Below are 135,000 nucleotides of genomic sequence, written 5' to 3' on the forward strand. Positions count from 1 at the left end.
TACTACCAATGTCCGTTTTCTTAGGAAATCTATTCAGGTAAGTCACCAATTACAGAACACTTACCTGAACAGCGATGCTTGCAAGAGTTTGTTTGTTCTGCTCGTGGATGGTCACTACTTCTTCGGTAAAACACTTGGCCACCTTTTCAGCTTCCGCCAATGAATGGTGAGGTTCCTCCGGAATGCAGCTGACGATCTCTTGTTCCGTCTTATCCAAGTTGTCCTCGACAGTCTGGACTTCCTTCTCAAAGGCCGCCTTGACGTCAGCGCCCACCTGCTCGGCGGTAGCTACACACTTCTTGATGTTGTCGTGAGCATCTCTTTCTATCTGTTGAGCCTCCGACACTTTTCCCTCAGCGCAGAGGGTCACGTTGAGTCCTGATGCTTCAGCGTCCTTCAGGATTTCTTCGATCTTAGCCACCAACTTGTCTCCAAGTCCCTGGACAGCATTCTCGGCCGTGTCTACAGCGATATGCAGCCCACTGGAAATGCCTTCCACAACCTTCTCGATGCCTGCCTCACCATCCTCGAGCACGTTCTTCGTATTCTGGACTACGTCATGGATAGCCTCACGTGCCTTTTCGAAAGCCTTTTCAATTATGTCATCAATGATGTCACGTTTACCTCCGTGGAGATGCTGGTGATGGGGATGCGCCAAACCCTGAAATAGAACATAACATTCATTTGAGAAAAGGCTCACCTTCAGAAGTGTAATTAGCTATTATGAGTGGGTATTTGCAATAGTAGAATTCGACTGAATAGCTAAATTAGTTCGTCTAATTTGAAGTCACGGGAACAGCTTCCATTGCCCTCATTTGATAAGGTAAAATTGCTTAAATGTGAAAATTCTCAGTCGCAAAACTTACTGGCATGTTAAAAGTGATCCTTTCCAGCGCAAAAGTCTGGCACTTCGACTCTTAACATCGCTAGTAGTTGTAAGAACATTATTATTATTATTATTATTATTATTATTATTATTATTATTATTATTATTATTATTATTATTATTGTCATTATTATTGGGAGCGTGATTAGCTCATGGCCTCGTTCGCGTCCCGCTCGACCCTGCTTCGATAATCTCAAAAAGTCATATGGTAAAATAGGGCTAATAATAATAATAATAATAATAATAATAATAATAATAATAATAATAATAATAATAATAATAATTGTACAGCAAGGTACACCTCATTCCCGTGCATTTAAAGGAAGCGCCTTTAAGAACGCTATCTAACATACAAAAGTTGAAAGATCTAGTACTAGAAGTTGGGACGTTGATCAAAAGATGTCACTACTAAAGTCATAGAGTAATGTGTTATTTTAAGGTTTCCTAAACTTACTGGACGTCTTTGTGTGTGTGTGTGTGTGTGTGTGTGTGTGTGTGTGTGTGTGTGTGTGTGTGTGTGTGTGTGTGTGTGTGTGTGTGTGTGTGTGTGTGTCATAGGTTGCAACAACAATTTCAAGAATTTCGGACTTTTCTCCATAGATGCCTCTATTAAAGAACTGATGTCATGCACTCTGGTGCAAAGTGGAATAACTAGAAATTTTAAGAAATTTTGTTTTTATAGGTTTTCTGAACTGAACTGACTTTCCTTATGTTTGATACTTCAAGGTTTGCAACACTTCTTACTCATCCCGCCAGCTTGGGAGTCTGGCCAATCGTAATTTTTGTGTATTTAATTTTCAGGCAATCATAGGCTTCTTGTAACTTTTTGTCTGTCCAATAAAAATGAGAGGGTGTGTCCGGATTTAGTCCAGAGCCTTCTCAAACCTTCCTCTCGGGTATAAAAGCTGTCGCTTTTTCGAGTTAACTGGTCTTATTGATCGTCGCATTACTGAGTGTGTTGTGTTAAGGGAGGAGGCAGTGGCCTCACCCATCGGCAGACAGAACATCAGCTAAGGTAATGGCCACCATTTTCTAACTCTGTAGTTATATCCGCAATTTGACTCGAGGGGAAGGTTCCAATCTTTAACTATGTAACCGTCTATTTTTTAATATGTAAACTTTATTTTTTCTCATGTAAAAGTTCAAATAGGTTAAAAGTACTTAACTGAAAACTGGGGATAGAGAGTGCGTTACCCTCTAGAACTCCCCTTCAATTAATCCTGAGGTGACTAAGATTTTGTACCTGTTTTCACTTGTAAATGGTAAATTAACTTGTCCATCTAGTCACCTCAGTAGTTTGGGATTAGCCTCTGCATCATCGGGCCGCAACCGCAAGTAGGATTTTAACCTTAATTTCTAGGAGCGCAAGTGTATGCCTCCATACATTTTTGAGTTTGGGCCAGTAATTTAACCTGTTCTTTTTGACGAAGGCCCAATAGTATGGGTACTCGATACCCCTGTATTACTTAAATGTCCGACTCGTTGGCTGAACGGTCAGCGTACTGGCCTTCGGTTCAGAGGGTCCCGGGTTGGATTCCCGGCCGGGTCGGGGATTTTAACCTTAATTGGTTGATTCCAATGGCACGGGGGCTGGGTGTATGTGTTGTCTTCATCATCATTTCATCATCACCATCACGATGCGCAGGACGCCTACGGGAGTCAAATAGAAAGTCCTGCACCTGGCGAGCCGAACCCGTCCTGGGATATCCCGGCACTAAAAGCCATACGACATTTCATTTCATTTCTTAAATACAATGGCCACTGTCTTGTCAAATGTAGGCTATGCTTAGAGAGGCCAGAAATTGTAAAGTATTGTGCAAAGGTAAAAGTTAAAAGTTGTCTTGAGTAAGCCGTAAGATAAAAATTTCATAATGTTCCGTATTGAACTGTGTCACAATTAAATTGAAACAAAAAAGAAAAAGTGGTTCAACCTATTCAATACAAGGAAAATAAGAAATTTAGTGTTACATTCTTATTTGATTTAAAGCGGTACCGGTTTCGACCACCAATTTGGGTCATCATCAGCCGATTAAACAAAAATACGAAAACAATGCATAGGAAAACAAAAATGTAAAGGCCAATTCTTTCACAAAAGCAGTTCAAGAAGCACTATAACACAATAGTTATTAGCACTGCGCGATTTTAAATCCTAAAATCCAGAAGAAGTCATTTACTATATGAAGCAAGGCGCAAGCTCCTGAAGAGCAGCACAACACACGTAATGTCCAGCACTGTGCCTCAAAATGTGTTCGAGAATTTGTGAACAAGCCTGGCTTGATGTCACAACACGATTTAATAAATTTGAAGTCCCAAAATTGTGTAGAAGTCGAAGACAAGTCACTTAAATGAAATAAGATGCTAGCTCCTGAAGATCAGCGCAACATAACGCAATGTCCGCCACTGTGCTAAACGCCGTCGAAACTCGGTGAATAGCTTAATGATCAAGCCTGCAAATACTTCCTGTCGCGAAAATATATAATTGAAGTATATATCAATGTTTATAGGATCTTGTAGATTCTTTAGAGATGCAGAGCAGTAAAAAAAACAATTGTGAGGAGAAAAATGTTAAAAAGCGCAATATTGGAAACAAATGAAAAACGCATATGCATAGAGTGTTATTTCTTGAAGATAAGAATTCGGGTCGTACTTGAGTTGCCGGAATTTAGTTTCGCAGGAGTTCTTTGACGTGCCAGTAAATCTACTGAAACGAGGCTGACGTATTTGAGCATCTTCAAATACCACCGGACTGAACCAGGATCGAACCTGCCAAGTTGTTTAATCGGCTGATGAAGACCCAAATTGGTGGACAAAACCGACACCGCTTTTAATCAAATAAGAAAGTAACACTACATTTCTTATTTTCCTTGTATTGATTAGGTTGAACCAATTTATTTCTTGTTTCAATTTAGGCCGTAAGAGTTTGGGAGTGCTGTCTACTTGGTAGAATTTGTAGACCATATAAGCTCTTTTCTTGTAATGTGGTAGATATTTGTGTAACATTGAGTGGTGCCTTTGGAATGCCGTAACTTGTAACCGTTGGACAAAGTGTTCTTGAAAATTGTGTTATAGGAGATTTCTCTTCATGTCTATCTAACTAAACGCAACATTAGCGATGTTGGAACCTTGTAAATTAGGAGCTTGAAGCTCAAAATTGTAACTTACCAATTCTTGGTTTTCCTGTTTGTCGATTTTGTACCAAACTAGCCCTGTACATGAAATCTTAGTCTTTCACTAAGTGAAAAATTTTGTTAAAATATAATATCTGAAAAGAAATAGAACCCTTATTTTAAAGTTATAAACTAATCTTTGACTATCGTAGGTAAACCCAAACCTTCTTTCACCTCTGCGTTCCACAGAAAACCGCGGAATAATAATAATAATAATAATAATAATAATAATAATAATAATAATAATAATAATAATAATAATAATAATAATAATAATAATAATAATGCCGGGCTGAGTGGCTCAGATGGTTGTAGCACCGGCCTTTTGACCCTAACTTGGCAGGTTCGATCCTGGTTCAGTCCGGTGGTATTTGAAGGTGCTCAAATACGTCAGCCTCGTGTCAGTAGATTTACTGGCACGTAAAAGAACTGCGAGACTAAATTCCGGCACCTCGGTGCCCCCGAAAACCGTAAAAGTAGTTAGTGTGACATAAAGCCAATAACATTATTAATAATAATAATTCAACTCCGAGCACCACTCAGACACGAACTTAGACAGGTTCAATAAGAAGTCCCAACACGACAGAAGAATGTCTATTGTGATGCATGGAAGCAAGCACGCTCCGAGAGGATGAAAACCTGGTGGGCTCACAAGAAAACAAACAGTTGAGATCTCTCGGTTCTTAGTGGCCCTGACGATGAATAATAATAATAATAATAATAATAATAATAATAATAATAATAATAATAATAATAATAATAATAATAATAATAATAATAATGTCCGCCTCTGTGGTGTAGTGGTTAGTGTGATTATCTGCCACCCCCAGGCCCGGGTTCGATTCCCGGCACTGCTACGAAATTTGCAAAGTGGTACGAGGGCTGGAACGGGGTTCACTCAGCCTCGGGAGGTCAACTGAGTAGAGGTGGATTCGATTCCCACCTCAGCCACCCAGGAAGTGGTTTTCCGTGGTTTCCCACTTCTCCTCCCACAAATGCCGGGATGGTACCTAACTTAAGGCCACTGCCGCTTCCATCCCTCTTCATTGTCTATCCCTTCCAATCTTCCCATCTCCCACTAAGGCCCCTATTCAGCATGGTAGGTGAGACCGCCTGGTAGGCTACTGGTCATCCTCCCCAGTTTCATCCCCCAACCCAATGTCTCACGCTCCAGGACACTGCACTTGAGGCGGTAGAGGTGGGATCCCCCGCTGAGTCCGAGGGAAAAAGCAACCCTGAAGGGTAAGCAGATTAAGAAATAATAATAATATACTGTATTTGTGTTGTCTGAAAATTGTAATACTACACAGACGACAAATAGATTGAAACATTGTTAATAAGATCATTGAGCTTGTTTTGAGACACTTAGTATCCTGAAATCAAGCTCAAAAGACGCCTACCGGGCGAGTAGGCCGTGCGCGTAGAGACGCGTGGCTGTGAGCTTGCATCCGGGAGATAGTAGGTTCGAATCCCACTATCGGCAGCCCTGAAGATGGTTTTCCGTGGTTTCCCATTTTCACACCAGGCAAATGCTGGGGCTGTACCTTAATTAAGGCCACGGCCGCTTCCTTCCAACTCCTAGGCCTTTCCTATCCCATCGTCGCCAAAAGACCTATCTGTGCCGGTGCGACGTAAAGCCCCTAGCAAAAAAGTAAATAAATAAATAAGATGCCTAACACAGTCTTAAATAAAATTTTGCATTAAGTTTGAGGTAATTTCCCACCGGCTGGGAAACGATGATCTAATTAATTAAGAAATTCATGTAGCAGTAGAGACATCACAGTCAACGATTTTATCAGACGTAGGCTTACCCATCAAAAGGATCCATATTTTTTTTTTTTTTTTTTTTTTACTTTACGTCGCACTGACACAGACAGCTCTTATGATGACGATGGGATAGGAAAGGCCTAGGAATGGGAAGGAATCGTCCGCGGCCTTAATGAAGGTACAGTCAGATCGTTTGTCTGGTGTAAAAATGGGAGACCACGGAAAACCAAATTCAGGACTGCCGACAGTGGGGTTCGAACCCACTATCTCTCGGATGCAAGCTCACAGCTGCGCGACCCTAACCATACTGACAGCTCGTCCGGTAAACGTATATGGAGCTGTTGATGGCAATGTCTCAGATTCCTTAGTGGCCTTCTGTCTTGAAGTCGCAATGAACATCATCGTTTCGGACACTCATATGCTTTGCTGTATTTCGTAGCTAAAAGCCATGCGGGATTCTGTCGTATTCCTTCCGAGCCATCCTGTCTACTGCAGGAAAAGTTTCTCGACTAAGAATCGGCAGAAATAACCACGTCCGTCTCTGTGGTGTAATGATTAGTGTGATTAGCTTCCACCCCCCCGGAGGCCGGGGTTGGATTCCCGGCTCTGTCACGAAATTTGAAAAGTGGTACGAGGGCTAGAACGGGGTCCATTCAGCCTCGGGAGATCAAATGAGTGGAGGTGAGTTCGATTCATACCTCAGCCATCCTACAAGTGGTTTTTCGTGGTTTCCTCACTTCGCCTCCAAGCAAATGCTGGGATGGTACCTAATTTAAGGCCACGGCCGCTTCCTTCCATCTTCCTTCTCTATCCCTTCCAATATTCCCACCTCTAACAAGGCCCCTGTTCAGAAAAGCAGGTGTGGCAGCCTGGGCGAGGTACTGGTCATTCTCCTCAGTTGTATCCCCGGACCCAAAAAGTATTAATAACTAAAATTTTAGGAGAGAAACGAGGCCGCTACAGATAAGATAGAGGAGAAATGTCTTCGTATGGGCAATGAAGACACTAGCCCAAACACAATCCTTGCAATTCAGTGTCAGTTATTGAGAAAGTACCCTACTGTCATTATAAGTCTAGAACTTACCTGGGCTAGGCATAGAGCCACTACGACAATGAACGTCCACTTTGCAGTCATGTTGCTTGCTGATCGTATTCCGTAAGACAAACGATACAACACCGAGCGCTTATCCTAGTATTTATACTTCAGAACGTATCGTTTGAAGAGGGAGATATTGCTCTGTTCAGATAAAAGTCCACAAATCAACACCTAATGATCCTTTGTTCTCGCCGCGCTGTGACGCGCTGTTGAAATCTTAAACGAAAATCAGAGTACAGTTATCTCCTTGAACTTCGTGACTGTGGCAACAACCACATACTTACAGACCAGTGATGATCGACACGTGCCCATTCCTTTATCAGCCCTTTCTAGCAACTTCTTGAAGTGTTCCTGCTTGGCGCGAGCGTTATTGCCTTACAGATTTAACGTTCCAGTATAATACAAAATTGAATGCGGCATACGACGCAAACACTTTGGAATATTTTACTTTTATGAAGCAGGTGTGGCCGCCTGGGCGAGGTACTGGTCATTCTCCTCAGTTGTATCCCCGGACCCAAAAAATATTAATAACTAAAATTTTAGGAGAGAAACGAGGCCGCTACAGATAAGATAACTCTCGTTAAGATATCTAGCATATTGGATTGATGACTCGATATTATGGCCCTTAAAATAGCAATAATCATAAATGTACCGGGAGGTACACCTCAACTCCGCACATTCAAAACAAGCGCCTTAATGAACTCTATCGATCCAACAAATTTGAAACTGCTACTACATAAAGTTGGAACTTTAATCAGAAGATGTCACTACCGAAGTATTATGTAATTGTGTTATTGTGAAGTTGCCTAAACTGACTAAATTTATTTGTTTTGTGTTTGTGTACTTCAAGAAGTTTGAACTTTTTTCCATAGATGTCATTCCAAAACGGAGGTCATGCACCCTGGTACAAGGTGGAAGAACTTGTAATTTAAAGAAGTTTTGTGTTTCTAGGTTTTCATAACTGAATCAATGTTCATTTATTTTTGGGTTGGCTACACTTCTTTTTCACTCCGCCAGTTTTGAATCTGGCCAACCACGAATTTTTGTAATTAATTTTCATCCAATCCCGCATTTCTTGTTCATTTTTAATTAACCAATAGAAATTGAGAGGGTGTGTCCGGATTAGTCCAGAATCCTCTCGAACCTTCCCTGAGGGTATATAAGTTGCGGCTTTTCAAATTTCCTTGTCTCTTGGTCGTCGTCTTTCGGAGTGTGTGTGTTAAGGCAGAAGGCGGGACGCCTCATTCTTCGGCAGGCAATACACCAGCCAGGTAATGACCACCAGACTTAGTTTTCTGTAGTTACCTCCGCAGACTTATCCGAGGGGAAGGTCCGAAATTTTAACTATGTAACAAACCTTTAAATGTAAATTTTCGTTCGCCTAATGTAAAATTTCATAAAGTTTTAAATTGTAAATCGGGGATAGAGAGTGAGTTACCCTCTCGAGCTCCCCTTCATCTTGGTTTGAGGTGACTACGATTTCCTAACTGTTTTCTTTCCTATAATGTATTACATTTATTTCCATGCAAGTCACCTCAGTAGCTTGGGACTAGCCCCTGTTTCTTCTGGTCGAGAGCCCTGTTTGGTTTTTAACATTTCATTATCTAGGAGCGCAAGTGTACGCCTCCATTCATTTTGTGTTCGGGCCATTAATTTATCCTGTTATTCTTTTCCTCGAAGGCCCAGTAGGTTGGGTACTAGATATCACTGTGTAAAACTATTTCGTATTGTAAATCACGCCTAGGGAGGCCAAAGATTGTAAGGTTTTTGTAATGTTGCCTTAAGCGGGCTGGAAGAGAATTGTTAAATTTGGACAGCATGTAATTTATTTCCTAAAGATCGGTAATATTGAGGAGTGCCTCTGGCAGGCTAGAGATTGTAACTTCTGGAGCAAAGTACTCTTGAATTGGAGGATTTCTGCCCTTGCCTAAATTACACTACCCAGCATGACTTTTGTGGCAAAGTATCTCATACGTGATATCAACTAAATAAGGTCTCCTGATTTCAGAAATGTCATTGGTGCTATTATATCACATCTAGTTTTCGTGTTATTTGCCATTTACTGTCTGAAAATGTTTCATTGCGGCACAGTGCTGCTTTGTGATGACAGTGAATCGGCTGTTAACGGAGTGGTCGTGATTTGCTTAAAGGCTGTACTACTTCATAACGGAATCATTCTCGCTTCGATTCCTGTGGCACATTCCGTTTCACTAAAATAAAATTATATCACAATGCAAACATACTTGAATGTATGTGGTATTCTATTAGGACAACAAGCAGGCTACACTAAATTACCTTGTAATTTATGTGAATGGGACAGCAGAGCTAGGAACAAACACTGGTCTACACCTTTCTGGCCCAAGAGACAAGTTTTGACACCTGGTGTAAAAAATGTTACAAATGATGCCTTAGTTGAGCCACAAAATATTATTTTGCCATTACTACACATCAAACTGGGAATCATGAATTAGTTCATTACGGCCATGGACAAACGTAGCCCCTGTTTCAAGTACACTGCAAGCAAATTTCCACATTTATCTGATGCAAAAGGTAAGGAAGGCATTTTTAATGGACGACAAATTAGAAAGCTTCTGAAAGACAGAAACTTCGAACAGACGATGAATGCCGTGGAACGTGGTGCATGGAATTCAATAAGAGGCGTCATAATGAAGTTCCTAGGAAATGTAAAAGATGAACAACACAAAACAATAGTGAAAACGATTTTGGATGATATGAAAGAGTTGGGGTGTAGAATTAGTCTGAAGCTGCACTTTCTTCATTCTCATCTAGATCACTTTCCGGAAAATCTTGGGGCTGTTAGTTAAGAGATGAAAGAGAGGTTACACCAGGACATCAAGGAGACAGAAAGATGATACCACGGGAGGTGGGATGAACCAATGATGGCCGACTACGGCTGGTGTTTGAAAAGAGAAGACAAACTTGATGCAGTCAGACGCTGGGCAGCCAAGCGTTCATTTCAATGGGACATCTAGGACTGTTAAAGTTTATTTTGTTCACATTCATGAATTCATGAAGATACTGCATAAAAGTTACATGGTTTGCTTGTAAATCACGTTTAATTGTCAAAATAAATTGCTTCCATTGCGTCAGAGTTGTTTGTTTATGTGTTTTGTGTAAATCAGTATTATATTGCAATAAATGCTAAATAGTTCATTGTAATTTTCTACTCAATAATTATTCATTGTATATAATAATGCAGGACAATATTCAACTATTTCAAAATATATATACCGGGTGGTACAGCTGCCCCTATTTTTTCCCGAATATATGCAACCAGCTAGGACGAAAATTCCTCTTAGTCCCATCTTGCGCAACACCTTACAGCAATGTTATGTGCAGTTAACCCGATGTAGACTTCTCCGCACAATTGAAAAATGGTACAAGAGGCAGTAAGTGAGGTCCATCTCAAAAACACTGTACCATTGTATGTAGAGCGGTGTCCAATACTCTACTAATTTTTACGAAATGTTACTATACTGTACAAACCATAAACACGCCTATAGCTGTCGGTAGAGAATTGCGCACCTGATTGGTCCAAGAGGCCATTTTATTTTGATAGAAAGGGCGGTCGTGGTATCATAGAAAACGTGATAGGGTAAGACCAATTGCAGACATGTCAATGCACCACCATTTTGTACAGTCTCATCACATCGAAATTGATAGAAACGTGTTTTGTACTGTAGTTTATAATCTGTGGCACGCAAATGCTGTACAGCAGATGTGATAGCTTACGCCATGTAATTACTACCGTTAGAGCGATCAAAAAAGGCATAAAACGGGACCATAAGGCTGTAACTCATCAGTAACTTGTCGAAGCGGGAACTTCCGCTCTCCTCGTGAATACAGAGTTACAAGGATGGCACTTGTACGTTGCAAATAGCTGCGCGGAATTACGTATGGAAGACGTACCTCGATAGGTTACTTGAAGCAGGAAGGGTTCCAACCATTCTTGAGTCATGCATTTTTAATGTCATTTCGTATTCGCCTAGGCATCGTTTACGAAGACCTTTCTAAAGTCTCCGATATTCTTCTACGAAAGTTGTAATAAACAGGTATCATAAATATCGCCACATACGCACCGATTGTGAATACCACCTGAAACATAACGCTGGACTCATTCGACCAAGTAACGCGTAGAAAATGGTTGCAACTATCTGGGCGTAAGAGAGACGCGATTCTTTAGTTCACTGTGGTGTTTGCACATTCGAGTTCAGAACTTTTAACATCAACGATCAGTATCGAAGCGATAGCCTAGGTAATTCCATTAGTACAGAGCTACGAGACCAATTCTTTGTCGCCTGCAGTAGCTACATGGCACCAATCGCAGCGAGCATACGATATGTTAGCAGGCATTTAGAGTTCGAATCTAGTTACGAGCTTTTCATTTTTTTTTATATTATACTTGTAAGGCCATTCGTAATAAATATTTAACGTTCTTAAGTCTCAAAAGTAATTTGCCACCTTTACAAAGAAAGCATACATACGAAAGGAATAATAACATGCGACTTCCACATGGCAAACGACTACAGGGAATGAAGCGCAGTGCACGTGTTGTCAACATTCTGACCCACCCATTCAACCAAGCAACTGCGCACGTTCGACTCAAAGACCAACTAACAGCGGTCTACACTTCATACGTAGGGCACATGAAACATATCGTAATCCTAGCAGCAACGTGTGAGCACGTACTGTACGGTTAGCACGAAAGCAAACATTATGTATTCACGGGATGATTATGTGAATATGGTACTACTTTATGGAGAAGCAAGGCAAAATGCACGGGAAGCCAGACGCTTGTATCAAGAACGATTTCCTGGACGAAGGCTGCCAACTGCAGATACATTTCGACGTGTTGAAAGACGGTTGCGTGCAACGGGGTCATTTCATACATTACCCCCCGTTCGGGATGCTCCAGTGACGTCTGGAAATAACGACGAAGCTGTTCAAAATGCAATTGCATACAACCCGCACACAAGCTCACGGGCCATAGGAAATGAACTGAACATCAGACATGTATCTGTACTGCGAATATTGCACCGCCATAAATTCCACCCTTTCCATCAACAGCTGCATCAGGAACTTCACGGAGATGACTTTCCAAAACGGATAGAATTTTCGCAATGGATATTACAAAGAGTTGAATCTGATGCGAATTTCTAAATGGACATTCTCTTTAGTGATGAATCCAGATTTCATAACAACGGAACTGTTAATCGTCACAACTTCCATTACTGGAGCGTTGAAAATCCTCACTGGATCAGGGGAGCTCGATTTCAGGTACAATGGGGCGTCAACGTGTGGTGCGGGATACTAGGTGACAAGATAATTGGACCATATGTCTGCGAAGGAAACCTCACGGGACGACGCTATCTAGAGTTTCTTCGTGAGTATCTCCCACTCTTATTGGAGGATGTGCCCCTTATGACACGGTTACGGATGTGGTTCCAGCAGGATGGAGCTCCCCCACACTGGTCGTTGGCAGTACGGAACCACTTGCATAGGACATATCCTGGACGATGGATTGGACGAGGGGGTCCGGTCACATGGCCGGCTAGATCACCTGACCTTACTCCACTCGACTTTTTCCTCAGGGGTTATTTAAAGGAAAGAGTCTATGAGCAGGAGCCTGAGAGCCCGAATCATTTACGGCGGCTCATCACGGAAGCCCGCACGCAGATTCCACCACATATGTTGCAGCAAGCAAGAATGTCTCTCCTCCACCGTGCTCAGATGTGCATTAACGTAGCAGGTGGTCATTTTGAACATTTGCTTCATTAATCGAATGGCCATGCATAAGCCCATCGCACCGCTGTCGGTACAATCTCACTTTATTGCAAATAGCTCTTTTAAGAGCTCCTTAAAAAACAAACATAGCTGAGTACCTGCAATATGAGAACTGATCATGATTTAGATTTGTCGTCAACAACACGACTCTCACGAACATCAACAACGCAATAAAAATATTCGTCGTACACAGGACTCGAACAGCCTACTAACGAACACCGGTACTCTCCTCTAACTTTTAGCAAGCTCGGCTATCACGGGTTGCTGTTTAGCTCTGTTGTGTTGCTGCTACTTCTAGTCATTCACCAATAATATTCTCTGTACAGGACGTTTCTGCGACACATAATTTTCACGATTCTTTACCATCAATCGGTATTTTATCATTAATGCTGATTTGCTTGACACGAATAAACGAATTATGGAAAGCGTTGTAAGAGCAGACATTGTAGTGAGTAGTCAAGGTCAATATTTTTAGGTTCGACTATAATCTGCGGGTTCCATAAAACTGCGTGAATAGGGGCAGCTGTACCACCCGGTATATTAATACCAAAAATTAGAAATATTTCCAAAATAATCAACATTTGTCAGTACTTATATTGATATACCTATTGCGAGAAAACGTGACATGATGCATTGAAACGGACAAGGGATTCGTGTTCAGCGACCCAAAATTAGTTAAGACCACCTATCACAGCTCTTGCCACAAAAGGAAAGTTTGAAAATGCTGGGTTGTGTTATTCCTCATTTTGTATCGTAAATTTTGTAACATTGAGCATGCAGCTCAGAACTTGTAAATCTGGGGCTTGAAGCCCAATCGGTAAAATTCACTAACCTTGGATTTTCTAAGTCGTCCTTCAAGACTGCTTTTGTACCTGACATGTTGTTATATTCATCATCATCATCATCATCATCATCATCATCATCATCTGTTTACCCTCCTGGTTCGGTTTTTCCCTCGGACTTAGCGAGGGATCCCACCTCTACCGCCTCAAGGGCAGTGTCCTGGAGCTTCAGACTCTTGGTCGGGGGATATAACTGGGGAGTATGACCAGTACCTCGCTCAGGCGGCCTCACCTGCTATGCTGAACAGGGGCCTTGTGAAGGGATGGGAAGATCGGAAGGGATAGGCAAGGAAGAGGGAAGGAAGCGGCCGTGGCCTTAAGTTAGGTACCATCCCGGCTTTCGCCTGGAGGAGAAGTGGGAAACCACGGAAAACCACTTCCAGGATGGCTGAGGAGGGAATCGAACCCACCTCTACTCAGTTGACCTCCCGAGGCTGAGTGGACCCCGTTCCAGCCCTCGTACCACTTTTCAAATTTCGTGGCAGAGCCGGGAATCGAACCCGGACCTCCGGGGGTGGCAGCTAATCACGCTAACCACTACACCACAGAGGCGGCTGTTGTTATATTCTTCTTCTTCTTCTTCTTCTTCTTCTTCTTCTTCTTCTTAATCTGTTTACCCTCCAGGGTTGGCTTTTCCCTCGGACTCGGCGAGGGATCCCACCTCTACCGCCCCAAGGGCAGTGTCCTGGAGTTTCAGACTTTGGGTCGGGGATACAACTGGGGAGGGTGACCAGTACCTCGCCCAGGCGGCCTCACCTGCTATGCTGAGCAGGGGCCTTGTGGAGGGATGGGAAGATTGGAAGGGATAGACAAGGAAAGAGGGAAGGAAGCGGCCGTGGCCTTAAGTGAGGTACCATCCCGGCATTTGCCTGGAGGAGAAGTGGGAAACCACGGAAAACCACTTCCATGATGGCTGAGGTGGGAATCGAACCCACCTCTACTCAGTTGACCTCCCGAGGCTGAGTGGACCCCGTTCCAGCCCTCGTACCACTTTTCAAATTTCGTGGCAGAGCCGGGAATCGAACCTGGACCTCCGGGGGTGGCAGCTAATCACGCTAACCACTACACCACAGAGGCGGACTGTTGTTATATTCACTAAGTGAAAATTTGTTAAGTTTGTTGTTTTGAAGAAATACAACCTTCAGTTCAAGTTTTAAATTCATTTTTATATTGTAGATAGACCCATTCACCCCGGCACCTTCTTTCACCTGTTTCTGCGGTCCACTAAAACACCGTAACAATAAATATCATCATCATCTCTTCATCATAATAAACGATAATATTTTCATTATCGACTTTTAGGTCCGTTTTAGTGTTCTATAATAATAATAATAATAATAATAATAATAATAATAATAATAATAATAATAATAATAATAATAATGATAATAATAATAATAATAATAATAATAAAATCCTAGAGGTAAAACAGAATGTGAACATTTTTCTGAGACATTTCTCATTACATTCTATGAAGTCGAATATTCCATAACGATAAAACATAATTATGTAAATAGAAATTAATCTTACAATCACTCAAACACAAAGAATAAAATTTTACAAAGGATCTGAACCAATAACAGCTTGAATCCTATATTTACTTGTCCAGTGGGAAATCAAACTCAGCATTTCTGCTCAATACTATAGTCTATATAAGGGAATGTTTCCATTAATGAACCGCAAAATTTTCTTCTATTATTCCTACCATGAGATTTAGCTGAAATTTTATAAAATTTGGGATATATAACAATATGTAGTACTTTATAAACAGCCACATTAGTCACCTATATCTGTAATTTGTTATGTAATAAAAAGAGCAAATCCCTTTTATTGCCAGTTTTTCATTGGTGGAAGCGGCGCCCCTTGAAAGGATCCCCAACTTTCCATCAATAGACTAGTTCCCAGACAAATACATTATATGTATATATTATTACTTTCATTGTATGAAACATGTCACAATAAAGTAGTTGCTAAAAAATGAAACAAATCGTATATTTTAAGTCACAAAACACAAAGGGTAGAATGTATTACCATAAATAATTATTTTAAATCATTGTAAATTGAGATCTGTAAGGCACATTGAATTTCATTTGCAACTTACTTTACGTCGCACCGACACTGATACAATGGGTCGATCGCGACGATGGGATAGGAAAAGGCTAGGAGTGGGAAAGAAGCGGGTTGGTAAAAAGATGAGGAACCACGGGAAACTATCTTCAGGGCTGTCGACACTGGGGTTCGAACCCACTATCCCCTAACTGCACGACTAACACTCTCGGTCATTGAAAATTTAAAATATAGATATAATTACAATGGTGTCCAAAAGTTAAGCATTATCACTAAACGAGGCCATACCGCCTGATAGGAATGTCAAACGGATTGCTGAACAAACGGAAGCAGAATCACACACTATATGTCACACAACTTGTAAAAAAAAAAAAAAAAAAAAAAAACATTGTCAGAAAGGTTCGTATAGCTGAGGTACAGCTTTGACAACAACTAACAAAACTTGGCAATGTCTTCCACAACAAAATATGATGTTAATAGGGTGTATGGTTACTCCTAACGGCCACACATGCTTCGCAGCGACGTAGCATGCTCCCTATCATATGGTCCAAGAGCTCTTGTGGCAGTCAATCCCATTCCTCCGAAAGGGCAATGCGAAGGTCTTGGAGGGTCCTTGGTGAAGGCTGACGGGATGCAATTCGCCTTCCCGGTCAGAATACACCCTTACCTTTACCTTAGTAAATACTATACTACTACTACTACTACTGCCAGTAGGCAAAATAAAACTGGCCCAGAAAATATTTACAAAAGGTCTGTCGCGGGATTCACCCTTGTTAAGGAGCATCACAGAAGATGTTGGAAATGACCTCATGTGAATAAAAGCAAAACCGACGATCCGAAAGTCCTAACTCCACTTCACTCAGAAACTCAACACCCGAAGGTTCGTCTGAACACTTTAACGCATGCACAACAGTACATATGTAAGGACACAGATACAAGTCCTTTTGATGATGTTTCGACATGGCGTTCTCTTAATTCCCACTTGCACAGATAAACGGCGTTGAGATTTCGTTCCAGGCTTTCCTTCACTCGAACAATGTTGTCTGGTGTTACGGTTTTTATTCGCTACATACCGCATTTCACGCGATTTTACCACTAAGTTATGCATTGCTGACTTTGCTGGAGGCTTTGCCAAAACCCCTTCCAGTATTAAACTCTTGTGCAAACAGTTCCGTCCGCCTCTGTGGTGTAGTGGTTAGCGTGATTAGCTGCCACCCCCGGAGGCCCGGGTTCGATTCCCGGCTCTGCCACGAAATTTGAAAAGTGGTACGAGGGCTGGAACGGGGTCCACTCAGCCTCGGGAGGTCAACTGAGTAGAGGTGGGTTCGATTCCCACCTCAGCCATCCTGGAAGTGGTTTTCCATGGTTTCCCACTTCTCCTCCAGGCGAATGCCGGGATGGTACCTAACTGAAGGCCACGGCCGCTTCCTTCCCTCTTCCTTGCCTATCCCTTCCAATCTTCCCCATCCCTCCACAAGGCCCCTGTTCAGCGTAGCAGGTGAGGCCGCCTGGGCGAGGTACTGGTCATACTCCCCAGTTGTATCCCCCGACCAAGAGTCTGAAGCTCCAGGACACTACCCTTGAGGCGGTAGAGGTGGGATCCCTCGCTAAGTCCGAGGGAAAAACCGAACCTGGAGGGTAAACAGATGATGATGATGATGATGCAAACAGTTCCGCACAGGTTTTCCACGAATCGTGCTTCGCATAAAACTCAACAATGAGCACGCGTTGTTTTATCGTAAGCACCATTTGTGTTGCGTTCAAGTGCTCGCTAAATAGCTCTGTTCCTCCCACTCACTCACACGTAATGACACAGCGACGTACTCGGGAGGTGCGCACGCGCAGACATTTGACAGCAACCGATTGGTGCATCGAAATCAGTGTTTCCAGCATTTGCTGTGTTGGTCAGTCCATTAACAAGGGTCAATTCCGCGTCAGTCTTATAGATATTTTCTGGGCTAGCTTTGTTTTGCTCATCCTGTACTACCACTACGTTAGAAACCTTAGAAGCGTCTTTAGTTGTAACATAAAGAGAGAAATATAGGAAAGGGGAGTGGAATAACTGGGAGACATTTATAAAGGTTTAAATGAATGCACGTTTCTGGAACCTTGATTACACGTATGAAATTAACCGCGAACCCGTTTACGTTCGTATATCCTGAGTCATTCAGATGTACGTAATTGAGAAACGGATAAGCAGGAGCAACTGAGTACAAGTTGCTTATTTCTAGCAACGTTAGTTGTGGCCCTCTCGTACCGAATATGTTCTTCTTATTTTTGTTTCGCACCGACACGGATAGATCTTATGGCGACGATGGGATAAGAAAGGCCTAGGAATGGGAAGAAACCAGCGGTGGTACAGCCCCAGCATTTGCCTTGTGTAAAAATGGGAAACGACTGAAAACCATCTTCAGGGCTGCCGACAGTGGGATTCGAACCCACTATCTCCCGGATGCGAGCTCACAGAGCTCCCTAACCACACGGCCAACTCGCCCGGTCAAATATGTTCTTTTTGTTGTTGTTGTTGTTGTTGTTGTTGTTGTTGTTGTTGTTGTAAGTTCTTGGAAAAGATATGCAGAAACATTTTCGAAGAAATTTACGAAAGTAACAATTACATGGAGGAAAATGGGTCCAATGATGCACGAAGCACAAATATTACATCTCGGTTTTATGTCAGACAACGAGAATTGAAGAAGAGCGCCGGGGCTTTCTAAACACCAATTGTACTTATTATTATTATAGCTAAACATATTTTGCTTAAATATAGAACGTGATTTTTGTCATCTTTAAGTCGTTTAATCTGTTCATCTTATAGAATTCATATAATGAGGTTGTCATGATAGAAACATTTCATGTTTCCATGAATGGACCGGTTTGTTGGGCTGTTTATTCATGGAAATCCTGAATATATTTATTTCACGTAGTAAAGAAACATAGGTATGAATATTCTATTAAAAACTAATATTTAAATTAATAACCCTATATTTTCTCATTGCAGAAAAATGTCGAAAGGCGTGAAATATCATCACTGAAAGACTAGTCGACTAGTGCCTACTTCACTTCAGGCGGTAGATCTGCTGAACTTCCTATTACATTTTTACCTTTTTTCCGTCCAAATGTCTCTTCAAGGTTCCTTTCGGCACTCCATACACTCGGCAGACGGCGTTCAAACCCATGTTTCCGTTACGGTGAATGAAATGGCGTATGGCTTTTAGTGCCGGGAGTGTCCGAAGATATGTTCGGCTCGCCAGGTGCAGGTTTTTGGATTTGACACCCGTAGGCGACCTGCACGTCGTGATGATGAAATGATGATGAGGACAACACATGCACCCATCCCCCGTGCCAGAAAAATTAACAAACGATAGTTAAAATTCCCGACCCTGCCAAAGGTCAGCACGGTAACCATTCAGCCATGGAGCCAGTGAGCAGTAACAAGTCCCTGTCTATTCCTCCATTCTCCATGACATACGAGTCAAGATCCTTACACTCTCTGGTTCGTGGTCATCTCTAACCTAGTATCCTTACATTTCTATTTTTGTCTTCTATTCAGTCTTTCCTCTCCTAATCTAAAGTCCTCCTTCGTCAATTATATAAGGATATTTCTCCAACGCTCCGAGTTTTCCTTCACTATCTTCTTGTTCTCATCTACCAGCAAAGAGCATAGCTCCGAGTTTTCCTTCACTCTCTTCTTGTTCTCATCTACCAGCAAAGAGCATAGCTCCGAGTTTTCCTTCACTCTCTTCTTGTTCTCATCTACCAGCAAAGAGCATAGCTCCGAGTTTTCCTTCACTCTCTTCTTGTCCTCATCTACCAGCAAAGAGCATAGCTCCGAGTTTTCCTTCACTATCTTCTTGTTCTCATCTACCAGCAAAGAGCATAGACTAGCGGGTTGGATCTTTTATACCTTCTGTCAGCACAGCTGTACGCATGGGTTTAGCGCAGTGTAAGAATGTAGTGGAATTAATAAAGAACAGACAAAGTAGATCAACTTTCATGTATATACAAGGTGGTGGGAAACAACCTGAAGCGGGTATATGAGCGTTAGAGGGTTGGTCATTCTGATAAATAATTTGAAAAAAGTACCGTCAACTGGGGTTACTATGGTCACTTCTTTCAGTTTTTTTTAATGAATATCTTGCACATTTTATGAGATATCCATGAAAAAATGAAATTTGATCTAGTATAGGGTTTTGAGTATCATCAACTTACTAAAATAAAATTTTCGAACATCAGGTAATTTTCTCACTTCGGAAAATGTAGTGACCATAGTAACACCACGGGGTGGGGTCACTATGGTCAAATATGCAGGAATTAGTAGGGGGTGACTATGGTCAACCAGAACATGATTTTCCAAGCATATTGTTGTAAGAAATCTTATATTTAACTATATTGTAAAGCTAAAAAACTTACAATTAACATTAAAGAAAAATCTGTAAAATGTGGTTAATTTGTCTTTTTCATTTATAATTGTCTCATTTCAAGTCGAAGCCAGTAAACTTTACATAGGAGCTTGGCTTACGCCTCCTTTGCTCAACTGGAGGCGGTAGTATTTTAAGAATTTCATTCACATTGATAACAGAAATGTCTGCTTCCTTTGGCCACACAAAATATTCATGACATCTTCTAAGAAATGTAACTATCACTTCATCTTCTTGAGAAGTACCATCATCATCTACCACTTTACCTATGTAATGCAGTTTCGTTTTTTTTTTTTTTTTTGTACTAAACTCAACCAGAACATAGTCTCCTGCTGTAGGTTTCCTACAGCATTCATAATTATCTTCTTCTTCTTCTTCTTCTTCTTCTTCTGCTATCATGTCTACTTTCAACTCTTCCCAACTTTCTTCATCTCTTCCATTTAAATGAATTTCAACATCACTTTCAGAGTCTGATGAATCTTCTTTTGTACGCCTTTTCCGCTCGTTTTGGAGATTGGTAGCACTGATGTTTCACCACTTGTTCCTGCTTGAAACTGATCTTGAAGAGGTGGACAAGGTTCAGTATCCTCCAAAGTGACACTTTTTCCTGGCTCAACAAACCATATCTTCTTTCTTGTGGGGCCATTTCTTTTCTTTGAATAGCGCATTTCTTTCAAGAAACTTAAAACTGACTCTGCAATGTCACTAGCAACTGAAGAATTATTGTCAGTTTCTAGGACAGACCTCACAATTTTGCCGCTAAGACTGAAATTAAAAGGACGCAAACATGAAAATATGAAACAAACAAGTGAATAATAAAATATGAATATATTAATTGTATACAATATTTAACAAGAGTAATCTAACATAACCTATAAGACAATTCTATGTCTCGAGTCGTTGTCACTTTGTCAGCTGCTGAAGTTAGCCAATTAGATTGCATCGCGGGCGAATTCAACTGGGCTTGAGAACCATGCCAAGAAATCAACATCGAACACACACACCCTGGGGGTTTCAGCCGGTATCACGCCGCGATCTTGTTAGCTCGGAGGTCCGTGTTCAAGCCCCTCCTCTGGCGAAGTTTTATTCATCGACTGGTGCTTTCATGCCGGTGTTAAAGCTACTCGCAGAATTAGCAACACCGTCTCGCAAAGCCCATCTGAATTAGCCGCAAAGTGATCTGGTTGGCTAACTTCAGCAGCTTAATTAATTAATTTCCTGTGGCTATTTCTAGCTGGGTGCAGCTCTTGTAAGGCAGACCCTCCGATGAGGGTGGGCGGCGTCTGCCATGTTATTGTGGTGAAGGATAGTGTTATGTACGTATATGGTGCGTGAGTTGCAGGCATGTTGGGGACAGCACAAACTCCCAGTCCCCGAGCCAAGGGAATTAACCATTTAAGGTTAAAATCCCCGAACCGGCCGGGAATCGAACCGAGAACCCATAGGACCAAAGGCCAACACAGTAACCATTTAGCCATGGAGCCAGACATTTGCAGCAGCTGATAAAATGGCAAAAGCAGGAGATATCGAATTATTCCTTTCAAATTATTCATCAGTGTGACCAACCCTCTAACGCTGATATACCCGGTTCAGTTGTTCCCGACCACACTGTATATGGTTCCTTATTACTTATGTTCCTTAATTATATATATATATTTTTTTTTTTTTTTTTTTGTGCTAGTTGCTTTACGTCGCACCGACACAGATAGGTCTTATGGCGACGATGGGACAAGGAAGGGCTAGGAGTGGTAAGGAAGCGGCCGTGGCCTTAATTAAGGTACAGCCCCAGCATTTGCCTGGTGTGAAAATGGGAAACCACGGAAAACCATTTTCAGGGCTGCCGACAGTGGGGTTCGAACCTACTATCTCCCGAATACTGGATACTGGCCGCACTTAAGCGACTGCAGCTATCGAGCTCGGTAAATTATATATATGCCTTTGCTGGTGAGACCTAGTGTTTACAGTGCACTATGTCTTCTGGTGTGGGCTAGAGCAATTTTGTTACTTTCACTGATCTGTCTCTGTCATCCTTGCCTTTGACAGTATGAAAGTGACTGAGGTATGAGCGATGGCAGTAATGCACTCAGCCCCTGCTATGAATGGTGTCAAAATGTTGCTCATATGGTCGGTTGGTGCACGCATTTCATTGGGCTTGGTAGACAGATATGTAATAGCAATTTCCGGTTCATTGAAGAAAGCAACGGGAAACTATCTCACTACTCATTTCACGAGTACGCCTCTTCAGTGTTGGCTGGGTCATCTATGGTGGAGCTGTTGAGGATCAAACCAGCTTCCGGGCTGATGACTGAACATACATACACTAGTGTTCAAAAGTTAAGCATAAGTTACGAGTACGCAGGACAACAGGAAATAGACTGAAAATCGCACGACATGTGCACCTACCAACCTTACGTGTTTGCTCTGTATAGGAAAGGAGTGTTCCCTGCTTTGACTAGCGGCGTAACCGCAAGGTAAACACAGTCAGGGCGTGCGCCCCATATTCCCCCAATCGTATTCGCCTTGTTATAGTGTGCGGAGTGTAGCCTCGTTGTGAATGTGACAACCTAATGGCACAACGACACAATTTGGACCCCGTTTTGCAGGGTAGAATACTCGGCCGCCTGGAAGCAGGCCAGACATAGACCGAAGTCGCCGTATCCTTGAATGTGGCACAAAGTGTCATTTTCAGGCTTTGGAGACGATTTCGAGACACAGGAGATGTTAGTCGTAGGTCAGTACCAGGTCGACCAAAGGTAACCACCCCACAGCAGGACCGATATCTGGCCTTAACCGCCCGACGAAATCGGGGTGCGCCTGCAAGACAATTGTCGGCGGCGTTTGCAGCCGTCTCAGGGGTTGCTGTTTCCCGGCAAACTGTGTACCGGAGGGTCAGAACAGCAGGGATGTTTGCCCGACGTCCAGCGATGTGCGTCCCGCTCACTCCAGCACAGAGACGGGCCCGTTTACTGTGGAGCCGTCAACATCGAAACTGAACCATGAATGAATGAAGACATGTGTTCTTCACAGATGAATCCCGCTTCAGTCTGCAGAACGATTCCCGTCGCACATTAATCTGGAGAGAATTGGGTAGCCGATACAGGAACATAGTGGAACGGGACCAGTATGGTGGTGGTGGCGTCATGGTGTGGAGCGGCATCATGTTGAATGGCCGTACGGACCTGCACATCTTCATGGGTGTTAATGCTCGGAGATACAGGGATGAGGTATTGCGACCACATGTTCGACTCTTCAGAGGTGCGGTTGGTCCAGACTTCCTCTTATTGGACGATAATGCCCGACCGCACCGCGCTGCTCTGGTGGATGCATTTCTGGCTTGGGGAAGACTTCAACGCATGGACTGGCCAGCGAGGTCTGCGGATCTGAATTCTACAGAACATACGTAGGATGCATTGGGAAGGCGAATTGCATCCCGTCAGCCTTCACCAAGGGCCCTCCAAGACATTCGCATTGCCCTTTCGGAGGAATGGGATCGACTGCCATAAGAGCTCTTGGACCATCTGATAGGGAGCATGTCACGTCGCTGCGAAGCATGTGTGGCCGTTAGGAGTAACCACCGCAGAGGTGTGCCTGAGCCGGAAGATACGTACGGTAGGGTGGCCAGTTCCTTTCCGCTCCTCCATTCCCTTACCCCCCCCCCCTACCAACAGCGCGTGGCAACCTATCCAAATCTTGACCACGCCCAATGTTGCTTCACTTCGGAGATCTCATGGGATCCGGTGTTTCAACGCGGCCACGACCGTTGGCTGTATTTACTACAATAACTCAAAAAGCAATAAGCATTCCGAATTAGGCTATTAGCGTAATTTGTGTTGTTGATTGCGTCATCATTCCATAGACTGGTCTGATGCTTCCCACCGTGCCACTCTATCTTGTGCTAAACTTTTCATTTCTACGTCCACATCTAGTATAATCTGTTTATCATATTCATGCCCTGGTCCAACGCTACCGTTATTACCGCCTACACTTTCCTCAAAAACCGAACTCCATAGCTGCAGTCGCTTAAGTGCGGCCAGTATCCAGTATTCGGGAGATAGTGGGTTCGAATCCCACTGTCGGCAGCCCTGACTATGATTTTCTGTGGTTTCCCATTTTCACACCAGGTGAATTCTGGGGCTGTACCTCAATTAAGGCCACGGCCGCTTCCTTCCCAGTCCTAGTCCTTTCCTGTCCCATCGTCGCCATAAGACATATCTGTGTCGGTGCGACGTAAAGCCAATAGCAAAAAAAACTTTCCTCAAAAACTAACTGAACAAGTCCTGGGTGTCTTAGGATGTCCGGTCATTCTACCTCTTCTTCCGGTCAAGTTTCGCCAAATCGTTCTCTTCTCACTAATTCGATTTAGTATCTCATCATTCGTCATTTGATCCATCCATCTCACCTTCAGCATTATTATGTTTTTTTCTACTTCTTTCTGAGCTAGTTATTGTCCATGCTTCACTTCCATTAAATACCACGCTCTGGACAAATTTCTTCAACAACATTTTTTATTCATATAATAATATTCGAAGTGAGCAATTTTTTTCTTAAGAAAGGCCTTCCTTGCTTGTGCTATTCTGCGATGAATGTCCTCACTTCTGCCATCGTTAGTCATTCTACAATCCACGTAACAATATTCATCAACTTCCTTTGAGACTTTATTTCCTGATCTACTATTTCCTGCATGAAGTGACTTCATTTGACTGGAATCCATTACGTTTGTTCTGGATTGATATTCTTTGCACTCCTTCTCCAAGACTATGTCTATACCTTGTAGCACTCCTTCTCCAAGACTGTCTATACCATTCAGCACTCCTTCTCCAAGACTGTGTCTATACCATTCAGCACTCCTTCTCCAAGACTGTGTCTATACCATTCAGCACTCCTTCTCCAAGACTCTGTCTATACCATTCAGCACTCCTTCTCCAAGACTGTGTCTATACCATTCAGCACTCCTTCTCCAAGACTCTGTCTATACCATTTAGCACTCCTTCTCCAAGACTCTGTCTATACCATTTAGCACTCCTTCTCCAAGACTGTGTCTATACCATTCAGCACTCCTTATCCAAGACTGTCTCTATACCTTTTAGCACTCCTTCTCCAAGACTGTGTCTATACCATTCAGCACTCCTTCTCCAAGACTATGTCTATACCTTGTAGCACTCCTTCTCCAAGACTGTGTCTATACCATTCAGCACTCCTTCTCCAAGACTGTGTCTATACCATTCAGCACTCCTTCTCCAAGACTCTGTCTATACCATTTAGCACTCCTTCTCCAAGACTCTGTCTATACCATTTAGCACTCCTTCTCCAAGACTGTGTCTATACCATTCAGCACTCCTTATCCAAGACTGTCTCTATACCTTTTAGCACTCCTTCTCCAAGACTGTGTCTATACCATTCAGCACTCCTTCTCCAAGACTATGTCTATACCTTGTAGCACTCCTTCTCCAAGACTGTGTCTATACCATTCAGCACTCCTTCTCCAAGACTGTGTCTATACCATTCAGCACTCCTTCTCCAAGACTCTGTCTATACCATTTAGCACTCCTTCTCCAAGACTCTGTCTATACCATTTAGCACTCCTTCTCCAAGACTCTGTCTATACCATTTAGCACTCCTTCTCCAAGACTGTGTCTATACCATTCAGCACTCCTTATCCAAGACTGTCTCTATACCTTTTAGCACTCCTTCTCCAAGACTGTGTCTATACCATTCAGCACTCCTTCTCCAAGACTCTGTCTATACCATTCAGCACTCCTTCTCCAAGACTGTGTCTATACCATTCAGCACTCCTTCTCCAAGACTCTGTCTATACCATTCAGCACTCCTTCTCCAAGACTGTGTCTATACCATTCAGCACTCCTTATCCAAGACTGTCTCTATACCATTTAGCACTCCTTCTCCAAGATTGTGTCTATACCATTCAGCACTCCTTCTCCAAGACTGTGTCTATACCATTCAGCACTCCTTCTCCAAGACTCTGTCTATACCATTTAGCACTCCTTCTCCAAGACTCTGTCTATACCATTCAGCACTCCTTCTCCAAGACTGTGTCTATACCATTTAGCACTTCCTCCTCCAAGACTGTGTCTATACCATTCAGCACTCCTTCTCCAAGACTGTGCCTATACTGTAACATATCGCCATATGCCACATATTATTATGAGTAACACACAGGGTTCATTAAAAATGGATTATTGCATGTAGGAGGAAAATGGCTGTTAGGAAGCTATACTGCGCCTAGTTAGAGTGAAGTCGGTACCAAGCATGGATAGACGGACATTTTTCGACGTGTAGGCGCGGAGATTCTGTCCGCTGGTTAACATTTTCAACCAACCACGTGCTGGAGTGGGGAGAACCGAGCTTCCGGAGCTGGCAAACTGCAAGCGAAATGGAGACAACTTGACCCAACCTGGTATAAAATTTCATTGGAATCTGTCAGAAGATATCCGTCACGGAGCCATATTCCACAGTTTATTCGTATGGAGAAAACGAGACTTGAATTGTCATATGCCTGTGAATAATAACATTGTATAATTATGCCTGTTTCATGTGTATTACGTTCAAACCTATAGCCTGGTCTGAACCTGTTTTGGTTGTGGGACCGGAAGGCCAGGATTTACGAGGCGAAGTTCTTTGGCAGGACGGAGGAAGGAAGGTGGTTGAAAAAAGAACTTGAATAGGGGAAGCCGCGCCATGTTAGAAGCTCTGTTTGTTTTAATTATGGTGTTTTACATAGTATAAACAATGATCTGGACAGTTACCTCTGTCTAAAATATTCGTATTTGAGTAGTCGCCAGGGTGCGGGCTGGTGAATGACTGTATACGTTGCTTACTTCAGACTGTGAGTGATTTTCTCATTATATTTTAGGCGTCTCACGTATGTACTTTGCTCACGGTAGCAACGAGTGATCGGGACGCAGGCGCGGAATACGCGTATGCCGTGTGTTCAATATTGCCGTTTTGAAGGACAGGAAACTGCCCGCAATCTAATGGTGCATTTATTTAACTGTAACTCTGTTGCACAGGTTGTTGCCTAATTACAACCTAATCATTAGGGGTGGATCCCATGTGCTTGTTGATTAAAGAAACGGCGAATAAGAAGACTTCCACAACAGCTATATTGGAGGATACCGAAGCCTACTGGAGAATCATGGCCGTCTTTGGACTCGAGAGGACGAGGCTTCGATTCCTGGAGATCGCTGAGATGTCAGGCTAAGGCCTGAATGACACCAGCGGTCATGTGACCGCCGTTGCTGGTTCCTGTCGTCAAAGCTAAGCTTTCTAATGTCTATTAGCATGTTGTAGTTATCAGATAGATATACTATAGGCAAATTAGATTTCTATGTAAATATTTGTGCATATTTAAAGTCAGCCAGTTAGGCGTATGTCTTGATTTAACTTCAGTAAAGTAAATGTGTTCATAAGCTATAGCATGTATTAGCTTGGGACGTGAGTGTGTTATATAGATAGTTGGGGTTTAAAGGGAATGCTTAGGATATATTTAGTGTTGTGTGAATTCATTCACTGGGGACATGTTTCTGTCTGTGTGTTCTACGACTTCATTTGAGATTTATTTGGATAGCGTCCTCACAGAGTTTTTAGGCCTTAAGCCTTAAATGTCGCATGGGAGCGAGGGTTATGTTTTCAGGATTAGAGAAGGATTTTTCTTTATCCTTTATTTACTGTCATCTCTGCACGCAGCATGCATTTCAGGTACCATTAAGACGTGCGACAGAGCTGTGGACACCGTCGAGTGAATTAAGATCTTTAGATATGCAGGGAAAGCAGATTTTGGAGTTGATACGGGTCGGACTTATGTGACGCGAGTTGTAAGGCTAGAGGATGCTTATATATGGATAACGGGGGGCTAAAACTAGGAGAGTGTACCTAGGGAGTGAAGCCAAGAGGCCTGAGCGCCCATCTGTGTTGAATTAAGTGGGGGTCGAACCCACGTTACGTTGAGCAAAGAGCTCGTGTAACCCGAAATGGCTAGGGAGGCCAGATATGTGTATGAGATAGGCAGTAGCCCTATGTATTTGCTGAGGTCGAGGTATTATTGTATGTGATTTCGCCGGCTGTTGAAAACAAGAGCCGAGCTTGTTATTGTGAGGAGAGGAACCTTGTCTCGGGTACGGAGACCTAAGCCAGGCAGGCCAAGCTGGCTAGTGAATGAATGAAGGCCTTAGCTGACAGCGAGCAACTGAGTCCAGCCTGTTAGAACAATTCTAAGAAACCTGCAGCCCCTTGCTAGCCCGTCGCGTTTTGGTTTGTGTGTCACAGCTGTATGCATTCCTTTCAGTGAGGGTGCAAGTCGGAAGTATTGTGCCGGGCCAGGCGCTATTGGTCTACGCCCACATATAGGAGCTGAACTCAGATTGATATCCCATTATATGCATTTTCCCATGTGTCCTTTGTTTACAGGTGTGTGTGTATGTACATATGTTTTTCTGATGGTGTTGTGACCAGTGTTTTATTGTTTAATTTGCTTAACCAACGTTGTTTAAATGCGCGTCTATTTTAGCTCGTAAGCTAATAGCTGGGTTGTAAGGTTTCTTAACCATTCTCATTTGCATATGGCTCGGGCCATATTTAGAATCTGTGTTTTTCTTTTGGAAGGGAGAGTAGGATGGCTTGAACAAGAGGTTTATTTATCCCCGTGTCCGAATATATTTGCATCGGACCGTGTTTATATCAAGTTAATGTGTATTTGCCTAATAGTGTATTTTCTGATAACGCGGCATTTTCTTGGACAATTTTAGTATTGTGAAAGTTAGACATGAAATTAGAAAGTTTAGCGGCGGCGACAAACCACTCGAATGTAACGCGTATCCAAGTACATTTTTCCCTGTGATCATAAATATTTGTTCCTCGGGTCGTAACCCGATTTACGTAAATTTGATTCACCATGTATTTTTCAAATAATGTGCTCGGCACAGAATTTCTTTGGCCCAGAGAGGTCGTTGGTTCGTTTAATTTTTCTTTATTCGTGACATTTAGTATGAATGATATCTATGTTTTATTGAATAAATCCATCTTTGCTTTTATTTGGGGTTCTTATTCACTAGAATATTGACCGTAGATCCTGTCCAGGTACTAATTTAGTACGATTGATATTATTGCTTGATTTATTTTCTCCCAAACACATCGAACCATTCCACGCGTTCTTTACGCTGTAGCTAGCCCACTTTTATGACAGGGGATACGGTTCAATACCATTCAGCACTCCTTCTCCAAGACTCTGTCTATACCATTCAGCACTCCTTCTCCAAGACTATGTCTATACCATTTAGCACTCCTTCTCCAAGACTCTGTCTATACCATTCAGCACTCCTTCTCCAAGACTCTGTCTATACCATTCAGCACTCCTTCTCCAAGACTGTGTCTATACCATTCAGCACTCCTTCTCCAAGACTGTGTCTATACCATTCAGCACTCCTTCTCCAAGACTATGTCTATACCATTCAGCACTCCTTCTCCAAGACTCTGTCTATACCATTTAGCACTCCTTCTCCAAGACTCTGTCTATACCATTTAGCACTCCTTCTCCAAGACTGTGTCTATACCATTCAGCAGTCCCTCTCCAAGACTTTGTCTATACCATTTAGCACTCCTTCTCCAAGACTCTGTCTATACCATTCAGCATTCCTTCTCCAAGACTGTGTCTATACCATTTAGCACTCCTCCTCCAAGACTGTGTCTATACCATTCAGCACTCATCTCCAAGACTGTGTCTATACCATTCAGCAGTCCTTCTCCAAGACTGTGTCTATACCATTTAACACTCCTTGTCCAAGACTGTGTCTATACCATTTAACACTCCTTCTCCAAGACTCTGTCTATACCATTCACCACTCCTTCTCCAAGACTCTGTCTATACCATTTAGCACTCCTTCTCCAAGACTCTGTCTATACCATTCAGCACTCCTTCTCCAAGACTGTGTCTATACCATTCAGCACTCCTTCTCCAAGACTGTGTCTATACCATTCAACACTCCTTCTCCAAGACTGTGTCTATACCATTCATCAATTTCTCTAGATCTTCTGCAGACTCAGATAAAATAAAATATAATCGGCAAATCACAGAATTCTCTGATTTCCTCTCCTTGGATTGTGATTCCCTGTCCAAATTTCTCTTTACCGCCTTTTATATGTACACAATGAAAAGGAGAGGCGAAAAACTGCAGCATTATCTTACTACGTTATGGATTGTTGCTTCTTTTTCAATAGCCCTCGATGCTTAGCACTGCAGACTGGTTTTTGTACAGATTTTAGATAATCCTTCTTTCATGATGTCAGATCTCGATCATATTTAAATTCTCAAATAGCTTAGTACAATCGACATCACTGGATGTCTTTTCTGTATCTACGAATGCCATGAACGTGGATCTGTCCTCCTTAACTCGACATTTCTAAGATCAGGTGTAAATTCAAGATTGCTTCACCTGTTTCCATATTTCTTCTGAAGCCAAACTGGTCTTCCATTCTTCTGTAAATAATGCATGTTAACATTGGTTCGGTAGTTTTCACACTTGTCAGCACCTGCTTTCTTGGGACATTCTATCTGAATGAGGATTGCACTTCTCCTTTAGTAATGCTGATGGTTTGTCATCAATTTCAAGTGCCTTGTTCGTATATTTAGGTGTCTCAAAGCTCTGTCAAATTCCGACCTCAAAATTAGGTCTCCCATTTCATTAGCATCAACAGCCTCATCTACTTCTTTCAATTGATACAATTATTTAATAGGTTCCTGCCATATTTTTGCCCTATAATAAGTTTTCCGTCTGAGCTCATAATAGGCATACACCTAGTTTTGCTGCCTCCAACGGTTTTCTTGATTTTTCTAGATGCAGCGTCCACATTTCCTAGAGCTATACAATCTTCAACGTCCTTGCATTTCTCTTTCAGCCATTCTTTCTTAACTGCCCTGCATTTTCTATCTACTTCATTCTTTTCTGCCCTCCTCAAATGTTTCATTATCGTAGTTTCGCCGTTCGTCAATCAGGTCTAGTATCTCCTGAGTTATCCGCTGATTCTTACTTGATCTTTCCTTTTCTCCTAACCTTATTTATCAGCACTGCTGATCACGTTCTTTATGACCGTCCAATTTTCACCTACTGTATTTCCTTCAGCCTTTTCATTTAGTCCTTGTGCAACATGTTTCTTGAAACAATACCACACTCTCTTTTCCTTTCATTTTTATAGATCTTAACTCCTTTCATTCCTTCATCTATTTAATTTTTCAACGTCAGACAGCATTTCATAACCACCAAATTGTGGTCAGGGTCCACGTCTGCTCCTGGGAGGGTCTTGCAAACCAACACCTGATTTCTGAATCTGTGAATTCTATTTGATACTATCCAGTGTCTCCAGGTATTGCCAATATATATAGTCGTCATTTGCGGTGTTAGAACCAAGTATTAGAAAGGGCTAAATTATGCCAGGTACAGAATTCTACCAATCGACATCCTATTTCATTCCTTTGTCCCAGACCAAATTCTCCATCTTTTCGTTTCTTTGGCCTAGCACTGCATCTCAGTTCCACTCAAAATTAGATTATCATGACATTTTACATATTGTATAAAATCTTCTCTCTCTTCATATGTCCTTCCAATTTCTAAATCAACCGGTGAACTAGTAGGCATACGGGCCTTCGCTACTTTGATAGGCATTGGTATGGAGTCTATATTGACAACAATAATCCGTTCACTGTGCTATAACCGCTGCCCTGTTGTCTTATTCATTATTAAACCAATTCCTGCTCTTCTTGCCGATGTACTTCACTTATACCTATTACATCAAACTTTAGTATACCCATTTCCCATTTCATATTATCTAATCTCGTACAACGATTCAAACTTCTAACATTCCACGCTCCAACTCTTAGAATTTCAGTATTCACCTTTCTGATGATTGTCTCTTCTCCTGTAGTCCCCACCCAAAGATCACAATGGGGGTCTATTTTCGTTCCAGAATATTTTACCCAGGAGGAATCCATCATCAGGACATCATTCTTTCATACAGAAAGAGCTGCACGTAGTTTTCCGTTGTTTTCAGGCGTTTGGCAGTATCAACATAGCTTATCAGTCATTAGTGAAGTACTGTAGTCACAGTGTGATAATTCTTATTATCTAATAAAATATGCATAAAATGAAATGCTTAATCGCCGCACTTTTTGGTGCCACTTTGTGCACGCCCTCGGGTGTGCATGTAAAATATGCCCTACTGTTGGCCAATCACCTTGTAATAACTGATTAATTACACATACAATAACCGGAAGTTCTAATACTTTAATCTGTGATGGGCGCCAGCTACAAATAAATGTAACAATTATAGAGCGAGACTCTTGAATATCTCTAGGGTATGGCGTAATCGCTTACTTGACAGTATAACCGAGAATAGGTTCTGGGAAAAGGATATTGTTGTTTAGTTCCCAACTAAAATTTGGGATTACCTGTTCTACCATGAAATAAAACAATTAACTGCACTTAATATTAAACAAATATATTCTTAAATTCTGAAATGAAATAGCGAGATTTGCTGCGATACGGAAATTACAAAATAAAACTCCGAAATTCAAGTGGAATGAAGCTCTAAGCATTAAATTTAGAATACACTTGACCGGACATTTGAAATCTTCGTACATGAAATGCAGGAAATCATCAACGTAAGCGTTTCTTTCTTAATTAGATCCTCTAAGATGAGGTGTAAATTCAGGATTGCTTCACCCGTTTCTTCATTTCTTCTGAAGCCAAACTGATCTTCCATTCTTATGTATATAATGCGTGTTAACATTCGTTCGGTAGTTTTCACACTTGTCAGTGCCTGCTTCCTTGGGACATTCTGTTTAAAACCGGATTGCACTTCTCCTTTAGTAATGCTGATGGTTTGTGAGAAGGTGCTAACATAAGGGCCTAGGAAAATAGGAACATTCCCAGAGAGGAAGCTAGGTGGACCGAGGTGAGGGAACTTTCCATCTGTAAATCCATCTGTCTTTTATTCACTGACAACAAAATATGTACAACATTATAACTGAAGCACTCTTTCAAAAGTAAACCAATAAACTCCTATTGGCCTCTTACGTACAAGAAAGAACAGGAGATCTATTATCTCCAGAAAATATAATGGAAACAAGTAGTACTAGAAAGTAATATTAAACTTTAACATTAAAGAAAAAGAAACGGCCTTCAACTGGCCATAGGCCCCTGGACTACGAACCCGGCCCATCCAAACAGCACAGCACATACAGAAGCACAACTCAAATCCACTTACACACCCATTCGCGGCCACAAGCATTAACCTCTCACTCAATACACTCACATACAACATTCACTCACGACTTACGCTCCGATGTTCGCAGCCCAGAAGCCTTGGGTTCGAAAGGAACCTCCCAGTAGTTGCTCAAATAATAAGTGAGAGTCTAACACTGGATGCAACCAGCCACCAAGACTACGTTTGAGAAGGGAAGGGGAAGGGACAGGAGGGGGAACAACCAATGTAGAAACTCACTCACAGCGCAGGCGCACTTCAAGTGTCTGTTAGAGTCTTGTGAGAGAGCGTAATAGAAGTTTCTCGTAACACAATTTCTTAAATATAAAATTAAAATATTTCTTAAATGAAAATATCTGTGATATCTGTCATCAATTTCAAATGCCTTGTTCCTATATAGGTATCTCAAAGCTCTGTCAAATTCTGACCTCTGGTTCACATTACAGTACCTTCTTGTGACGTATTCCTTGGAACTGGCATCAGCTGTAGGTATCTCAAACATAATTTGGTGACCTATCATCTTACCTTCACCAACGAAAGATAGCATGGTCTATATTATAAAGCAAACTGTTCATTCAGTTCCACGCGTTGTCCACTACATCATTTGTCTCCATCTCAATGACTTTATCTTCGCTTGCTCAGAAACGACACAAGTCGAGTCGACTGAACATAGACGATCTAATACATCAGATAACTGAAGAGTCGGTATCCAACTGCCTGCCTCCTCACCATCCAACTGGCTGACTACCATCCATCTGACTACTCACCATGGGATACAAGCTGTTTTATAGATTCTCATTGTCACATGGTTCACCTCACGTCATGGGTAAATCAGACCATGATCTCACTCAAACCAAGCTTAAAAGTAATGCACCTTGTGTGCTAATAGCCGCAGGCAGGGTAAAACTTCTTGAAAGCACCTCCTGTTTCCAAATGAACGCAGTGACATATGGGTAGTAGCATGACTCCACACTAAATGTAACTGTATTGCACAAATCTAGTGCAACCCCTTAAACGTTAGTTCACATAGTAAAATAACCTCTTACATAAAACAGCAAATCTCGCAGTATACAAATTCCCTTAATTCCAACACACACACGTACGTATAGTACATAACAGGTGAAATTAAATGGAGCGAGCGGTAAATAATTAATAGCGAAATCAGATGATGAAATATAATAAAAAATAATTAATAATATTAACAATAATAATAACAATAATAATTACTGAGGAATGTTTGTAACGGGATGTTCTAAATCTAACTATCTTTCTGTTTTTTTCCCAAGTTGAGCTTTACATCGCATCGACAAAGATAAGTCTTCTGGGCTAGGAGTGGGAATGAAGTGGCCGTGGCCTTAATTAAGGTACAGTCCCAGCATTTACCCAGCGTAAAAATGAGACACCACGGAAATGCAATCAATCAATCAATCAATCAATCAATCAATCAATCAATCAATCAATCAATCAATCAATCAATCAATCACTACTGATCTGCATTTAGGGCAGTCGCCCAAGTGGCAGATTCCCTATCTGTTGTTTACCTAGCCTTTTCTTAAATTATTACGAAGAAATTGGAAATTTTTCGATCATCTCCCTTGGTTTATTCCAATCACTAACTCCCCTTCCTATAAACGAATATTTGCCCCAATTTGTCCTCTTGAATTCCAACTTTATCTTCATATTGTGATCTTTCCTACTTTTAAAGACACCACTCAAACTTATTCGTCTACTGATGTCCTCCCACGCAATCTCTCCACTGACAGCTCGGAACATACCACTTAGTCGAGCAGCTCGTCTCCTTTCTGCCAAGTCTTTCCAGCCCAAACTTTGCAACATTTTTGCAACGCTACTCTTCTGTCGGAAATCGCCAAGAACAAATCGAGCTGCTTTTCTCTGGATTTTTCCAGTTCCTGAATTAAGTAATCCTGGTGAGGGTCTCATACACTGGAACCATACTCTAGTTGGGGTCTTACCAAGACTTATATGCCCTTTCCTTTACATCCAACAAAACCTGGTCAGACTATCGCAAGAAAAGTCACAGCGAGAAGATGAAGAGATTTTGTCAGGAAAAAAAGGTGGGCATAACGATGAAAGAAAGAAAAATAATAACACACAATTTACTGTTCTTAGAGCACATCAGAGTTCAAGAATTTCATGCATTTGTATTAGTCCAAGATGAAAGTTAACTATTACTACTTGCTTACAAGAAAAAAAAAAAGAAAAAAACAACAGCCGCATGTGCAGTTATTGGAACTGAACAAAGTTTCTTTATTTCACAAATTGACTCTTTAGCTGTGGCACCTGTGTTACTTTTAGTTAATTTAGAATGCTTTTCATATTTGAAATCGCGTGACTTATAAATGACAGTAAAAATAATATACACAGTTTTCAACGTTTAACTATTAATTTGAAAAATGTTATATTTAAACTATTCACACACACACACACACACACACACACGCGCACACACACACACACACACACACACACACCTCAAAAAAGACAAATAAAAAGGTATATGGTTTAGAATTCGGTAATTCTCTTACACTTACTGGGTTTGTGTGATGGGTGAGCTTGAATTTGTGATGAAAGTAGATCCAGTCTTGGTTGGATATTTGAAAGAGCAACCCACAGATCCCCTTCCGGCTTCGCCTTGATGGATGCCATTGCGGAAAGTGCTCACTCACACAAGCAAGTTGAAGCGAAGTGTAATAACACGTCCAATGCTTTTCTTGATAAGTTGGGATATTCATTCCGAATCTGCACCCAAAAATGTTCAAGAGACTTAAATTCATTTCTTAGTGTTCTGTCACTTTAGAGTTCTATTAGCTCCTCCTGTTCTGCCGTTGACAAGGGGCTGTTATGTTCGTATCGATCTGACTGCAAATCCAGTCATACACAGATGAAGGTTCAGGAAATTTATCTCGAAATATTGACGTAGGTTTTAGAGATGTTTACGGTAATTCCGCTATTTTTTTTTACCAAAATCTAACTCATTTTCCTCCAGGAATTCTTTCAGACAAGAAAATGTCTCACAATTACCTTTAGTCATCTGTGTTTTCCAAAGTCCTTTCGTCCAATATTCGGGAGACAGTGGGTTCCAACTCCACTGCCGGCATCCCTGAAGATGGTTTTCCGTGGTTTTCCATTTTCACACCAGGCAAGTGCTGGGGCTGTACCTTAATTAAGGCCACGGACGCTTCCTTCCTTTCCTGTTCCATCGTCGCCATAAGACCTATCTGTGACGGTGCGACGTAAAGCAAATAGCAAAAAAAAAAAAAAAGAATATCCTTTCGTCCTTGAAATCACACGTTGTGATCACTTAGTTTCTCAAATACGTCAACCAAGTAGAACAGTACTGGAAGCCATTTTTCATCCAGAAACAGAGCTGCGAGTGTAGGACCGGTGTCCAATGGGAAAGGATGAAGTTCATTCTGCAGCTCCACAACGCGACGAAGGACTCGACCACGAGACAACCAACATGCCTCCTACAGTAGAAGCGAATCATGTGTAGATCCCATCTCTCCGCAAAAAATAGAAAATGGCCTACTGTTGAAAGCTCTTGCTTTCACAAATTTTGCAGTACTACTGTAATTCCATCGTTCATCACTTTATTGACTTCTGGTTGCAATACTTTTGAAGCCAGTGCCTGGTAGTGTATCATGAAATGAGTGAATTTTACAGAATTAATAGCAGCACTCGCTCTTGCTCTGAACCCCTTTTTAGTTTCAGTATATGATGCGGCCCCATCGGTACATATACCAACACAATTTGTCGAAGACAGATTGTTGTCAGTGAAAAAGGAATTCACAAGAGAGAAAATATCTTCGCCTGTAGTTCTCCCTTCCAGAGCTTTACAAAATAGAAAATCCTCATACATTTCATTTTCATAACAGTAGCATACAAAGACAAGAAGCTGGGCACTATTTACGACATCAGTAATGTCATCAACCTGCTGGGCAAATTTTGGGGTACCATGAAGACGTGGTAGCAATTGATCCTTTATGTCAGAGGCAGTAGTGGCTCGTGACATTTTACTCTGGCAGGGCTGTGCCGCCATCTCTTTCCCCTCTCCAGTCGGTCCAGTTTTCACTGACAAGCACCACGATACTTTTAGATGAATCGTAATAATAATAATAATAATAATAATAATAATAATAATAATAATAATAATAATAATACTGGCTGAATAGAAATCTGCTTGCTTGCACTACAACATTAATTAATTAACTACACTACAATGGCATTTATGCACACACATTAATAGGTTAACAGCTACTGAAATCCCAACTATTATGGCACTGCACTGTTTCACTGATCACAATCATAAGTGATAATAACGACATTCATGATAAGAAATAAACAGTGCACTCCCGAATTTCTCTCTCCTTTCTCAAATTTCAAAGCATGAAAACGTATTTAACAATTTGACCACCCTAAAATTAGCGCCGTCACGTTATGCTTATATATTGAATCGTTATAGTAACTTCTTTATAGAACTAAATTGTTTAAATAGTCAGGATAATGGAATTCATTGTTTTATACAATGTTTTGGAAGTAATATCTGACAACAAAATACGTGGCGGGGGGGGGGGGTGAGGGGGGAAGCCTAGTTACATTGTAAAGTGGTTGGAAATGTTGCTGAATTCCGCCGTTCCGCATATCTACACTCTTCCTTCCCCTGACAAGTCTATATTGTCTTTCCAGGCTTCTCTCGCACCTCGCACACTTGCTAACTCCATGGACGTACTGAGAATTCTGCCGGGCACACCATACACCCGCCTGCACTCTTCCTTCCCCTAACAAGCCCATATTGTCGTTCCAGACTCCTCCCGCACCTTGCTAAGTCTAGGGACATACTTAGGGCTCTTCTGCCACAGTGCGAGCGCCTTAAGACTAACGAGAAAGCATCGTGCTTGCTGGACAGCAGCCATAGTCTGAAAGCCTTTGCATTTCATTGAAAATAGAAAAGCAAAATGTATAGAGCCGAAACAAAGCATTATATAACGGAATAGCACACCACATTAGTTCGACTTCGCTACATTTGTCCGTCTCTTTTTGCAGTCATTTACAGAGTGAATTAACGTTAAATGTTTTTAGAAAGGCGGCAGGGCGGCGCCCAAAAGCCCTTCATGCACGAACCGCCACTGGTCAGAGGCTATTGTATCAATACGACGAGCCACAGTGTCATCTGAGAACGTTATCGACTTCAGACACTCGCCGAACTATCCTCCATCCATGATCATGCACATTTTCACGGCTCCAGGAAGAAGTAATTTCTCACTGGTGTCCCATAGGAAAAGATGAAGTTCCTGTTCTTATGTGATGATCTGGATTTTTCAATTAAATAGGATACCTCGAAGGATACTCTTAGAGCTTTTCTTAAGAGCTGTTACGTACTTTTCAAGGAATCTGGCATTTCCTTTTTGTTGTTCCTCATGGCGCTTAAAAAATTCTGTAGGTTTACTTACACAGTCTGGATGCTTTGTCTGCAAGTGTCTCAAGTTTCACAGGCTTTAAACTCTCGTTAGCTAAAATCGCCAAACAAAGAACGCATTCAATTCGTTCATGATTATTCAAAACAATGTTGGTAGAGCCTAATGTCAAATAATCATCTTGATATTTATGCACTTTGCTTTTGGGCGTAGAATTAACGTTGCTGGTGGAAGCAGAAGTAGAAGAGGAAGAACAATGTACTTTGATTGTATTCGAATCTTGTTCTTTATTAAGACTGAATATTTTAGAGGGAGCACAAGTGCTTGATAAATCACTTCTATGGGATCTCTTTCTACCACTGCTAGTAAGCCACTTATCCATGGGTATGGTGATACTTGTAACAGTTTATTGCAAATCGGGCTAACCATTTCCACTAAACACGCACTAGAATTCACTGTTCACTCGCTGTCTTTCAACTGTCCGACTCAGCGTACTGGCCTTTGGTTCAGAGGGTCCCGGGTTCGATTGCCGGTCGGGTCGGGGATTTTAACTTTAATTGGTTAATTCCAATGGCACGTGGGCTGGATGTATGTGTTGTCTTCATCATAATTTCACCCTCATCACGACGCGCAAGTCGCCTACGGGAGTCAAATAGAAAGACCTGCACTTGACGAGCCGAACCCGTCCTGGGATATCCCGGCACTAAAAGAAAAACGACATTTCATTTCATTTCATTTCAACTGACAGCAAAGGCCTGGCTGAGATCGAGTCGACAATGGCAGAAATAGAAGGATCTATTCTTGTAGAGAAGTGGCGGTCACATTCTCAAGCAGCTTATTGTCATTGGTGGTTGTTAAATGTTTGGTAAGACGATACCGATGCGGTTAGTGGGTGAAAGGGTGCTGGGTGGGAAATGTTACTCGCACCTTCACTCACAATGCGTGCTGGCAGGATCTACTGGTCAGTTCTTGTGAAATAAGACAGCCAAAGTACTAGTTTATCAGTCTGCGGTGGAAAAGCTTCCTGCCTAGGATAATAGATGTGAGAATCTGAGAAGAGCAATATTTGTTACAGAATACGAAAAATAAATATTTCAATTAGATTCAGGGCCCCCTTTATCATTCTCTGCGCCCCCCACTTTGAGGACCACTGAGATAGTGTACAGCTTAACAAGCACGATTAAGTATGATGGGGTGAAAGGTATGGAACGTAGTACGTTGCGTAATAATTATCGTACACATTTATTTTGACAATGCGAGCATTACGGTATTTAAAAAAACAAATTTAAAATTTAGTTATTTGGCTCTTGATACAATTAGGAGATTCTATGACAGCTGATCAATGCAGGTCTTCACCTCCACTACCAAGTCCTTCTCCTTCTCAGTAGCTGTCTCCACTTCACTCTTGATACACTGAGTCCCCAGCTCCACTTGAGACTTAACTGCCTCTTCTGAGTCCTTCAGCTGGCGAAAAAAAGAGAAACACAACTTGTTAGTCTAATATCATTAAACTTTCACATTCATCTTAGGCAAGGAATTTCAATGAGAAAACGCACTAATATGTCGCCTGTTTTCATCGTTTCTCCATAAATATTGATGGCTATTATTATTAACTAGCTGATGAAACCGTGCTTCGCTACGGAATTCTACATTGTATAGAGAATTCTAGGTTAGGTAGTGTACACGTTGTGAGTAAGACTGTATTAAATTGCATAGCTTTTAACGTTACCCTAGAAACGCGACGGGGAAGTCACCAAACGTCTCTTCTAATATGAAGACCAGCTAGTCTAGCTTTAGGGTACGTGCCAAAATCATGGTCTGAAGCTAAAGCAGTATTCATACCTAAGCCTGGAAGGGCAAGTTATGCCCAAGGCAAAGCATACAGACCATTATATTTAACCTCATTCATGCTGAAAGAAATGGAGAAAATCTGGATAAATATATCAGAAGAATGGTGCAACTGAACTCAACGTTAGATGAAAATCGGTTTGCATATAGACCTGGCAGATTCACTGAACTAGCACTCCAACAGTTGGTTTGTAAACTAGAGGAAAGCCTAGAATATAAATTGCACTGGCAGCATTTCTAGATATAGAAGGAGCCTTCAGCAATACAACCTATGACTCTATGAGCAAAGGATTGGAAAAGAGCAAGGTGAGTAAAACCGTCGTCAAATGGATTAAATCTATGTTAGACGGAAGGAAGATAAAAGCAACCCTGTTTGAAGAAACGCTGACGGTTAGGGCCACCCGAGGTTGTGCTCCGGGAGGAGTTCTTTCTCCTCTGTTGTGAACCTCGTGGTGAACAAAATCATAGCTATGCTCGACGAACAAGGTTTTAATACACAATGATATGCAGATGACTTCATGCAAAGATCACTTAACCTTGTGGAGAAATGGTGCCGGGAAGAACAACTATCAGTCAACCCGAAGAACGTAACTCTGGTCCCTTTTACAAGAAGGAGAAAATTAGAGGGAAAGAGATCACTGAATCTCTTTGGGCAAGACATAGATATGGAAAAACAGGCTCTGCACCAAGGTGTAGTGTTAGATAAAAATCTAACTTGGAATCCATATATAGAAAGGAACATAACCCGGGCCGAGAACTTGCTGTATGGATGTAAAAGAGCCGTCGGAAAGAGATGGGGCCTAAGACCATCAGTGGTAATGTGTATATATGCAATGATCATTAGACCGTTGATGGCCTATGCTGCAATCACCTGGTGACAGAAAGTAAGCCAAGGAAAAGTCAGTAGTAGATTGGATAGCCTGCAGAGAATTGCATGCATAGCCATAACTGGGGCTATGAGAACTACGCCGACAGAAGCCTTGAATACTTTACTAGACCTCCCATCACTATGCAGTTTCATAAAAGGACAGGCTAGAATGAGTTCATATATATATTGGCACAATCATAGCGCTGGAATGAACAAAGACCCAATCTAGGACACTTTTCTTTTTTCCTTGCAATTTGCTTTACGTCGCACCGACACAGATAGGTCTTATGGCGACGATGGGATAGGAAAGGCCTAGGAGTTGGAAGGAAGCGGCCGTGGCCTTAAGTAAGGTACAGCCCCGCCATTTGCCTGGTGTGAAAATGGGAAACCACGGAAAACCTTCTCCAGGGCTGCCGACAGTGGGGCTCGAACCCACAATCTCCCGATTACTGGATACTGGCCGCACTTAAGCGACTGCAGCTATCGAGCTCGGTAATCTAGGACACTGTAATGGTTTTTGCTAGGGGCTTTACGTCGCACCGACACAGATAGGTCTTATGGCGACGATGGGATAGGAAAGGCCTAGGAGTTGGAAGGAAGCGGCCGTGGCCTTAATTAAGGCACAGCCCCAGCATTTGCCTGGTGTTAACATGCGAAACCACGGAAAACCATCTTCAGGGCTGCCGACAATGGAGTTCGAACCCACTATCTCCCGGACGCAAGCTCACAGCCGCGAGCCTCAACCCTCACGGCCAACTCGCCCGGTAGGACACTGTAAAATTAACAGAGTAATAGCAGAGGAAGTTCTACACATGCCTTCTGATCATATTGTACCAAAGTACAACTTTGAAAAACCGTTTGAGATCTAGATAATAAAAAAAAGGCAGACTGGGATATCAACAAATGGAATACTAAGAAAAAAAAAGTGTGGTAGACTGATGGCTCAAAGACAGGGGATGGCCCAGGAGGAGGGATCAACGGGGAAAGATCTGAGAGATCAATCCAGATGAGCCTGGGCAAACACACTACAGTCTTTCAAGCGGAAGTGACAGCTATCACAACATGTCTTTAAGAAAATCTGAAAATGAACTATAAGATTAAGCAGATTTTCATTTTTTTTTTTACGGACAGCCAAGCGACCATTAAGACACTAGAAGCAGTCTGGGTAATATCCAGAATTGTTTGGTATTGCCATTCACTTCTCCTGAAGCTCTCAAAGTAAAACATTTCCAAAATATTATGGGTACCAGGGCATGCAGGTATAGAAGGAAATGAAAAGGCAGATAAACTGGCCAGGAAAGGGGCAGAAACACATTTTGTAGGCCCAGAACCTGTATGTGGGATTTCCTACGGACAAGCCCGACACTACATAGTGTAACCGTTCATCACCACGCCATAGGCATGTTAGGAGGCCCAGTCAACAATATATGCCCTTTTCCGCAACATTCTGCGACATAATGTGTCGTAATTAGCAATTTACGCCCCAAAGCGGGATACGAGTTGCGGTACGCAAGCTCGAAGGGAGCAGGTCTTTGTGCTTGCACCGAGAGGAGGAAAGCCAGTTACCGCGTAACCTTGAAATTGCGCTCTCACTCGAAGCGAGAAAGAAGAAGAGAGGACGCTACGCGTAAAATAGTATTTGATCAGAGAGTGAAGTGGATCAAGGCGTGTTAACCCCCAAGAAATAAAAATCCTTACTGATTTAACCGCACATTCCTTGGTGCCAACCAACCATATTTAAATAATAAGAATAAGAATAAGAATAAGAATAAGAATAAGAATAAGAATAAGAATAAGAATAAGAATAAGAATAAGAATAAGAATAAGAATAAGAATATTTTTATTTGAGATAACCTATGGAAATTTATGAGCAAGGACTCATTTGAACCGGCGTATTTTATACAAATTGATGATGTAAATAAACGCAATACTTTAAGAATGGATCGGTAATAACGCATGTCATACAGTAGTGCGTAGCTTGAAGCCAAGTGTTAAGATCTGGTAACGTGAGAAAAATGTGGGAGTATCTACGGGATAATCCATGACGCGCGAATTTATGAAAAGGACGCTTTCGAGATTGCGAACAACCCAACGATTGCATATACATGAAATTAGATCAGTATAAAACAGGAATGAAGACCTAGTAATTTGATTACCCTCACGTCGCTGGAAGATCATGATTAGCGGATCGGAAATTCGATTGGGGGTGTGGTTTACCACCTTTCCGACCACTCAGCCAAAATATTATAAATAAAACCCCTACCTAGCTCAGGGAACCGATTGTAATTTGTACGGCTGTAGTGTTTACGGTCCGCCCGTGGTGTAGGGGTAGCATGCCTGCCACTTACTCGGAGGCCCCGGGTTCGATTCCCGGCCAGGTCAGGAATTTTTACCTGGACCTGTGGGCTGGTTCGAGGTCCACTCAGCGTACGTGATTAGAATTGAGGAGCTATCTGACGGTGAGATAGCGGCCCCGGTCTAGAAGGCCAAGAATAGCGGCCGAGAGGATTCCTCGTGCTGACCACAAGACACCTCGTAATCTGCAGGCCTTCGGGCTGAGCAGCGGTCGCTTGGTAGGCCAAGGCTCTTCAAGGGCTGTAGTGCCATGGGGTTTGTTTGTTTTGTAGTGTTTACGTGTCAGTGCGGAACTGTGCAAAATGGATAACAGTGTGTGAAGAAATATATATCAGCGCGGTAAAATATCGCGAAAATAAGGCATGTAATACGAGATAAGTACGGTAGTGATGAATAGAGGTGTTATTTCAACATTTATTCCTATAAATGCTTGTAACTTTAGTGACGGCTCATGACGAAATTATCAAAGAACGGGCATACCCATAAGGTCGCTCAGTATTAGTGAGACAGCCGATTACATTTAGTGATTAATAGTGGTCGATTTTAAGGCATTTAAATAGTGAGTGATACTCAATAAATTAATAGAACGGGGCTCTTGATAGAAGAACGTTTGCATACTCCATGGACACTCATGTTAAGTAACAGTAACCAGTAATCAGGCAGCCTGATAAAAGGGGAATGAATAGTGATTTACACAAACCGCTATTCGGGTTAGTCCATTTGAATCAATGAGTAGATCTAATCACCAGTAGGTTCTTTGAAAACGCATAAACAGTGTTCATTAACCAATTTCACATTTTTGCCTGTATGTTCATGAGTGATCGTCGAACCAAGGATTGGAATCAACTAGAGTCGCGCCTAGTGCATGCATTCATCTCTTCAGGGAACATCGAGATATTCAAACAGTAGGAAACCACAGTTCGAGACATCATAGATGACACCACGAGGAAGAGGAAGCTAAGACTATCTACGTGTGAAGCTGCCGTGATGGAGTTCTAAAAACCCCAGGTGTACCCTCGAGATGACACAGTATCGATGAGTACATTTTTTAATATACTAGGCATGAGATCTGCACGTTTGCATATTGATGTAATTGTACATACCAATCTTCTATATTTTTACGTAATTAATAACATTAAATGTAGGGGACACTATACGCGTGTTACTGGGAAAGATTGTTTCATTAATTTAATGAGGATTTCTTCTGTGATTTGAGTATAATCACTAATATTTCAGCGGGCTCATTTGCATGAATTAACTTCAAGTGTGTGTGAAGCATATATTTCAAGGTAAGAACAACACTTCAGCAGAATTTATGATTTCTTCCCAATTTTACTAACTGGTATGTACATAATAATTTGAATATATATATTGCACAGTTGCTTCACATGGTAATGCAGGTATTTTTATAAATCCCTTAATAATTAAGAATATGATCATCAAAGATGTTCAAACCCGAGGTGCAACTTATGAATTGCAGTATATAGATACGCGAGTGAGATGGTATTAGTGAAATGACCTGTGGGAATAGAGTCTTCCATATAAATGAATAAGGTGTATTGAGATGCAGTAGCGTGAAAATGGGGAAAATGAGACTTGTGAAATGTTCGAGATGACAGAATGACAAAGAATTAGAATAATGATGGTTATCGCAACGTATTGAATTAGGCTGTATATGGCCAGAACAATGGCTTCTGAATAATTTTGTGTTTGGAAACGAGCAAAATGAGAAGTGAAGAAAGAAAACAGAGAGTGCCCTTGTTGCTCACCTGGTTGAACGCTGGTCGCAGCAAGAGAGACAGATTTACGATGTAAGGGATTTGCCTGGTCCCGTGCGCGGGCCGAGTCGTCTTTAAGAGCTCTCAGAAAATTAGCCCTAGTAGTCTCCTTCATTCACCACTACATTAACAATCCCACGCCAATGATGTATTGTGACTAGTGTTGAGAATGCTATGAGTCTGTAGAGAACGTATTCCTCCCCACTTTTTATCTGTTAAATTAGCTCGTGATAGGAGTTTCAGATTTTTTCTCCTTGTAAGCTGGCGAACGTGAGTTCGATCCGTGTCAGGACGATGAATTTGGGCAGACATCATATGGCTTGACTAGGCCATATCTTCAAGATGTATTGTTTGCCAATGTGTTTATTATTCCTTTGTATAATGTATTCATGTATTTATGTTGTTCTTAAGTGTTTTATGGTGATGGGTAGGAAACCAACGTTGTATTGATCCGCTTCGTATACAACAGGGCAAAGTAAACACAGAAATACGTGTATGTGTTCAGTATAATATGTAATTGATGTGGTCAGGTAGACCATGTGTTCGATATGCAGCGGCGTGATCTCGTGGGTAGAAAAATGTATCCAATTATCTGTCAGAAATTCCATAACCATCACGACCAACTAAAATAGTATGGCCTAACAAGAAAATGTCATTCATACATTACGGTCAATCCATTCAATTAATGGATACCTTCGAGTATCATTGCTAAGTGCTAAATAAAACCTGCTTTTGTGCAAACTGTATATAGTACTAGTGCGCGCTAATAAGGTGATTTAAAGTATGCCAAATGATAGCCCAAACAGTGTATGAACTGGCAAAGACTTTGAGGCACTCTGTATACAAATGATCTTGTTTGTGTAATAATATTATTATCTCGTGCGTTATCTCCTGTATTTTATCGTGTGATTCTATCAGTTTAATTAAATTCTTAGTAAATATTGGGAACAAAACCCTTCTCATTTAATAATATTAGTGTATTCCTCTTACATTAAAGAGAACACTACTTTCGTTATATTTAATGTAGCGCCCATTTTTCTCTTACGAACATTCCATTACCCGTGTGCTACTGAGCTTTACCCGTTGACGCAATGAAAGTAGGCAGGATGGGATTTCGAGCCCCGGGAAGTGATTTCCGGAGATTCTCATACAAAGAACTCCATTTATATATTTATTTGTGAAACCGGTTTATTTAAATGAGGCCCGGGATTAGTACAATAGGAAAATGGGTACAAAAGTAACAAATGAAAAACTGGAAAAATACTGCAAAGGAACTGATAAAAGGACCAAACAAGAATCATACTAAAGAACTGTTGAAACTCAGCAGAGGAAATATAAGATGGGTAGTAAGACTGTTGACGGGAATTGTGTAGGAAATTCAATGAAGCAGAGGAATCAGCTGAACACATACTTTTCGAATGTGAGGCGCTGGGTAGAATCAGGCTCTCCACTCTAGGACTACCAGGTGAAGAGAGAGAAAAAAAATCCAAGAAGACCCAATAAGAACAAACTGCTGCTTTGTGAAGGGAGCAGGAATATCTCGGTGCGAATGAAGTAAAAACATGGTAGCAAACATCTTAGTGATCGACGCTAATTAGGAACGAATATGTAGTGGCCCCATAAATAAAAGAATAAGAATAAGATACGAAGACTGAGTTAAAGGAATTTTCATTGTAACGGTAGGACTGCCTGCCTACCACGTCGCAATCAAGTTGGGAAGTTTTCATTATAATGGCAAGCACTCAATCTCCACCTGCGTTTTTAATCCTCAAAAATACTGTCTTAGTAGTTTTCCCAACTGAAATGAACATAGGTCATTACAATTACGTCAGATGGAATGGCACGATTAAAAGCAATACTTTCATATGAAATACTCGATCAAATGAAAAACCGCGCATTGTCTTGCTTTCAACGAACAGCACTACGCTTCCGATCTAACAATCCAAAGTTCCAGATATGGAATGACCAAGCCGCAGACAACAGTGATCCGTGAACACTCTTCGTCCTTTTTCGGCAGGGTGGGAGGGAGGGGTCGAATAGTAGAGAGTCCCAGGGCAAAAACTATGCTCTTTTATTAACCTGTTTTCTACGAGTACTCGATGAATCAGAAAATATCAATTCACTACACTGGCGGCTGAAAGAACTATCTGACTTGGAGGCAAATTCTTCCTCCAAGCCAGAGGAGAAACCCCCTCTTCACTGCTAATTTTGAATAAAATGAAAGCAGAATTTAATAAAAGTGAAGAGGAAGAAGCTTTTCTTAAGAAACAGGTCTTTTCAGAGTTGAATTTTAAATTATTTAGTGAATTGTGGTGCTATAATTTGGAATAGGCCTAAATTGTAATTCTAGGCCAGGTCATACTACTACTACTCCATCCAAGTGAGCATCTGCCTTAAATGTGCACACTGCTCATTCAAAACAGCGCGTCAGGGTAGGGATCGAATAGCTGGAATAGTATGATGAACCAGTGTGTTACGTACCAGCAGTATCAGGAAATGTATGAACCAGGAGAATGACATGCTAAAGAAGAAAATTTTCTAACTCCCCAGCTATTTCCCTCCAATATCAGTCAGGCTGTTATACTCGGTACGCAGCAGTAATCCCATCTATCGGATTTGAGATGCAGCATAAGAAACAAAGAACATTGCAACAAGCAATGGTCAATATAATGTTATTGTTGATGAACGTTATGCGCTTTCTATATTATAGGCCTTCACATTTAGTTTTCTTCCGACTCTGAAATACCGCTCTTATCATAGTCAGTACGGTAAAACTGAATAAAACATAAATGATCGGAAATTGTATTCTCTGTAACTTCTGTTATGTAGTACTTTTCGATAGGACCAATAACATAGGTACTTAACCCATTATAAGGTGGTAGAAATTATTTTCCCACCTCGCTTTTTTGTCATTTCTGGGCGCTGGGAGTTTATGTCCGATGTATTGATGTGTGCTGCACTCTTGGGAATATCTGTGGAACTGTTCTGATCTCCTTGGAATCTTTAGCTTCTTTGGGAAACATCTGAAGAGCGATATTGTGCCAGCGCAACGCCTGTTGTGAACAAGATTTATGAAGTGAGAATACGGTAAGAAATCAACGTTTACCGAGCTCGATAGCTGCAGTCGCTTAAGTGCGGCCAGTATCCAGTATTCTGGAGATAGTAGGTTCGAACCCCACTGTCGGCAGCCCTGAAAATGGTTTTCCGTGGTTTCCCATTTTCACACCAGGCAAATGCTGGAGCTGTACCTTAATAAAGGCCACGGCCGCTTCCTTCCCACTCCTAGCCCTTTCCTGTCCCATCGTCGCCGTAAGACCTGTCTGTGTCGGTGCGACGTAAAACAACTAGCAAAAAAAAATCTACGTTTTATAAGTCTGTATACTATTTACATGAATTTTCATTGTTTACTGTGCATTTTTCTCATTTGTTCTGAGATTATTTACTTCCTTTTACCGATTGAAGAGTTCTGGGATGTAAATTTATTTCATTGTATGTGGGAATATGCTTCCCATAGCCCACATAGGTGTCCGAAATATTTTTGCTGAATAAAAAGTGAACTAACTGAACTGAGATTGTGTCCATAGGTGGTTCATGGGAAATATGTTCCCACTTCTGAATGGCAGACAGCAGGCAGTGGGAAGTATATTCCCGTCTTATTACTTACCTTCTGAGCGCTGGATTGTTTTCCTTTCTGTCAAATTGTATTATTTAGTACTTGTAGAGCCTGTAAATAAAGTTAGAAAATGAAGTCTTTTATTGAGTACTGCCTTATAAAGGGTTAAAAATTAAATATTTGGCGCCTTCCCCTAAACTACATTTTCATCCAGGGTTAATAAAATTGTTTACAGCTTAGACTGTAGTTTCTTATTCCCCGACTCTATATACCGATTTTCATTAAATTCTGTTAAACCATTTTCTCATGGCTCGACGTTGATATGGACTTAGCAACAAAAATACAAATTCACGAATTATCATAGCCGGTACGGTAAAAATGTATAAGACATAAATGTTCGAAAATTTAATTCTATATAGTTTTAGTTATGTAACGTGTATCGATAGGACCACTAAAAATATATATTTGAAAATTAAACTTAAGACCTTCCCCTAAACTACCACATCACTCAGCGTTAATAAAATAATTTATAGCCTAGATTGTAGTGGTTCATTCCTCGACTTTACATACCGATTTTCATTAAATTCCCTTCAGCCGTTTTCTCGTGATGCGTGTACAGACAGACAGACAGACAGACAGACAGACAGACAGACAGACAGACAGACATTACGGAAAGGTAAAAAGTGCATTTCCTTGTTACTGTGGACATGACCAATACAGAAATACCATTATTTTCAAATTCTGAGCAATGTACAGACAAAACTCTTATTATATATATTATAACCTTCCAATGTATGTCAGGATGAGATTGGTGAACACATTGGAAGTTTATGTCGAGAAATAATGTCAATGAAATCTTATGTCCGGTTATCACACCTCCAGATGAATTAGAAGGCAGTTGATTTGTCTAATTACGTGAACGGCATCGCTGAATTGAAGATATCAGCGGATTGATAACAAGCTCTAAACCCCGTGGTATCTCGGAAATGTTGAGACAGTTAAACATCGTGAAACATAGGGCAGGATTAAACGAATAATACGTATTCCTCAAGTAAAGTTTCCGAAATGCATGAACGGCAGAATATCTATGACAGAATGTTACTGAGGGCCATGAAATGTGTAAATAATTAAATTTATATGAGAGGGCCATACCTTGTACATCTAGTCTCGCACGATCCAACGATCGAGATGAAGAAAAGAAACTGTCGATTACTAACCTAAATACGAGGGGGCAATTATTAAATAAGTTCCTTTGCTAGTACAGCTGATTTGTACGAGATCGTCTTGCATTATGTGTCAAATGTTTCCAATTGTCAGAAACATATGGGAGCTAGAAGCTGAGAAGAATTTTGAAAAAGCAAACCGTCTGCAATTATTATGTTGTGGTAGAATCTGTTTTGTCTCTGAAGAAGTTGACTCTCTCAATCTGCATCTCAGAAAGATCGGAAGCAAGAATCCATAGGGAAAAGATCGTATTGAAAGGAAATATTAGAGAGATATTGGCATATTATAAACAGATAATATTGTAAAACAAGATATCTTGTTATTGAATGAAAAAGGCAAGTGTATCATTTGAACTGTAAAAATTCTATTAAGGTGTATAACATTGTTCTAATTGATATCTCTGAGTTTCAGGTAATATGGAACCGTCAGTATTTGATTATTCAGATGAAATGAGAGCACGAATCAACATGAACAACTAAAATAGAGGGACCTCAAAGGATCTGACCAGAAATGTGAAGGACAATACTTGATAATGTTATTGAGTGAGAGCTGAACTCGGAAGGTGACACCGTCGTGGAGCAACAACCCAGGATGAGTACTTGAATATCTTATATATTCCGCCACGTAATTGCTTATTGTAGTTGTAGAGTAGTATTTATTTTAATGTCGATTTGACATGTATAATTTTAACTTGAAAGCGACCGTTATTTGTTGGACATTGCGTTGTAATACTTATGATCGTTACGTCTAATGTGGTGAGCCAGACTACGTTATGATAATATGCGATGGTTGTGAAAGATTTCTTTAATGTTTGTTAGCAAGGTTTTACGGAAAGATTTTTCGACATGGATGTTATTGGTATCGTAATGGTGTTATGGTATTGAACGTTAATTTAACTTGTAGCTCAGAATACCTCGGAGGAGCTCGGTATTTTGCGACGTGCGATTCTGTGATCTTCAAAATGTTATGCGCTTGTGTGGAAATACAGTGTTTTGATAATAGAAGTGTGATACTATTGTGGTGATATGGAGTTAATGCGGCAACGTATTTAGTAATTTTACGTAATTGCCTGAATAGATTGTTCTTTAGTATTGTGAATTCGCTGTGCATGACGAGTTGTGCGATGTAATAAGGTGTTAATTACGGTAGGATCTTTGAAAGTATTTACGTGGATAGAGAGATGTGATGATTATAGACGCGTCATTAGGATTGCGAATTTTATAATGATGTTATGTGAAGGTCCTGATGATAGTATTGATGGTAGAAATATGTTGGTCATGCGTGAATTTTGATGTTGTCGTGATGAATAATTTATTTAGGTACGAGGCCGTATTTTAGAATAATGTTATAGGATGTTGCACTCACGAACACTAGTAGTTGGTCGTCATATTTATCCTATTTAAATACAAGATTGACCAGAGCGCACGATATTAAAGGGATGTCTAGGATCTTCGCAAGATAATCGGTAACGTAAAGATATTGAGGTCATGTCGTAAAGGAAATATGATCTTCTATGGTAAGTAAATCATTTCTTTGCTAGTTGGACTTTGTAGATCATTTGAGTTGACGCCTAGTGCTAATGTAGTATTCCAGGTCAAACGTCGCAGTGGTATCCGGAGGCGCAGAATCAACGTAGTTAGACAAGGGTATTGTAGACGTTGCAATGTCTTTTGATGTCTTTTATCTAGGTGCAGTCACCGATGAATGTACGGGAGGATCGAGTCTGTCTTTTAAATGCATGATTTTGATGGATGTCATATTATGTTACGATCCTGTGTCTTTCAAACATTTCTATTGCATTTATGGTGATTTTATGAAGTTAGAATAACGGTATTTTTCAAGTTGCTAGATAGACAGATACCGACATACAATGCGGTGATTTTTAAAAAGAGAAATGACGGAATATTGTGAGATATTTGGGTAAAAAATAGCATTCTGAAGTGGATGATTCTATAATTCCCAGTGATTTATTTTTAGGAAAATGCAAGGTTGATAACTAATCTTTCACTGTAAGCCTTCAGCAGGGGGACACTTTGTCTCTTTCTTTTGTTTTTCGATTGACGATGTTATAACTTATTTGTAACAAGAGCTTGAAGTTAGGTGTTTATTTTCTATTTAACATAATATTTTCCTTCCTATATCCGTTTGAGTTGCCATTAATTTGCTCTTAATGTAATTGATACTTCTGAAGTTATTTAAAAATCATTAAACGAAAAATCCTTCCATAAATAAAACATTTTACGGAGTTCTCATTTAAAGTAGCGTAGGAACACTAGATTAGTTATTTAATTTAAGATATGATTAAATGATGGTCAATGTATCTTAACGAATATGCCAATATTCTCGATCTCTTAATACTCTATTGCGGAATATTCACGTAATTTAGGCAGAAATGATGATTACATTCTACGTTAAAAGCCACGATGATAACAGTCCACTTAATTAACCTGTGACCCAACTCGTCGGACTTGCACGTCCCTTGAGTGGAGCCTTCATGGATCTCCGACTGCATTGCTTCGCCGCGGCTTAACCCAACCTTGAGATACTGAATTAAAATTTACAACATGGTCACAGGGACTGCTGTCAGGGCACATATAGGTTATAATTTTACTTGACACCCAACTGTGGGGCCAGAGTTGAATTATTTTATTACCGAACGACTAGAGTCGAATTACTTATCGCGTGGCAGTGGACTTAAAGAAAGGAAAACTCGAAAAGACATCGGTAATTAGAGAACATTGAATCTACAACGTTGTTGGTGAAGAATGTTTGAAATATTTATTTAATCATATATGTTATGAGTAATATTGGAAGGATTTGACCGTTAATCAGTACTACGATTTTACTTAGTTTTATTTTATAACATTATGGAAGGATTTTCCGTAAAGTTTCAGCTCTTGTTAATCGGGATAATGAATCATTTAACTCGGATAGAGCGATAGGTTGTTCCGTGTCACTTATTGTAGGATGTCCGTCATATTTCGGGTCAGATCCGGAGAGACCCATACGTTCATTTATTGAATCTATTCGTGAGGTGTTAGGCAGGTATAGGTGTTGTGGAAACACTAGATAAAGACTGTAGAGTGAGATTGAGAGTGATTTATTATCAATAAGGAACGATATAGGAAATTACGATGGCGTCTCTTGCTCAAGTAAAACTGTTATTGGAGGAGCTCGCTGGAAAAATGAATAAAATGCAGGAATCGCAAGAAAATACAGAAAAGAGAATTCAAGAGGTACGAGAAGCACAAGAAAATACAGAAAAAAGAATTCAAGAAGCACAAGAAAATACAGAAAAGAAAATTCAGGAGGCACAGGAAAGTACTGAGAAAAGGATTCAGGAAGTACGAGAATCGCAAGAAAATACCGAGAAGAAAATCCAGGAATCACAGGATACTACTAGAGCAGAAATTCACGAATCCCACGAGAAAATGCAAGGAACTTTTGACAGAATCACCGATATGGTGCAAGAAAATATGAAGGTGATGCAAGAAGAAATTGTATCATTAGGATCGAAAGTCGCTGAAGTACAAGGAGAAGTATTAAATTTAAAAGAAGAAGTGAATGCGGCGATGAATGAGAATAAGAGGAATTTTCAAGAAAAATTCGAAGAATTGAAAGATGATTTTAAGTCAAGCATCCAAGAGTTGCGAGTTCAAGTCGACCATGACCTTAAAGAGCTCAAAGAAGAAGTAGATGTGATGCAGGAAAAGATGAAAGAGTCTGATAATAATTGGGATGGAAAACTCAAGAAGGTATCGGATGAAGTCAACATCACCAATGAGAATATACGGAAAGAGATAACCCAAGCAAGAGAACAGATCAATGACAGATTCAATTTGATAACGGAAGAATCTGAAGAGAATAAAGCTTTGATGAATCAGCAAATAAAAGGATTAAAAGACGACTTAAATGCTATTCAAAAGGACGTACAGAACCTGAGGATTGAAAACGAAACAAATAGGAATTTGGTATCGTCGTTGAACGACCGACAGACGATAATTGAGGATGGAAGGAAGACTGAAGTAAACAGTCAATTTGAGATACCTCAGTTTTGCGTTGATATTAATGACAACGGAACAATTCATACAGGAAGTGGAACCCAGATTGTTAACATTATACGCACTTATGAAGATAGGCCTAAGAAATTTAACGGAAATATAGGATCCAGTATGACTCCTCGTGGTTTTCTAAGAGAGATTGAGGAATACTTTAGGGAAGCAAAGGTAACTCCGGAGCGTCAGTTAAAGACAGTGGAGAAACACCTAGAGGGTGCACCACTCATTTGGTTTAAGGCTTTTCGCTACGTTTTTGAAGATTATGCAGGCTTTAAACAAGCTTTCTTGGATAAATTCTGGGGAATCGACGTTCAGCAAGGAATCAGACTCGATCTATACTCAAAGAAATACTCTTTAACAGGACCGAGTAGGTTTGCCGAATACTTCACGATGCAATTTCATCGACTGAAGGAGCTTGATTCTCCACCTACAGAGACAGAAATGGTACGAGCAATAGTCAAACAGTTCCCTGCGGATATACAGAGATTATTGACGGCGGCAAACATTCAATCAGCCGTGCAAGCGGAGTCGATACTTCGGCAAATTGACAGCACGACAACACATACTAATAGCCGCATAGTAAGACACGTTGATCCGACGGTAAATGTTGTAACACCAGCAGGAGATGAAGGTGTAGAAAGAAACCAGGGATACAATAGTCATGGTCAAGGAGATGGACCTAGGACGAATGAAAGCTACAGAAGAGTGGAACATAGGGATGAGAAGAGTGACAAGACGCGCCAGAAGTGGACACCGTTTCGGAACGAAGAGCGGAGATATCCTAGGTATTACAGAAATACAAGGTGGAGTCGGAACAGAGATAAATGGCCGTACCGCAGAAATAGGTATCGAGAAAATTCAAGACAATCAGATATTCGTCAGGACGAGGAGATAAACAAGGAAAGAGAGAGGTACCTTAGCGAATTAAGAAAGCAGCAGGAATGCAAACAATGGGAACGAGCGATATTGAATCAAGATATGAACGCTGATTGCGTGGGCGCGACTAGTCTGTTGTATCAGCAAGAGCAAAGAAAGGAAAGCGCTGATAAAACATTAAATCCCGCAGCCACACCATTTGACAAGAATAATCAAGGCAATGACGGGGTGAAAAAAAAACTTCGTTTTGGAATCAGTAACAAATAATAGAATTAGTAAGTTAAATCCAAATTATAGGCAACACGAATGGGTCATAGCAGGAATCGAATCGTGGGAATTTGAACCCGAGGAATTGCTGCACGAAGACGGTCGACCAGAAGGAACGAAATTAAAGAGAGGACTACCCGTTATTTACGTCACAATATTGGGTATTCGAGTATTGTCATTATTGGATACTGGAGCGAGTATAAGTATCATCTCCAAATTATTATTCTCAGAGTTACAAGACAAAGCACACCTGCCTGTAATTCCGATTGCCAACATGAAAATCAAGGGCATAATTCCAGACAAGGTCACGAAATGCAAGATTCAAACTTATTTGCCAATAGAGATTGGAGGAAATTTAATGGAACATCCATTTGTAGTCATGGATAAAATCCAATATAACTTAATTATTGGATCCGATTTTATCAGGGAAAACAACATAATAATTGATTTAAAGAAAGAAGAAATAAGGATCAGATGTGACGGTGAAAGAGGACAGGACATTACAGCTAGAATAGAAAACAAAGAAACGAGTGAGCTACAGAAAACCATGAACATTTCAATAAATGAAGCTGCACATGTTGCCGAGAAGATAATGGAAAGATACGACACAGAAGATGCTGTATGTGAACAGATAATCGACAGTGGAATAGGAGGAAATCCTGAACAGCAAGGGATAATTGAGAATCTGCTGAAAAGGTATAGCAATGCTTTTAAGAGCCAGCCTGGAGCAATAAAGAACTTTGAGTACAAGTTATTAGTGAAAGATTGGAGGCCGTTTAAGATTAAACCGTACCTTATACCAGATAAATTCATGCCCGAGGCTAGGAAGGTAATACAAGAAATGATTGATAATGGTATAATATCTAAAGCACATACACCATTCGTTAGCCCTCTGGTAGTGGTAAGAAAAAGCAATGGATCGATTCGCGTGTGCATTGATGCGAGACAGGTCAACTCCAAATTAATTCCTGAGTATGATAAAGCCCCAGTAATAAAGGAGATAATAAGAGGATTTCGGAACAAGAGATTTTTCACGATATTAGATTTGACTTCCTCATACTTCCACATAGTTTTGGAGAGTAAATCCAAGCTATTTACTGGTTTCATGTTTGAAAATCAAACGTATATCTTTGAAAGACTCCCATTCGGCATTTCTAATTCTGCGGCTGCGTTGGTACGAGCTTTAGACAGGAACTTGAAACCGGAAGTAAAAGAATTTATAACCATTTATGTTGATGACATCGTACTGGCGACAGTAACTTTCGAGGAGCATGTAGTCAAGTTGGAACAGCTGCTAAGAAATTTAGATGAGGCTGGATTCAAAATCAATCGATCCAAGTCAAAGTTCTGCCAATCTGAAATCTTGTTTGTTGGACATGTAATTGATGGAACTGGAATAAGACCAAACCCGGTTAAGATACAGGCCATATGTAACTTTCCGAAGCCCAGAAGGATTAAGCATATCCGACAATTCTTGGGAATGACGAGATTTTTCGCTAGCCACTGTCCAAGGTATACAGAGATATTAGCTCCCCTGCAAGATTTATTGAAGACCAATAATCGTTGGCGATGGAATGAGAGTCATGATCGAGCTTTTGTTAACGCGAAGGAATTACTAGCTAACAGCATAAAGCTCGGATATCCGGACTTTGATCGTGAGTTTATTATTCAATCTGATGCCTCAGCAGTTGGAGTTGGAGCTGTACTGTATCAGGAGAGAAATGGGGAGAATAATATAAACTATTTGGCCTTCGTTAGTAGAAAATTAAGAAACCATGAGCTTAAGTATACGACCACTGAGCTTGAGATGTTGGCCATTGTTTACGCATTACAGCAGTGGAGGAAAATCGTGTATGGGTATCCAATAGTCATTAGGACGGACCATAAGGCACTAACGTTTGTGTTAAAAACCACATTATCCAGCGAGAGAGTATCACGATGGGCACTTTATGCGCAACAATTTAATTTAAGAATTGAGTTCTGCCCGGGTAAAAGTAATGTGTTGGCAGACAGTCTAAGTCGAAATCCAACAGAAGAGCCTCTGGAGGTCAATGTGATCGAAGTAACTCAAGAGGATGAAGAATGTTTGGAAAGCCTAAAACGATTGCCGGAATTGCAACTTGAGGATTCATCTCTGAAAGAGATTATTGAGTACTGTCTAAGAAGGTCAGCTAATGATGGACCCGAAGATCAAATAAATGATTATGTGCTGATGAATAACATCTTGTATAAGTACATAGACAAAGATCGGAAGAAATTAAGAGTGGTGGTGCCACGCAAATTAAGATGTAAACTCATATGGTACATCCATAGAATGATTGGTCATGGTGGACTAGATAAATTAGCGGCTACAATAGGAGAGACTTTCACATGGACTGGGTTCCGGAGAACCATAGGGAGAATAGTAAAAACCTGTGATATATGCCAGAGGGTGAAATACAACTCCGTATTATTGTATCAACCACCGATAGCCGTAATACCAGACCGACCTAGGGAAGTATATGCCATGGACTTGTATGGGAGTTTACCCGTAGGTAAACGTGGAAACCGTTTTGTATTGGTAGTCCTCGATGTGATGTCAAAATATGTGTCACTTCAGCCCATTAGGAAGGCCAACTCTAAGTCCATAATTAGAAGCTTAGAAAGAGTAACGATACCAAAGATGGGTAAACCAAAATGCATAATAACGGACCATGGAACACAGTTTACGTCAAACGAATTTGCAGAAGCTTTAAGGAAAATGAACATTCAACACCGGTTTAGTTCAATAAGGCACCCTGAATCCAATGCAGCTGAGAGGGTCATGAAAGAAATTGCGAAATATTGTAGAATTTTCTGTCATGAACGTCATTGGACATGGACTTCTTGTTTACCGACAATAGCCGATTGTATAAATTTTACATGGCACGAGTCTATCGGCAATATTCCGAGCATTCTTCACATGAACGAGCAACCAAGACGTCCCTGGAACGAGATCATTGCTAGACCAGTCGAAGAAAGTCCTAGCGTCGAAGAGAACATAAAGCAAGCTCAGGCGTGTATGAAAAGGCAAGCCGAAAAACGTCTCAAGAAGTTAAGGCATAAGAAATTTCGAGAACCTTTGGAGGTTGGAACCTATGTTCTTGTAAGAAAACCAGCCGTGTCTTGTCCTACGGAAAAATTATATTCCAAGTTTGCACATTTGTACATCGGGCCGTTCAAGGTTATTGAAGCGTTGGGCAATAACGCCTATAAAATACAGAGTTTGGAGTCCAACAACATTGCTATTTTCAATGCTTCAAGTCTTAAACAGTACAGTTTCCCGATCGTTGATGAAGAGGAAGTCAATATCATCGTGGAAGACGAAAGAAACGGAGATGCTTGGGACGTTTATTCGTTGACCGACGGATCAGATGACGAATGATGGAGTCCAGACAAGATTGGAAGGCAGGATATGGTATAACAGTATCTCAAGACCAGAGTTATTTTCGTTCATCTCAGACCTGATAAAAGAAGATTTCATTGAAGAAGAGAATTATGATTAGATCTGGCATGAGCATGAAATTTCTCCTTTCATACGAAATTTCATTTTTGAGTAGAGGAGGAATATAACCTTCCAATGTATGTCAGGATGAGATTGGTGAACACATTGGAAGTTTATGTCGAGAAATAATGTCAATGAAATCTTATGTCCGGTTATCACACCTCCAGATGAATTAGAAGGCAGTTGATTTGTCTAATTACGTGAACGGCATCGCTGAATTGAAGATATCAGCGGATTGATAACAAGCTCTAAACCCCGTGGTATCTCGGAAATGTTGAGACAGTTAAACATCGTGAAACATAGGGCAGGATTAAACGAATAATACGTATTCCTCAAGTAAAGTTTCCGAAATGCATGAACGGCAGAATATCTATGACAGAATGTTACTGAGGGCCATGAAATGTGTAAATAATTAAATTTATATGAGAGGGCCATACCTTGTACATCTAGTCTCGCACGATCCAACGATCGAGATGAAGAAAAGAAACTGTCGATTACTAACCTAAATACGAGGGGGCAATTATTAAATAAGTTCCTTTGCTAGTACAGCTGATTTGTACGAGATCGTCTTGCATTATGTGTCAAATGTTTCCAATTGTCAGAAACATATGGGAGCTAGAAGCTGAGAAGAATTTTGAAAAAGCAAACCGTCTGCAATTATTATGTTGTGGTAGAATCTGTTTTGTCTCTGAAGAAGTTGACTCTCTCAATCTGCATCTCAGAAAGATCGGAAGCAAGAATCCATAGGGAAAAGATCGTATTGAAAGGAAATATTAGAGAGATATTGGCATATTATAAACAGATAATATTGTAAAACAAGATATCTTGTTATTGAATGAAAAAGGCAAGTGTATCATTTGAACTGTAAAAATTGTATTAAGGTGTATAACATTGTTCTAATTGATATCTCTGAGTTTCAGGTAATATGGAACCGTCAGTATTTGATTATTCAGATGAAATGAGAGCACGAATCAACATGAACAACTAAAATAGAGGGACCTCAAAGGATCTGACCAGAAATGTGAAGGACAATACTTGATAATGTTATTGAGTGAGAGCTGAACTCGGAAGGTGACACCGTCGTGGAGCAACAACCCAGGATGAGTACTTGAATATCTTATATATTCCGCCACGTAATTGCTTATTGTAGTTGTAGAGTAGTATTTATTTTAATGTCGATTTGACATGTATAATTTTAACTTGAAAGCGACCGTTATTTGTTGGACATTGCGTTGTAATACTTATGATCGTTACGTCTAATGTGGTGAGCCAGACTACGTTATGATAATATGCGATGGTTGTGAAAGATTTCTTTAATGTTTGTTAGCAAGGTTTTACGGAAAGATTTTTCGACATGGATGTTATTGGTATCGTAATGGTGTTATGGTATTGAACGTTAATTTAACTTGTAGCTCAGAATACCTCGGAGGAGCTCGGTATTTTGCGACGTGCGATTCTGTGATCTTCAAAATGTTATGCGCTTGTGTGGAAATACAGTGTTTTGATAATAGAAGTGTGATACTATTGTGGTGATATGGAGTTAATGCGGCAACGTATTTAGTAATTTTACGTAATTGCCTGAATAGATTGTTCTTTAGTATTGTGAATTCGCTGTGCATGACGAGTTGTGCGATGTAATAAGGTGTTAATTACGGTAGGATCTTTGAAAGTATTTACGTGGATAGAGAGATGTGATGATTATAGACGCGTCATTAGGATTGCGAATTTTATAATGATGTTATGTGAAGGTCCTGATGATAGTATTGATGGTAGAAATATGTTGGTCATGCGTGAATTTTGATGTTGTCGTGATGAATAATTTATTTAGGTACGAGGCCGTATTTTAGAATAATGTTATAGGATGTTGCACTCACGAACACTAGTAGTTGGTCGTCATATTTATCCTATTTAAATACAAGATTGACCAGAGCGCACGATATTAAAGGGATGTCTAGGATCTTCGCAAGATAATCGGTAACGTAAATATATTGAGGTCATGTCGTAAAGGAAATATGATCTTCTATGGTAAGTAAATCATTTCTTTGCTAGTTGGACTTTGTAGATCATTTGAGTTGACGCCTAGTGCTAATGTAGTATTCCAGGTCAAACGTCGCAGTGGTATCCGGAGGCGCAGAATCAACGTAGTTAGACAAGGGTATTGTAGACGTTGCAATGTCTTTTGATGTCTTTTATCTAGGTGCAGTCACCGATGAATGTACGGGAGGATCGAGTCTGTCTTTTAAATGCATGATTTTGATGGATGTCATATTATGTTACGATCCTGTGTCTTTCAAACATTTCTATTGCATTTATGGTGATTTTATGAAGTTAGAATAACGGTATTTTTCAAGTTGCTAGATAGACAGATACCGACATACAATGCGGTGATTTTTAAAAAGAGAAATGACGGAATATTGTGAGATATTTGGGTAAAAAATAGCATTCTGAAGTGGATGATTCTATAATTCCCAGTGATTTATTTTTAGGAAAATGCAAGGTTGATAACTAATCTTTCACTGTAAGCCTTCAGCAGGGGGACACTTTGTCTCTTTCTTTTGTTTTTCGATTGACGATGTTATAACTTATTTGTAACAAGAGCTTGAAGTTAGGTGTTTATTTTCTATTTAACATAATATTTTCCTTCCTATATCCGTTTGAGTTGCCATTAATTTGCTCTTAATGTAATTGATACTTCTGAAGTTATTTAAAAATCATTAAACGAAAAATCCTTCCATAAATAAAACATTTTACGGAGTTCTCATTTAAAGTAGCGTAGGAACACTAGATTAGTTATTTAATTTAAGATATGATTAAATGATGGTCAATGTATCTTAACGAATATGCCAATATTCTCGATCTCTTAATACTCTATTGCGGAATATTCACGTAATTTAGGCAGAAATGATGATTACATTCTACGTTAAAAGCCACGATGATAACAGTCCACTTAATTAACCTGTGACCCAACTCGTCGGACTTGCACGTCCCTTGAGTGGAGCCTTCATGGATCTCCGACTGCATTGCTTCGCCGCGGCTTAACCCAACCTTGAGATACTGAATTAAAATTTACAACATGGTCACAGGGACTGCTGTCAGGGCACAATATACAGTATATATAGATTAATTCGCAGCCTTAAGTTTTTACAGTCGTAAGACGAACATGCAGTACTGTCTTCGGCAGCGTGTTTTTATTGAGAAAAAGTACCGGAAGTCAGATTCCTTGATTGAATCACAACCGGAATTTCGAACAGAATTCGGTGTACGCGATGTTCCAACCAAGCCAACAATTTTATCGTTGGAAGGAAGCTGGAGACAACCGTCTGGCTGCTCATAGAGACCTGGAATGAGTCAAGATTTTGTTTATTATATTCAAGGACACTAACTGAACTCCCCAAAGAAATAATTTCATCGATTGAGCCAGGTGACAGGCTACTTATATGGCACATGTCAGAGAGCTGCAAAGGAGCATACAGAGTGCATGCAGTGCGGAAACTGAACTTAAAAAACCAGACGCGGAAACAATAGTTCTGACGAAATTTTCCACAATTCCACACATTTGATATTATTGGCTCTAAAGTTGCAAGTAATTAAAATTGTAAAATCTAAATGGATCGTTCTGTATAATAGAAATTGCACTTGCCACTCTAAACTCTCTGACATTTCCGTCGGTAATCGAACCCAACGTTCAACCATTTTAACAGAGTTGGCATCCCTTCGAATGGGCAATTGATGCCAAATTGTACCCATCCTAAAATTAACAGTGAAAGAAACTGAAAACAAGCAAGGTCAATCTGAGTTGCTTTTAATCTTGAGGCAACAGGGTCAACAATTTTCTATACAATCCATCGTATTGGGAAGAAATATCCAGTTTGTAATAAATATCTCCTGCTTCTAATTCACAATGAAGCCACCTTAGTTAGAAGTTGTGCTACCAGAACTATCAACATTCAAATATCAATAAATCTGTAGATGTTCGAGTACCGCAGACACAACGACCACCTGGTGTTGACTGGTGGAGGAACGGGAAGCAAGTGGCCACCCTGTCTCAAGAGAAATAAGTAATCAAGCAAAAAGCAAACATGTAATGTAACATAACTATCGATATCGTTATCAGAGACACGGGACTTAAGATTTTGCGTGGAATTCTAACCATACGGAAGTGACTTTCCAGTTAGTCGATGCTCAAGGAAACTGTGACTGAGAAAAGTCTCCTCTGGGCTCCAGAACAATCCTTCACCGCCAGTAATGGGTAAATTCAGTAACCTGAATTTCTAACAACCTCCTGCTACTTTCCCGTTATACAAGAAAATTCACATGTTTGGTCATTTTTTGGACTAGGCGTATCATCGACGGGAGAATTAGTTATCCATGCGTACAATATCCATACACAGAGTATTACTGTTTACTTGTTATTCTTTTTGCTCCCTTACTTCTCTCATTAGGCTTCTTCACTGGATTTCCCCTCCTTGTTTCCATATGTCTGAGTAGATATTATCTGCGCTTCATTACGGTACACCGATCTTTCTTCTATAACAATAATATAGACTACATATATTATCATTATAGACTGTTATGCCTTTCAGCATTCAGTCTGTAAGCCTCTGTGAATTTACTAAATGTCGCCACAATCCTCGATTTGCAACTAATGCTGTGGCCTCATTTAGTTCTATACCTCTTATATTTAAATCGTTAGAAACTGAGTCTAACCATCGTCGTCTTGGTCTACCTCTACTTCTCTTACCCTCCATAACAGAGTCCATTATTCTCCTAGGTAACCTATCCTCCTTCATTCACCTCACATGACCCCACCACCGAAGCCGGTTTATGCGTACAGCTTCATCCATCGAGTTCATTCCTAAATTAGCCTTTATCTACTCATTCCGAGTACCCTCCTGCCATTGTTCCCACCTGTTTCTACCAGCAATCATTCTTGCTACTTTCATGTCTGTTACTTCTAACTTATGAATAAGATATCCTGAGTCCACCCAGCTTTCGCTCCCGTGAAGCAAAGTTGGTCTGAAAACAGATCGATGTAAAGATAGTTTCGTCCGGGAGCTGACTTCCTTCTCACAGAATACTGTTGATCGCAACTGCGAGCTCACTGAATTAGCTTTACGATACCTTGATTCAATCTCACTTACTATATTACCATCCTGGGAGAACACACAACCTAGCCGAGGGTTGGGCGGCCGTAACCAAACCTGACAAACTAAGGGAGAACCAATGGCTATGGGCAGAGGAGTTCACCCTTAGGAGGCTTGTTGAAGCCTGTGTATAGGAAATCACACATAAATTCAACAGGAAGCTGCTGCCTTGCAGATGTGGCAGGGGACTGCTAAAGGCTAAAGGAGATAACCCTGACAGAAAATATTCTCTAACGTTAGGCCCAGCAAGTCAGTGGAGAGTAATTGCAATCGCTTTCAAGACAAATACGAGCCTCGGATCGAAGTACTCAAGACAACGACAACAGCTAGGTGCGAATGACAGCTTACAGCCTGAAGATTCACAAGCCACGAAACCCAAATCAAGACCCAGTTGCCGAATTGGAGCCCTGAATATTCTAACACTGACAGATAAAAGTGAAGAAATAGTTGATATGGTGGAAAGGAGGAAAATTCTTATCATGGGGATGAGTGAAACTAAATGGAAGGCAACAGGAATAAGACACCTCCGTCTAGATTATAAATTATACTGGTCTGTAAATAACTTGGAGACAAGAAATGGAATTGGCTTTATACTTCATAAATATATTGCTGTTTCTAGCCAGACTGAATTTGTCAGTGATAGAATAATTAAAGTGTGAGTAAATTGGAATGGAGAAAAATATAATATAATACAGGTCTATGATCCTCAATCAGGATGTTCAAATGAAGAAAAAGAAGTCTTCCTGCCTAACTTGGAAGAACGTATGGATTGTGAAAATTTGGTAGTAATGGGAGATTTTAATGCTCAGGTTGGATCAGGCAGACTGGGCTATGAATCCTCCCTGGGTCCTCATGGAATGGGTAATAGGACATCAGGGGGTGAACATCTTCTAGATCTTTTTATTAGGAACAATATGGTTGCAAGTAACACTTGGTTCAAGAAAAGGGACACGCATAAGACAAGATATAGTTGGGACGATCAGTATGGAACTGTGATTTATATACTCACCGAACAAGAAGTTTGGAAGTTTGTAAATGATGTCAAAGTAATTCCTAGTGAAATTTTGGATGGCGACCACAGACTGTTGGTTGCAGATATCACAAAGATAAAACTTCCTAAAGTCTACAACAAAAGAACACCAAAAATAAAAACCTGGAGACCTTCTGAACAAAGGGTGAAGGAAATGTTTCGAGAAAATGTTCGGAAGATGTTACCAAAAGAAGATCTGAGAGGAATGAGATAACCTGAGAAGAGTATTGGTGAAGACATCTGAGGGAGTATGTGGAAGGCAGAGCCAAATAAGAAAATCCAAAGAAAAAACATGGTGGAATGAGGATGTAAAAACTGTTGCGAAGGCTAGAAATGGAGCAAGAAGAGCTTTGTACCGTGCCAGAGTGAGAGGAAATCCAAGTGAAATCGAGGATAAACTATCATTTTACAGAGAAAAAAAGATTGCAGGTCAAAAGAATAGTTGACATTAAGAAACGGAAATGCAAAGAAGATCTTGCCAATAGAATAGGGCAAGAGAAACACAAGAAGTTCCTGTATAGCGTTGTTAAAAACAAAAGAAATGATAACCCAGTAGAGATTCCAAACGGAGAGGTAACTGGAAATGAAAATGAAATATTACAGGAGTTCAGTAGATATTTAAATAATTTACTAAACTGTAATACAACTAACGACATACAAGATGACCCTCCAAACCCTATAACTGGGAGTGGAGACAGCAATATGTAAAATGAAAAACAACAAATCTGCAGGATTGTATGAGTTCAGTGTTGACACGATCAAAGCACTTGGAGAACCTGGAACACAATGGCTGTACAGAGTACTAAATACAATTTGGGAAGAAAATGAAATCGCCAGTGACTGGAGGCAAGAACAACATCGATTTAGAGCGAACAGATCAACGCTAGACCTTATTTTATTTCGACAAGAATGCTCTTTGATAAATACTGGGATAAGAATAGAATGGTTATAGGTGTATTCTTGGATATTGAGAAGGCATATGATCATATACCACGCAAGCACAAATGGGAATGTCCGGGACGTAAAGAAGTGCCAGATGAGATTGTAGCTCGAGTAAAACAACTACACTGACTGACAGAGCAAATGCAACACCAAGAAGGAGTAGTCAGAACTTTATGCCAATTGCAGGGTAGACTGACGTCACTGAGGTATGCTCATGATGTGAAATGCGCCGCTGTGCTGCGCACGAAGCGAACGATAAATGGGACACGGCGTTGGCGAATGGCCCACTTCGTACCGTGATTTCTCAGCCGACAGTCATTGTAGAACGTGTTGTCGTGTGCCACAGGACACGTGTATAGCTAAGAATGCCAGGCCGCCGTCAACGGAAGCATTTCCAGCAGACAGACGACTTTACGAGGGGTATGGTGATCGGGCTGAGAAGGGCAGGTTGGTCGCTTCGTCAAATCGCAGCCGATACCCATAAGGATGTGTCCACGGTGCAGCGCCTGTGGCGAAGATGGTTGGCGCAGGGACATGTGGCACGTGCGAGGGATCCAGGCGCAGCCCGAGTGACGTCAGCGCGCGAGGATCGGCGCATCCGCCGCCAAGCGGTGGCAGCCCCGCACGCCACGTCAACCGCCATTCTTCAGCATGTGCAAGACACCCTGGCTGTTCCAATATCGACCAGAACAATTTCCCGTCGATTGGTTGAAGGATGCCTGCACTCCCGGCGTCCGCTCAGAAGACTACCATTGACTCCACAGCATAGACGTGCACGCCTGGCATGGTGCCGGGCTAGAGCGACTTGGACGAGGGAATGGCAGAACGTCGTGTTCTCCGATGAGTCACGCTTCTGTTCTGTCAGTGATAGTCACCGCAGACGAGTGTGGCGTCGGCGTGGAGAAAGGTCAAATCCGGCAGTAACTGGGGAGCGCCCTACCGCTAGACAACGCGGCATCATGGTTTGGGGCGCTATTGCGTATGATTCCACGTCACCTCTAGTGCGTATTCAAGGCACGTTAAATGCCCACCGCTACGTGCAGCATGTGCTGCGGCCGGTGGCACTCCCGTACCTTCAGGGGCTGCCCAATGCTCTGTTTCAGTAGGATAATGCCCGCCCACACACTGCTCGCATCTCCCAACAGGCTCTACGAGGTGTACAGATGCTTCCGTGGCCAGCGTACTCTCCGGATCTCTCACCAATCGAACACGTGTGGGATCTCATTGGACGCCGTTTGCAAACTCTGCCCCAGCCTCGTACGGACGACCAACTGTGGCAAATGGTTGACAGAGAATGGAGAACCATCCCTCAGGACACCATCCGCACTCTTATTGACTCTGTACCTCGACGTGTTTCTGCGTGCATCGCCGCTCGCGGTGGTCCTACATCCTACTGAGTCGATGCCGTGCGCATTGTGTAACCTGCATATCGGTTTGAAATAAACATCAATTATTCGTCCGTGCCGTCTCTGTTTTTCCCCCAACTTTCATCCCTTTCGAACCACTCCTTCTTGGTGTTGCATTTGCTCTGTCAGTCAGTGTATATCGAGAGACAAAGAGCTGTGTGCAAATTCAAGGAGGCAGGTCAAACTGTTTTGAAACCAAGAGCGGAGTCCAACAAGGAAGTTGTCTATCACCACTTCTCTTCATTACTTAATGGATGAGGTTATAAAAGCAGTGAAAATGAAGGATCAGACAAGATAATGATGATGTTATGTTATGGAGTGAGACAGAAGCGGAAGCAGAACTAGATCTTTGGCAAGAAAAATTTAAAAGGATGGGAATGATCATGAGCCGAACTAAAACCGTCGGCTTAGTGATGATTCAAAATCCTGAAGCAGTCCACCTGCGAGTGCAAAATGAAGAAGTACACATTATCCAATAACTTCAAATACTTAGGGAGCTTCGTTTCTTCTGACAAAATCATAAACCAAGAAATACAGTAGGCAATAGAATAAAAGCTACATCAAAATTCTACCATTCCGTACGTCATTTACTTTGGGATGACTCATTTCCGGAAGCTTGCAAGGTCACGTTGTACAAAAAAATATCTTGTACCAATTCTAACATACGGACTGGAAGCAGAAACATTCACTAGATCTGCACTAAGTCACCTACAGGCCACTGTAATGAAGTTACTTCGGCCAGGTCTCCAAAAGACAAGTAGAGAAAAAATAAGGAATGAAAGTAGTCAGCAACAACTTGGATTGGACAGGAGCCTGCCGGAAATCTTAGAATTAAGCAGATTGCGATTGTATGGACATATGAGAAAGATGGCTCCAATTACGACCCCAAAAGCATACTATGAAAGGAATGTTTTTGGTGAGAGGCCCAGAGGGAGGCCTTGTGATAGTTGGGAAAAGCAAATTTTCAAAGACCTTGCCAAACGTGATGTAAATTGGTTGGAAAAGGTAGAACATCAGCTGTGGATGGACAGGACGAACTGGAAGAGGTTCGTAAATATTCGCACCAGGCTGGCTGGAGCGGAAAATCGATGATGATGATGGTGGTGGTGGTGGTGGTGAGTGGTCTTCGCTTAGATCGTATCCAGAACGCATTGCAGTAAAAGTTACGTAAATAAATCTGTGGCTGCAGAAATGAAGCGTGGATTATGGTCTACTAAAGCTTCTCATTTATTATGGTAAGGACCGAAACCTCCCATCTCCTTATGGCGCATACCATTAGATTTTACTTCTCAACAGCCATTTTATATCTGGTCATCCATTGTTGTTTAGTTTCGGTTGTAGTTTCTGCCACCGCCTTTATAAAATACGTTATCTCGAAAGAGTTTTACGTAATTTATATTTTATGTTGCTTAAGTGTGGCCAGTATCCAGTATTCGGGAGATAGTGGGTTTGAATTCCACTATCGGCAGCCCTGAAGATGGTTTCCCGTGTTTTTCCATTTTCACACCAAGCAAATGCTTTGTGCAAACCTTAATTAAGGCCACGGACGCTTCCTTCCCACTCCTAGCTCTTTCCTGTCCCATCGTTCCATAAGACCTACCTGCGACGGTGCGTTGTAAAGCAACTTGCAAAAAAATCAATACAAATAGTATCTATTGGACAATACAGGAACATGCAGTATAGAATGGCGAAAATAATTCACTTTTTACATTACCACCTTGATTTTTTCCCAGAAAGCTTGTATGTCAGTATCAAAGAACGGGGTGAAAGATTTCGCTGGGACATTCGTACAGTGGAGGATACTAGAACCCTTCAATAATGGGATTAGTTTTTACTTGACAAGACTGATGAGACACTATGCAAGAGAAAGCAGCATTATTCCACTTTTCCGTACCAAATAAAACATTAAAGTTCGCAAATACACTGTAATTGACAGAGCTTTCGTTTGCCTCACATTCACATATAGACAAGTATTAGTTTACTTTGAGTGCAATTAATTAATTTCTAGTCAAAGTAGTCATTATCTGAATATATTTTATTTAAGATCATTTATATTAATTTATGTATCTAGAACATTTGATGTGATAAATATGATCTTTTCTTTTCATAATTTATCAACCCCCCAAAATCAGACAAATCAACTCATTTGGAAACCAGATTCATGAATGAGTTTCAGTTTGTTGGCTAGTGTTTTTGTACGCGAGATGAACATACGACTAAATAAACCCCAAGAATTAGTGGCAGGTCCTGAATAGCTTCCTTTTTATTAACTCTAAAATCTGTTGCTTCCTATTGTTGTTTTTGTTTCCTTGATGGGACTCAGAATACTGTAATCAAGTGTCTCATAACTTAGTACGTGCGAAGACACAGCGTTATTTTATGTTATCCGTACCGAACTCCGAACAAGTTCAGAATAGGGCTGGGTAGAAAGCTGTTGATCAGGTGCTCGGAAGACCTCTTTTTTCTTAGCTTTCGTCGCGTTGCTCATTTTAACCTGCCCTTTCACTGGAGTGGAAATCAAACCAGTGCCTAGCAACTCTCAAGTTATCAATCAATCAATCAATCAATCAATCAATCAATCAATCAATCAATCAGTCAATCAATCAATCAATCAATCAATCAATCAATCAATCAATCAATCACTACTGATCTGCATTTAGGGCAGTCGCCCAGGTGGCAGATTCCCTATCTGTTGTTTTCCTAGCCTTTTCTTAAATGATTGCAAAGAAATTGGAAATTTATTGAACATCTCCCTTGGTAAGTTATTCTTATCCCTAACTCCCCTTCCTATAAACGAATATTTGCCCCAATTTGTCCTCTTGAATTCCAACTTTATCTTCATATTGTGATCTTTCCTACTTTAAAAGACACCACTCAATACGTGTAACATACTAGTGGTGAGAAATGATGTATACAATAATCTACTGTTGTTAAGTATTCATTATGTTCATGACTTACGAATTTTGCCAGCGTATGGAGCAGCTCTTTGTTCATTTTACGAATTTGCATTACTTCTTGTGCCAGGCATTTCGCAATCTTATTCGCTTCCGCAAGTGAGTGCTCGACGTTTTCTGGGACACAACTCACAACTCCGCTCTCCATAACGTCAAGCTGGGATTCTGTGACATTCACTATCATCTCGAAATCCAGTTTGATCACTTCTCCAGCCCGCTCGGCATTACTAATACACGTGCCGATGCTGTCCACAGCGTCGTCCACGACCTTCTTCGCTTCTTCGTCCTTACCCTGGGCGCATGCGGTCGCATTCAAACCCGCATCCTGTAACAATTTCTCAATCTGAGCCACAATATTATCCCCCAAGCCTTTGATGACCTGTTCAGCCTCCTCAACACTAGTGTGCAGCCCGCTGTTGATACCTTCCACAGCCTTCTCAAGGGTCGCTACACTTGTCTCCATGCTTTTCTTGGTCTCCGCTACAACGTCATCGAGGACATCATGAGCCTTCTTCAGAGCATCGTCAATGATGTCATCAATCACATCTCTGGTTGTACCATGTTTTGGTGCACTCCTGGCATTAAGTCCCTGTAACGAATAAGAAAGCCCTGCTTAAATTATATTGCTTATTAAAACCTCCAATGATGATATTTTATATTGCTTAAATTGTAATACTAATAGTAATATAATTAGTTTTATGACCTATTTAAATTTACGGTTGTGGTATCGCCGAAGCGCCGGAATTTTGTCTCATAAGAGTTATCTTACATGAGCACTTTCAGGTACCATCGGACTGAGGCGGACTCTACCGGCTAAGCCACTCAACCCGAAGTTCGGTTCGATCAGCAACTGTTACGTTTTCCTCGTATTCATTCCCCACCCTGAAGGGGTGGGGCGGGCCACCTAAAGGGTAACGCCCTCTCTCTGGCCAGGAGATTAGACGGGGTTGGGAAGAATTGAGAGAAGAGGGAGATGGGTAATAGCAGTTTGAATAAGTAAAGGAGATGAGTATAAGGACGTATAGGGTATCCAGCGCTTTATTGATAGATTTACAAATACAAAGACATGTATAACAGAGATAAAATAAGGGAAGATTTAATCAAAGTTGCAAGGGAAAAGAAGTGCAAGGATGTGATAGAAGGAGGGGAAATTAACAAGAGAAGTGAGTAAGAGGCTGAGGAGGTGAGAGGTAGGCGATGATGGCGAAAAGTTGCGTGGTGGTTGTGGATAAGGTAGGATATGTGGACTAGGTGGATGAGGAGGAGGGGTAGGTCGGGGACGGCGACGAGGTGTGGCAGGACGGGTTAAAGGTTGAGGAGGAGAACGAGACTGTTCAACCCGGTGGTGGCGGCCGTTGAGCTGTATACCATGGTGGATAAGTCGCTGAGCGTCGTCGAGTGTAGGAAGGTGGAGTCTCATTAAATACGTGGGTCCATCTGCGTTGAGGATCCGGAACGCTCGGCGCACTGGTAATCCAGCTTGACGGAGTACATGGACGATGTCTTCAGATGATATGCTAGGGTCCACACCGCAAAAGACTCAACTGTAGGTTGTAGGGCTGTCGGATGGCGGCGGTGATGACGGTGGACGGGCCGTATCTGCAGGCGCTTTGGTGGCAGTTCCCTCGGCAGGTGGCTGAAGTAAGGTGCACGCGGGACGAAGTTGGTCAGTGGTGGGAGAGATGGGCAGAGGAGACGTCATAAGGGGGAAAGGATGGGACATAACTGAAGTAGTTATAGGAATGTTGGAGGAGGTATGAGCAGAAGTGGTGGTGGTTGCGGTGGTGGTGGTGGAGCTAGACGACGAAGGATGGAGCAGTGTTGTAGGTGGAGGTGGCGCGGTTGCAACAGACAAATCGGCTGTGACGGGCGTATCAGGTGTTTCGAGGAGTAGTTGAGCCATTATGTTCGGAGGAGTAGCTTCGACTCGATGGAGGCGGCGGTGAATGCGTGCTCCATTACTTAGAAGGTTGAAGTAGTCGTCGGGAGAAAGAACAAACAGGAGTACATCAGGCGATGGGTCTGGTCCGGCGTAGAGTCTGGAGGTGGTATGGATGCCTGTTGAGCGGAGTTCCGTGTAGATGTCGTCATTGGAGAGAGTAGGATTGACATCACGGACGATAAGGGTGTACGTTGGGGAGGCCGACTTCCGACTTGGTGGCAGCCTATATGCTTGATTGCCGTCGGAAGGGTGCAATAGGTATAGTTGTGGTGTCACCCGAACAACAAAAAAAATGAAGAGACGTTGTTGGGGGAAGTGTCAGCAACAGCCGCACCATCAACTATCATAGACAACCTAGGCATTACTGAACAAGTGTTGTAGGGAAATGAGGAGTGAATTAGGCTCAGTTGCTTTCGCGTCTGTCCAAAATTTGCTATTATAAGCCAACTCCAACGTATCCACCAACAAACCTTACCAGTGGCACTTTCATGATCGGGAATGGTGGCATAAGGAATGACATTACTCATGCCTAAGTCATTTCCGTATTGTCAAAGCCAAGGATGAGCCTCATACAGGTCAATGAAAGTAACAAACTTGATCTAGTCCAAATGGAAAATTCTAAGTTCCCATGGAGGGAATTAGATATTTTTGACATACTCTATTGGTGAAAAATATCTAATTCCCTCCATGGGAACTTAGAAGTTTCCATTCGGAATTGCTAGGCGGGCAATAATTCCATTGTGGAGGTTTATCTCCCGTATGCAGTTATCAGACTGTGCCTCGTATATAGGGTTTCTGGTAAGTTCACCTGCATACACCCCAGCGTCAGTGGGTAGGGTCTGACACATCCCACTGTGATGAGTCTAGTGTCAGACCGAAGACAAAACGCTGGTTAATAGAGCAAATGCCTGAAAAGCCTTACATCTGACCTATTTTTGATCTAGTCCATACAATACCTGAAGACACAATGTACTGTAAATACTGTGCTTTACCAGAAACGAATTTGGGTATAAAATATTGTTTCTATTCTAGACATGGTGAATTATTGACCTCACAAAAGTGTAATTGTGTGTACAAATTGTATACTGGTCTCACTACAGTGTTCATTATAATTTATTGATTTATGATAATTGACTGCAAATTGTCCGAGAAATGGTCCAGGTGTAATTGCATGTGTTAAATAACACGAGGAATGTACTGCATGATGGTATAGTTTGAAAATGTCTATAAAAACATGTACTATTATTCCACGCTATCATGCTTCTAATTAAGAGTTCAGCCTGCAAGTCTACATTAGTGGAATCCATATCTCCATGATTGTCTGGTTCATAAGGTGTTTTAATTACCCTGCAAAGTCAACGGTGTATTCCCTTTCTTATACCTAACTAGTCTTAATTTATTAGTTCACTATGATCATAGCCTTTGCTATTACTATAAAAATGCTATTATTATTATTATTATTATTATTATTATTATTATTATTATTATTATTATTATTATTATTATTACTTGAAGCTAGTGGTGTGAATTATCCGGCTGAGTGGCTGAGTGGTCAGCGTAATGGGCTTCGGGTCATAGACATCCGGGTTCGATGCCGGGATAGTGATTTCCACCACTTTCTAGCTCGGAGACAGGATGTACAGTACGTGTTTGTCTTAATAACATTTTAATTCATACACAACATATCACAGCCATCACAGAGACACGAAATAATTATTACACCCTTCTATATAGGGCTTGTGCCAGGAAGGGCATTCGCTCATAAAACTAGGCTTAACTCCCATTAGTGCCGACCCCAAATAAAAGGGAAAAAGACCATAAATGAGATAGTACTGTGAATTTATGTGATTCTACGCCTCGTTTTGAAATCAATGAAAAGGAAACTAGGTCTAAACAATTGTCTCTTAGGTCTATTCTGCTTTTCTGACAGTTCATTTATGATTCCATTCAATTAACCAATCCTCCTTCATTGGCCTCACTTGATCCCTCCCCTGAAGCTAGATCCTACCCACTCATTCTTTATTTCTTCGTTGCGAATGTCCCCCAGCAATTGTAACGAACATTAATCAGTAATCCTTCTGGTTACTTTCATGTTAATTACCGCTATCTTATGGTAACTGATATCCCTACCAAGCCAGTCTACGCATCGCTACAGCAAAGGCAGCCTAAAAAGAGAAAATGTAAGAATAATTTCACCTTCTTACAAAATACCGGTAGTCGTAAATACGAATTCTCTGCATTAGCCTTGCTCCATCCTAATTTTCTGTGACTATTCTCCCATCCTTGAATAATATATATGCTACGAGCTTACAAAAGTTCTCTTTTATTCCTTCCCTTTCTCATATTCAGTCTTCTTAGGTTCGTCCCTAGTTGATACGACTTTTGTCTTGGAGACGTTAGCTTTTATATCATAAAAAATTATTGCTTTTTCCCGTTTTGGGGATATTTGACAGTAATTTTTCGATACCGTCTATTATTACAAGGATTTCTTCACCTTTATGAGGTTGGGTATACCGGAACAGTACGCTGTTCCGAAACATTAGGAGCTTGAGGTGGAGTGTTTCGGTACAGTGTGCCAGGACACGGTACACGGAACTGTAATTGCGCGGAAGAGAGAACTTCGTGAAGCAACATGGCATGCACCACGTCAGCAGGAAAGTGCCTGTACCGGACGTGCTGTGTCTAGTTACGGCCAGCTTACAGCTGCGCGGAACGTGAAGGAACAGTCGGAACACTGAAATTCGTGCCCAATAATCAAGTTGAAATGACATGGCGTATGGCTTTTAGTGCCGGGAGTGTCCGAGGACATGTTCGGCTCGCCAGGTGCAGGTCTTTTGATTTGACTCCCGCAGGCGACCTGCGCGTCATGATGAGGATGAAATGATGATGGAGACGACACATACACCCAGCCCCTTTGCCAGCGAAATTAACCAATTAAGGTTAAAATTCCCGACCCTGCCGGGAATCGAACCCGGGACCCCTGTGACCAAAGGCCAGCACGCTAACCATTTAGCCGTGGAGCCGGACATAATCAAGTTTAAAACCTGCTTTGAGTTATGAATTTGCAGTCAATATGAAATACACATATCACGGTTACAGGACAGTACAGGTGTTTACAGGTGTTTAAAAGTAACTATTCCAAGGATATTTTCACCTATTGAAATGTATCGGCCTGTTTTGTGAGTAATTAGGACCGGGATGAAGCTTCACGCCACGTGAAAAATCAGTCGGAACTCTGAAATACGCACCCAAACAAATCATGTTTAAGTTATATGTTACTTTTAAGACAAGAATATTTTCATTCATTCTGAAATACACCTATCACAATTACATCGGCAGTAGATGTGTTTAAAAATATGACAAGCAGACCTCTGGTGGGATATTCTGCAAAGTTTTCTTTTGTACGATATACAGTACTAGACTTCAATATAATAATTATAATTTATAATTTCTAGCCCAGTGCAGCCCTTGTAAGGCAGACCCTCTAATTAGGGTGGATGGCATCTGCCATGTATAGATAACTGCGTGTTCATGTGGTGGAGGATAGTGCTATGTGTGGTGTGTGAGTTGCAGGGATGTTGGGGACAACACAAACACCCAGCTCCCGGGCCACTGGAATTAACCAATGAAGGTTAAAATCCTCGACCCGGCCGGGAATCGAACCCGGTACCCTCTGAACCGAAGGCCAGTACGCTGGACACTAGACTTCAATGAAAACGCTCTTACAGAAGAGTTAAAAGAAACAGAACACATTAAGTGATTCGCAAGTACCGAAGGCCAGTGGGCCGCGCAACGGAACTCAACGGAACACAAAACACTCCAGCACGTGGTGGCACACAGTCAGCTAGTGAGCGAAGGGACAGTGCATAATGGCACTTCTGACGGGACAGCGAGTCACTGTCTCGCTCTCGCTTGAGAATGTTTCGAAACAACTGGCACTCGGTGTTTCTGAACAACGGAACATAATTGTGCATCGGTGCAGTGTGCCGAAACTGGGACATAGTGCCCAACCCTACACCATAAGTCAGGTAACTTAATATACATTTACTCAACTGAACTCCAACCCAACAACTGAATAATTATATTAATAATAAAATCGGTTATCCATTTATTCATGGGATCTAACAGTGAAACGTGTTATGGTGACATCACACTGTAGTGAGTGTTGGTGGTAGAATGAATTCTTGGTTCTCAGTAATGATAGGAGACAGGCTAGAGTGTAATATCTGAATTTGCATGGTACTGAAATGGTATTATTATTATTATTAATATTATTATTATTATTGTTGTTGTTGTTGTTGTTCGGTATTTGCCCATACATTGGTTGCATGCAGTTCTCTACATCACCCTATTTTGTGCTAGTCTTTTCAATTCTACTTCACTACTGCCTCCTACATCTCCTCTAATGATTTTTTTTAAATATTCATGCCTTAGTCTACCCCTACAGTTATTAACCCTGCCCTTCTATGCACCTTAAAAAACTAACTGAACAAAGCTTTGGTGTCTCAAGAAGCATTCAATGGTAATTTCTTCTTCGGGTCAAAATTCATTAAATATTCTACTCTGAAAAACTCGATTCACTATTCATCCGAACTACCCATCTCACCTTCAGTATTATTATGTAACACCTCATAACAGACGCTTCCATTTTCTTTCTTTCTGAGCCTTTGTTCATGTTTCGCTTCCATACAGCACCACGCGTCACAAGTACTTCTTCAAAACCCTTTGATATTATTGTTTATAATAATAATGACAAAGAGTGTAACGAGTAAATTTATATCATCTAATTAAATCGCTTTAATAATGTAATGTATTGGCTGATTGAAGAGCACTGAGTTACAACATTGCCACATTGTGCCAATAAAGATCTGTAAGATAAAATTCTTTAATTACCATTTTCGTCTCTATTGTATTATTGGCCCGATTTCACAAAGTAGTAGATTACGGACGTAATGTTTGGACCTTTCTGGACAGGGGGGACGTATCTATTAACCCAATCACTTACTTGAAAGAGGCACATTTCAACCACAACAGCAATAGTGAGCTTCCCGACCATCTTAGTTATCTAGCGCTATCTGTCCACTGACGACCAACAAACATTGGATGATATTTATATCACAATGTGTACGTAAAATGTCATGAAATCTGAACTTCAGATTATAATCTAAGATTTCAGGTCAATGAGGGCAAGGGGACGTCATTACCGGTACATGGTTCAATGTCCTCCATTTATAAACACACTAGAAATCGATAACACTCCCACCTTCATCTTGCCCTCTTGACCAATATGACGTATCCTTTTTTCTTCTCCTTCCTAGCCTTTACTCAACTTCTTGTGGTCAGCACTAACGTGGATTGAACTTACTGTAGTTTTACGACCGCATGTCTGTCCTGTCATCCATCCTACGAGGGCTGTAAGTAAAGTTAAGTAAAGTAGAGACCACATTGATACAATGCAATATTTACATTCCTTCGATGCAGTCACCCGCAAAGTCTTCCAAATTTCGGAAAGCCGTTGGGGACCGTTGGCAAGGCGTTCTCTCTTGAGGTAAGGAACGTTAAGGACGACACAAACACCCAGTCCTCAGGCGAGGGATATTAATAATTTACAATCAAAAGCCCCTGACCCGGCCGGGAATCGAACCCGGGGCCGGACACGGAGCGCTCTACTGCGCGGAGTACAGATGTCATGCCAGAAAATCGGTGGCTTCGGAGGGGTTCCTTCAATTTCAGATACAGGTCGAAGTCACAAGAACTCATGTCTAGTAATACGGCCGACCTGTGCGGTGCAAATCCGTAGTCCCATTCCGACCCACACTAAACGCCTTGACCCGTCGTGTAACCATCCTATACGGTAATGTATTCTCGCCACAGACTCCACGTAATCCTCGATAACATTCTGATGGATTTTTGCCACAGGCAAACTCGATTTTAATCCACGAACGCTGATCACCTTTTGACAACATGCTTTAGACAGGTGAAATCGGCACTCTTCACTTCAACGCCACACACCAACAACACTCCCAACTAGATGACCGTCAAATGCGCACCACACATTAACAACAGCGCCACCTGACCTCTCGCATATCCTATTTGCGCATGTCCCATCTCCGGACTACAGCCCTCGTATTTGCTACCGCATGTTTTTGTACTACTTTGCAGTGCGATGTGTTGTATGGAAATGAAGATTTGTATTAAGAGGAACACGAACAACCAGCCCCCGAGCTAGAGGAACTAACTAAACACTCCATGGCTAAACCAGGAATCGAACCCGGGGTCTACTGAATCGAAGATCAGTATGATGATTATTCAGCCAAGCAGCCAGACAATCGGGCATTTCCTTTCACATGGAGTAAAATATTGCTGTTGTTTTCCAACGAGAAATCCACCCCAGCTTCGAGATGAAAGAACAAAGTGATTGTAAATTAGTCACTGAACGGCTAGGTCACATGCGCAATGACGGTTGGTAGAATGGAAATCAACTGCCTCAGAAACAGGAAGATGGGAGTTACACGCCACAAAGTGGTCATCGCAACAGAATGATCCAGGTAAACTTTTAGTGGTGAACAGCTCCATAGAAAATGTATACCAACGACAATGTTAACAACATATTGTACCATGAGATGAAATTTCTTCGAAAAATATATATTTTTCAATCTGCTCTACGTCGCACTGACACAGATAGGTCTTATGGCGACGATGGAATAAGAAAAGGACAGGAGTGTGAAAGAAGCGTGGCCTTAATTAAGGTACTGGTTTGAAAACTGCAAACCACGAAAAACCATCTCCATGTCTACCGACAGCCGGGTTCGAACCCATAATTTCCAGAGTACAATCAAATAGTAACGTGACCTAAACCGCGTAGCCAACTCCCTCGGCGTTGTTTCTTAATCAAGTCCTTTCCTTACCAGTTCTAGTTCTTTCCTATCCCATCACCGCGGAAAATCCTCGCTGAGTTAAAGCCACGTTAAACTACTGAAGTCCAGCGTCCTTGTTCGTATTTCTCGTCATACAGATGTGTCTCCACTAAAAAACGAATTCAATATGACGTAATGTAATGTAGGATTTAATTGCTGAAAAAGGCAATGATTATGTGAGTTTCAGCTTAGTTTTCACGGATGGCTTCACGGTGCTAGTGGCATTTTCACTGTTTAGAAAATAGTGGTCTTATTGAGTATGAAACTATCGACATTTCAGCAGATACTGCGTCTAGTTTTGTCAAAGGTCCGTTGTTTAGTAAGTTGAGTAGAGAAGAACATATGTTAATCTTAAATGTGCTAGGTGCACTATCCAGTGAAACGTCGGAAGATACCAGCCCAATCGGAAAACGGCCTGCAATCCCGGTGAATGTGTTTCTCAAGAGTTGCGCAAACAGAATGCTATCAAATACAGTGCCTAGAGGTTAACTGATATAAATAAGTTACACAACTTACGAATTATAGATACAATTTGCCATGATATCGTTATCTAGAACACAACATTGAACTTGTTCCCGGGAGTCCATAGATAGAAAGGTGTCTCAGTGAAAAACACAACGGCTTCATGCCAGTCAATTTTGAAACAGTAACCAATTCAAAGTAACTGATTAAATACGGAGCGAGTTGACTGTGTGGTTTTGGTCACATAGTTGTGAGATTGCATTCGCCTGATTTTTTGAATCTTTGTCTCAGTTGATGAAAATTCAATGCAACATATACCAGTTTCCGGATATTTCACCGCAAATCAACAGAATTAAATCCTCCCATGAAGTTCGATTTGTAAAATAGGATCCCAAACAAATCGTTTCTTCCTTGCAACCATACCACTGATGATATTTGAAATGTATCACCTTCAATGTTCTCTTTTTTTCATGATATGAATGGGGAGGCATGGCTATGGCTGTCCATCAAGAAGCTAAAATTTCTGAAGTATTCCAAATTCATACGCTTCACCCTGGAAGCTATCTTCGTGAAAATTGTCCATTCATTTCAGGTGATGATTGTGCTAGTCGGCAGATGCTTCTTGGCTCTCTATAACGCTATGATCCGCATCAACCTTCATATGACCGTGACCTCAGAGAAGAAACTTACGGCTTACCTCTTCGAGACTGGGACTGTAGTTAAGAAACCACAAGTACATAAAATGCATCATTAGATTTCGGTTTTGTCTAGAAAAGTGATAAGTTCATACAGTCAGAACTTCTATTCCACAATTCACAATATTATATTTCACGCAGTTAAACAGAGGAGGCCACTTCATTACCTCTCCGCCCTGCTCTCACTTCATCTCAAAGCACACACCAAGGCTCTTGAGAAGCAGAATAATGTATTCTGTAGTTCAGTGTCTAGAGCTTCCTTAAGTAAAATCTCCGCGAATTAGTCAAGTAAGATGTTCTCAAATATTCTTGGAGGTCAGCCGTTATGGTTTTGTACTTTGTATTGAGCACTCACTGCCTTTTCCTTACACTCCCTTTTTTAGATGGTTCCTCAAAGTTTCCTCTTGTGTGTATTTGTTTTGATTTTCCTTAATGACGTTGGCTTTATCTTCTGTTGATGCGTTCACTATAGGGATCACACAGATCACAAGTGTGGATTTCCGAAAGGTACAAAAATAAATTGAACTCTTTATTAAATACCCCCTTAAAAGCCACCCTTTTACTTCCTTTGTACCTGCAGGCTTGCATTCTTCAGTATACATTTTTGAAATGTAGAGATGGCAATTGTTTGACAATAGTGGCTTTCATACAGTGGCGGCGCGTTCTATATGTTCAGTGGTTCAGTGAACACCCTAGAAATACGGTAGATAACTTTTAGCAAAATGGTTAATCAAGAGCCTATTCCTTTAATTAGCTCATTATATTCGCGCACGTAGCGATGATTTTGACACCAACACTGGTTCCTCTCCTGAACCAGCGAAGAGGTTCAATTTCAGGACTGTTGGCGCGGGGCTGTGGGACGTAAGGAAAACATAGCCCAGGAATCGCTGGCGAAATGACCAGCGATAGACACCAGCAGTTCCGAAATTACCCAAAACACTGTCAGCGCGCGGTTAAAATTTGTTGTAAGTGGTAGGTTTTAAATGTATTTTAATTTCATTATTTTACGATTCTGAGGTCATTAACCGCAATGAGCCAGAATATTTTGGTAATTACGGTTTGTATAGCATCAACAGGCGTGCGTAACCCAAGTTTGTATAATTATTTAAACTTTTCATTGGGAATACGCGTTTTAAGAAAAGTAAACAGCAAAGTACGTCAACACGCAAATAACAGTAGTCTGCCTAACACACTCTTGAAGCAGTTATTCCTACGCAAGCAACTCTTCAAAATCAGAGGAAATTGGATCAGCTTATAGTAATTGCAGCTCATATTCTCTGTCTTTCATTCTTTATTGTTTGGTAACTTCTTCGAGCTGAAGTTGTGTGCCTTCAAAGGAAAGTTCCATTGCCAATCAAGCAATTTCACATCTGTTAAAATATCAAGTAACAATAAATCTGAACATGTTATTTTCCACAGCAGTGAACCCCCAGGCGTTTCATCCACACGCCTCCACTGCTTTCATACAAAGGGTACTGCATGGTGTGCTTCTTCATTTGTTCTAAAACATAATCAGGAGTTTTGTATGCTGCAGTATGCTTCCCCAGCCTGTCTGGTTGTACCATGTCCATGTCGAAAGTATTTGCAAGCGTTATTTTCGTAAGTGTTCCTGTTACTGATAAAATATTCAGGAAGAAAACTTTGCATGTTCTTTCCTCTGACTTACACACAATACTTCTTTTATCTTTCCTGAGTCTGCAGGGAATTACTGGTTGTGTTTTCACAAAAGAAGCAATGAACTGGCGTTTTCAAACCAATGATCTGTCTGCTCTCCAAAACTCAGCATGGACAGTATTACGCACTGCTACTGTGATTCGCTCTATACATTTCATTCTGCATGCTATTTCGCAAGGGGATTTTGTGGATCCTGCCTTCATATTCTTCCCTGCACAAGTACTGTTATCCACTTAGTTTGTTTTTGTATGCATACATTACTTTTCCATTTCTTTTCATTCCTAACACGTTTCCCTCCCTTCCATTCAGTTTCCTTATCAATTTACTGGGCCTCCCCTTCTGAATCTGCGTGGAATAACATATAGACTAGCATTTCCTTCTTTCACAAGTTAGAGGTGGATTATTATCAGTGCTATTAGTGTCTTGTTCACTTAACTTTGAATTGACTGGGACATACGAAGCATCATCTTTATCATCAGGTTTGTCAGATTTCTCCAAAGGTGCTTCATGTTGTGTCATGGTAGCATCTGGGTTACAAGCAGAGATCTGTAGTTGGTCACCTGAATAGTAATCATCCTCAAAGCTACCTAGCATATCCTCCCAGAATGGTCCCATGGCCAGAAAAGACTTGAGAACGGCAGTGATATAAAACTAACACAGCTGTAGTTATTGCAGTATATTTTAGAGTAAAAATTACCCATCACTTGATTAGTAAAACACTGATCTATACTAATATTATAAAGAGGAAAAATTTGTTTATTTGTTTGTAACGGATAGACTCAAAAACTACTGAACCGATTATAAAAATTACTTCACCTATAGAAAGCTACATTGCCAGTGAATAACATTGGCTGTATTTTATTTTCAAAACAATTCGAGGTTAGGGGCACGAGGGGGAAATTTAAGAATAATAGGCTAATAGAGGCAAAATATCCAATTTGTCGTTCAAGGACGAGACACTCAATTTAACGCCTCGACTCAAAGAACAAAACTACGGGCCCGAAAACCATGTTTTAAGGCCCTAAATCCAACCGTTATGGAGATATTGGCACCACATTACCCCTGTTCTAGGAATCGGATAAAGAAATGAACTGCCGTAACCATGGCAACGTCAGTGCCAGGATTCTACAGCAGCGTTACAATATATCACAAAAACCTAACATGTTACAGATATGAAAATTGTTATTAGGAATCCCCTTTAAAAATAAAAGAACGTAAATGTTCGTTTTCAGAAAATCCATTTAAGGGGGGGGGGAGGGTGAAAAGAAGTGAGGGAGGAGTTGAATTATTTATATGAGGATACATACTGTATATCTCAGAAAATGAAGATGTTACAGACGTTAAAATTGGTACTTGGAATCTCCTTTAAAAATGAACACACTTTTTTTTAAATCCACTTAAGGGGGTCAAAAGAATAAAAAACTTGAGTGAATTTTTAAAATGAGTATTTCCTTCTACCGCTTCACCCACAACTGTGGGGTTGCGGGTGCGAACTGTGTCGCACATTGGATTTGACCATGTTTTACGGTTGGATGCCCTTCCTGACGACAACCGTCTGTGTAGGGATGTAATTACTATTGCGTGTTCCAGTTGAGGTTGGTAATGTGGTGTGTTGAGTGAATATGAAGAGGAGAATGTTGGGATAAACACAAACAACCTGCCCCCGAGCCAGAAGAATTAATCACACGTGATTAAAAACCTCGATCTTACCCGGAATCGAAGGTGGAACCCTGTGAACCGAAGACCTCAACGCTGACCACTTAGCCAAGGAGTGGGGCAGTTTTTATAATGCGTACCGTATATCTACATTATATCTCATAAACGTAACATGTTGCAGACGTGAAAATTGGTATTTCTAATCTCCTTTAAAAATAAAGATACACGTACTTTTTGTTTTCGGAAAGTCAAGCTGTAGATCGAAAATAAGTGAAGAAGGAGTTGAATTATCTTTATGAGAATACTTATATCTCAAGAACTAAGATACTACAGACGTGAATTTTGGTATTTGGAATCTCCTTTAGAAATAAAGAAAACTTTTCTTTTTCGACATAAAAGAGGACTGTTTCTCACACATAAAGTTCCATGTCCCGTGTTCCAGTTTAGGTATGCCAGTAGCCTGGTCATCTTAGCTCCAAAAGGCAATGCCACAAACGTGGTTCACAAAGAGGTTCTGGTGTAAATGAAATGCAATGTTTCGGTGAGTTTTTATACTTCAGGGATTTACAGATAATGCAGTACCAAGGAACAAGTATTTTTTATCAAATTACGAAATCCTCGCGAGCGAAGCCGTGGGTAATAGCTAGTCGTTTATAAAGTTTAAACATGTACCTGCAGTTCTGTAATAGAAGGTGCAGGTTTGAATTCCCTGTAGTCAGATACTTATCATTCTCGAATAGACCCATTCTCCTTCGCCCATAATGGATTCAATGCCGTAAAAAGGGAGCACAATATATTTTTACTATCACGAAAATCAGGACGGGGCCGTTATAGTACATTAGTACAATATTGATCAGGGCAGGATAAGGGTGTATTCTGCCCGAAGGCAGGTCCGAACCTCCGCAGAATATTGACCAAACGATGTATAAATATATTATCCCGCCAGTTCTGTCAGAGAAGAAACAGAGCTGGATTTCCTACTGCCAGTTACTTCATCCTTTCGAGTAGGTTCATTTCCTTTCATAGTTATGGCTACTAAAATCTTCCCTCTACTCAGATTCACCGTTTGAATGTAGTGCTCTTCACAGCCTTAGTCTTTAAAAGAATTAGTAACAATGCTTCCGTAAGGAATGGAACAGGAGCGCTATATGCACACTGTGTCCCATAACAAAGACTTGAACCGATTATTTGATTATTTGCTCAGAACTAAAACAACGCATATAGGGCTTACGCTTATAGCCCCTCAAATATTCAGAACAGTGTTTTTGGAAAGTGATACATTTGTTTTGTTCCAAAATGCATTAGAACTTGCTCATTTCCTTTGCAAATAAACTTTTGGACTTAATTTAATTTAGCTCTAATACAAGAGGTCATAGAGAGCTGTTTTCAGAATTTTCTGTTTCGAGAAGGAATGGGCTTACGTTATCCCAGCTGTCAGGTACAATGGTTAAGTACAACACCTAAGAAACAGTCGGGGTGAGTATTGTGGTAGTCTTCTGAAACAAAGTTGGTTGTTTCGATCCCGACTCAGTATTTGAAGGTGCTTAAATATGCCAACTTCTTGTCGGTAGACAAGAACAGGAACTCACATGAGACAAAACGTTTTTGGAGGTCAGCCATTATAGTTTTATACTTTGCACTGTGCACTCACTGTCTTCTATTAATCCTCACTTTTTTAGATGGTTCATCAAAGTTCCTTCTTTCTTCTACCTCTGAATCTCCGAAAACCGTAAAAGTTATTAGTGGGTCGTGAAATCATCGTGCTATATTGTACCGTACCCAGGGGTAAATACCCTCTAGGACGATGCCTCCATTCCTGTATGAACATCCGACTAACTCAGGGTTGGGCAGAGTGTGGGTTGGTTGTCGATTGGGTCAGGATAAAAGTCGAAGTTCAACACTAAAATAGCAATCAATGACAGGAAATGGAGGTATAACACGAATGAGAAACAATCATAGGGGGTAAGATGGATTTATTAACAAATATCCCCGATCAAATCACACGAAAATAATTGAATAAAAAATAATAACTTGTAAAAAAAATGAACTCAAAGTAATAAAATAAATCGAAATCAGAAACGTTAAATGAGTGATAATACAAATTTGACATTAAAAGAAAAACAAGTTCAATAAAGAACATATATAAAAATCAAGACTGAGTATCTTCTCATAGTCCAATGTTTATGTTGTATGGCAACAAGTGTATGCAAACACTGCCATGTGGTGTTTCCGTATGGAGTTTCACACTATCGCATCCCAACGATACGGTTTCAAAATTAAGTTACTCCCGAGAATCATCAAACTATTTCCGTAAAATCAAAGTTACATCATGTGAAAAATTACGACGGAAAGAAAAATAATTAAGACGCACCGGACGCTATGTAAGGTATGCAAAATACTAGGGGCAAATCCTACACTATATTTACAATAATTCAAATCATCAAACTAAACATATATATACATCGGATACCGAGTAAAGTCTTAAATGCTACACTGCTTCTAATGTGAATCCCGGTTCACTACAAAAGATCTAGACAGAACTAGATGAACCAACAATACATCAGCACTCGGGCTGTTCCCTTTAAAAACAACGAGACAAGGTATGCAATCACAAAATAATAAGGTAAAACCACCCTGTAAGAGAAAAACATATAAATAATCCTTGATGTCATGAAGAAAGCAATGGGCAACATTGCCTCCTTCTGCTGCGTTTGAGCGCTCAACAGCGCGGTCATCCGTCATGTACTTCCGGGTAGATTACGAGCTGTAAAGAAATATAGAACTCCACTACGCTAAAGATTGGATTTTGTCTCCCGTGGCCGCCACAAGGAAATACTGTCTCTTTCACACATGCCGATAACACAGGCCAGGACTCAACTTGCCATGAGATAACGCCCATCATCAACTACACGGAAACTCCCGTATATTAATTGCTTCTTAGCATGCTTGGGCCATTTAACAACATCAGACTCAATAGTCTGGAATTAACACTGTCCATTCTGATCACAATATACTCAGAAGACGCTAGGCAGGCACACACACATCTGCACAATTTCTCTCTATCTTGTCAGGCATACAATCGGCCTGTACCAATACATTATAATTAAGCATGCAATTATTATCTCATCATTCCTCATGAATCCTACTGGCCTTTCCACATAACGAGACGCTGTTCAAGTCCTTGGCAGACCATCAGGCAAACAGAATCCAACTTAACTTCAAAGATCTTAATTTAACAACGACGTTCTGCAGCTCCTTCTGGCAGCTTCTGTAAAACCATGCATCATGCAAAATAGCTATACCTGTCTCTCTGAATGACCGAAATAAAATGAATTGATACGTGTTTAACGTAATACAAAAATGAACCTGTCGATCTAGCCCTTCTAGCATATATTTCAGGAAAACTCGGAATATCCTACGCTAAGTACTATATTTACAACAATAACTGATCCTATCAATCCCTCATTTTCCCAAACATCTAATCATAAAGCAAAATAAAAATAAAATAAACATGCATTAATCTCGTATCCGAATCTACCATAGTGACAAAATTAAACAAATACATGCCGTCAGGCTTACTTTAAATGAAACTGAAAATTCTATCTACACTGCCCTAGTACCTTAACATAACTTACATATCATGCCATATATAATACGTGCATCTTACTTTAGATGACTCTCGGGGAACCAGGATAGCAGCTTACATCCCCACTAATTTTGGGATCTACACCATGATAATCACATCCTTAACATGTGGGAATGCGCTTCCTTCCTCTGCAGGTGTATCCATCATCTTGCTGGAAAACAATTCACTGGAACACAGAAGACTTTAGTTGATAACCTCTTCGCTGCTTAATGCTGCGAGCCGAAATACCCTTTCTTTTACCAGATCAGCTAACACACTGATTCACATATATATAACACACTTCACTAAAAGGGTAAAATTACAGTTTTAAAAGCAGCCCACGGTTCGGTACGGAAGTTCCACGCGAATACGCGCCCGTCGCGAAATAGTGAAACACTAGCACGTTTCCACCACACTTGTTACTCAGCGGTCACTACACCGTCTTTATCGATTAAAAGTAAACTCTGTCAAAGCACAGTAAATATTACGACTGCACAATTTGAAGTATCAACGAGAACCAGTTACTATTTCTGGAATAACGCCACGTTAATTACAATCACCAGTCACAGAGTTGGTACATCCGCACTGTTCAAACTTTTCCTACAGAGTGCCGAGTTAATACATCCGTACTGCTCAAATTTTTGCTACAGAATGACGCTCTCCAGAGCTTGGATTACTGAGGAGGCTTCGGTGACGCTAATATTGTTGGGGTTCCCGGGTATCTGAACCAACCACCAATCAGAGAGTTCGTCATGTATGATGATACAATACTTATTGTGATATATTTATAAAACACAGCTCAAACATTAGCAAATCTCTTCCACCAATATCTATAATACATTACCAAATATATCTAACTTCAGAAACTGTGGAAAACCGATTGTCTACAGAAACTGACTTTATCCACAGAGCATGTTGGTCATCCTGGAATTAATATATGACGCGGTGTAGCCTCCATGTTTGCCAAATCCTTAAGTTCCCATTGGCTGAAATATATTGCTTGGTCATCATGTAATACACGTGTCGATCCTTGCCAGCGCGTGGGTACGCTTACTTTCTCACGGTCATGCAGAAATATGAAGCAACATCCAGCGACTTACAGTCTTGCTCAACATCCGGTATTAACTATCTTGGGATACGATGCTTTACCATATTAGACTGTATCTTTTATAAATAAATTCACATATATGGTCAAATAATATTCCAATTATTATTATGGGCCGGTCGGATACGGCTCAATATAGGGGTAGCGCAACAACCGCTTACCCGGGTTCGACTCCCGGCCACACTGGGGATTTTAATTCTCTTGGACCAAACACGTAGCACGCCAGTATATATAGACCATTGTCTGTGGGGGGAAGTACTTGCCTTGAAAGGCCTAGGCCCGTGATGCGCTGTCACGCCACGGGCTTTTATATTCATTATTTTATTTGAGACATGGAAGAAACTAATTCACGGCATCCAAATTCATCGTCACGGGTTCGAATCCTGATAATTTCGGATAAGGTTTACAATAGGACCAACACGAAACTGCACGAATGACATTCTGTTTTAAACTCAAAGCGTGACCTTAAATTAAAATCGAGTGTTCTTCTAATCATGGGAAGGCGATTCAAAAAGGACAACTTCAAAGATGTATACATTTAATTTTAACTTGTTTAAATGTTGTTCTGATAATTCAATATTTTCTGATAACACTTTGGAGGAATCACCAGGAAATTCATTGCTCCACGGGCGCACAGTGGTCCAGACGAGCAAAACGCTGACAACAAGTTGAAAAACACATGTTATTACTTTGAATTTTGTGCTGTAGAATCTCGTAAAGACGGTGTCATATGCTGTGGTAAAATAAAACGAGTTTGCCGTCTATGCCCGTTACTGTACTGTGTAACATAGTTATCGCTCGGACGAACAACGAGCGGGATATAGACTATAGACGCTCTTTATCTTTGACCCGATTTGAAGTGCTTATAACATTTAACTCCTGAGTTTGAAATTAATTCGACTTGATGATGGTTATTCCTGGAGGTAAGTGTACCGGGGTACACCTTCTCCGTCCTGTTAAACTTGAACTAATAAAAGATACTTGGATTTTCAACCACCAGATGTCTCTATCATCGGTTTTGTTGCTCCCCGTAGTGGGTCGAACTCTAACTAATTTATTAAGCAATTTGTATTGTGATAGGTAGCAAACCTTAAGTTTGTGAAGATTGTGTTGTTCATGTACTAAAGTTGTCAATATTACTACTGCTTCCTTCTTCAATAGCAAGCAACCAATCAAAAGTTTTGTGAATATTTTCTCTAGCCATCCAGTCTAGCTGTAAAGAGTTCTGGAAACTTCCCCTCTGAGATGCTCTAAAAGCTGGGTGCTTTAGGGGCGTATTGTCATCTTCATTGCTCCGGTCTAGTGAGTGCGGCGTGTTATTAGGAGGCAGGGGCAGCCTGCCGTCGTTCGGCAGGCCCGACTACTCAAGGTAATGGCAGAAATTTCTTAACATATGATATCTGCTGGCAGATGGCTTGAGCGTGGAGGTTTCAAACTTATTTTATTCACAGTTTTCATTTCATGGTTTAAATGTAGATTTTCGGCAAGTCTGAGGACTCTGTTCAAGTCCCGGCTGGGACATATATAAACTAAGGGAACAAAGTGTGATTACCCTCTATTGATTCCCATTCAACTTGGTATGAGGTGACTAAAATTGTCTAAACCTCCAAATTCTTAACACATTTTTGGCATTTAATAATTCTCATTTAGTCACACCTGTATAGAATAGGCTTAGCCTCTGCAACTTCAGGCCATAAGCCCGTTTCAGGTTTTCAGGAGTTTTCTAAAAGGAGTGCAAGTGTTTCGCCTCCTGGCCTTTCGTTCATGGCCAATCATATTCAACCTATTATTTTTACATTAAGGCCATTTAGAATGGACACTTCATTGCCCCTGTTTATTTGGTAATTGTTTGAAGACCAGTGTGTAAGAAACTGTTGAGCAGAGGTGACAGTAAATATATTATTAGAAGTTTATCAGGCTTAACTTTGTAAGAAACTTGTGCTGGAATATGTTAACTTTAGGAGCTCAAACTTCTAGACCACGTGAGTGAGTGGAACAAACATGTACCTGTTCAGACCTATAACGCCCATCCCTTGTATATTATCTTGTTGATAATTCTCTCTAATTTTGTACCTGATTTTGGGCTTTAAGTCATTGATGCTGTAGGAGCTGACAAGATCATTTGTTGTTGTTTATTCAGATTTTCTGTCTATCAAATCTTAAAGTCAATAAAAAAAGGAAAGAAAGAAAATTTCAAAATTGAGTGCTTTACCTTATGCTCTGGCCATTTCCTTGTTCGCCCATTCACCCCGGCACCTTCTTACACTTCTGTGTTCCACGATATTCCCTTAACAGTAAGTATATAATTTTCATGCATCGTATAGGGAATTATTTATGTTCAGAATATAACAAAAATCGCAATGAAAAACTCACGGCTAAAATAGTTCATCTACAAGCTAACTTTCAATAAAAGATAATCTTATGATCCAGTGAAATCCTGTAATTCTGAAAATTTCCATAAGTATATTGCGATATTGTTAAAGGACAAATTCAACAGTTTCCTGACTTTTTTTGCCTTGTTCGCGTCAGTAGCATTTTCACTGTATCCGCGCTACTGCACAAAATTTCACTTACCGTTATTTGTGAAAAAATAATATTAAATGATATTTAATACGTATAAATGCCTCTTATTTTCATTATTTATCCTCACTACTATTTATAATGATCATAATTCATGATAATTAACAAATAATTATAATTAGTTTGTATTAATACATTCAATTTCTAGTAATAACTTATTTTACAGTACTGAATACTTCTTATATTATTAATTTATCAGTTTTTATTGTCCATCTTCATGGATAAATGATTAGCGTGCTAGCCTTTGGTCAAAGGGATCCCGGGTCCGATTCCCGGCAGGGTCGGGAATTTTAACCATTATTGGTTAATTTCTCTGACAAGGGGGCTGGGAGTATGTGTCGTCTTCATCATCATTTCATCTTCATCACGACGCGCAGGCCGCCTATGGATATCAAATTGAAAGACCTGCACCGGGCGAGCCGAACATGTCCTCGGACACTTCCGGCACTAAAAGCCATAGGCCATTTAATTTCATCAGGTTTTATTTAATATTAAACTTCTTCTACTATTTTCCCCACACATTGTTGGGTCGTGGGTGCGTACTGTGTTGCACGTGTGTATTTGTCCCTGTTTTACGGCCGGACACTTTTCCTGACGCCAACCCTATGTGGAGGTATGTAATCACAATTGCGAGTTTCTGTGGTGGTTGGTAGTGTGGTGTTGTGTCTGTATATGAAGAGGACAGTGTTGGGACAAACGTAAACAACCAGTCTCTGAGTCTGAAGAGTTAATTACAGGCGATTAAAATCCACGACCCGGCCGGGAATCGAACCCGAAACCTCTGAACCGAAGGCCTCAACGCTAATCATTGATCCAAAGAGTCGGACTTATTTAATATGAAATATTTCGTTATATTCATATTGCAGGACCTCGAACCAATGGATTGGTTTGTAAGCGAAAAGACATCTTCCTCAATCTTTGAAAGAATCGTAAGTCATCTTTTAATTCTGAAAAAAAATTTAGCTACATGAAGAAAGACTGATTTTATAATACATCTAGATGTAAGAACTTTTTTCAAGAAGTTACTGCATTATATAAAATCGACATAAATCAATCTTATAGAACTACAGAACATTTTCTTTTCCTCACAATGGACAGTGGTTGGAATCTACAACGAATATTGCTATAAATAGTTCAGGCTATTTATTCATATTGCCTATTTTTAAAAAAAATTGACTTCGTATTTGTAATCAGCGACTTCAAAACCACACGTATACCAAATTTCAGGTACATTAAATTGCATTACTTTAATGAAATTGTCCGCTGTTTATTCTTTAATATTTGAGTTCAGATTTGTAATCATCAATGATATTGAAACCGGAATCAACTCCAGACTCAATGTGTCGAAGACGCATTGGCACCAGTATGTAACCTTGTAGGGGAACGACACGCGATATTAACGCCCGGATAAGAGTCACAGAAGCCAGGCTGAGTAACTCAGACGATAGCTCAAGTTGACGGGGTCGATCCCGTCTCCATCTGGTTGTATTTGACGGTGCTCAAATACGCCAGCCTCGAAACGGAAGATTTACTAAAACGAAAAAGAACCTGCGGAACAACATGGGTGGCACTTCGGCGCCTACGAAAACTTAAATAAAAGTAGTTAGTGGGACATAAAATTGTTATTTATTTATTTATTTATTTATTTATTTATTTATTTATTTATTTATTTATTTATTTATTTATTTATTTATTTATTTAGATCCACGGAAGATGATTGGCCTGAGAAAGGTATTCGGACTGCATCAAAAACAAAAAACAGACGACTTCAGATCTCCTAATAGGACGTGTAACGTGATCAGGTCAAATTCAAATTGGAGATGTCGTCCACTTCCAAATTATGTTCAAGCACGTATACGTGTTAAGGAGAAGAAATGTCCTCTTACGCACAGTCGAGGTGGAGGCTAAAAAGCCCTCTGCCCACTCAACCATTCATACCACTGGAGGTAGACAATGGTGGGGAGGATGTAGTGGAATATCTTTCTCCTAATGTTCTTGAGGGAAACGGCTGAATTGAATTGCTGCCGAATGGTATATCTTCTCTGTAAGGCTCTCAGATAACACGGCGTAGTGTTATTTGAGCGTCTTCTTCTTCTTATTATTATTATTCTTGGCCGTATCCTAATTACTTGGGGTGGGCATTAGACAAGGCTTAAGCCACATTTTACGGTCAAATGCCCTTCCTAACGCAAATATTATATGTAGGGATAAATTGTCTACTCTATGTTTCAGTGGTGGTTGGTAGTGTGCTGTACGTAAACGAAAATGTGTATTATTACGAACACATACACTGATCCCCTGAGCCAGAGGAATTAACCAGATATGGGTAAAATCCGCGACCCGGCCGGGAATCGGATCCAGGGCCCTCTGACCATTCAGCCAAGAATCAAAACATTTCAGCTTCCTTGTTGCTGTTCCACATTAGAGTCGTAAGACTCGTTAAAACGTGGCTCACATTCTGTTCGAACCTCTCTCTTATCTATGCTTACAGTAACAGCGAAGATGGAAAAGTGTCTCCCGAAGAAAGTCCTCATGAGACCTCACTCCGTCACAGTTCCAATATCTAAACTAACCCAGAATAGATAACAAATGAGTTCCGGGCCAAACATCTAATCATACACCATGTTAAACAAAATTTCCCTTCCCATTTTCAGGACTTAAGGGTATCGGCATTAGAAATCCTGTGGAGTAAATTATTTACTGCCATATGAATTATTTCTTCCTGACCTTTCTCCTCCTCTCCCCCATTTATTAGGAACTGCACATTGTGTTGATCTGGCCTAGTTTTACGGCTGGATATTCATCCTGACGCCAACATTAGGTGGGTGAATACTGTATATTCACTACTGTGTTTTCTGTAGTGGTTGGTGGTGTGGTGTATTGTATTGTAAGTATATGAAGAGGAATGTATTGAGACGAACATAAACATCCAGGCCCCGAGCCAAAGGAATTAACCATGTGCAATTAAAATCCATCCCCGTCCAGGGTGGGAATTGAAATACGGGCCCTGTGAACCGAGAGGCAGTACGCTGATCATTCATCCAAGGAGATGGACAGACCGTATCCCCACTGAAGATAGTAACGTAAATCAGGTTCTGTTATCCATAATTTTGCACCTAGATTCTGTTATTGTGTTAAAAGGGATATTTTCTTAATTATCCTCTCAGTTTGAGAGCTCCCTACGTGGAAACAATCCTGCGAATTTAGTTCTTCCATATCTTGTTTGTTTGATTTTTCAATACGTTTTACGTCATCCCAACGTGGCCAAGTGCAATGGCGACGATGGAACAGGACAGGGCTGGGACTGAGAAGGAAGTCACTGAGCTCGATAGCTGCAGTCGCCTAAGTGTGGCCAGTATTCAGTATTCGGGAGATAGTGGGTTCGAACCCCAGCGCCATCAGCCCTGAAGATGGTCTTCCGTGGTTTCCCAATTTCGCACCAGGTAAAGGCTTAATGAAGGCCACGGCCGCTTCCTTCCCACTCTAGCCTTTTCCAGTCCACTCGTCGCCATAAGACCTATGTGTGTCGGTGCGACGTAAAGCAGCTTGTCTTGCGAAGGAAGTCGCCGTGTCCTTAAGTAAGGTCTGGCTTGGAAATGGAAAATAACGGGAAACTATCTTCAGGGCGGTTTGAATCCACTTTCTTCCGAAATCAATCCCACAGCTACGTGGCGCAAACCACGTAGCCAACTCGCTCTGTAATATTTTGTCCCGAATAGAAATCATTAAAAGTTGCGACGTTCTTCATAACTATCGTGATCTGATGTATAGGTATCTAAAGCGAACACGGACCCAAACGGTTGAAGAATATACCCCTATAGTAATTGTCGCATTGGACATTAAAAATTGTACTCCAGAGAGCAACTTTACTTAACTTTGAATTACTACGCACGTAGCGGTACGTTCGCTACACCTTGTGTCATATGGCCTATGCACGTGCTGGACCGTTTCTGAGATTTTTCCCTCAGTTACTGCGTACGTACAGTACAAGTAAGAACCATTCTACGACGTGTAATAACATTATCAGAGTTGCGCCCGCAAAAATCGCTGCGTGAAATATTTTATCTTAGAACTTTTCATCGGAAAAGTTCTGTCATTTAAGGTTCAATATTATGCAACAATTATCAAGGAATTCTCGCTCTTCATAACATATGTGCTGCGGGTCAGTATGTCTCTAAAAGTGTTATCACATAGCGGTTTTGGCAGGCGGAATGACGATATGTCTTCCTGCTTGTGAATTATGCGCCGACTTGATGTTAATACAGGCTGAACAATATTTTTGTATCCCTGCGGCTGTGTCTGTGTCTAATCTCAGGTATCGTATTTTGTAACCAATAATGCCAGTGGCAAGTCATTCGTTGAATGAAGAAATGTTAGCGACTTTACATCCCACTAACTATTGTTACGATTTCGGAGACGCCGAGGTGCTGGAATTTAGTCCCTTTTACGAACCAGTAAATATACCGACACGACGCTGACGTATTTGAAAACCTTCAAATACTACCGGACTGAGTCAGGATAGAACCTGCCCAGTAGGGGTCAGAAGGCCAGCGCACAATCGTCTGTGCTGCTCAGCCCGGCGAATGAATTAAAAATATTACGAGTTATGACAAGAGCCGAGTCAGATATCAATGAAAATGACAGCGGTATATTAAAGAATTACACTTTATCGACAAACAGTTGTGAAATTTCGAACAGCTATACTGAGAATGCAATTTTGTTTTTTTTCAGAATACAGATTTTGGGACCAAATGTAGCCCATTGCAAGATGTTTAGGCATACAGAAAAGAGTTTCCCAAAACATGAAAATTAAATCAGGAGTAGGGCCAATTCCAGATGTTTGAAAACTAGTCCTTAAAGGGCCAAAAATAGCTTTTGCCCGAGGTTTTGCACGCGTAGAAATTGACTTCGTGACAATTTATAGAACTGATGATCACTGGAAACTATCAATATATGCTCAATACTTTGTGAGTAGTATTGGAACATGTTGGATTATTTTCGGTTGTTAATAGATGTTGAATACTTTCAGGAAGAAAACAATAGGTGTGAAGTAAAACATTAATATATCTCTAACAGGCGGTATTCTCGAGTTTAGAGACATAATTTCCAAGCCCTACCTAACGGAGTGATATGAAACGAGGTGGAAGGAAATCCTGTCTGTCTCCACTTTAATATTGGCTAGTTTCATTAGAATATGGATTAGGAGTTTTGGCGTTCATTCAGTTCAAACAGAACGACAGAAAGACAGACAGACAAAGTTTTCACAAATGATGGATATCGTCTCCACAACGTGTATGGAAAGGTAGGGAAGTCATACACACCCATGGCATTCTTGTTATTGAAACACAATACACAATCCAAATATTGAAGGGATTATGCCTTTTTAAACCTCATTATTCAACTTTCATACAATAATTTTACTGAAATTAAGAAACAGATATATTTGGATAAAATTGTGAAAAAAGTATGTACTAACACGTAATTCCGCCTCCTCCATTCGGTTAATGGTCCGCAGAGTTCTGGTAATGTTACGCATCAAGTATACTTTCACAATTACAAGCAAATCACATACATTTCATTACTTAAGTATGTATTCCATAATGGAACAGAATAGAGGAATGTAGCTCATATTGGAGCCACTTATTGTTTTCTACTAACAAACACAAATCACGTAATTAATTAAATTAATAATATAAGATAAGTTGTACGAAAAAATGGCTTAATCATTGTCACAATAAAATAAATCAGAAAATTACGTTTCTGAAAATGCTGCAACTGGTCAATAAAGAGGCCGGAATTTATCCATCCATTTTATGAGCACTTGCTTGAAGCACCAATGGACCCATTCTTTTAAAAAATTGGTCTGTTTCGAATATATCAACAAGAGTGAACTGTAGTTTATTTATGTTATTAGGTATGCTATTTTATTCAGCGTATTTAAAGACTATTCTCTTGAGATCTACTGGTGTTAAGCCATAAAAGAGATTAGCTAGCGTAAAAATATAATTTGTATATAAACTTTCAATCTGATGTATTGAAAATAGTGTAACGGTGTCCGCCATTTCATTGTACGGGTTTGGGAGGAGCAAGTGAGTCTGGCTCCAACCGCGTGCGACATCACCGTGTTAGGGCCCTGCCTCCTCGGCACTGCAGCAACCAATTAGGTTGAGCAAAGCGCGCAAGACCAGCCCTCCCTACAAATACTCCGTAATCCGTGATCTCCTTTCAGGCCTCCCTGACGGGATCAGAAATGCCTCGAATATGTCACCAGAGCACTCGATTTCCAGAGAACTCCAAAGGTTTCACTTGATAAGTATGTTGAAGGACCGGCCTCTCTATATAAGGCAAACCTGTCGAACTCCAGTGGCTCAATTTAGGTTGAGCTCCGCTAGTGATTGAGATGATTAAATTCTGAGTACAGCTGTGGAGTACTGACTCAGTCAGTGATTAAATGCTGTTAGTGCTGCGAATGTGAACTGACGGCGAATGCGGAACAATGAAACTAAGCGACGAGGGACAATGAAGGAAGACCGCCGCGAGTGTAAGATTGTGAATTTTGAGACTGTGTTGCGCGCGCCCAAACTGTGAACCGTGCAACCACGATAGTTGAACAGTGAGTTTAACCGTGAACCGGTCTAGGATCCAAGTGACAGTTGAAGAAGTGTGTGTAATGTAGTTGTTTTAGCTTGTAAGTGTCAGAGTGGCTAACTAGTGTGACTGAACAGGTAGAGCTCTGACTAGCATGAGTGTGTGCCTGTGGAGTCGCATCAGCAATATTAGTTTTAGTTAACAAATCTTGGAGTAAACTGTACCAGTCGTGTATTTATTTATTTGTCAACCCCGCCATGTTACAACTGGTGTCAGAATAGGGATCGACTGGTAGCGTACTTCGTAGTTTGTAGTAATCATTTGTGAGTAAAAAATGGATTCCAAACAGTTCCAGGCTCTTCTCAACAGGAAACTTATAGGTTGATTGGAATTAGGCAAGATAGCTCGCAGAGCTACTTCGAGAAGATCTCAACTGAGAATTTTCCCCATCCACCAATCCCATTCACTGCAGTTGTGGAAGGACCTATCAGAGGCATCGATATCAAAGAGTTAAGAGTTTTTGAAGGAAATGAAGCCGGGGAAAGCAACTGGTCCGAGGATCTTCCAGCATAGTCCTGGTACTCTCAAAAGTGGTATGCGGCAGAATGGTTAGCACGACACTTCAAGCAGATCATCAAAGAGGGTCTAACACCGACCGACTGGCAACGGAGCATCACCGTACTCATCTTCACAGAGAAGGGCAGCCCAGCTGAATATGCTAATTACTGCCCGAACGGACCTTTGAGTCATGCGATCAAGTTTTTCGAACGTATTCTTGATGAAAGTATTCGCAATATCTTCCATATTTCCAGAAACCAAGCTGGATTTGTAAAGAATTATGCCACAACCGATGTAGTCTATGCTGCACAGCTCTTGTTTAAAAACGCCATGAGAAGAACAAGCCGATCCAACACACTTTCTTGGACCTTGACAAGGCCTTTGTTCGCATACCGCAAGACGTCATAAAGCATACCGGAATACCTTGTCAAGTGGGTGAAACTGCTTTATATAGACCCAATGAGTTATGTTCAGGCCGCCGCAGGAGCATCCAGTGACTTTTGGCGTTCACCAAGGTTCAGTGTTGTCACCACTCCTGTTCATTCTAGTGATGAAGACTGTAGCAGCAGACCTGTACCATCTTTTATCATGGATGCTTTAGCCAATTAAACCATCGGGGAAAGAATTGGACTTGCACCGATTCAGGATAAAGTACGCGAGAGCCGTCTACTACAAACAACAACATTATTATTAAACAAAACGGCTTGTTTAAAGCATGTATTGTAATATCCTGAAGCCTGAAAGGAGAGAGCAAGTATCACTTTACAAATTAAAAAGTCTTATACTGTCCTCCTTTTCGGTTACACGTGAACAAATTTGATCCATGAAATGTCACGGTATTATGTGTCCCAAATGGAAGATAATAATTCACAAAGGACGGTGGCCGATAAAACCGCGATCTAAACAGTGATGGGCTGATAGTCTTCACAAAGCTCTGAGGAACTTCAATCTCCGCCGTAAAATGGCCCATGAGAGAACTAAATGGAGACAATGAATCTATATAGCAGACCCCGCTACCTGGAGGGACAAACGCTGAAGAAAAAAGATTATTATTATTATTATTATTATTATTATTATTATTATTATTATTATTATTATTATTATCATTTCCGAATTTGGCCGTCTATGGACCGCATTGAACTTAAGGCTTTCTCTTCTTCTTCTTCTTCTTCTTCCATAACCTCCTCATCCTTTCACTTCTGATCTTCCTTTCTTTCTCAGATATTATTATTATTATTATTATTATTATTATTATTATTATTATTATTATTATTATTATTATTATTATTATTATTATTATTATTATTATTATTTGTGGACGATAACTAGTTCAGAAAGAAATAGAATAGAACCTTTTGAAATATGGTATTACAGAAGAATGCTGAAGGTCAGATGGGGGGAGATCGAATCACGAATGAAGAGCTACTGAAACGAATTGGTGAGAGGATATCGATTTGTCGGAATTTGACGAGATGAAGAGATTGAATGATAGGGAATATCTTAAGACACCCAGGATTGGTTCAGCAGTTGGTTTTTGAGGAAAATATAGACGGTAAGAACGGTAGGGGTAGACCAAAGTATGTGCAGACAGATTATAGCAGATGTAGGATGCAGTAGTTACGTAGAAATGAAAAAAATAACAGAGAATAGAGTGGCATGGAGGCCTGGACAGTCTATGGACTGATGACTCAAACAACAACATTATTATTAAACAAAACGGCTTGTTTAAAGCATGTATTGTAATATCCTGAAGCCTGAAAGGAGAGAGCAAGTATCACTTTACAAATTAAAAAATCTTATACTGTCCTCCTTTTCGGTTACACGTGAACAAATTTGATCCACGAAATGTCATGGTATTATGTGTCCCAAATGGAAGATAATAATTGCTTTTACTCAAATAAAGTGTAAAATCTGCGGTAAATTAAGAAAAAGTACGAACTATTTTACTTGTAGAGAATAATATGGATACATACTTGACTACCGTACAACTATTTTTTCTGCTACATCGCAGCGCTTCCGAACGTGTTTTGTTTGTCTAACACTTTCATGTACGATGTCTTTGCTCACTGAGGTAGTTTGAATTAATTAGGTGTTGTTTTCTTCATGTTGCTCATTCGTATTGTGCCCTAACTCATTCATTATTATTGGTCCAGGGATCATGCTATTTTCCTTTCAATATAACTGTAAAATATTTATTGGTCCAGGGATCATGCTATTTTGCTGTTTGAACTGTCCGCGCTAGTCATATGGACAAATATAATGAGAATTCACAGAATAGCACTCCCATTCGTTGATGCTAGCCCTGGACCTCCAGGAAGAAACACAAGACGACACGAGCAGCGGAATGCAACATTAGGGAGTTTTGTCTACAGTCCGTTAGTACGTACAAATATTTCTCTAGTAACGACAGTATATCTTAATTAACCGCACATTTTACACTTCATTTGAGTAAAAACAATTATTATCTTCCATTTGGGACAAATGACATTTGGTGGATCGGATTCGTTTACATAACCCTCCTTTTCAATACAGAACTCGATCTACACTGACTGACAGAGCAAATGCAACACCAAGAAGGAGTGGTCAGAACTTTATGCCAATTGCAGGGTAGACTGACGTCACTGAGGTATGCTCATGATGTGAAATGCGCCGCTGTGCTGCGCACGTAGCGAACGATAAATGGGACACGGCGTTGGCGAATGGCCCACTTCGTACCGTGATTTCTCAGCCGACAGTCATTGTAGAACGTGTTGTCGTGTGCCACAGGACACGTGTATAGCTAAGAATGCCAGGCCGCCGTCAACGGAGGCATTTCCAGCAGACAGACGACTTTACGAGGGGTATGGTGATCGGGCTGAGAAGGGCAGGTTGGTCGCTTCGTCAAATCACAGCCGATACCCATAGGTATGTGTCCACGGTGCAGCGCCTGTGGCGACGATGGTTGGCGCAGGGACATGTGGCACGTGCGAGGGGTCCAGGCGCAGCCCGAGTGACGTCAGCACGCGAGGATCGGCGCATCCGCCGCCAAGCGGCGGCAGCCCCGCACGCCACGTCAACCGCCATTCTTCAGCACGTGCAAGACACCCTGGCTGTTCCAATATCGACCAGAACAATTTTCCGTCGATTGGTTGAAGGAGGCCTGCACTCCCGGCGTCCGCTCAGAAGACTACCATTGACTCCACAGCATAGACGTGCACGCCTGGCATGGTGCCGGGCTAGAGCGACTTGGATGAGGGAATGGCGGAACGTCGTGTTCTCCGATGAGTCACGCTTCTGTTCTGTCAGTGATAGTCACCGCAGACGAGTGTGGCGTCGGCGTGGAGAAAGGTCAAATCCGGCAGTAACTGTGGAGCGCCCTACCGCTAGACAACGCGGCATCATGGTTTGGGGCGCTATTGCGTATGATTCCACGTCACCTCTAGTGCGTATTCAAGGCACGTTAAATGCCCACCTCTACGTGCAGCATGTGCTGCGGCCGGTGGCACTCCCGTACCTTCAGGGGCTGCCCAATGCTCTGTTTCAGCAGGATAATGCCCGCCCACACACTGCTCGCATCTCCCAACAGGCTCTACGAGGTGTACAGATGCTTCCGTGGCCAGCGTACTCTCCGGATCTCTCACCAATCGAACACGTGTGGGATCTCATTGGACGCCGTTTGCAAACTCTGCCCCAGCCTCGTACGGACGACTAACTGTGGCAAATGGTTGACAGAGAATGGAGAACCATCCCTCAGGACACCATCCGCACTCTTATTGACTCTGTACCTCGACGTGTTTCTGCGTGCATCGCCGCTCGCGGTGGTCCTACATCCTACTGAGTCGATGCCGTGCGCATTGTGTAACCTGCATATCGGTTTGAAATAAACATCAATTATTCGTCCGTGCCGTCTCTGTTTTTTCCCCAACTTTCATCCCTTTCGAACCACTCCTTCTTGGTGTTGCATTTGCTCTGTCAGTCAGTGTATATTAGATTGGATAATGTCTAAACATGTTTTAGTCTATCTAATGGCCATCTTCAGTAGAAGCTAAAATGTTACATGTATATGCAATTCGATAAAAAAACTGAAACGGGTGGAATTAGAAGATAATGATCATGATCCAGCTCGATGGCTAAATGGTTAGTACGCTGGCTTTTGGTCACAGGGGTCCCGGGTTCGATTCCCGGAAGGGTCTGGAATTTTAACCATAATTAGTTAATTCCCTGGCAGGGAGACTGGGTGTATATGCCGTCTTCATCATCATTTCATCCTCATCAGGACGCGGAAATAATCTATAGGCGTCAAATTGAAAGATCTACACCATGCCTCCCCGGAGGCCACACGCCATTATTTTTATTATGATTAAAATATTAAAAACACGTGTGAATGTTGAAGTAAAAAAATCCACTCGTCTAAAAACTCTTCTGGTTAACATACAACTTGCTATTTGAGCAACCCAGATTTGCACTTTAAAAAAGTTTTATTCGAGCAACACAGATGTCCATTTTTTAAAATGTTGTATGTTAACCAGAAGAGTTATTAGACGAAAGATTTTCCTACCTCAACATTCACACGTGTTTTAATAGATACGTTAATCACGATCATTATCTTTCAATGCAACACATTCTTCAGTGCTTTTGTTGGTTTGCATATACATGTAACAGTTTAGCTTCTATTAGAGTATAAGCCTTTAGATAGGCTGAAACCTGCTTAGACATTACCCCATCTAATATAGATGGATTATTGTATCGAAAAGGAAGACAGTGTAATATTTTTTATTTGTAAAGTGGTAGCCGTCAATACGGAATTAGATTTATGACATGCATGAGAGCAAGTAGGGGCCTATAGTATGAAAATTAGCATATCCAAGAATGAATTGTTATCAGTTGAGAATAGAATGACGGATAAGAAATATAAAACTGGAACAGTTGACTCATTTCAAGTTCTTAGAATTAGTATTATATCCGGATGGTAGCATAGTTAGTGAAATCTAATCAAAATGTAACAGGACTAATGCAGTGAGATCGCTGGTGCAACCAACTACCTTCTTCAAAATAGACGTGAATTCTCTGATGGAATCATCCTTACAGAGGTCTATTTTACGACTTTACCGTAGACTAGTGAAAGCTGGGTATCTTATTCGTTAGCTGGAAGTAGGCATGAACGTATCGAAAGGGATTTTGATACAAATAGGTGGAAACAATGGCGGAAGGTACTTGGGCTATGTTAGGAACAAACGTGATGGACGTATAAACCTGCTTCAGAGGTGAGGTCATGTGAGGCGAATGGAGGAGGGTAAGTTACCCAGGAGATTAATGGACTCGACTATGGAAGATAAGAGAAACAGCAGGACGCCATGTCCACGAAGGTTAGACTCAGCTTTTTTTTAATTTTATGTTAAGACGTGTAAAGTAGAACTAAATGGAACTACGAAGCTGGGTCGGCATGGCTAATTCACAGAGGCCTGCAGACTGAATGCCGGAAGAACTAACAGTTTATAATGAAGGCGTGTGTATTTTAAACAATGGGGGTTCTTTCTATTTTGTTCTTTTACTTAATAATTCGTTATTACCCAAATAATAGCAATTGAAGTGTTGGATGCAAGAATAAGGCAGCTCCATTTTTTGTCAAAATGGACATTTTCGTATATATTAAATGTAAACAAATAGGCGCACATTTCTATGCAAGAAACACGCAGCTCCAATGACTTCCATTGGCGATACAAAGGAAAAGTAGCCACATGGAGATAGCATTGATCATAATTTTAATGCAAGAACAAGGCAGCTCCAGGAGCTATCTGATTCTTCTATCGATTTTAGTTCAGTGCATCTTCACTGGTGCCGCTACTGCCCAAAACAGGAATCATATATTCATTCAGTTCTGCTCTACACTAGTGTATCATAGACATGTAGGCTCAACTAAAGTAATACAACGCTTTCCAGAGCCTGGTCACAGCTTTCTTCTACGTGACCGAAGCTTCAGAATAGTAGAAAAAGGAAAATGGAAGAGAGAAAGACTGTATGTTCCTAATGACTATGTGAACCTCATAAGAGGATCAAGCTCAAAATTTATTGTTAAACAAATTGAGAGAGACAGCTTTCTAGACGAAATAGGTACTTTTGAAGAATCCTTCAAGAAGAATGTTGGTGGTGTAAGTAAAGAGAAGTTCTCCATTTCCAAATATCGGTTGTTTATTCATAGTGAAGAATTTCGTGGAACTGTTAAATGTTCAATTAATGTATCAGGCTTTTCTCTACAAGAGTTTCCTCTCTTGAAAAAGAGCAGCACTCCAAGGTTTCCCCACGCAAGTCAGAAACTGTATCCAGAAGCCCTGCACATCAAGGAAGCAAAATTTCTGGATGCAATGGCACTAGCCGAACGCTATGTACCTACCACTGCCAAGTGGTATTACAACAACAATCAAGAGAAAATAATGTGAACACCTCATCTGGAAGTGAATAACATCAACAGTCATACTGTAATATTGGATACACTTAATATTCAAGGTTCTTAACATTTCTGTGACATTATGAAGTGTTTGCATATTGAAATATTGTCAATTATTTCGCAAAAATACAGTTTTTGGTAAGTAAAAATACAAAAGTCATCGAATTAAACATCTTCTATGCAAGAACCAGGTGGCTCCAAAATTAATTTATTGCGATAAAAGACAAGAAAATTGAAAGCTCTACTACAGTACAGACTGCATGTATCAAGGAGGTCATAATTAATGTACAGACAGAAATAAGTATTTTTACCATAATTGATAAATATTTTATACAGTTTTTTAGCTCCTGAAAAACTAGCAAAAATGGAGCTGCCTGGTTCTTGCATCCAACCCTTCAATTATATCAAGATAGTATAGGTTTATTTTGATATTTCACAAATGAGATATGTACATGGATGTTTCCGCGTGGGATGTCACTTTTTTTAGGGCTGTTCGGCGATACACTTCTCTACCTCCTTGATGAGCGCATGCTCCTTGTCATTGGCAGCCTGTTGCTCGGTTTCCAGGCAGATTACTTCTAACTTGAGAGAATCCCCAGTCTTCTGAACTGCTGCTGCCACCTAGAATACATTATTCCGTCCATTGTAAGTCATTAAATAAATAAATAAATAAATAAATAAATAAATAAATAAATAAATAGATAAATAAATAAATAAATAAATGTACCCATACCACTCCTTGCTTGAATGGTCAGCGTAGCAGCCTTCGTTTTAGAGGGTCCATTATTCAATTCCCACCGGGGCAGGGATTTTAGCCAAGTTTGATGAATTTCTGGGTCAGAAATTGAGTATTTGTGTTCTACTTAATAAACAACTCTCCATATACAGACAATACATTACACTATCAGCACCTACAGAGACCCACCCTTTGGAAATTTCTCTCCACTTGGGGTTGTTGTTCGGAAAGGCATCCATCCGTAAAACTAGCTTATATCCAATTATAGTGGCAACCCCAAAATAATTGTCGAGAAAAAGAGTAAGACGACATTTATTGCTCTTGCGTTTCATTAAATGCTTTTCCGGCCTTTTTATGGTGTTCAGCAGGAGGTTTATACCTGTGCTGGGGTCGAACTTGCCACCTTGGGTTCAGATAGACAGCGCTGTACTATCTGAGACACTCAGCCCGGCATCATCGCTAAAATGAATTTTTGTCGGGACCTAAATGTCTTCTATTCGTGCCACGTGCGCAGCCCACCTTAACCTCTCTAATCTTATCACTCTTGTTGCTCTAACATTTGAATAGATGGCGTAAAAGTAATTCAGCATTGTGCCATTTTCTCAATTGTCTAATGTCACACATAGGGCTGACTATTCTGCTGACGACTCATCTCTCAAATGCGCCTAACAACCGTGCTGTTAATGGCCATGTTTCTGTGACTGACTTATCTAATATAATTATAAGTAAATAATAATAATAATAATAATAATAATAATAATAATAATAATAATAATAATAATAATAATAATAATAATAATAATAATAATAATAATAATAATAATGTGAGCCTCCGTGGCTCAGACGGCTCGGCCTATCACCCCTGGATACCCTGGTTCAAATCCCAGTCACTCCATGTGAGATTTGTGCTGGACAATGCGGAGGTGGGACAGGTTTTTCTCCGGGTACTCCGGTTTTCCCTGTCATCTTTAATTTCAACGACACTCTCCAATATCATTTCATAGCATTTATCAGTCGTTAATATCACCTTGGGATTGGCGAACCCATTGTAATAATAGCCTATATCTTGTTCATTCATTACATGTCTGACCCGGTCAAAGACTGGAAAACAGGTTGTAGGTTTTTTCAATAATAATATATAATATATTATTATTATTATTATTATTATTATTATTATTATTATTATTATTATATTGCCTCAGCTATCGTGAGCAAATTCTTTTAATTTGAATCCATTTAGGCTGCCTACGTGTCAATTTGAATGTTCCATTTTAGTCCATCAGACGTAGGAGAAGCTAGGCCTCTTCTTTAATTAATTTTGTCAGATAAGCACCATATGTGTCATAAGATATATTTTTCATGCCGACATCATATGATATGGAGTGCTGAGTGAACTTCATTACACCTTTCATAAAGCCCGATACGTCTATTGGGTTGGAACCCACCATCTTGGGAATCTGATGCCAACAATCTAACACTGATCCACAGAGGGATCTGTTATAGATATTGTAACCGTTCAGCACCAGGCTAATAGGCATGCCACGAGGCCCAACAAGTAATATACGCCGTTTTACGTGTCATTCTACGACATATTTGGTCGTAATAAGCATATTTCACCGGGTCCGGGATACGATCGGCGCTGCGCCTGCGCGGAAGGCGAAGCTCTAATTACGCGCACACAGGAAGAGAGAGAGCTCAGTACAGCGAAACCTTGAAATTACGCTCTCTGTTCAGCAAGTGGGATAGACATAGCAAGCCACGCTCAGAGAATGCCTGGGTCAAGAGCTGGAGTTTGTTTTACAGTATTTTAACTTGAGAACTGGAGATTTTCAGCGATTTCCCTGCATATTCATGGGTACCAACTCACAATTTTCGCGCGTGAAGAGTATTAATAATAATAATGATGATAATAATAATAATAATAAGCTTTAGAAATTTACTAGTGAGGACTGATTGGAATCAGCAAAATTTACACCATTTAATGATGTCAGAAGATATACTACTTAATGAACGTATTGATAATGACGCACATTAGACACATGTCCATAATAGGAACCAGATGTTGGGCGCGCGTATCTGGTGCTCAAATCTCCAAGAGGAAGCTTGTAAGATTACCAGAGATTCAACGATGCGATTGACATGAAATTAGATCAATGAAAAGAAGAATTCAAGAGCTACAAAATGAATATTCACGCGACTCTGAAGGGTCATTGCCAACGAGCGATTTGTCACCTGTGGGCGGAGTTTACCCTCTCTCCCGCCGGTGATCCGGATTTGCTATAAAATAAACGCGAATGAGACCTTAGTATTCCATTCTTTACTCAGGCGTCTCTGAGAATTCGTCATTCATTGTGAACCAGTATTGCTCAGTCATTGTGAATCAGTACCACTCAATTAATACTCTGTGTTATTCAGTGTTTACATAATTGTGTTAGACAGATGTCTGTTCCAAGTCAGACCGATACACGTATAATATAATCTGATATTTCTGGTGTGAAAGGAATAATTGTGGTGTGTGAATATAGATGGTTCTGAACCCAATATCTATAAAGGGATGCAGAATAGTAAAGTTAGTATCGGCTCACACAAATAATATTCCAAGAACGGGTGAAATTCTAATAATCGCCAAGGCGCTAAGGGGTGATTGACTATATTCTACCAATAATTATTTTGCTGTAATTAAGGTATTCGCAGTAATAGGAGACGTCATTCTAACCAGTATAAAGTGTTAGATTAGCCAGGAAGTGACGTGTTGAACAAGTGACGCTCACGTTAGGATAATGGAAATCAGTAATCGTGTTATGTTACAATAAAAAAAGGAATTGAGTAATGATCTTCAAGGGCTACAACCGCAACTTGGATAGTCCATTCGTGCTTATGAGTATTATGTTCTCTGAAGGCATATAAACAGTACTTCAATAACTAGTTTCCCATTTGTCTATATGTATGCGAGTGCTCGTTGAGTCCCGGATTCTACTCTACCAGAGCGCGCCATTGTTTCTGCAGTGTTGGATTACACTCAACCAGGAGGCGTCACTGTGCCTGCCATATTTCATTCAGGGACCATCCAGAACTCCCGACCGTAGGAGACTGCAGATCAAGACATCATGGACGTGGCCCGGAAGAAGACGAACCTGACTCAGTCATTGCTCAGTCATTGTGATTCAGTCGCATTAAATATAACTGTAAATAGGTAAATTTCCGACTTGTAATTTTATAATGTGTAGGTGATGCAATCTTTTTTGTTTCAATGGGGTATAAAGTTTTTATGATTTTGATTTTATGGGTTCATTTGTGATTATGGATAATCACAAATTTATTCCGGAGATTTTTGTGCATGAATTAGTATGTAAGGCCCATCGTGTTTGTGCGTGAGTGAAGCATTTTCAGGGTGAAACTGATACTTCAGCAGACTTCAAAATTCATTCCAAGTTTAATTAATTGAGATGGATCTTCATAAATTTTCAAACACATATCATTTCAATGTTTCGCGATTTAATGCATGTGTCCAGCTACTCCTCCTTAAATCTTAAGGATGCTGACAACTGGAAGAAGGGAATAATGGCTCGAGATGCAATCATGATTTATATAGTTACGCGAGTGAATGCTCATTAAATTACCTGTGATTTAGAGTCATCGTAATGCGTATATAATGTGGATATGAGATACACGTGTGTAAAGTGGAGGGTGAAACGATATGTGTGAAAGTGTTTAAGATGACAGAGAGAAAAATAATAATAACCATAATGATGAGAGGAACAGGGTCGAATATGGTGGAAACATTGATAAATGTTATTTGAAGATAGCCATGAATGATGAGCTGCTGGGAGAATTACGAGAGAAACTGAATTGAGAAATACGTATTTACTTCTCGTGACTAAGTGAAAGTATCCCTTCTCAGCTGGTAGCAGGCTGGTGTATAGAGGAAGAGATTTATGGCCCCTCAGAATGTAGAAGAGGAGGGTGCAGAGACTAAGCTTCGAAGCTGGCCCGTTATCCCTGTCACATTGCTCGCCAGAAACACATAAGAAGTTTCCCTCACTTTGGCACGGTAGTGATTATTCGCGGGCCAATAATTTCGCACCATCAGCGTTGTATGTTCATGATCCGATAGGTGACGTAACCTCCAGAGACCAGAATAGAGTTTCCAGCTGCACCTCGAAATCCAACTAACACGGAATCGATACCGTATGGTATCGACGGCCTTAGATCGACACCAGGAGACCTGTAGAGGGTCACAATGTCAGAAGGCATTTAAATGTGTGAATTACATCGTATGTTGATGTATTTACAGGTGATTGCTTCGTTCTTTCTGTGTTAGTATTCATGTATTATTTCAATGCATGGTGATTTATGGTGACTTAGAGGAGACCAACGTTGTATGGGTCCGCTTTGTAAAATAGTAGGATCAGAGAGTACCCCAAAGAAACGCGTATATGCGATAAGTGATATATAATTTATGTAATCAAGTAAATCTTATTTGCGACGAGCGGTGACATGTTTTCCATGTTTATGAAATACGCGGAATTGTAGCTTATAAAAATATCTCAAGACCATGATGAATATTGTCAATAATGTTGTTTTTCTTGCGAGAAATGCTGTACCTGTGAGTGTGATGTACGTGTTGGTAAGTGTTGAAATAACGGATACCAGCGGGTACCGATATTAGGTAAAGGTATATACCCCTATTTATTATGAAGTGCTGGATAGTTGTGTTCAGTGTTAACATAAGGAGATTTGAGAATGCCAGAATGATATTCAGAAAATAAAATAGACTGATATGGACGATAACGGCATTTTCCTTATAATTGTTTTTCTTTCCTGTGTTTATTAATATGGTATTTTCTCGTGTGTATCGATGTTTCTATGACTCTATATTAAAATTTATGTTTTAAATTGGGAACAAACGTTCTTCTTATTCCATAGGATAGCGTATTCCTCTTTTGTCATAGAGGACCCTACCTTCATTATACTTAGATTAAAGGCTCATTTATTTGCGAACAGACCATTAACCCGTATGCTCTTGAACTTAGCCGTTGCGTCAATGAAAGTAAGGAGGATGGGACTTCGATGCTTGGGACTGATTTCCGAAATTCCTCATCATGAAGATTTCCATCCAAATATTTATTTGTGAAGTTCAGTTTCATAATCAATGCCCTGCCGAGCCCGGGACAGGTGCACTATATGCCTCCATTTCAACCGAAACCGGTTTCACATACAAATACCTTACTTGAAGCTAGTGATGGGATAATCGAATACAACATAATCGCTTATTAGATTATTTCATTTTTATCGATTATTCGATTATTATTTTTCATTCGATTATTTTTTCGGTTATTTGATTACTTTTTCCATTCGATCCTGTTTTCAATTATTCATTCATTCAATTCGAACGATTTGGGGCAATTAAAAAGTGAATGCTTTCGAAACAATCGAATGAAAAGTAATCTTAATGTTATCATCAGCTCATTAATCTCATCAAAAGGACATTAAAATTACCTCTCTCAGTTCCCTTACAGGAAGTGTGTGAGTAGGATGAACGGTCTCCCATAAGCCATCCGAAAATAATAAAGCTCATATTCCACACGTATGAATGAATCGTGCATTCAGATGCCATTACGCAAAATGACATAGATTAAAATACTGCACCACGCGTCCATGCGCCCACACTTGGAAAAAAAGCGTATTGTCTTTATATTTTTCGTATAAGAGGTTATCTATTATCTATTCTCTTATTTCAATAGATTATACATCCGACACACTTAAACCGAAATCTTTATTCATGTCGCATCCGAATATTCTGTGCGATACAAATGAATGATATTTGAAATATTCGATTACTTTATTCGAACACTTATTATTTAGCATATGATGAATACATTATTATATACAAATGTACAACAACCATCTCAAGTTCACAACTCAAGTTTCGTATCAAAAGTTGAGAGCACCGAGCTCGATAGCTGCAGTCGCTTAAGTGCGACCAGTATCCAGTATTCGGGAGATAGTAGGTTCGAACCCCACTGTCGGCAGCCCTGAAAATGGTTTTCCGTGGCTTCCCATTTCCACACCAGGCAAATGCTGGGGCTGTACCTTAATTAAGGCCACGGCCGCTTCCTTCCCACTTCTAGCCCTTCCCTGTCCCATCGTCGCTATAAGACCTATCTGTGTCGGTGCGACGTAAAGCAACTAGCAAAAAAAAAGTTGACAGCCAGAAAATGGCTTCGTTTGAGACACAGTGTAATCAATCAATCAATCAATCAATCAATCAATCAATCAATCAATCAATCAATCAATCAATCAATCAATCAATCAATCAATACTGATTTGCATTTAGGACAGTCGTCCAGGTGGCAGATTCCTATCTCTTGTTTTCCTAGCCTTTTCTTAAATGATTTCAAAAATTGGAAATTTATTGAACATCTCCCCATGGTAAGTCGTTCTAATCACTAACTCCCCTCCCTATAAATGAATATTTGCCCCAATTTGTTTTCTTGAATTCCAACTTTATCTTCATATTGTGATCTTTCCTACTTTTAAGGATGCCACTCAAACTTACTAATGTCATACCACGCCATCTCTCCACTGACAGCTCGGAATATACCACTTAGTCGAGCAGCTCGTCCTCTTTCTCCCAATTCTTCCCAGCCCAAACTTCGCGACATTTTTGTAACACTACTCTTTTGTCGGACATCACCCAGAACAAATCGAGCTGCTTTCCTCAATAGAGCCTCTATAAGTATGCAAAGGACACTCAAATGCAATGTGATCCACTGTCTGCCTCTCTTCTCCGCAGTCACTCTGCGGTGATGTCTTCCATCCCCATTTGAAGAGAGTAGCTTCACATCTACCTTGGCCTGTCCTAATTCGGTTTAGCGTCCTTCAATGGCGTCTGAGAAGGAAAAATACATCTAGGCACTGTGATGATGATGTGGTAACGAGGATTGCTGTTGCCATTGTTCTTTCCAGGCGTCCGATAAAAGAGATGTCCTGTAGATTCATTGCAGTACGCCAAGAAGAGTGTCTGTATTTCAGTGATTTACCTGGAAAAGCTGCTACGTCAGAATGAATAGGGGGCTTAGGACTGTTTTCTATTTTCTTCCATAAGTTAAGCAGTAACTGTGATCTTCTTAGGGATGGCTTAGGGTGGGAAGCCAGTGTGTGTTAGTTGGTCGGATGCACCCTGTAATGATACGCATTGCTTGGTTCAGATGGGTGACTACTTGTCCAGTGTGAGCACTGTTAAGCCAGGTTGAGCAATAATATTCAGCGACGGAATAAGAAAGTGCAGGAGCAGTGGATCTTAGCATTTGAGCATTAGCATCCTAGGATGTACACGCCAGCTTTTGAAGAGTGTTATTCCTGGTCTTGATCTTGGTTGCCGCATTACAGAGGTGATTCTTGTAAGTCAAGGACCTGTCCAGAGTGACTCCCAGGTATTCTGGGTTGCTATAATACTGTAAATTCTCTCTTCTGAATAGTATGGTTGGCTTGTACCCAGCACTTCTATTCCACAAGTGGAAGGTAGACACAACAGTTTGCTGAGTGTTTGGTATAACGTTGTTCTGACGAAAGTAACTGTCTAGAATCTGTAAATCTGATGTAAGCATCGACTTACACTCATCGAATCGTTGGTGTTGAGCGACCAATGCGATGTCATCTGCGTAGATGAATTTTCTGGATTTAGTTACTGGGAGGTCATATGTGTACAGGTTGAACAGTAGAGGGCCAATACAGAGCCCTGAGGAAGTCGAACAGTTATTTTATGTACTTTACTTCTGAGTCTTCTGAACAAATCTGACAGTACCAATTACTCAGCATGTTACTGAGTAATTTGGAGAGTTTCAGACAAGGGATGATGCTAATAAATTTGAGAAGGAGCTTATATTGCCACACGGTGTCATATGCAGCTATCAGATCTAAGAAGACACCCGTGCTTACCATTTTGTTCTCAAATCCATTTTCAATATGGATAACTTGTGACAAATCCTGTTCGTCACATCCTCGTCTAGGTCTAAATCCAGCTTGCTCGACTGGAATATGCTGCTTGATTGTCGCAGAGATCCTGTTGTGTATCAACCTTTCCAGAAGCTTCATTGTAACACTGAGGAGTGCTATTGGCCGGTAACTCTCAACTTTTGTTGGGTCCTTGGATGTTTTTAATACAGCTATTATTTTTGTTTTCTTGAAGAGTGAAGATAGGTTACCTGTCTGCAGTATGTTTGTGAAGAAGTTAGTAAGCCATTTAGCAGCAGCTGGTCCAAGATGAAGGAACTCTCGACATATACCATCAGCACCTGCCGCTTTCGCAGGTTTCAGACTTTATATGCCCTACTTAGTTTCTGGTGGTTGAAATGGGGCAGGGAATTCAGAGGATATTAGATCCTAACATTTCTTTTCCTTCAAGAGGTGCTTTGTGTGCCTTCTATGATGCTTCTCAGCCGTAACCTTTGAGGTAGAGAGCATATGCTTGGCCATGTCATCTAGACGGATGCTTGTTTTGGTCTCATTTTGCTGTTTGGTGTGTCCTATTTCCTGTTCAGTCTCCAAGATTCCCTGCTGGAGTGAGTGAAGTCTAGGGACTCGGGAGTTTCTTACCCAATTCTCTTCCTGTTTTCATCTAGGGATTGTAAAAGTTCAGAAGCTGTATCTGGATCATCATTGGCCTCAAATTCTCTGAAGAGCCTTTCACTCTCCTCGTATTGTTTACGATATCCTTTTGGGATAAATCGTTTTGCAGCACTTTTTACTACACCGAAGAATCTGCTGTGGTTACTATGGTTAGGTCTGATCTATTGGAGGTTGGAGTCAATCTGTTTAGAAAATTCATCCCAGTTGGCTTTTTTAAATACTATCTCTGTTTCGGGCAGGAGTGAACGATAGGCTCAAGCAATCCAGACTGGAGAATTATTGGTCTGTGCTGACTCTGAAGAAATTTGTTGAGCACTGTGAGTCGTACGTTGCTGAGTGGGTGTTGTGACTGCGTTACGAAACAGAGATCCGGTGTGTATTCTTTGTTCCATCGTGCAGAAGAGTAGGAAGACTTATCTTTGGCATCTAAGATAAGTTTGAGTTTTTCAGTTTCCATCCAGTCAGTGAGCTTTCCCCCATTACTGTCTTTCTTCTTGTATCCCCATAGTGTGTGATGGCTGTTGAAGTCACCTACAATTATACTTAGATTTTACAGAGTTGGAATTGGTGGAGATGGCCAGGGAGTTCTAGGAGGTTTATATACGTTGAATACTGTGAAATCACAGACTTTGATTGAGATAGTAAATATTTCATTACCTGAGGAGGATAACAAGACTCGATAGTGGGTGATATCGCTCCTTAACATAGGTGGCAATCCCGTACTTCGCCTCATGATTGCGGACATTAATTTAAATCCTGGAATTTTCCCTCCGGATTGCAGTTGGAGACCATTTCCCGTGTGGGTTTCTTGAAGCAGGATGCTTTGAGTCTGGTGTTATTTAGTTTATTTTCCGAGTTGAACCGTGTTGTTATTTTTTGTACATTACGTACAGTTTGCCGACGTTTCGAATATATTTCAGTGTTCTTTCTCAAGGCGACTGAAATACCCCTACTCGATCCGAGGTAATCCGTCTTCCAGACAGAAATCACACTGCAAAGAGTGGTTCCTGACCTTGGTCTATACATCCTAGCCTTCCTGTAGGGTAGGTTATACTTGTCACTTGCTTCAGTAAGTTGGCATTCTAAGCTATCAGTACCTAGAAATCCGGACTCGGTTAATGAGTTACCAACAGTATGCTATACTATAATAATATTCTAAACCTAATAATAATTAAATATTACGTTAATGATAATACGATAATAATATCCTAAACTGGTAATATTAATTAAATAAGTAATTATTACGAATATTTTTCACAGTTGAATACACATAAATTATAAAATTAATATAATAACAACATATATAAAATAATAATATACCATGTATTATAACAGAAACGTGAAGGAATGGGCTGTCATATACGAATTTGGAAGTGGTTGAAATACTTTTGTGACTTTTTAGAACCTCTGAAGTCTATTTCGAAGGTGAGCTGAAATCCAATGAGTCGTTTTTACGAACTGCAGATAGTAAATTGTCTGTGAAGAGGAGAATTTGCATGAGCAGAAGTTCTTTCTCATTTAGAAATGCCCTGAAGATGGTTTTCCGTGGTTTCCCATTTTCACACCAGGCAAATGCTGGGGCTGTACCTTAATTAAGGCCACCGCCGCTTCCTTCCCACTTCCAGCCCTTTCCTGTCCCATCGTCGCCATAAGACAAATCTGTGTCGGAGCGACGTAAAGTCAATAGCATTTAGAAATGTAGTTTCTTCTACTGTTGAACCTAGGAACATTGAAATTTTAATAGTGTCAGGAATTCCGAGTTATCTTTCCTACCATTTATAATTTTGTACAGAAATATCGTGCCATTCTAGGTTGTGAAATTTGAAATTTAGGAGCAATTCTTCGTATGGTGTCATTAATGGGGATATGCCTGTTTTTTGTACTGTAATACTCTAAGTAAATTTTTGTACGGTCTCAATTGTGCAAGGTTTTTTTTTTTTTAGTTTTTTTTTTTTTTTTTTTTTTTTACATCTGAGACTGCATATTCTAATTTTGGTCTCACAAAGGCATTTTTCAAGCGAATGGACGCATTTACAACTTTAAATGATTTTATATTCCTAAGTACAAAACCAAGAGTTATGTATGCTCCATTTATCATTTTGTGTAGTTGTGTAGTCACATAATACTGTAATGTTGGGGACAGGTCAAACACTCAGTGTCCGAGCCAAAGGAATTAACCGTTCCCGGTTATAATTCCTCAAGTCGGTCAGGAAACAAACCCAGAGCCTCGAGAGCCGAAGGCTAAGATACTTAAAAACTCAGCCATGGAACAGAACAAATTTTAGTTGAAAACAAATTATGTCATATTCTTACCTCGGCAGATATCTTATTCAGCAGAGCCTGTTCTTCCTCTGGCAGATGTGTGGCCTCCGTTATCAAGCACCTGGCCACCTCTTCAGCTTCTTGAATGTTGTGTTCAGTGTCGTTTTGTGGAGGAAGGCAGCTCAGAACGTCCTTCGCAACTGTACCAAGTTCAGCTTCAATTTCAGACACTCCAGTCTCGAAAGTTGTTTTAATATATGCCTGCACCTGCTCAATGTCGGCGAAGCATTTTTTCATGTTGGTAAGAGCCTCTTCTTCGATTGCTTCTGCCTCAGTTACCTTACCCTCCACGCACTTGGCGATGTCCTTACCACTCTCTTCGGCCTTTTTCACCATGTCCTCGATCTCGGTCGCTATCCTCTTGGCAAGTCCCTCCAAAGCAACCACAGCCTTGTCCAGCAACCATGTGGCGGCGGTGATGAATTGTTCTACGGTCTGCTCTATATTAGCCTTGCTACTCTCAAGTATCTCCAGAACACGCTTGTTCAACTCCTCGATCGCTTGACGTGCCTTGTCCAGAGCATTGTTGATGATGTCATCGATGACGTCACGCTTCTCGGCCAGGCTTTTAGCACGGAGACCCTGAGGACAAACCAAATGTATTGTCATTTTTTACGTTTACCAAGAATATTCAAACAGGCCACAGTTAACTGTGTTGAACCAACAAAAAATGCATGTATGGTACAATATAGTCTGGTGAAAGTAACCAAGCCAAGAAGGTCGGTGGAACAGTGAAGGACAAAGGCTTCCACACCACAAACCTTATTAGTAACTAGGACAGATTGGTTAGTTCCCTACCGGACCACATTTCCTGCTGTGAATTTCAATAAAACTCCTCTCTGTTACAGGCTGAGTAAACCCTAGAGTCAAGTATCACTCCGGGAAATCGTGACCTTATTCATACATTTTGAGATTACTTGACGGGGTAACGAACTCACATGCTTCCATGGAGCTCTTGCTCAAGCTTAGGGAAACTAACATACCGAACGATTTGATTATTATTATTATTATTATTATTATTATTATTATTATTATTATTATTATTATTATTATTATTATTAGAGGCTGCCTGGCCGAGGCGGTAAAGGTGTGCTCGGTTCGCCCGGAAGGACGTGGGTTCGAATCCCCGTCAGGAAGTCGTAAAATTTAAGAAACGAGATTTCCACTTCCGGAGGTGCATATGGCCCTGAGGTTCACTCAGCCTACACCAAAAATGAGTATCAGGTTAATTCCTGGGGGCAAAGGCGGCCGGGCGTAGAGCTAACCACTCTACCCCATCACGTGCCGAGGTTAATAATGGTGGAAGCCTTTACCTTCCACTCCTCCAAGGGCCTTCATGGCCTGTACGGAGGTGACTTTGCTTTGCTTTTTATTATTATTATTATTATTATTATTATTATTATTATTATTATTATTATTATATGTGGCTAGCAGAGTACACATTGACTGATTGCTGGGACTTATTCCCACAGCGTTTCACCAAATTTACCTGAATTTTCCATTAAATTTATTCACTTATTTATTTATTTATTTATTTATTTATTTATTTATTTATTTATTTATTTATTTATTTATTTATTTATAAAGTGGCGAAGTTAGGGCTATTGGCCCTCTCTTACGCTTAACCACATACAATTTCTAGACTTTTACAGCATTAACTTAAAATATCATGGCAATGAATTATAGTTTATGAGATAAGAAGAGTAAGTGAGATATCAATATATAAACAGTTTGGTTTTCTGTAACCCACGCTGGATACAATGATTTTGAAGACACGTACATCTGAACTGCCCACAGTTATCTGTGGTGAGATACGAACGTGTCCGCCTGTGTGGTGTAGTGGTTAGTGTGATTAGTTGCCACCCCCGGAAGCCCGGGTTCGATTCCCGGCTTGCCACGAAATTTGAAAAGTGGTACGAGGGCTGGAACGGGATCCGGTCAGCCTCTGGAGGTCACCTGAGTATAGGTGGGTTCGATTCCCACCTCAGCTATCATGGAAGTGGTTTTCCGTGGTTTCCCACTTGCATGCATCCGGGAGATAGTAGGTTCGAATCCCACTGTCGGCAGCCCTGAAGATGGTTTTCCGTGGTTTCCCATCTTCACAAAAGGCAAGGCAAATGCTGGGGCTGTACCTTAATTAAGGCCACGGCCGCTTCCTTCCCACTCCTAGGCCTTTCCTATCCCATCGTCGCCATAAGACCTATCTGGGTCGGTGCGACGTAAAGCCACTAGCAAAGAAAAGGAAAATATATAGATTAGAGAAAAACGAGACGAAAAACAAAAGTTAGAAGAAAGTATCAAACCTGAGCCAGGCAGAGAGCAAGAAGTACAAAGAAGAACTTCGAGGCCATCTTGATTTTAGTGTTCTGAATCACCTGCTAAATATGAGTGAGTGTGAGGTGTTCTCTCGCCGTATTTATAACACACGACAAGTGATAACCTTTAGTCTCACGAAAGCAATTGAGATAACATTAATCTTGATTGAATCTCTTCAATTCTGCCTGTGTGTGCGTACGTAATACCTTGATTTTGTTTCTTTGTACGGTTGATTTATATTCTCTATTGTTTAATCCTTATAATGCTTGTTGTTGCATTTTTATTTGTTTGTTTGATATTTGTGTGTGTAGAGTTAGTTTGTTTGTTTGTCTGAACGTTCGTGGGTGTTTTTTTCTTGTATTTTAGGCGTGTTCCTGTGTAAATTGCATTACCGGTCCCATGCTAAGATTGTTTACTACGCCAGTATGCCACAAGAATGTAGTGGTCGTACCAATATGAAACGAACCTTACGTTGAGACACCTGGATTTTAAGTTTGTTCTTTTTATGAAATGACGAGGGAAGGTCTTTAAAATATCTCTTCACGTAAAGAAACAAACTGGAATTGACAGCTTTCTTACAGAAAATAACAATGAGTAGGCTACCTTCTTTACCCAAAACATAGTATGGAATTTTATGTCTATTGTAGTAGTTTGTAAATATTCTTAATTGAAGTGAGTATTTTTGAGTAATTATTCTAGATAGTATCGTTATATACAGTATTTACAATATTAAACAAATTGTGCATAAATTAACCTCTTTGAATATATACATGATATTTGTTCCATAAAACCAGAAGTTACCCCAATAATCCGGCTTCTCCAGTAATCCGTCCCCCCGGTCCCGAGAGGTCCTTCGATTGTACTGGATTTTCATATATCTTTCACCTAAAGTATAGATACGTTTCCCTTTCTATCGGATTGTACATCTAAATATCGCAAAGTTTCAGACGAAAAATACTTGCAACCTAAATACGAGGGCTTTATATAAAGTAGTGGCAACGTAGTCCAGATACTTTTTTTTTATGTTACAGATAAACATCAAATACAAAATCAACAAAAAAATCTTGAGAGATACACGACCATTAAGATATCTCGTTGTTTTTTGTTTTATAATTAACACACGTGATCCATCACTTTAATGAGGAACGGAAAGGCGATCCACTTTCGTCGGTGACCGATACACTGTACAATTACATCGTTAATTTAGATTATTAAATAGAGAAACAAATAAATGCAAACAGAAACAAAGTAGTATTTACACAAGCTGTATCATCACAAGGTAAGAACATAAAGTTCATTGAATTTCTCCTGCCCTCCAGAAGCACTATACACGTTCAGTTTTTGTCTCGCTGTCTTGAGAAACTGCCTAAAACCTTGTACAGAGCATTTCTCGTTGGTCTGCGCATAATGAAGAAAGCCCATTTCTAGCCATACTAGGGCAAACTTGTTGTTCCTGTTGGGTATGTCCAAAGCTAACAAGATACGATATATATCGTTAGGGTTATTGGAAGATGTTAACTGCAGCACCAGAGTCAGTGTCCATCGCCAAACGTCCATCATACCATCACATCGTGTTAGTCCGTGGAGTTGTGTGTCAATAGTAGGAATCGCACATTTTTGTCACAAGGGTGACTGGACCAAGTTGTGGCGAAATTTTTTCTCCTCGGTTGGTATGGCATCTTGGATGGCTATGTATGCTGAACTTTTCCAGTCTGTTGGGATCTCTTGTGTTGTGAACTGCTTCCAGATATTTTTCCAATTTCTGTTGGGGAATTTTTCCATGATCTGTGGGGTAACAAGTTGACGGTTTAAAAGACGACGGTAGATGATTTGCGTGGGTGGAATGCACTGTTGATTCACATGAGGATATAAAGATTCAATAGTATGCAGTACTCGTTTAAAGCTTCCAGTCCGAGGTGATGTCCAAAAATGCATATCATTAATATCTCCGAGTCCGTTCTTTGCCATTAGAATTGACCTCAGAAGCAGAGCCTGGCATTTAGCGGAGACGGCGGTGAGGCCTAGGCCCCCTTGATCAATTGGCCTTCTGAGCTGATTTCTTGATATGCGATAGATGTATCCTCTCCATAGATAGTAACTCATTCCAAGTTCCACCCTTTGTGCATGTTTCTCTGAAATGGGGAGGACCTGAGCCGCGTACTATATCTTGGACAGAGCGAATGAGTTAATGTGCCATACTTTCTGTATTAGATTAAGATTTCTGCTGAGATCCTTCGTCATTGTGTTCCGGACAGTGTTGATGACTGCAGTCCAATTCTTTTCGACTGTCTCCTGAAATTTGCCTGTAAATTTCAAACCAAGAATTGTTATTTCTTCTTTCACAGGGATTCCAGCAATTGTGATGTGGTTTGGCCAGGTACCGAGAGGTAACAAGACAGACTTCTGATAATTCACTTTCGCGTTGGCGGCTCTTTCGTACACAGATATTATTCCAATCAGCTGATCCGCTTGGGCTCGGTTCCGTAATAAAAGTGTTACGTCGTCAGCATACGCTCGGACGGTAAACATCTTGTGCGAATTTGGTACATCCTTTAGGAGGTGATGGACAGCTCGAATGAAGGGTTCTATACTTAAGGCGAAGAGAATCATAGATAGGGGACATCCTTGTCACACTGAATTTCGTATTGGAATAGGTTTGGAGAAATGACCGTTGAGGGGAATTCGGGAATGAGCATGAGTGTATAGAGTTCTAATGATACTACATGTGCACCCTACGGGTCAGGGTAACCACAGTAATTCCCAACTAGTCAGTTAAACACATCTCAGGGTATCCTTGCCTCCAGAAAAATGGTTAATTTTTCTATGTTTGGTTTTACGTGTGTCCGAGGAGAAATACCGGTACCATAGGCAGTTCAAAGAAAGTAACGACGCCATGCGCGGTGCAGAGACAGTAACGATACCATACGCTCAGTAATTGTTTCGAGAACGCAAACTTCAGTCATCCTTTTAGAAATAAATGAAAAAATATATATATTCGCACAACGAGAACCTTACATACTAAATAAAACTATTAACTACCAATATAAATGAAAACTCACTTCATTATATAAGAAACTAATCAAGAAACACATTTATTATATTGTCAAGTTTCGCAAAAGTAATGGTTAATATCAGGTATGTCTCATTAGCTTCGATTATCAACTTAATAAATAAATATTTTAATCAATGAGTCAAATATCTTAGGTCAGCGCTGCCTATTTCCTAAACTAAGCTTTCATCTTAATACATTGAGTAACGTATTCCTGAAATGAATTATCTTCCATTTAAAAAATTACATTTGGTCACAAGAATATATTACTTCACAGTCTTTTGGCCACGGTCGAAATTCGTTATTTCAATAAATTATTCCATCAGTCACGGTATAATTATATACCTCATTGAAATACAACCATCACGTTGTTCAAGTCTCTACGAAAAAGAATTGAATTTGAATAATATGTCCTGAATACAAATATCAGTGACCTATGTTATGTTGAAAAGTATCTGAGTTCGTTGGTGCAGGTTAGCGTGAAGAAAATGAAATATTGAATGACGCACTAAGTTCCTCGGTCCTACTGCCACATAAATTACGGCTCCTAACTAAGTATTCACTCTAATAATATTCCATATAAATAAAACATCGATGATATCCTACGTAAATGTCAAATAAATTCCCTATTCTAGCTAAATAATTTCTTATGTATCGTATACCAGCTCGATATACATACAGCCAGTAAGCATTTATCATATATAGGTGTGCTAATGCCAACACAAAGATATTTCAATTCTACATTACGTTACTACTTGCATACACGCTTATTCTTCCATGCAATATCCATTCATTCAGTATATGACATAATCATGTATTCATTTATACATCACCGGTTGTTATTCCTGTCAAACCACTTTCACACATCATTAAAATATACGAAATATTATTGTTCGTACCTTGCTGTAGTTCCTCGCTGGGGCATACTTATATTCTGTAATGGCACTGCATGTGCTCCAACATCACATATTAAACTTATCTAATACGCTTTACTTCCTATTACTCTGCGCAATATATCATTTCAAATACTATACACACTTTCATTATCACACCATTAACCTCCAATTCAATTCGTATTTAACTCATTTAGCATTCACAACTAGCGCGTTTAACCTCCAATACTTAATTATACAACGATATGTATCCCATGAATAGCGCAGAATTCGTTCCTCAGAACGCATTTTTAATCTTGCAATTCCGTATATAACCCCAAATTCAGTATCTTTCCTTTCAATAAAATCATACAGCAAAGAGTATGGTAACTAGTTTTAACCAATTCAACGTGCGTCCCTCTGTGACGTAACCGGGTTTGACTATTACTACATCACGCATGGACCTTCCTAACTAACCGGGATTCCTTGAAAATAGCTGTTGCACTATGTCGTATTTTTAAATGGTATTCCTTCATCCTTGGATAAAGTAATGTAGTAACAAGCTATATCACCTCATAACGAGATGTCAACTTAAATATTTCACATTGCACTTTCTTATATTCATAAGCACACTTAATTATCTCATGCTTAGGCTATTCAGATCTACTGTATATACTGGTAATACTCCACATAAGAAATTATATTACTTAATACTATTACTTAGCTCGCCATTCAATATCTCGGGCCTTAGTTGCTTCTCGGTGCGGTCGTAGTCCTTGGGTCAGGAACTGGGCAGGATTTTCCACCAGTGGTATGTCAGGTAGAATGACCTCCTCCGCACGGGTCGGGTGGTTTTAACGGCCAGGACGACATCTCCCTCCAGGTTGGTCTATGCTGATTTAGCAAGCCATCATCTGCTCAGCAAGACAGTAAACAAAATGCGATGATTCTGAAAAATATAAGCTCATCATAGTTCTGCGTAGAATATATATTTTATGGTGATTGCTTCCTTATTTGGTTTTCCTAGTGATTATTTTCACTCAGCGTGGCTTAATCTCGAGCTCTCTCGTCTCAATCAAGTTCCTATTTTCAAATGGCTTTGCGTCTGAGTATCTGGACGTATTATTCTAAGCTTCAGGATTTTACTTGCTCCTTCCAGTATTTTAACGCTTATTTATTCAATTCGCTCAATACTTCCTTGTTCTCAGCGTAATACTTCTTGCTAAATGTTGCCAATATTGCTTATTTTAGAGTGCGAAGTTCGATACGTCTTGTTCTCACCGCGTCAATTTTTCAAGTCAGTTTATGTAATAATCTGTTTTATCCTTCTTATTTTTTTAAAAAACAATTCTATCGATTCTGCACCATTGTACACCGCCTTCATAGTGGTAGGTTTAAGTTAGTCAAGGCCTCCTAGCATACATCAATATCGATATCTTGTTATACATTTCTTTGCCTTGGCTGGCCTCTACCTTCCGTAGGCGCCATTTTGAATACGTCCAGTAAATGCATCGGGTACATTTTATTCCCCCAGTACAGATTAAATATATTGCTTGCGATATATTTATTCTCTTGAATTATGATTGACAAATGTGACGATGCATTTCTGGTATTTCTCCATGGTTCTTTGATCGATTAATGGATTTTATTTCTCTATGGAATCGTATCGATTATTCTGTTATTACGATTGATGTTTTTTTAGCTTCTATAAGCCTATCTCTTTGCATATCAGCTGACTCACAAATATGTTTATTCTAAACTTGGTTTGTACTTCTATGGGACTTATATTATCGTTTCTCCAGCCTTGTTTTCTGGGAAATATAACTTCATATTACACGCATTGTGAACGTTTTTGTATTTTCCATCCATGCTCATAATAAGATATGCGTTATTTCCGTAAGCATGTTCAATTCTATACGGTCCTTCATATAAATGGTTGAACTTAGCGCATATTTTAGCTGGTGCGTTCGTTATTGGTGCCTTTTTAATTAAAACGAGATCGTTTTTCTTGAATGGTGCGCGAAATCTTGTCTTTCGTAACCTTCTTAGTCTCTTCTCAGATTGTTGTTTTAGCCTCTCTTGGACCATTTTATTGATCTGCTGGATGTCTGGTTTCTCTTCAAGTGATATGTTTAATATATTGTCCCATGTTCTTCGTGATTCTTTATTGTGATGTACCAAGTTTGGGACCTGAGCAGTTGATTCATTTATGGTGTTATTTAGGCATTCCTCTATTGTCTCTATTACATCAATCCATTTCCAGTGACAATGATTGCAGTATATCCTACAGAATTTTGCTATTTCTTTCATGTATCGCTCCACTGGATTTGCAGATGGGTGTCGAACTGAACATAACGTGTATAATGTATCTACCTAGTTATTCTTTCGCTGGTTATCATGTCGTATATTCCCGTGGCCTACTTGTGTAATTGTTCCACTACGAATTTTGCCAATTATACCATTTCTTTTGCTAGTTTAGAGTCCAATTTAGTTCACGTTTAGTAATTTCCTTCTCTTCCTTGGTGGTTTGGATGTTGCCCGTATTTGCTTCGACTTTATTCCGCCTTCCGGAATCAATCTACCGTTTTCGTAATAATTTTCTTGACATGTTTCCACGATGTATTTTAACCTAGTTCTAACTTGCTTTGTCAATGTTCCTATCATCTCGAGTATACGGAAATCTCCTTGTTCTTGCATATCACCCTGATGTAGGTTTATGTCATCGTTCATTTTCAATATTTCTGTTTGCATTATTTTAATCTTTATCTTTCTCAGTTTCCGCAACTTCTTCTTCATCCTTTTCATCTGATTTAGCTGATTATGTTGCCATTCATTTTGAATACTCCGTTCTTCCAATTTTGCTCTTCTCTTTTCTAGTTCAAGCAATGTTTGCAGTTTTCCTACTTGTTTCTTGGTCTTCCTCCGTAACTCTTTTCCCTCATTCTTAACTACTTCTCTTCGCTTCTTCTTCTTTCTCTAGTTTCTCTGAGTTAAGTCCGGTTTATTGGTTATTTTATCTGACAGTTCCGGTTGATGAATTATCTTTTGCAGTAGTTCTTGTTTATTCAATATTTCCTGCGATAATCCCTGATTATCAAATTTTTCTTGTAATAATTCTGCTTTCTTTTTTATCTCTTGTGTTAACTCCGTTTGATTCTCATGACACTCTTTTCTATCCGACTCTTTGGTGAATTTTTGCTGATCCTCCTCATTTTCTTCATTTTTCATCTCCTGAGTGTCTTCTTGTTGTTCCATAAACTTCTCTTCTTTTTTTGTCTCTGCGTCCAGTTCCTGGTTTTCCTCCGTTTCTTCTTCTCTTGAAGTTTGGATGACTTCTTCTCTATCTTCTTTTCGACTTTTTCCGCATTCTTCGATCAACTTATCGTATATTTCACGTTGTATTTTAAGTAACTCCTTTAGGAATTCTTGTTGCTTTTGTTGCCATTCCTCCTGTTCTTTCCTCCTTTCTTCACGTTGCTTTTGTTCTTTCTCTGCCCGTCTCCTATTCTTCTCTTCTTCCTGTTTCTTTTCTTTCTCCTCACGTTCTTGTTTTTCTTTCTGCCTCTCTTCTTCTTGTTTCTTTTCTTTCTCTTCACGTTCTTGTTTTTCTTTCTGCCTCTCTTCTTCTTGTTTCTTTTCTTTCTCTTCACGTTCTTGTTTTTCTTTCCTCTTTTCGTCCTCTAGTTCCTGTTTTTCTTTCTTCTTTTCGTCCTCTCGTTCTTGTTTTTCTTTCTTCTTTTCGTCCTCCTGTTTCTTTATATATTCTAGAAACCATAACGGCATTCCTTCATGCTTTTCCTGTGCTCTTTTCATTTCTTCTTCTTGTTCCCTTCTGGTTTGCACTCTTCCCTGAGTTGCCATTTTTTCGTCAATTTCAGTTAAATTTCGAATAATTCCTTAATTTCCTAACCAACTTTAAGTTTTTAGGTACTCTAATATCACACAGTGTCAATGGATATGCGAAATATTCAACTACTAAATCTAAAATATCCTTAAAGCTAGCAATCAAGTCTTATATACTAAATGTTCAGTTAGTTTCTCAAAATTATTTGAAATATAGACCTTCCTGAAGATCGATATCATCCTACCCGTTAAAATATGAGCAACTTCCCAACGAACTCAGATCATTTTCCTTTGAATTCATTTCAGAAATAGTTTCCCAAAAAGAGAAAAATGGTTATCCACTATGTGGTATTCATCATTTACTTACATACTAATTATTAATTGAAATATCAAAAGTAAATTCAATCATACTTTAAAATAAAATGAAATATGAAGAGCTACAATTATTTCAATAAAAATGATAAAATATCCTCCTATCATTCCATCTAATAATCTACTTCTGGAAAATATTCATATTTACCCATCATTCTCTCAATACTTAATTATCAGTTACTCATCCGAGCCTAATTTCTTGAGAAATCTCCAAGTATTTCTTTCATCAACTGCACGTTGGGTTCCTTTGCTTCCCACAACGTCCCGCAATATCATTCTCTTTTGACCTGCATGTTGGTTCAGCAGTAAGTTATCGGGTTATTCTCTCGGGTCTGACTCTCAATTAAATATTCGATCCCGCGGTGTCTTTCTCTTCAAGCGCCCCATTCGTGTATACCTTTTCCTCATTTCGCACGGCACCTTTCTCCTTATTTTGCTCCACTGTTGGGGGCCAAAAATTACTTCCTTTGGCAACCAACAGTTCCCACGGCGTCTTTCTCCATTTGCATCACGTTGAGGCGCCAAAAATTACTGCACCCTACGGGTCAGGGTAACCACAGTAATTCCCAACTAGTCAGTTAAACACATCTCAGGGTATCCTTGCCTCCAGAAAAATGGTTAATTTTTCTATGTTTGGTTTTACGTGTGTCCGAGGAGAAATACCGGTACCATAGGCAGTTCAAAGAAAGTAACGATGCCATGCGCGGTGCAGAGACAGTAACGATACCATACGCTCAGTAATTGTTTCGAGAACGCAAACTTCAGTCATCCTTTTAGAAATAAATGAAAAAATATATATATTCGCTCAACGAGAACCTTACATACTAAATAAAACTATTAACTACCAATATAAATGAAAACTCACTTCATTATATAAGAAACTAATCAAGAAACACATTTATTATATTGTCAAGTTTCGCAAAAGTAATGGTTAATATCAGGTATGTCTCATTAGCTTCGATTATCAACTTAATAAATAAATATTTTAATCAATGAGTCAAATATCTTAGGTCAGCGCTGCCTATTTCCTAAACTAAGCTTTCATCTTAATACATTGAGTAACGTATTCCTGAAATGAATTATCTTCCATTTAAAAAATTACATTTGGTCACAAGAATATATTACTTCACAGTCTTTTGGCCACGGTCGAAATTCGTTATTTCAATAAATTATTCCATCAGTCACGGTATAATTATATACCTCATTGAAATACAACCATCACGTTGTTCAAGTCTCTACGAAAAAGAATTGAATTTGAATAATATGTCCTGAATACAAATATCAGTGACCTATGTTATGTTGAAAAGTATCTGAGTTCGTTGGTGCAGGTTAGCGTGAAGAAAATGAAATATTGAATGACGCACTAAGTTCCTCGGTCCTACTGCCACATAAATTACGGCTCCTAACTAAGTATTCACTCTAATAATATTCCATATAAATAAAACATCGATGATATCCTACGTAAATGTCAAATAAATTCCCTATTCTAGCTAAATAATTTCTTATGTATCGTATACCAGCTCGATATACATACAGCCAGTAAGCATTTATCATATATAGGTGTGCTAATGCCAACACAAAGATATTTCAATTCTACATTACGTTACTACTTGCATACACGCTTATTCTTCCATGCAATATCCATTCATTCAGTATATGACATAATCATGTATTCATTTATACATCACCGGTTGTTATTCCTGTCAAACCACTTTCACACATCATTAAAATATACGAAATATTATTGTTCGTACCTTGCTGTAGTTCCTCGCTGGGGCATACTTATATTCTGTAATGGCACTGCATGTGCTCCAACATCACATATTAAACTTATCTAATACGCTTTACTTCCTATTACTCTGCGCAATATATCATTTCAAATACTATACACACTTTCATTATCACACCATTAACCTCCAATTCAATTCGTATTTAACTCATTTAGCATTCACAACTAGCGCGTTTAACCTCCAATACTTAATTATACAACGATATGTATCCCATGAATAGCGCAGAATTCGTTCCTCAGAACGCATTTTTAATCTTGCAATTCCGTATATAACCCCAAATTCAGTATCTTTCCTTTCAATAAAATCATACAGCAAAGAGTATGGTAACTAGTTTTAACCAATTCAACGTGCGTCCCTCTGTGACGTAACCGGGTTTGACTATTACTACATCACGCATGGACCTTCCTAACTAACCGGGATTCCTTGAAAATAGCTGTTGCACTATGTCGTATTTTTAAATGGTATTCCTTCATCCTTGGATAAAGTAATGTAGTAACAAGCTATATCACCTCATAACGAGATGTCAACTTAAATATTTCACATTGCACTTTCTTATATTCATAAGCACACTTAATTATCTCATGCTTAGGCTATTCAGATCTACTGTATATACTGGTAATACTCCACATAAGAAATTATATTACTTAATACTATTACTTAGCTCGCCATTCAATATCTCGGGCCTTAGTTGCTTCTCGGTGCGGTCGTAGTCCTTGGGTCAGGAACTGGGCAGGATTTTCCACCAGTGGTATGTCAGGTAGAATGACCTCCTCCGCACGGGTCGGGTGGTTTTAACGGCCAGGACGACATCTCCCTCCAGGTTGGTCTATGCTGATTTAGCAAGCCATCATCTGCTCAGCAAGACAGTAGACAAAATGCGATGATTCTGAAAAATATAAGCTCATCATAGTTCTGCGTAGAATATATATTTTATGGTGATTGCTTCCTTATTTGGTTTTCCTAGTGATTATTTTCACTCAGCGTGGCTTAATCTCGAGCTCTCTCGTCTCAATCAAGTTCCTATTTTCAAATGGCTTTGCGTCTGAGTATCTGGACGTATTATTCTAAGCTTCAGGATTTTACTTGCTCCTTCCAGTATTTTAACGCTTATTTATTCAATTCGCTCAATACTTCCTTGTTCTCAGCGTAATACTTCTTGCTAAATGTTGCCAATATTGCTTATTTTAGAGTGCGAAGTTCGATACGTCTTGTTCTCACCGCGTCAATTTTTCAAGTCAGTTTATGTAATAATCTGTTTTATCCTTCTTATTTTTTTAAAAAACAATTCTATCGATTCTGCACCATTGTACACCGCCTTCATAGTGGTAGGTTTAAGTTAGTCAAGGCCTCCTAGCATACATCAATATCGATATCTTGTTATACATTTCTTTGCCTTGGCTGGCCTCTACCTTCCGTAGGCGCCATTTTGAATACGTCCAGTAAATGCATCGGGTACACATGTTGACTGTGGAATACCAAACTTATCGAGAATCGTAAACAAATAACCATGGTGAACTCGATCAAAAGCCTTTTCAAAGTCAAGATTAAGTATTGCTGAGTCATTATGGGGGTAGTGTTCACATAATAATATAGCATCTCTAATTGCTTGGAGATTAATTAGTGATTTTCTTGTTCGGAATGCCACACGTCTGCCCGAGCTGAATGATGGTTTCCAGAAACGGCCGTAACCTGTTGGCCAGAATTTTCATAAATAATTTGTAGTCTGCATTTAGTAAGGTTATAGGACGATAGTCTGATAAAGTTCGGGGCATTGACACTTTTGGTTTAAGAATGATTATGCCTTCGCTGAATCCAATTGATTCTTCGGAGTTGTTTAATAGAATGTTCATCAATTCTACGAGCGTATATTTAATGACTGGCCAGTACTTTTTGTAGAAGGTGAAGCTGAGACCGTCTGGGCCAGGAGCTGATGTGTCACTTACAGTGCGTAGGGCCTTTAGAACTTCCTCCTCGGTGATCTCACGGGTCAGCTGTTGTTTTCCGTCCTCAGGAAAACGTTGATCTAAGTAGGATAGTATTTTGTTTTGGTCGGGTATCGATATCTCACTTTCACGACATGTTCTCTGGAAGAATTTTTCGGCTTCAGTAATGCAGTCTCTTGTAGTGGTAATACTCCTATTGTCATCTGTGATTAACGAATGAATGTATTTATTTTTCGCTTTATTCTTTTCGGAGGCAAGGTGGTACAACTGTGCTTTCTCTTCGTGTATGACTGATGGTGCACGGGAGCGAATGATTGCTCCTCGGAGAATAGTTTCCTGTATTGAGTTGATTCGGCGTTTTACAGCGGTCAAATGATTGGATACGTCATTTCCGGCTTGCTGACGGGTGACAAGATCGTGAAGAATCACGTAATAAGAATGCAGCGTACGGCGTCTGTTGATGGCCTTTTCTACTCCCTTTCGTTTGAAAAAGCTCTGGATAGCTGGCTTAAACTTGTATAGCCAAGATTTGATCGAAAGTTGTCCACCTCTTCGCACTCTAGTTTCCAGATCATTCCACAGGAGTGAAAATTCATTTTGTATATCGTCGTCAGACAGTAAGGAGCTGTTTATTTTCCAGTAACCCCTACCCATCTGTGCCGCCGGTCTATGCCCTGCAGTCTTCATCATTACAGCATGATGATCGCCGAATGGTGCAACATTAACAGTTACTGCTCGGATATTATTCTCTGATTCTTTATTTACATAAAATCGGTCGATGCGTGAAGCAGCCGTACCTCGGAAGAAAGTATATTCGACTCTGTTACCATGAAGAACTTCCCACACATCACAAAGCCTAAGTTCGTGAGATACTCTCCCTAATGCCAGGGATGGATGGAATTCACCTGTCTGATCTTTTGCATTTAATACACAGTTGAAATCACCTCCGAGAATAATGTTATCATAATTGTGACGCAGAAAATAAGGCAGTTCCTTCTGAATTAAATCTTCTCGTTCTTGGCGTCTGTGTGTTCCTGAGTGTAGATATATATTAATCATCAGTGTATTATCTTCGGTAAGTGTTGATGAAATGCGTCCACTCGGGTGACATTCACTGAGTTTGATAGTTATCCCTGCTCTATAGACTATGGCAGTTCCTCTTAAATTTTCTCCGGCATCGATTATATAACTGTATTGAGATCCAAGGAAAGCTAAGTTCGTGACGTTAACCTCTTGCAAGAAAACTACGTCTATGTCATAATCTTTAATAAATTCCTTTAGCAAGACCTGTTTGCTCTGACTTCGGAGGCAGTTCACATTCAGAGTGCCGTAGTAGCTAACTACTGACGTCACAGCTAAGATTACCAAGAAAAATACATTAGCAGCTTCCATACTCGGTTGGCGTTACCCAACAGCACGTAAATATTCTTCAGATTAGGTTTGCGGAAGACATTTACTTAATTTTATTACTTTCTTCCTATCATTCCCCTCAACCGATCGTTTTAATCTTGGATCCCTGTGACTAACTGCTTGGTTGGATTTTGAATTTGTGGTTTCCATTTCCATTAAACTACCTTCGTCACCGCCTACTTTGTTTGTGCACTGTGCGGAAGGCGTCTGCACAGACTGTGTGGTGGTGTCACTTTTTAAGCCAGTCATGTCACTGGGAGGTGTCGGGAACTGTTCGCTGACAGGTTCACAAAGTTGTGTCTGATGCTGTGAGGGTGGCTCTGATAGTACCGGTACATCATTTAACTGGGTATTATTTTGGTAGGTTGATGAGCTGAGCGACTGTTCCACTGAGGAATTTCGATCGCTAACAGGTTCGGTTGTCTCCTCAAGGTTGTTGTGTGCTGGCTTGGCTACTTGTGTCTCTTCCTCTTCTGTGATCATTTCTGCCTGTTGTGCGGACGGTGTGTTTACATGTGAGTCTGGTGTATCAGCTGATCGTGTGTCCACCTCTGGAAAATCTGGGGTGAGTTGTGTTGTTGTGAGAGGTATACGTTGCGTCGGTAGCTTCCCCAAGGCTGAAGTCAAGGTCGCCCAGGTTGGCTTGTCGGGTGTAGCAGGTGTTTGAACTGGAAAACGTCGCGTTGGGCACTCACTACGATAATGGCCTATCTTACTGCAGCTGGCACAGGTTGGTGGTTGGTTATCATAACTTACTAAAGCCTTATTTCCTGCTATGTCTACGTGGGAAGGGATATGTTTTTTAAGCATGATGCGTACTGCACGTATGCCGTTGTGCACCTTATATCGAAAATTGGAACTCCACGTTTCATCACTTACTGAAAGTACAGTCCCGTACTGACGCAAAACGTCTGAAATGTGTCCATGAGATGTTTCGGTGGGGAGGTTAAAAACTCTCACAAGTTTAATCCCTAGGCCGGCCGAATCAACAGTTATTTTACTACGATAGCCATTGCTATGAACAAAATATTGCTCACCTGCATAGTGCTTGAGAAGATGATCAACTGTCTCTTGCCTCCTGCACTTAATGAAGTCTTGTCGGGAAATTCCGTTGAGCTGTAATGTTTCGATGTCGGCTTCATCAAGTTTCAAATTTTCAAAAATCCACTCGTGGATTTTGTAAGGGGCTGGTCGTGGTATATCTCGTTCTGTGAAAGTGATGACGATGGTATTTTTCCTTTCAACTATCGTCGTTCCGTAATGTCGTTAGTTCCTTAAGCGTATAATACGCAAAACACTTAAACCAAACGGGCTTTCCCCACTTCACTGTACGGCTCCACACCTGTACACACTTGCTCGAGATACGTGTTGCTCGTGCTAAGGCTAATGCGAAACTCGCTGATACTCGCAGGAGATCGGGCCTGCGCAAATAGGATATGGGAGCGGTCAGGCGGCGCTGTTATCGATGTGCTGTGCGCATTTGATGGGTTGGAAGTGTTGTCCCTGTGTAGCGTTGAAATGAAAACTATCCTTTTCACAACTCTAAAGCATGTTTTTGAAAGATGATCAACGTTCGTGGATAAAAATCGAGGTTATCCGTCGAAAAAAATGTATTAAAATGTTATCAAGGATTACATGAAGCCTGTGACGAGAATGTATTAAGGTGTACGACGGTTGCATGATGGTTCAAGGCGTTTCGTCTGGGTCGGAGTGAGATTGCGAATTTGCAACAGCACAGGTCGGCCGTCCATTGCTCAAGATAAGATTGACATCGTGAATGATCTCGTTTCCGTAAACCAACGATGGACTGTCCGGGAATTATCAGTAGAGGCTGGTCTCAGTCATCAAACGGTGTAGGACATACTGACGAAATATCCTAACATGAGGAAAATGCGTTCCATTAGGTTCCACATCAACTAACCGACGTACAGAAATGGCACTGGCTGGCATCCACCTGGACAGATACCGCAACGAAGAAGACGCATTTCTGCAGCGTATTGTCGTCATTGATGGGACGTGGGCACGAGCCTACGAGCCTCAATTAAAGCGTCAATCGAATGAATGGCGCCACTCAGGTTCGCCATGTCCACAGCAATGTCGAGAGGAACCCAGTCGGGTGAAGCTTATGCTGATTGTGGGATACAACTACGAGGATGTTATTCTTACGCAACAGTGACTACTATTGCCAATTTCTGGAGCGACATCTGCGTCCGGCTATGCGGCGCAATCGTCCATGTTTATCGCAAGACGATCACCCTATTGCGTTGTATGACTACGCACGTTGTCAGGTCGCAAACAATCTCAAGACCTTATAGCAACGGTGGCATTGGGAGATTGTGGAACACCCTCTGTACTCCCCTGACATGAGTCTTTCTGACTTCAGCCTGTTTCCAAAGTTGAAGGAACCCCACCGATTTGCTGACGTGGCATCTGTACTCCGCGCAGCAGGGCGCTCCGATGCTGTCATCAACAGAGTACCCCTTGCAAACGATCCCCAAAGGCTTCCCGACATTTACCAGAAGGTAATGGAATTTGCGGGGGACTACATTGAGAAAATGTAATACAATTGTACTTATTAGTTCATTAAATGGGAGCCTGCGTGGCTCAGACGGCAGCGCGTCGGCCTCTCACCACTGCGTTCCATGGTTCGAATCCCGGTCACTCCATGTGAGATTTGTGCTGGAAAAAACGGAGGTAGGACCGGTTTTTCTCCGGGTACTTCGGTTATCTCCTGTCATCTTTCATTCCAACAACACTCTCCACTATCATTTCATTTCATCTGTCAGTCATTAATCATTTACCCCAGAGGAGTGCGACAGACTTCAGCACCCGGCACAATTCCTATCCTCGCC

General features: G+C 40.5%; 3 protein-coding genes across 3 annotated transcripts in view; all 3 read right to left on the reverse strand.

Moving 5' to 3' along the window:
• Nucleotides 1-7,046, reverse strand: part of LOC136866274 (uncharacterized) — an 11,072-nt gene extending 4,026 nt beyond the window's left edge. Inside the window, exons 1-2 of the mRNA XM_067143098.2 lie at nucleotides 6,905-7,046; nucleotides 65-661 (exon numbers count right to left, since the gene is read on the reverse strand). Of these exons, the coding sequence (XP_066999199.2) occupies nucleotides 65-661; nucleotides 6,905-6,955 (648 nt within the window). The 5' untranslated portion in view covers nucleotides 6,956-7,046. The remainder of the gene's footprint in view (nucleotides 1-64; nucleotides 662-6,904) is intronic.
• A 62,204-nt stretch (nucleotides 7,047-69,250) lies between these two features.
• LOC136866780 (uncharacterized) lies at nucleotides 69,251-77,682 on the reverse strand. The gene is made up of 2 exons (XM_068227056.1): nucleotides 77,586-77,682; nucleotides 69,251-71,227 (listed from the first exon to the last, which is right to left on the reverse strand). The coding sequence occupies exons 1-2, from the start codon at nucleotides 77,634-77,636 to the stop codon at nucleotides 70,559-70,561; spliced, it is 720 nt and encodes a 239-aa protein (XP_068083157.1). The 5' UTR covers nucleotides 77,637-77,682; the 3' UTR covers nucleotides 69,251-70,558.
• Nucleotides 77,683-105,267: 27,585 nt separating this feature from the next.
• On the reverse strand, nucleotides 105,268-118,955 carry LOC136867242 (uncharacterized). Its single transcript, XM_067144382.2, has 3 exons — nucleotides 118,857-118,955; nucleotides 116,545-117,135; nucleotides 105,268-105,485 (listed from the first exon to the last, which is right to left on the reverse strand). The coding sequence occupies exons 1-3, from the start codon at nucleotides 118,902-118,904 to the stop codon at nucleotides 105,348-105,350; spliced, it is 777 nt and encodes a 258-aa protein (XP_067000483.2). The 5' UTR covers nucleotides 118,905-118,955; the 3' UTR covers nucleotides 105,268-105,347.
• Nucleotides 118,956-135,000: the final 16,045 nt, after the last annotated feature.

The sequence above is a fragment of the Anabrus simplex genome, chromosome 3, assembly GCF_040414725.1.
Source record: "Anabrus simplex isolate iqAnaSimp1 chromosome 3, ASM4041472v1, whole genome shotgun sequence".
NCBI classification, from domain to species: Eukaryota; Metazoa; Arthropoda; class Insecta; order Orthoptera; family Tettigoniidae; genus Anabrus; species Anabrus simplex.

Coding starts and splice junctions, on each gene's coding strand:
- LOC136866780 (XM_068227056.1), bottom strand. CDS start 77,636: ATGGTCGGGAAGCTCACTATTGCTGTTGTGGTTGAAATGTGCCTCTTT. Junction 71,228..77,585: donor TTGAAATGTGCCTCTTTCAA/GTAAGTGATTGG, acceptor TATTCGTTACAG/GGACTTAATGCCAGGAGTGC.
- LOC136867242 (XM_067144382.2), bottom strand. CDS start 118,904: ATGGCCTCGAAGTTCTTCTTTGTACTTCTTGCTCTCTGCCTGGCTCAG. Junction 117,136..118,856: donor TTGCTCTCTGCCTGGCTCAG/GTTTGATACTTT, acceptor GTTTGTCCTCAG/GGTCTCCGTGCTAAAAGCCT. Junction 105,486..116,544: donor TGAATAAGATATCTGCCGAG/GTAAGAATATGA, acceptor AATGTATTCTAG/GTGGCAGCAGCAGTTCAGAA.